The 144,179-nt window shown below is 37.0% G+C and overlaps 1 long non-coding RNA gene and 1 pseudogene across 1 annotated transcript; both read right to left on the minus strand.

The window, feature by feature from the left end:
* Positions 1 to 53,364: 53,364 nt before the first annotated feature.
* Positions 53,365 to 89,529, minus strand: LOC143676527 (uncharacterized). The gene is made up of 4 exons (XR_013172147.1): positions 89,430 to 89,529; positions 86,955 to 87,051; positions 86,443 to 86,561; positions 53,365 to 53,481 (listed from the first exon to the last, which is right to left on the minus strand). It is a non-coding gene; the product is annotated as an uncharacterized LOC143676527 (long non-coding RNA).
* Positions 89,530 to 118,737: 29,208 nt separating this feature from the next.
* LOC143675859 (bromodomain-containing protein 7 pseudogene) lies at positions 118,738 to 120,792 on the minus strand (annotated as a pseudogene).
* Positions 120,793 to 144,179: the final 23,387 nt, after the last annotated feature.

Raw genomic sequence — 144,179 nt, forward strand, 5'->3', positions numbered from 1 at the left:
ATAGTTTAAGAAGGCAAAAAAAAAAAAAAAAAAAAAAAATCGAATAGGGGAAACTGATTTTACAAAAGGAAAATGTATCTCATGGGCATGGGCTCTGGAATTAAATAATTTTCATTTAAGGTTCACTCATTCAAATGATAAGATATTTGATCCTAAGACATCAAAAAAAATCTAAGGTCTCTCTACTCCGGTTCCTAGTAAGCTATAATTACTAGATATATGACTTCGTTCTTACTATATTGTACTCTGGTTTCTCATCTAGAAAATGAAGATTAAAACTTGTAATTGTTCCACAGAGTTATTACAAGGATTTAATAAAATAATGCATGTAGAGCTAAAACAGTGTCTAGCCTAGAGTTAGTGTTCAATAAATGTCAGCTAGTATCATTATGTAAAAACTATTATATATATACCGATACTGCATCTACTCAATATCAAAATAAAACTAATGAAAATAAAAATATCAGTATACATCTTTATCCAGACACTAAACTGTGATGAACAAAATGATAAACCAGAATGGATCTAAAACCTCCCATGATTTTCTAGGACTAAAACATAAAATATTTCATATTTACTTATTTTGGATGAGAACATATGGATGTGCTGTAATTGATAATCATTTGTTAGCTTGAATAGGATCAGTGTGTAAAGCATGTCAGGTGAACTTGGGTTCTGGTTCTGTGATGATTAAGTTCATGTGTCAGTTTGGCCAGGTTATGGTGTCCAGTTCTTTTGTCAAGGAAGCGCTGGCCTGATTGTTCCTGTGAGGACATTTCTTGGATTTAAATCATTAGTAAGTTGATTGCCTCTAAGGTGATTACACCTACAGTCAACTGAGGAGAGTGCCTTCAACAATGAAAGAAGTCTCATCCAATTAGTTGAAGGCTTTAAAAGAAGTGAAGATTTCAGGAGTCAGTAGGGAGAATTTCCATCTCTACTTCAGCCACCAGCTTCTCCTGGGTAATTCACTGGAAACCTTCATCGGTACCTTTCAGTAGCTTGTAGCCTACACCTTGGAATTTGGACTTATCCATCCCCATAGTCACATGAGCCAATTCCTATTTAAAAATCTCATAATATTTACATAACACACACACACACACACACACACACACACACATCTCCTGTTGGTTCTGTTTTCTTAGAGAACCCTGGCTAATACAAGTCCCAACTAAGAAAATATTTGATATTTGCATAGAGAAACGTTTTAGCATGCTAGCGCTATTGTACACCTGTGACAAATTAAGCTAATTTGCATCAATAGATTTTAACAGCAGCACAAAGTCCCATGATCTTGCACTCAGTTATCTCTGCTACAAAGCATAAACCCTAGTTCAGCTTTTAACCCTAATTTTTGGAAACTTACAGACCTATAGATGATTCACTGAATTTTTTCCTTTCTGTTGATTATATTGGTGTCATTTGGGGTAGGCTAAATGACTTACTGATGGGTATAAGAAGCAATTTATATTTCTGTTAGTCACACTGATAACCTTTTTAAAAGAGAGCAAGTCAAAACATTAAAATAAAAACTTCCATTTTCTATTATTAGTTGAAATGCCTTTCATTATTGTTGATAGCATAAGTCGCATTTACTTGTTAGACCGCTAAGTGTCCATTATCTAATGCTGATGAGTTGCAAGAAATTGCCCTTCCTACTGCAGAGTAGCCTGAATTCTTTCAGCATTTCCATCAGCTCGGATAAGGTACACCAAATTATCCTTCCAACTACAGTTGTGTCACCTGAATGCAATTAACACCTTATTAAGTGTTAAGGCATTTCTGCAGGTAATAAATTAGTCATGGCTCGGTAGCTTGCAACACTCCGTACAGTATTTGATACACTCACTGTGAGCTATGGAAAATGCTGCAAACAATTAAATTCTTTAGAGCAATGCAATTACAAGGATAATTTTCTATTTGTCTTAGTGATATGGACTGCACAGATAGTCAGAGTGTAGAACGCAATAAATTGAAGATGTCTTTTTTCATAACCACAGTGTTTCTTTTGGATTCAAAGTTTCATGCCAGAAAAGTTGGTATTTTGCTTCTGGACAATTTTCATTAAGTTTCAGTCACTAAACCCTATCTTCATATATTTTTATTTCCACTTTTTCCCCTACACTGAAAATCTTGAGGTGTAAAAATTAACTACAATCATTTTAATTAAAAATTCAATATGTATGAGAAGCAGGTCTTAATATACACCAAAACTTTTGGAATTTTATAACTAAATTATTGATCTAAAAACTTTACTCACTTGAAAATACTCATTTTGGATCTACAAATTAATACCCGAAGACTAACAACTTGTTCCATGAAGAAGAATGGATCAAAGATTATCCTTAACAAAAAAAAAAAAGAAAAACATAAAGTTTAATAATTAAATAGGTTTTATTCCCCAAAATTTTAAAATAATCTTCATATACATTTCTTCTGAGATTCAAATTTTCTACCTGTTTCCTTTCCCTTCCCTTAAAGGACATAAATGACTAAAGGCAGGCACAGAATTTGTAATGTGTAACAAACTCATTCTTCCAAGCAAAAATAGAGAACATTTAGTAGGTTCAGATGACAGAATTTACCAGATGTTTTATTTCCCCACTAAATATCAGCTGTTGTTCTACTGCTATAGAATTTAGTTTGCAGTGTTTTATGCACATAGTAGTAAGGAATTCAAAAGCTACTTGCAAATAAGCAGCTCTTTAGAATTTTTCTGACATATATTTTTTAGATGTAAGTGATATGATTTTTTTTCTTTCCTGGTAAGGAAACTAGGCAGCGGTATTAGGTGTCACATAAATAGCAAATTGGGTGAAATGATTAGAAGATTACATAAACCGCTTTTCAGATAGGAACCTCTGAGACAAGCTGCAGAGAATATGGGTCAAATGTTCAATAGCCTTTTTCTGTGCATATAAAATATTTCTTCATAAACTATAGATTGACTATTTCCAGCTTTCCCACTAACCTACAAATCAGCGCCACTATCATAAAATCTATTAGAAGATTCAGATCATCCTACTTCACTTCCACATTTGACAGTTGAGAAACTAAAATCTAAAGAGGTTAAATGACTTGCTCAAGGTCACAGAAAAGAGTTACAGGGAACCAAGATCTCATGATGCCTCATCCAGTGCTTCTATCACTACCTTATGGGAGGAGGTGAGGCACATATACCTTTCAAAGAACCTTTGGGCACTATGTTTTATTACCTGTTTCTAGGAATAGTACATGGTAAATTGAAGCACTGTCTTATATTCTCACAGTATGCCCTAGATTTAGTGCTGATTCTGATTTAATCCACATTAGAGTAGTCATAATTATGTTAAATGCCTCCCTACGTTGTGACATTTTTTATCCCATATAAGATTTCAGATTTCAGAATATCATCTTTGCTATTTTTGGACACATGTCAGGAATAAGCCAATAGATTTCTTATGCAGATTTATTATTAAAATTGTTAAAATTGCATTGTTAAAATTGTTCTTACAAGTTGCAATTTTAGGTCAGTTTTCTTATATGATTTATCAAATTCTAAAACTAATTGAAATAGAACTACTAAGACTGTGTTTGAATCTTTTCTTAATTATCAAAATGTGAAAGCTTCCATAACGTAAGGAATGGTTGAAGAATTTGTGAAAACAAGAAATAAAGCCATCATCTAAGGAATTGTCATAAAATACTTCGCTAAGAAATACACTTTCTAAAAAAGTTTTCATGACTTTTATACAGTTATGATGCTTCTATGATTGAATTTTTCACAGTGTACGTATAGTAAGGTTTAAATAATATTTTTGAAAATAGTTCTTTAGATGCAGTTAGTTTAGAATCGGGTAAAGTATACTGTGCTTGAGAATCAGTGTTAAATTATTCTTTTGAATCATTGTTATTTTTCTCATCTAGCAGCCACTGGTGTGTACTGGAATGATAAATCATATAATAAAGTACTGCTATCTATTATTCCTACTCTCAATGCGTCCTTTGACAATAACTCTGAGATCTGATAAAGAAAACAACAGCATTAAGAATATTTTCCCTCAATATCCAAGGTAAGATGCCTATAATTCTGCCAATAAATTACCAATCGACTTAGAGTGAAAAATCTAAGTTGACTATGATTAAGAGCTATTTTCTGTATATATTTAGAAACCCCTTGTTGTAGTAATTACACTTCTAGAAATATAGATTATGGATATCAAGATTTAGTCAAAGATCTATGAAGAAATATTTATTATGGCATCAGCTAAAATAGCTACTAAGTGAAAAAATCCTTAGAAGTTAAAGAATTGTTGTTAAATAAGTTACGGCACATAGTTCTACTTCGTTACTTTTACAGTTGATTACTTTTGATTATTTTTCAAGTTTCCCTTAATGAACATATACTTCTTTTACCATTTTAAATAAAGTCCTTAAAAGTGTTTTTTTTTTTTAATGTTTATTGACAAAACTAAAATTAAGGGGCTTAAGAGCACTGTAATACATTTGCAGAAGCTAGGTTGGGAATTTGCACTGATGCAGATTGTATTTCCCAAAATGGCCACCACAATGTGTCTCAACTCACATGATCTTCTTATAACATGACACCTAGTGCTGAGGTCTAAGTGTCCTCCCCCTGAACCTTGGCTGACATTTATCAGAGCACCTCCACCAACAGGGGATGGTAAAATGAGGTTTATGATATTCAAAGCTCTCATAAAAATGCCATGCACGTTCACCTTTTTTTTTTTTTTTTTGGCATACTTACTCTGTGAACTCTGCCACCATGCTGGGAGGAACTCCAATCTAAAAATGTGTTTTTTTCTGGGTATTCTAGCCAACACCCCTCCGTCAGGTGCCAGCAACGGTCAACATTGACCATCAGATATGTGAGTGAAGACGCTCAGAAATGAATATGTACTCCTACTGTGGAATTACTTCCAGTCTTTGAATTTTCCTAGCTGAAAACCCAAACAAGCCATCTTCACTGTGCCCTTTCTGAATTCTTAAAACACACAATCTGTGAACGTGATAAAATGGACAAACCACCCTAAGATTTGGGTGGGTTGTTATGCATCAGCAAATATTTTGAGTATAAGTCTCCCCTAAAATAGTCACTTTTCACCAAAATAAATAAGAAATCAATAAGGCATTCAACTATTCAAAATCCAGAAGAGCTAATAAAAGTTTACAAAAATCACTGAGTTTATAAAAATAATACTGATAAGTCGGGAAAAAAAGAATCAAGCAATCTTCCCTTAAGTGCTTAGAATCACAATTGAATTTGCAGAAAATATTTTCTTACTGCAAAGGCTAGAAAGTTACCAAACTTCAGTGTAAGAATTGAAGACCTTGATTTCAGCCTCGACAATCCATGACACAGACTAACTATCAAAACAGGAGAAAAGAGAAGCACTAACTTTTTACTCTGATTGGTGATATGGATAGAAGTACATGAGAAATTGCTACAATGGAATAAGGGTCCTTCAGGATGGAAATTGATTTTAAAAAGAAAAGCAAAATCCTTTTGAATATAAGTTTCAGTTATGTTTCCTAAGAAGTCACCAGACCTACAAGTTAAATGAAATGCAATAATTTTAGTACTACCCTAGTGCTGAATTGCTATACCTAACACTCTAGCATCCATCAGATAAATATAGAACAAGGAATATTCTTGCTATGAATGTGTGATTTGAAACTCTTTGATACAATTTGAGTGAAATTCACTAGTTCCTTTGAATTAGTGATTGCTGTCCCATCTAGACACATAAATGTCACAGGAAATACATGAGACTAATTGAATACTTCTTTTCTGTAACTGTAATAGAATTGTAAGCGGAAAGATCATTAAATCTTTCATTCACTTGGGAAGACAAGAGTAAGTATAAAGTGCTAAGAGACATTTAACAGTCTTGGGTTGGGCAGAGGAGGGAAAAGACTAGTTGGTTTTCCTAAAAGTAATATTTAAACTAGGTCCTTGTTTAGGTTTGCTAAGGCTGGCAGATTACAATATACCAGAAATGGATTGCTATTAATAAAGGGGATTTATTAAGTTACAAGTTACAATTCTAAGACTGTAAAATATCCAAATTAAGTTACCAGCAAGAGAAGCCGATCGTGTCTGGGGTTCCTCTGTCACATGGGAAGGCACATCGTGAAGTCTGCTGTCCTTCTCTCCTGGCTTCCGAGTTCAAATGGCTCTCTCTGTTCCTTCTGCATCTCCAGATGTCTGTGTCTTGGTTTCATCTCTCTGCCCTTTCTATCAGTTCTGAGCTCTCTCCATGTGTTTTTGCCTTTTATTCTCTTCATATAGGGGTCTGGTAAAAAGATTAAGACCCATCTTGAATGGGCAGGGTCGCATCTCCATTCAATTGAAAGGTCCCACGTCAGCTGGGTGGGTCATATCTCCATGCCCCCACAAGATCCAGTTAGGATTAAAAGAACATGGCTTTTCTGGGTCACATACAGTTTCAAACCAGCACAGTCCTGAACAGCAAATAAAGCTGAGTTGAATAAAAAAAAATAAGTGGCAAGATATTCCAGGCAAAGTGACAGTCTATCCAAAAGCTCAGAAGGGAGCAGTATAGCATATTGAGGGAACTCCAAATAATTTCATTTTGGTGGAGCTTATGGTATAGATCATTATGTACCTTACACATTTTAGATTTATGATATGCCTTTGAAATATTTTAGACAAGGAAGTGTCATGACCATCTTTGCTTTCTCTAAAAATCTGTCTGGATCAGAGTAAAAAGATCAATTAGAAGGTAGTTTGCAGTGACTCAGGGGAAAGAAAAATAGAAATATAGCAAACTTTTCTACTAAAATGTCTCTGTAGTTGTCAAAATAAATTTAATTTAATAATTATTCACTTTTCACAAATTTCTACTTTGAAAATAAGTACACTGGGGCACAGAAATAGTGATCCTCTAAGGTTTCTTAAAGTATAGAAAATAGTCCTAGGACAAGGACTTATGTATCCTGATGCACAGACCTCTGTACAAGGCTCTAAAAACCACACAGACAAAGCAAGTAATTCTGTGAGATTCTTGTAGAACATTTTTTAACACCACAGTTTTTGGCATTTATGATTTTTGAGTAAAGACAAGCAACTTTACAAATGCTTATAATTGAAACTTTTATACTTTGTGTGTGACTTTTTAAAGGCTTCATCAGTTTGTCAATTAACCACAAAAACAAACAAACAAACACCCTCATTTATTCTAGTTATGCCTGGAAGCTGATGTTCCAAATAAAAAGGCTTTTTACATAAATAAAAGTAATGTCTTAGAGAATTGACTTTCTCAACTTCCAGAATTATAAACCAGTTATTGCTCTTCCTGAGTACATCTATTACTTTCTGAGTGCAAAATGGAGAGGGAATTTGTTAATCCCTTCTGTACTATAACATCTCTGTGTTTAACCACACTGATCTATGTACTATTTTAGCAGGTAAATAGCGAATGGTAGATGGGCAAACCAAATGTACTCCCACAACTGCTGTGGATATCTGCTATATATTTGTCAAACACTCATTCACCACATCCCGTGGAAGGTAGATCCAGGGCACATCAGCAAAATGCTCTCATATGCCACTTTAGGCCTGAGTAACTAGAAGAAAGACATCAAAGTGGGAACATAGTTTTCATTACTTAAAAGTCTAACGTGTTTTATTTAAATAAAATAGATAAATAAAATAAATTCATCATTCTAACAATATGTGAGATGAGTAGGTAGATGCATCTGATAAGGTGACACGTAAGGACAATTTTTAAAAACCAACAACTACTACCGCTGTTTTAGATTCTTAGGTTGATTAAAGCAAATACCATGAAATGGTTTGGCTTAAACAAAGGGAAATTATTAGCTTACAGTTTTGAGGCTGATAAAATGTCCAAATCAAGGCATTAAGGCTATACTTTCTTTCTGAAGACCAGCTGCCGCAATCCTTGGCTCCACTGTCCATGGCAAGATACATGGTGGTGTCTGCTGGTCTCTCCCTTTTCCTCTTGGTTTCACTGATTTTAGCATCTTGTTCCTGTGGCTTTTTCTTTCTCTCTCTTTCTGTATTCATTCCATTAGTAAAGGACTGTAGTAAGAGGATTGAAACCCATAATGAATGAGATGGGTCATACCTTACCTGAAGCAACCTCATCAAAAGATCCTATTTACAATGGGTTCACACCCACAGGAATGGATTAGATTTAAGAATATATTTTTCTGGGATACATACAGCTTCCATCCACCACAGCCACCTCAACAGAAGAGACAAGGCATCATAACTTAAGGAATTATTAATTGTTCATTGTTCCAATGGAAATTTATGGAAGGTCTAACCTTAGTGCCAGGTACTCAGCACACATATGTAAACAAGTCATGATTCCCACCCTTAAGGATTTTGTATGAACTCCAGGTGGGGTAGCTGAGTCACAAAAGGGGAAAGCTGGAAAGACCTTAGCATGATACAGCATGGCTGTTGGCTAGATACCCTACATAGAATCATCTCCTTTCTAACAAAAGCCTTTTTTCCAAATATATGCTCTCTGGTCTCGAACCAGGACTTCAAGAGAGGAGAGACAGCTCCAGTTCCAAAGCATGAATGATAATTGGTTAATGACAGTCATGGTATTCTGATTCTTCTGGCCAATAACTTGTTTTGACTTGGACATGTGATAATATTTTATTCATTGAGATATGAGAATCCTGGTAGGGGTTCTTCTAAAAAAACGCTGCCTCAATAATAATTAGAATCACCCAGAGCAAGGGGTCTGCAATGGGAATGAGCCTCACCTGGAAATGGAAAAAATAGAAATTCCGAGTCTCACAGAACAAGTTAGGGTCCCAGAGGAAGAGGGCAGAGGCAAAGCTCACAAATGTGAATTGCTAAAAGCCCACACACAACTGAAGGGCTGAACAGAAATAGGACAACAGTGTCCATTTTCAAGTACAGGGGGCAAAATATAAAGGGAACCCAAAGACACAAGGAAGGGAATCAAGAGAAACTGCTCATGCTATCTACTATACCTAACCATCTACCACATAGGATAAAAAAATGTATCTCAGCCTCCTCAGGAATATATACAGCTTGTGACTTGAAAAATGTTGACATCACTTTCAGTGAGAAAATCAACTGAACTATACAGTAATAAGATTATTATTATGTGTGTGATACTAAAATAAAACTGGAAGAAAACCTTGAGAAAAAAAAGACTCATGGAAGAGGAAGTCTCTCTTGTTCCACTGGATATTGTATCTTCATGCGATGTCTGGTTCTGATGCTGCTTTTTAAGGCCACAAAGGCCACTAATCAAAGCACTAGGAAACATACTGAAAATGGTAGAGAAAGAAAAACACACAAACACACACCCTGGCTCCTGATATCTTCAAACCTTGACTCCTATTATGAAAGATAATAAATTGTCTATGTTGTTTAAACTATATGAGTCAGAAGTTTCTGCTTACTAGAATCCTTGAACTAAGTATTGAAGAGGTCTTCTAGATATCAGACAAGTTATATCTAATATTCTTATTGACTAATCCCTAGTTAAATCAATGGCTGTTCCACTGAGAATGTTGTTGTCCACCAACGCTAACCTGACAATGCTGAGTTAAGTAAGTGTCCCTGTGTTCCCGATCCACTGTCTTGGTTTGGAAGACACTATCCTCAGTTTCCATTACTGTTTACCACATGGCTTATGGATTAGCCAGAAGGGAATATTGTCATCAGGTACTTATAAGTCACCATGAAGTAAAGAAGAAAACTAGAATGAAACTTGTTATGGTGTTGGATTGGTATTGGACTTATTGGTCTCAACTCATGGTTTTTTAAATATAAATTGAAGTAGAGCTATAAATGTGTGTTTGTATATGGATATACACACACACAAGCTCAAATATGTAAACATGCATATCCATACATATATCCCCTAGCTCTGTCTGCAAAGAGAAGCTGGGAGCAGCAACACGGCATCTAGTGCCCAGATTGTAGAACCAGGACTCCATGGAGAAATGGTTGATACCAGCATTGAGTCAAAGAAAGTGCAAGATGAGCCTGGAACATCTTGTGCCAGAAAGTAAGAAAGTGCTCAGAGAATTATAGGGACTTGTCAAAAGGATGCATAAGCCAGCTTGAAGGGGCTCCCACTGGTCAAATCTTGGGAATTTTAACAACAGAGTAAATAATGTATTGAATAAAATTGCAAACCGTGAGTCTATATTAATTTCAATCAATAAATTAAAAATTGAAATCTTTAATGAAGAATGAAATATTTATACAATTATAAACTATGATCCCCCCCCCCCAAAAAAAATAGCACTTAACAATTACAAAGAGAAAAAGAATAACTTCACAGTGAGAAGTTTGGCAGACAACACCTTAATCAACAGTCAAGTTGAGCATTGTCAATAATGAGACGAATAAAAATTGTGCTCCAAACCAACACAATGCAATGAGAGGAGCACAGTATTACTCATGTGACATTCCTGCCAAAAATGCACAGCCTGAATCTAATCATAAAGAGATTTCAAACACATTAACATTTGAAGAACATTCTAGAAAATAATAATTCTGTACTATTGAAAGTGTCAAGATCATGAAAGTCAAAGAAAGACTTAGGAACTGTTGCAAATTGAAAAAACTGAAGAAACATGACAACTAAATGTTGCACATGAAGTGGATCCTTTTACTGTAAAGCAAATTTGGGGGATGACTGGTAAAACCTGGATACAGCCTGGGGATCATATGGTAGCAAAGTATCAGTGTTAATTTCTGATTTTGATGGTTGTATTTAGTTATGTAAGACAATGTCCTTGTTTATAGAAATCATTCAGTGGGAAGTTCTTTGTACTGTACTTGCAACTTTTCTTTAACTTTAAAAAGTTTTTCAAAATTAAAAAAATATTGTACAAGAAATTATAGCATGAGAGAATAAAGAAAAGTTAAATCAGTATATTTTACATTCAGAAAACATCCTTAGAACTCATTTTTGAATCTTGAATTTTCCTCACAATCTACAACTGGTTTCACATATGTTATCACATTTGCTTCACAGCATGACTTCCACTTCCAGTGTGGAATGACAGGGAAACAAGTTAAAGGATGGATTCCACCAAGCAAAAATGCTAATTGAGACTTAAGCTACTCAAGTTAAATACCTCATAAGTTAATAGGCTAAACCAGGATAAGCTACCTCAATACCACCCAAAAGTTGGCAAGAAGAACAGGCCAAAGAACAGGCCAAACTTCAAGGAGTAAGGTTTACATAAACAGATAAGACCCAACTACTTCCCTCTCCCTGAAACTCCTCCCTTCTGGTAACACAGCCCTACTTTCTTTGACTACCTCAAACCCATCTTTTCAGGCTTGTCAATTGCTTGCCAATACACTATGGTTAGTTCTTTTCCACCAGTCTTCCTATTCCTTTTCCTCAGTGGAATACAAAAGAACTGGAAAAAGTTGCCAGAAGGATAAGTTTCTTAATCTCTTGGCATAACTTAAGAAATCTTGGCTTTGATCTTAGGTGCAAGTCCATTTTGGCTTGCTTTGCTCTTCATTTTTATCTTGTCAATTTAACAAGATCTGGCACCAGTGCTTCAGGACCTGCTCTTTTATGTCACCATCCTTCTTTATACCTTGTATTCTGGGGGTTAGCAAAAGCCTTAACTATTTTCAGAGAAAAGACCATGCCCTCTACTGTAGTAGCCTGAACTTACTTTTCAGAGCAGATGGAACTGCTCATGAAAAAGGAATTTTCTGTGCATCAGTTAATGTCATATATTAAATGGGATGGATAACACCTCCAGCCTCACACATATCCATATCCTATAACACAGCATAAGCCCCACCCATGTGGGTCTTGGGGAAACCACAACTTTAATTTATTCAGAAACAATTTCTTGAGCATCTACTACACACCACGCAGTACAAAAAGTGTATTAGTCAGGGTTCTCTAGAGAAACAGAACCAACAGGAAATTTCTGTAGATGCGAGGTTTATAAAATTGTCTCATGCAATCATGGGAATATAAGAGTCCCAGATCTATAGGGCAGGCCACGAGCTGGAAGCTCCTCAATCAACTCTCAGGAGAGAGACTGGCTGACTAAGTAGAAAAGAGGGATTGTCTCTTCTGAATCCTCCTTTAAACCCTTCTGGTGATTGGATTAAGTGTCACTCATTGCAGAAGACACTGCCCTCGGCTGATTGCAGATGTAATCAGCCTTGGATGCAGCTAACATACTCAGGATTTAAATCCATGAAATGTCCTCACAGCAACAGATAAGACAGTACTTGCTTGGCTACACAACTGGGCACTATCACCTGGCCAAGTTGTCACATGAACCTAACCATCACATTAAGCATTTAGAATATGCCAGTGAGAAAAATGGAAATTAACCCCTGCTCACTTGGGCATACATCTAGTGGGACAGGACAGGGCAATGAACAAACAACGACACACATAAATGCTGTGGCAAAAGAAAATGTAAAGCATGGTTAATGGGTTTGGGAACATTGGATTTGGAGTGTGCATGCTGCAGTTCTAAAAAATAAACTACAGTTACCCTTCCACATCACGGGGGTAGGGGTGTGACACCCCTGTGAGCTGGAAAATCCATGTCAAATTTTTTTATCTTCTCTTTTAACTGGAGAGAAAGTTTGAATTTTTAAAAATTTTCTTTTATTGGGTGTTTATAGTACCTTCTTGTAAAATTTGGGTTAAGTATTGGTCATAGGCTATATGTAGGTCAATGTTAAGTAAAACTGCTGTGTGAAAAAGAAATTTTAAAAAGTGAAAATAAATTATGTATATTTACTGTATCAAAAGATAAAATACATTGATATTGTACAATAGTGAACATACATTTCATGCATTTCTGAGTTTCTAAACTTTTTCTGTGTTGTCTGCTGGCCTTTGCATGTTATCTGCAGTTTCCACAAAACTCCTTCAAAATTCTCATTTAATTTTTTTAGCCGACCTGGCATATGCTGAAACTATGATGGGGGAAGTGGTGACGTGGAAGTGATAATTGTAATAACCAAAGGAATTATTACTTTGCCATAAATATTAGACTGATTTTGTTTTACTATTAAATACATGAGAATTATGAGAGTTACGAGAAGTCATCAGTCTTTCTATTAGAAAGGTATGCTTGTATTCTAAATATTTTGTCCTGAAGTCCAAACCCTCCACCTTCCCAGTCCATAGCTGGGAAAATGGAAGGAAGTGGGCCAGAGGAGAAGTGGAAGCATCAGAAGGACCTTAGGAGGTAGCCAGGGCTAAAGAGGCTCAGGGGACTGTGGAAGAGAAAGAGTAGAGGGAGAGAGGCCACAGAGGAGGCATCTCCTTGTGCCATCCTATGTAAACTGAAAAGCAACGGATGGGTGATGGTTTGAGGAAGAAAAGTAGACATCTTTTGCACCGTTCCTTAAATTCCATTAGTCTTCTTAATTACCTATCAGTAAGAAGTTTCTGGAAATGAACTATATCTTCTTTTCCTCTCTTCCTTGTCAAGGCCACTAATAGCCTTCAGGTTACCATTATCTAATGGCCAATTCTCAGTCCTCACCTTATTTGACTTCTTTGTATAGGTAACCACTTCCTTTTATTAGACCACCCACTGCCCGCTGGGCTCTGACTCAACACATACTCTCAGTTGCCCTCCAGCCCCTCTGTCCCATTTTCAGTTTCCTTTGCTGATTCCTCTGTTTCACCTCAACCTTTAAAAGTCAGAATGACCCAGTCTGACTCTGTATGTATACTCATCCTCTAAGTGATTATATCTAGACATATGACTAAATACCTTTCAATGATGATAAATATCTCAAATTTAAAATGTCCAAAACTTGACTCTTGATTTCCGCCCCCACGAACCTGTCCTTCTCTAGATGGTCCCATCCTCAGCAAATGGCAATTTCATTCATCTAGTTACTCAGTCTACAAACCTTAGGTTCATCCTTGATGCTCCTTGAACATATCAAGAAAATCTCCTTCTTAGATAGTTTGCATGTGGTGACCCTCTGCTTGGGATTCCCCTCCATCAACATGGCTGGCTCCTCATTTCCTTTGGGTATCGGCTTAAATACTGGCTCTTCCGAGAATTCTTTCTGATGACCCTTCAAAAAATAATGCCCTTTGTCACCACCTAGCTCCTTGCTTCCACTAGTTAACATAGTATATGCTTATCTTTATTGTATGTTATCTCCCATTGGCAAATAAGTGACACAAAAGCAGTGATCACATTTTATGTTTCTGTATCTCCCTTACCAAGAAAAGTACCTGTCACATAGTAGCTATTCAATAAAAAACTTTGGAATGAGTGAAAAAGATAAGTCTTGTTGTGCTATGTAAATGTAGGATGTATACAGTATTAGGCTGAGATCAAGACAGTCCCCACATGTAGCTATCTGGGAGCAAAGCCATCTGGGACTTGTGCATGGTTGCAACAAACCATAGGCAAAGCTTAATGAAAGTCCATAACCCTTTTTACTGTGTAACTGTGCTGTCTGGTTGGATAGTCATAAGTCACATGTGGCTATTGAAATTAATTAAAATTAAATGAAATAAAAATTCCTCAGTTATGCTAGTGACATTTCAAGTGTGTCATAGTCACACGTGACTAGTGGTTAATATATGCACATTTCATCCTGCAAAAAGTTCTATTAGACAACACTGCTGTAGATTAACACATGCTTTACCACATGCAGCACTCATGATTACTTAGCTCTTCTCCTTCCTCATGCCTTTCAAAAGATCACAAAGTCTGTTGTTTAGCTATTTCAGTGTTTTATTTTTGGAACTGTTAACATCTTTCAAGGGATCCACTTCCATAACAGTTTGTATTTGCAGAAATACAATATAGAAATACACATACAATGTTTTTCTTGAGAATTATCTTGGGCACTTCAGTCTGTTATCATTATATTTTCTATGCAATTTTCCTTCACTGGACCTATTGGTTATTCAATGATACTTTTATGAAGGACCCCATGGTTTGGCTCACCAGGAATAAAGAATATACAAATACCAACCTAATGTACACAATGGTTTTGAGAGGGGCGTGAATGGAGATGATGAAGCCCATTAACAGATTTTTATATTATGTCCACCAAGGAAAAATGACCTGAACTAAAATAGGCATCATTCCAAATATTCAATATTTTCAGGATATAATTATGCCCTCCTCCCATGTGCCCCTTTCCCAAGCCAACATTTTGCCATTTTCACTAGGTAATTCTTCTAAGCTTTCATTGTAAATCGAAATTTCTATTGACGGCATTGTGGTACTGTTCTCTAGTGAGTTCTCATAATTTGCCTACTTCTTTGTACAATCTCCTAATTATCCTGATGAACAGAAAAGATTATTTTTATATGTGGAAATGTACATACAAAGTTTATATATTTTGGAACATAGCCCGGTTAAGCTGTAGTAACATAGCCCATTAATGTATAATTGCTTACATGCATCTTAGGTAATTACGGATGTCTTTCAAATTTGAGTACTACAAAAGCAACTGAGACTGCAGTTGCTTTTGCTGTTGAACCTGAGAAATACAGCATTTTAAGAAAAAGGTAGCATTTGCTAAAGGCAAATGATTTCTACATATTTCTGTGGGTTGTGATGGAACAATTTGAATTATTATAGCTCTTTGTTTTTATATGCATTTATATGTTCATTTTTACATTTAGTAAAATTTCATTTTAGGGCTCAGAAGTGAATCAGGATATGAGTGGCCATAGTTCATTTTCAAAAGAAGCAAAGCAAAACAAAACAAAAAACAAAATAAAACTTTAGACAACTTAGAGCCTATTTGGGAACACTATGAGATGAAAATTATTCATTCACTGTCCAACAAATGAATTATTTTTATAATTAAAATGTAAGGTGTCAAAGGACTACCCAAAAGGGAGGCTTAGCTTTGTCTAGGGGATCAGGGAAGGATAAGTAGCAGCGATCAGAACAAAGAGGAGGAAAGAAGCAATATCTAGGTGTAGGCAACAGATCCCATCCCCACAGCCTCTCAACCTTAAAAAAAGAGAGAGAGAGCAAAACAAAGGTGTGCAAGGTCTATCTATGTGGCTTTTGAAAACTTTATATGAGCCTCTTGCAAAAGGAAAATCATCAATATGAAAACATGATTTTACCAATTAAATTCACATTGTGAACTCTAAAAATTTCAAATGATCTTAAGGTATGAGACACAAGAGTCTACACTAACTGCTCTAGAGATTGGGGACAATTCTTTAGGAAAAAAAAAGCCTTTCTATGGCCCTTTGAGAAGGGCACCCATCAACTAGAGAATTCTATTTTCTACACTTCATCAAATTTCTCACTCAAAGTGTAAATACCATCCCCAAAGAACAAGAAAACAGAATATGATGCCATCTTCTTCCAAGGGAAATGTTTCCAGTGACTCCTCATATTCATAATGTCTAGATTGAAGAATACTGTATTAGAACCATATTAGGGAAGAATTGAGAGATGTCTTCCAGTGATAGAAAAATAAATAGTAACATTCAAGAATGTTAGTATGATTTCAGTTGCCATTATGTGGACCAGGTTCCTATACTATTGGAAGTAACTCCAGACCATCAAAATGGTTGAAAACCACTTTTGAACTGTTGCCTGATCTAGCTAGCACTCCTGTATAGGTGCCTCTGACATAAACACATGCAATTTGGTGGTCCAACATATGTTGGGAAATGTGGATCTAATCTTTCTGCCCAAGGAAGGTGTCTATCATTATTAGGAAAAAAAATTAAATTTTTGTCTTATATAAAACCAAATTAAGTGAAATATAATTTTAAAATATCAACAAGTCCCTTCTAGCTTACCATTTAATGATGAATAAAAATAAATAGAACCAACCTGGTACTACCAAATTATTTTCACAAAAGCCTGGCTTCAGATTCAGATAGAACTACCTTTAAGTCCCCACCCCATCTAGTTACGTGACCTTAGACAACTTACTCGATCTCCTTGAACTTCAGTTTCTTACTCTGTAAAATGAAAGAAATAATCTCTAATCCTAGTATTTTTTTTTAAGAATGAAACAATATCTTACATAAAGTTGCTATATAATTTCGGGTGGATGCCTACTGACCAATAAACACTAATGCCTCTTCCATTCCCCTTCCCTAAAGTGTGATATTGAATCTCATTAATAATAGTAATATCTATTTATTAATAATAATATAATATCTGTTTAATAATAGTAATATCTACTAAACTATGGAGAGATAAGTGTGGTTATGATATGATCCTTATTTAAATTTTAATTTTCCTGAAGGGGGAATAATCATTTCTGATTATTGGTTTAAAATAATATCCTACTAGTTTATAAAATATTATCCTATACTTAAGATATCCAAATTAACATTTACTTATTAGGAGATAGTTGATAAATTGAAAGAGCACTTGAGGTTTTGTAAATATATTATTTGGCTTGCTTTTCAATTTGGCATATGAAAAATGATGAAGTTTCTAAGTCCAAATCTCAGGATGAAAGCAACAGAGTCATATTTTCTTCGAGCGCATTTGCAGAATTATAATTTTAAAACACAGTTGCATTTACTTACACAAAATCCCCTTTATCTGCAAATAGGTTTGCTTGGGTTCTGATCTACCATCACAACAATCCATTACGAAAACTTTTCATCTCAAATATAAACTCTGTACAGTTTAAGCAGTAACTCCCTATTCCCCTATCCCCACCTCAACTTCTGGTAACCTATATTCTAGATTCTGATTGGGTTTGCTAATTCTGGTTTTCCCATATTGAGAAATCGGACATTTGTCCTTTTGTGTTTGGCTTACTTCACTCAACATAATATCTTCAAGGTTCACTCATGCAGTCACATATACCAAAACTTCATTTTTCTTTATGGCTGAATATTTTATTGTGTTTATATATTGCATTTTGTTTATCCATTCATTGGTTGATAGCACTTGAGTTGCTTCCATCTTTTGGCCATTATGAACAATGCCACTATGAGTATCAGTGTGCAAAATCTATTCAAGTCCCTGCTTTCAATTCTTTTGGGTATAAACCTAGACGTGGGATTTCTGGGTCATACGATCATTCTATGTTTAGCTTTCTGAGAAACTGCCAAAGTGTCTTCCACAGTGGCTGCACCATTTTACATTCCCACCAAGAATAAATAAGTGTCCCTATTTCTCCACATCCTTTCCAACACTTGTAATTGTCAGATTTTTTAATAGTGCCATTCAAACTCACTTTTAATAGATGCATATTGCTGATAGTACTAATATATCTCTATGAATCCATCCATTCCCCTCTTGATTGATGTTTAGCTTATCTCCAGTTTTTTCTTTCACACAATTCTGCAATAAACAGTACATGACAAAGACAAAAGTATCTTTGAATAATTTTGGAAGTTTACCTATAGTATAAAATTTTAAAAGTAGAATTCTGAATCAATGGGTAAGTGAATTTAGTTATTGACACATTTCTCTCAAAAGGCTACCCCCACTTATGCTCTTAACAAGAGTTTCTGAAAGTACCCAGAGTGTAACACAAATAACAGATATTTCTTTTACTGTTCATGACTCACAAAGGACTTAGTTAACAAATTTAGTCACATTGACCACCATAGGTTAGAATGCTCTGTGGAGATTACTCTAAGGACCGACAGGACAGAAACAGAGTGGACCACCCTTTGACCTGCATGCAAAAGTGGTCTTACAGCAGCTATAGTGAAAGCATGGACACACCCTTCTGGAAAAAGACGAAGGCCACAGAACCCTAACCTGGGCTCAGTGGAGAATGCTAACTAAAGAGACAATGTGCTGACTTCATATAACGTGTCCTCAATATCTATGCTGATGAAATTACACTCAATAGCAAGAGATTGACTAAATTGTTGTGTCATCAAGGATTTCTGCAGTATTGAATATTAGGTGGTATTTAAATAAGTGGGTCACCTGCTGGGGTACAGAAATCTTATTAGTGCTTTTCATTGGAATGCAGTTTTGGACTTTTATTACAACCAGGCAATCTAGCTACAACTGTCTTCCTCCAATAAATGACTCTTTCTCAAAATTATACAAATCCTCCTCCTCACCTTTCAGGGTTCATCTCAAGCCTCATTTTCTCCCTGAATATGCTTTTGAAACATCGCTCCATACTGACAGAATTTTTTCTTACAATTCAGGATTGCACTTTATTGTATTATTTCATTGTTTCATGTCTAATTGCATCATGTATACACAACTAGTTCCCCAAAGCTTACTATGAGAAAAAGGATGGATGGGAACTTACATTGTACTTGTAATAGGCCAGATACATTACAGTCTCACATTTACTCTTCATCGCTACTCCCTTAAGTATGTATTATCCCCATTTTTCAGATGAGAAAATAGAATTTCAGAGATGTCATGTGATATGCTTTGGCACATGGCTTCTTAAGTGGCACTCTGGGATTCAAACTCAAGCTAATCTGATTTCAAAGTCACTTTACCACAATGTCTTCCCAGGGACTACCCTATATATTTTTATGTCCCGTAGCACCTGGAATTGCTCATTACCGCTTTTATTCAATAAATTGGGCATTGAAGAACATTCTGTTTTGTGGAAACCACATACAGCTCTTAGAGGCATTTAAATTTGTGACTCCAATCCCACCACTATAGAAGAAAGGTTCTGGGCTTTGTGGACTGGAAACTAGAGTGCCGATCCTGACCCACTGCTCTGAGCTCTGGCCTCTTAAATACCTCCAACATCTATTCAACTGCCGAAAAATAGAATCAGCCAGTGAGTAGCAAATTAGCTCTATCCATTCCTCAGAGGTAGACTTTAGAATAAAAACAATCTGGTCTTAAACCCAGGATTGCCCACTGCCAAACTATGCTAATTTCAGCGTTATTTAATTTCTCTAAGGCCCTATCTTCATTCATAAAATGGGTTTAATAATCACAATCCCCAGGATTGTTAGAAGGATTAAATGAGATAATATACTGTATATAAAGACTTCAACATATTGCTGGCCTATAGTGAGTGCTTAATAAAACAATCGTTTGTACTCATTTCCACTGGATTAATAGAAAATAACCATTAATGCTGTAAGTACATAATAATTGGAGATAAAAATATAGAAATATTGAACCAAAACAAAAAAGTTTGGAAAAGAGGAATTTTTTTTTAAATTTAATTTCCTTTAGTCCTGGTGTCTGATACTTAGTGATACAATGTTATAATTCATGACTAGGTAGGCAAAATATTTTTGAAAGTTTATAAAGAGAAACTACCTTTCCATGAACTTACTAGAAAATAAGTTTAATTATCAGGGTCACTTATTTTTGTTTCATCACAAAACATTGTAAAATCGTGAGTAGTAAGAGATTTGAGGACTCAAGTTTTAAACATATGCATATTTTAAGATTCTTGAGTACATGCTGAGATAAGGAAGAACAAAATTATCCTAATTTAATTTCTCAACTTTGCCTGCATTTAACCAATGAAAACAAAGCTAGACAGATCTAAAACAAGTAGAACTAACTTAAGTAAAAATGGTAAATGCAGACTATTTATCTTGTTGAAGATTAAAAAAAAAAACAAGAAAACCCATTATTTTTATATGTGGTCCCCTGCGAACATGTGTTCTAACATTCCTTCAGAGATTTGCAAACAAAGTTGACAGGGCCAACCTTTAGGAAAGAAATATGCCTTTATTTTTAAGTTCTCAAAGAAATTGGAGGTATCTAAGGGATACAGAAGCAATGGAGTTTAACCTCATCCCCAAAACGTGTTTCCTTGCTTGCAAGAACTTCATTTGAATGCTAGCCTATCAAGTCAAGCACAGCTATTTCAGAAAACAAAAACAAAGGAACAGGGCAGCAGGAGTTACATCTGATGTTCATTAACACAAAGAGAAATTTCCTGCCCCATTTAACTAATATCTTAGTTGGTACAGTGTGACAAACGAATTTTAGTTGTTAAAATCTATTATACCTGCTTTAAATTGCATCCCTCAATAGCTAGAGGCTCAATAGTTGGTTAAATTCAATTCGAGTTGCCAGGGGCTGTTAATGGGTATTTCTATTTATTCCCTTAATTGTTCTCTATCTAAATTATCACTGATGATGAAATCTTATATGCACTACTTTCCAACATAATCAGAAGGTCTAAATAATTTTTCCCCTTTAGGATAATGATATGGAGCTAAAGACCCATAAAAATCTTTAGGAATAGTTTTATTTATTTTTTTTAATAATGTGCCACATTTAATTTCAAAATAAATATTTCTACTTGGGATTCGACAGCATTAACAGTATGTGAAAATGATAAACAAACTGAAAGTCATAATTGTTAACCCCATAGTAGGCTCTTTTAAATGTATAAATGTGTGCTAATTAATTAACTATCACAGTGAACTTCTAGTATTAGAATGTTCTTCTAAACTTTTAAAACTCAGTGTTCTATCTCAAGTACAGCTTTCTAATTAACGTGTTACGTGATGACATGACACTAAAATTTCATTCTTAAAATAGTTGCTGATTTAACGATATCATAAAAACCACAGTAAAAAGCAAACAACAAATCGGAAAGGAAAATACGATGATTTCCATCTATACGTATTGTTTCCACCAGAGGTCTCTAAAGAGCAACTCAAGATATGGAAATCAGGGATATATGTTCAGTAATTTAAATAGAAAATTTAACTCCTCAGCTTTACGTGAGCCCTTTCTTTTCACCCACACCCCTTTCTCTTTTGATGTCTGTGCTCCTTCATCAGATAAAAGCCTGTCTAAAAACCTGATCAGAAGTAGACACAAGAGAACAGGTTAATCCCAAGTGCGCCAGTATAATGTGTCACAAAACAGACAATGTAATTATCTCAGCAGCCTGTTTAACCAGATAATTCAGCAGCTTTGCATACCAGGGGTGAGCTCATCTGTTCACTATATTACCAGCCAAGACGTTTTTCACCGAGATCACTACAGTTTTACAAAAGCTTGTAAAAGCCTGAGGATTGAGTGTTTCCTTGAATGCAGTACAACAGCTTTTTGCAATATTTTATTTACAGGGAAGCAACAAACTTATAAAGAGAAGACAATGTATTTAGTATTGTAAAATACCAAAGAATGGAGTCAATGATATAAATCTCTGTATGTGCTCATTTAAAATGAAACACCTCTCTCTTTACTGAGAATCTCTGTAGAGATGTTAAATGACTCAAAAGAAATGAGACTTTGATGGCAAAGACTTAGAAGACCAGTTTTGCTCTTCTTAGAAGTAAAATTTCCTTGTCATCAAATACATTCTGCGTTTTGTAAATACCAGCACCCTTCTGGGAATCTGGACAGCCTTTCGAGTCTCACTGACCTGGACTTGAATTCTTCTACTTTCTAATCCCCTAAAATGGAGCAAGGTAGTCCCAAGGTTTCCTCACCCTTAAAATGTGAATAATATCTGCACATTGCATGGTTAGTGTGTGGCTTAAAGAATATGTCTGGCACAAAGAGGCAACCAAGTAAATAGTAGCTATTTTATTACCTAAGAAGAGATACATATGTACATATCTATAATTCAGTAAAAACATTAACCAAAACCCAGGGAACATTCATACATCATCACAAATCTTTTTTCTTAAAGCAACTATCCAATGGCCACAGAGACAAGACCATACAACCTGCTATTCCCGCACCCAGCCAATTGCCTCTTGTGCTCAAAATATTTGCGTGAAATAGACATAATGGACTAGGGGAAGACAAAAACTGCAGAATGTGTAAAATTCATAAAAAATATTGACAATATTTTAGTGATATGTTTTGCTATTCAAGATATTGTCAGCAAATTAAACTTTTAAATCAAAGTAAATTCTATGTCTAACATCTTAGATTTAGGTTATACCTTTGAAGCCACATGTCTCTTCATTTGACATAGTTAATGACAAACAGCGGCATGAGAGTCAAAAGCTTGGACAATAAAGACAAAACATAAAGGTGAGGCAGAGGAAAAGGAAGATTCTGATTTACGGTTAAGCCTGTGGAAGTGCCTATTATTGTACTAAAGTGATGAGACAAGCACAAATTAATCACACCTGAGGAGCAAAGCGCTCAAGAAGATGACATGGAAAAAGCCAGGGGGAAAGGAACCAGAAAGTTTCCCTGCCTTGGCTTTCATTCTACTCTCCGTAGAGACTCTTCTCCACGTACCAGTGGGAAAGAAAACTGGGCTGCACCACTCCCTTGCTCTCATCCCTTCCGCAAACCTCTTCATGAGTGACCCATCTACCTTTCCCAATTTATTTCAAATCACTCACCTCTCTCAACTGATATCGCATTAACTCCATCGTGGTTTTTTCTGACAACATCTGGCATATTTCTACCTAGATTTAACTGTTGGAACCTCTCTTGCTGCCTAACCTCCTTGGGGCCCCTGCTCAAATGGCACCTTCTTACAAACGCTTTCGCTGACTGCCCTTTCTAAAATAGCAATTCAAGTTCCTTTCTGTCCTTTCATGCTTATTTTTCTTCATACCCCTTACCTGGATCTCAGTTGTGCTATTCGCTCATTTGCTCTTGTGTTTGCTGTCTCGCACGCACCCCCACTGAATACTAGATCAATAAGAGCAGGAATTTATTTCATTCCTTGGTCTTTTCCCCATGCCTTGAAAGGTCCACACAGCAGCCTTTAGTATATATATGTCAAATGAATGACGGGAAAGGAGGTCAGTAGCTGAATGTCTGTATTTCTTCAGACATTTGGGTCATTCTAATTTCATACTGTACAATATTCATCAACTTCCCTGTCCTAGTCTCTTAGTTTGTTATGTAGTGCAGTGCCTTGATCTTATTTGTCTTTGACTGTAATGCCTGGAACACTGGGGCATTTGAGAAAATAGTTGTCTAAGAAATAAAAATTAAAAAATGAAAATAAAAGGAAAAACATCAAATAGTAAAGCCTTCGAAGTATTTCGAAGACTAATATTCATAGAGTATTTCCAGAAGTAATTAAATATGTCAAGACAATACTTCTAGAAGAGGAAACACAAATGGTCAAAAGACACATGAAAAGATGCTCAACTTCCCTGGCTATTAGGGAAATGCAAATCAAAACCACAATGAAATATCATCTCACACCCACCAGAATGGCCATTATCAATAAAACAGAAAACAACAAGTGCTGGAGAGGATGTGGAGAAAGAGGCACACTTATCCACTGTTGGTGGGAATGTCAAATTGTACAACCACTGTGGAAGACAGTGTGGCGGTTCCTCAGGAATCTAAGTATAGAATTGCCATATGATCCAGAAATACCATTGCTAGGTATCTGCTCAGAGGACATGAGGCCAAGAACACAAATGGACATTTGCACACCAATGTTTATAGCAGCATTATTTACAATTGCCAAGAGATGGAAACAGCCCAAATGTCCATCAACAGACAAGTGGCTAAGCAAGCTGTGGTATATACATGCGATGGAATATTATGCAGCTATAAGACAGAATAAAGTTATGAAGTATGTAACAACATGGATGGATCTTAAGGACATTAGGCTGAGTGAGATTAGCCAGAAACAAAAGGACAAATACTGTATGGTCTCACTGATATGAACTGACATTAGTGAATGAAATTGGAGAATTTCAGTTGATAACAGAGACCATCAGGAGATAGAAATACAATAGATATTAGGTAATCGGAGCTGAAGGGATACAGATTGTGCAACAAGACTGATTATAAAAATTCAGAAATTAATAGCACAATACTACCTAACTGTAATACAATAATGTTAGAACACTGAATAGAGCTGAATGTGAGAATGATAGAGGGAGGAGGGCTGGGGGCACAAATGAAATCAGAAGGAAAGATAGACAATAAAGACTGAGATGGTATAATCTAGGAATGCCTAGAGTGTATAATGATAGTGACAAAATGTGCAAATTTAAAAATGTTTCTGCATGAGGAAGAACAAAGGAATGTCAATAATGCAGGGTATTGAAAACAGACAGTAATTAATATTTTAAAACTTTAATGTATGTGTGAGACAAACAAAAAATGGTTATTTGGTACAAAAGTCATACTTTGACTAGTGCATTTCCTAATATAATTTATGTGGATAGCTTAATCGAACACCATAGTACTTGGAAACTTGCGTAGGGCATGAGATTTTGTAGGTTTGTCTAGAATGATGCCCAGATAAATCCCAAAGTGATTTGAATAGTGAATAGGGAAGTATTTGCAGAGTACCCTAGGGGAAATGGTGAGAAAATGGGAAAATTTAACTTCCCCAAGTTGAGAATTCTTGATAGTCTTACAGGCAGTAGGGACAGCCGAAGCAATAGGCCAAGCATCCAGTCTTGGGGTGTGTTCATATGAAACTTAATCCCGCAAAGAATAGGCTAAGCCTACTTAAAATTAGGCATAAGAGTCACCCCCAAGCGAACCTCTTCTGTTGCTCAGTTGTGGCCTCTCTCTCTTGGCAGACATGGCAAGCAAACTCACTGCCCTGCCCCTCTCTATGTGGAACATGACTCCCAGGGGTGTGGATCTTCCTGGCAAGGTGGGACAGAAATCCTGGAAGGAGCTGGGACTCAGCGTCAAGGGATTCTCAGAGGATCTTCTAGACCAAAAGTGGGAAAAGTGAAATGAGACAAGATGGAGTATCAGTGGCTGAGAGATTCCAAACAGAGTCAAGATGTTATCCTGGAGGTTATTCTTACACATTAAATAGATATCACCTTGTTAGTCAAAAAAAAAAAAAAGATAATACTTCTGAGATGTCAAAAGAAGCCTGGTAACAAATATCTCTCTGTCTTAAAAATATCTCTGCCATTAACAAAGAGAACAGACACTGTGATTTTATCTTGCATAATCTCAGTATATCACTGGTAGGGTCCAATTATTAACATTCCCAAGTTATAGTGGGGAAACTGAGGCAGAGAATTGTTAACTATCTCGCCCAGAATTATAAGCTATTAAGTTCCAGGATTTGAATCCTACTTATATTAACAGCTGTCTTTTGAGGTGCTTCAATATCTACTCTTCAGACTGATCTTCTGATATTTCAAATATTATTTCTCTATTGCCTTTTCTCATTAATATCCATTTCCTTTTTCTCTCCTCTAATAATCAGGTTAATATTGCTAAATTAAGAACTGGAATGTTGCAAAGCTTTAGTAATTTTTGGATTACAAATTCTCAAAATGTGTTTAATATTAAATGTGTATCCCCCCCTCAAAAGAAAGGTGGGTTAAGGAAGGTTAATGTTGTCTTTGGGATAATAGGAATTTAAATTTCATAAAGGTCTCTTGAGACTGCTTTAACGGAGGAAAAAACATTGCCATTCTTTGGTAAAACCCACATTTCAAGGCACTTCTGTGATTTATGACTTTCTCTTCCATAGAAAAGAAGTGATATATAGCTGTAGTTTAATTCATTCCAAATCATCATGTGAATTTTGTATCTCCAGATCGTCTTTCGCAATCAAAAGGCAGTTTACACTGAGTACATGTATTTGGATCTGCAAAGAGACAAATATTGGACTGTGAACTATTCCTGGTATGGGATTCTGTTAATATATTTTCTTATGGTATCAGGTCAAACACCTTGACTTGTCTTCATTGCCCAATATTCTTTCGTTCCTGTATAATTTATTCTTTTGTGATGCATCTGAGCAATATTAATTTGCATGTGTTAAAAAGGGTCATTAGTTCATTACTAAGTAGCTGCCTGACCTTTGGCAGAGAGAAGTTGTTATATAAGTAGTAACTGTGTTCCAAGTTAATAGTACCTTCCTCAGAACCTTTATTTTTAAAGTTATCAGATTTTCTTTTGTTCTCAATCTATGTAGTTCTGTACATAAAATACATCATTATAAGTTACCTTTCATTTATTTGTGTATTTATTCATTTATTTAACAAATATTTATTGGGAGCCCACTACTATATTCTACCTTTGTGCCAAAAACAAAGTGCTAAAAACACAGCCACAGAGAGGGAAAGACAGCGTGCTTCTATGGGGCCAGGATAATTACAAAATTAAATGAACTCTCACAATTTGCTGGCATATATACATACAGGACCAGGATCTGAGGGTGAGGGAAATGACGCAGTACTTTGGCGACGACACCAACTTGCTCCACGGGTAGGGTGCCATTTAAAAATACATACAATTGAAATACATTAGCTATTCTAAATTATAAATGAATTGTAAATATATAGATTGCTCAATATTTTACTAAGTTATTGAGGGAGATTGGGAATTTTTTTCTATCAAGTCTTCAAAACAGAAATTGATCTTGTCTTTTGTTCATGGTTGAGGTGTACTTGAGATGAAAGGCAGAGAGGTGGATGAATTTTTGGTGACTCTATTTGCTGAGCCCCAAATACAGAGATTCCAAACAGAGAAACCATATGAGACCAGGCACGGGGCCTGTATGCTGAGGACAGTGGTTAATCCTGTTTGGTTAGGACAGAAAAGCAGTGAAGAAGAGAAATGAGAGGGACCGTAGACAATGTGGCTTGGCAGGGGTGTAACATGACTGGAATTGGATTCTTAGAAAATCGATCTGTCGACAAGATACAGGATGAACTGTGTGTAGGAAGGCCAGGGAAAAGAGAGAATGAAAGAGGAATAGAAGCTAAACCTACTGAAGGCCTGAACCACGAAGGTTGAAGTACAATGTGCAGATCAGAGAGGATCCTGAAAGAAGGAAAGCCAATAGCACCGAGAAACAGATTGGAATTTCTCCAATTGGAATTTCTCCTAGGCCAGGAGAAATATGCTTATAAAATAAGGTAATATATAGATATATATTTTTAGAATTTTACCACTAAAGTTTCTATTAATGATGAATCAACACAAGCTTTATAGAAATTTTCTAACCTAGGATAGTCTTTAGATAGAGTTTCTAGGAAATGCTAATATGTAATAATAATAACACATTTAGAATAATAATGTGCTAAATATTATCACTCTATATTACAATTAATAATTGTTTGAATAATAAACTATTTATTATTTACTATATGCCAGATAGCATATTAAAGATTTCACATATTGCAAACACCATCTAATTAAAACCCATAACAAATCTACAGGTAGGCATGTTTAATCATCCCCATTTACAAGTGAGAAAACTGAAAGCTAGAGAACTTTTAAGCAACATTGAGCCAGAAATTGAACCAAGATTTGTCAGATTCTGCAGCATGAATGAATGCTTACCCAAAACTGTATGTGAAACTATCATAATTAGTTCATCCTGAAGACTACTGAAGTTATGGAATCTGTTCTACCTACTTCTCAAACTTAGAGCTTCAAATCTTGTATTCAAATATGACAAGTGTCTACAGAAGATCTACTAATATGCCAACTTCTGTTTTATATGCATATACACTGGATTCTTAGGTACTTGATTCTTACATGACAGGGTCAAAGAGAAAACCATTAACCTTCAGAAAAATGGTTGTTCCTATTGCTGAGCTCCTTAGATTCTGTGCTATTTTGGGAAAGTGGGTGGAGAGAAGACTTAAACAAAACAAAATTATTTTTACCTGTGAAGGATATGTTGCTACTGAGTAAGGGCAAAATTCTCTGTGGGCTGCAATAGAGAAATGAGTACGGATTAAGAAAATATTGTTGTGTGGTAGGGGTTTGCAGGAAAAGAGGAGAGACTAAGCCATTTATGCTGCTAGAGAAGAGGAACTCTGGGGAAAGGAAGATGCCCAAAGGAAATTTCTTAGGCTATATTTTGCTCTATGATGTACTGTATAATGTCATATTTAGTATTCTCAAGAAACATTTAGAGAAGAATTACATTACATTTCAAGACTTTGGGGGATCTGGTTTGTATTAATTATAGGTATATTGCCATGCTAATTAGGATACACTTAGACAAATCATCCTCAACTCTGTATGACACACTGAACTATGCGTCATGACCATTTTGAGATATGGCCCATGTCATCTGTTTCTCATAATCATTAAACTATCCAAGTTTAAGAATTTATTACTTTTTCTTTATAAATTAGAAGAATTCAAAGATATCCTTATAATAATATTGTCATTCACTCAAGTTCCAAAATAATTTTTTTTTAGAGGAGGATAATGGAGTGGAGGTACAGCTAGCAGGAAGGCAGTTAAATCTAACCTGCATGGACTATGCTACAACAATTAAAATGATCTTCAGTGGGAATGTTTAAACAGTTAAAATAATTCACCTAGAAGAAAAGGGTAGGGGTTGGGGTTGGGGTTTGAGAGCAGAAAAGCTTCTTTTCTGCTCTCAAACACAGGTAATGATCACAGCACCATCTCCAAGGCCCTAGAGTCCTACATTCAACTTGCCCACAAACTCAGTTTCTAGGCCTGTCCATATTTAAAAGCAGATAAGAATCATTGAATCCATATCTCAACAGGGCAAATGCAAAACTGCTTCTGATTCTGTTCTGCCTTTTTATCTCAAGAACTGTTTTTTTTTTGTTGTTTGTTTGGTTGGTTGGTTTGTATCCTGTTTTCCCTGGAACTGAGTTTTCTCCTCTATATTCATATTCTCTCATACTGACATCACTACCAGATTCAAATCCCCAGACTGCAACATATGCTCTGACAAAAGTTTGATGACAGGTATGAAAGGAAGAAAAATTTAAAAACAAAACAAAACAAAACAAAAACTCTTACAGAGGTTTTACTAAAAATAATCACATTCTTCTTGTCCTTTTTTCCATGGATCAATCTCCAAGCATCAGATCCAGTTTCAGATTTTAATTTCTACACAATTCCTTGAATAACTTACCAGTAACCTTACTCTGAGTTTTGCACCCTGCTTTGACTACTGGTCTGAAGTTTGCCAGCTCGGATCCAGCAGAACTTCTCTTGGCTAGTTATGACTCTCTTCCTTTAGATAACAGAACAAGTCTGGCCTTGTTCTATAATACTCCACTCCCCAAACCAAAGCCATTCTTAACTTTCCTGTCCCTTCACTGCTGAGTCACCAGGGATGGCTAGAATGGGGGGACAGACCAATGTATGTCAGCAAGTGTGGCATAGAGCCAGGACATCATGTCTGTCGAGGTTTATAACCACTAGCCATCATGGATACCATGAATTCATCTGGGAAAATCTGAGTTGGCATCCAAGGCCTGAGAGATACATGAGACACAGACTGTAGACATTGGACTGAGATTGTTACCGTAGATGCACGCTAGGCATGGTGAAACAGGCTCCACGTGATCTGAGACCCAGGTTAATATAGTGATAGGCAGGGTGGAGAAGTAGATAAGGTCTGGATCAAGAAACCAAAATATTCATTTTGAAGAGATATAAACAAGCAGCCCAACAGGAATAAAACTGGAGGTATGAATGCCCCAAGGACAAAGACAGGAGCCCACCTACTCTGTTTTTAGATGACCTTCCTTTTATAAGTATCTTGGACTGCTTTGTAGTACAAATCAGCATGGTTGATAGCCACAACAGGGAGAGAGCTGCAGACTTTTAGCACTCACCATTAAGTTTCATAAACATTACCCATACACATATATATATACTCATGTATATAATTTCCCTATTTATACTTTCTTCCCTCAAAGCAATGAGCATCTTCACACATCACATCCTTTCTTTACATTCAGTAACCATCATAATTGAAGGTAAACTGAGCAGTAACTACCCAATAACAAATTTAAATTTGGCCATTTAAATACGTACAAGTAATTTCTCACACATGATACGCAGATTTTATTACCAATTGGTGGGATCAGAAATGGGTAAGCAATGGGTAAGGAGTAACGTTGACTCTATTCTTGTATCACAGAGTGAATAATACAGTATTTTGTCTTCAACTTTGTCAGCGTCGCTACTGTGAAGTATGTCAGATCACCTCAGTTCCTCAGTCTATGCCAATCCTCACTCTTCATGTACTACATAATCAGACAGGAGCTGTTGAAGATTTCATGATCATCTCTTTGGGAGCACTGCATATTGTAATTAAGACAGTTTCCACAGCCTTGAAATCAACTCCAAGGGCCTCAAGCCTGGCTTGGTTTGATGCCAGAACATATCAGGTTGACAGCCAACAATCATTGCTTCTTTCTTTTCTTTTTTTTTTTTTTAATAAAGAGAAGCCTTCCAGCACACTTCTTCTACATGTTATATCACCACACTACAAGAGGAGTTCGAGGAGGTTCAGTTGATACAAGCCAGTACTCAATATGAAATGATAAGACGCTGGACTGACACACGGTGGCAAAATGGTCATTTTTACCTTTTGCCAAAGGAAAGGGCAGGGCTAGCTTCTCTTCCTTTAGCAGCTTAGTGCTATCCTGTTATCTTGTTTCTATTAACTTCTGTCAACACTCAGTTATATCCCAAAACAAGTAAGACATTAAGAAAAATCATGAGGACCTAAAAAAGTGTAAATACATATTAATAGGTTGGTTTTCCTATTAGCATTTAGGAAAAAAAAATATTTTGAAAAAGTCAATATAGGATTAGAAACCACAGAAACACTAAAATGAATAAGGTGAGTGAGGAAGACAGACCCATAAAAGGACAGAGAAGGGTCAGAGAAGCTCAGAGGCAGCCATAGGGCTAGAGAGCTTGCAGGAGTATATTAAAAATGGATGGAATTTGGTCAAAAAAATATGAATAGGCCTCGAAGTGACCATTGGCATTGGCATTTCAGATGCAGTCATTGTATCCTACAGCCCTGTTAGCAGAGATGTGGAGGCAGAGAGAGTACGTTGAGTGGAGACAAGATTAGCAAGGATCTAGACTCCAAATGGAAATGAGAGTGAGGAAGTGAGGGCAGCCAGAGAGGACATCTGGTGGAACAAGATCAAGAAAGACTTCCTATAAGAGCTAGAGATAGAAGTGCATTTATTGCCTAAAAGGAAGGAGACAGAAGAAGAAAACAAATTGAAGATATTTTTGAGAGAAAGGCATGCTGGGTCCATTTTAGTCCTACAAATGTGCTCATTATTTGCCCAAAGAGAATGTCACATGCTCCAGGTCAGCCTCTGAGTCTCAAGTCACGCTGGTTTCTTTCTGCCATTCTCTGACTTTGCAGAGGTCCTAGATCCTGGGCTCTGGATTTATCTGTTTTGAAGTCACTGACTTGAACCCTAACATATAAATTATTCTCCTATTCAAGTTCTCACTTTTGCTCATTTCTGAGAACTCTTTGTTCCTTTCTCTAGGAAGGAGATTTTTGCTTCATGCTTCACTTTCTTCTCAGGTGTGGCATACCTTGTTTATTGCCTACCTTACAGTCCTTCTCCATCCCCTTCTGGCTCCTTCCTTTTAGGCAATAAATACACTCCTATCTCTAACTCTTAAAAATAACCCTAATTCTCTTAAAGCACACAGTGAGCATGTGTTATGAGAGAGGCTAAGACGCTTCCCACCCCAGGAGGGGAATCTTATCCCAATAGAGTTATGTATTTACAGATGTAAATATTTCTATTTCCTTAGACAGTGGTTTGTTTAGGATGGAGATTTGTCAAAAATTCTGATGTGTTGATGGTCTTCTGAGAAGGAAGAGGTCCTGGAAGAGAGAGTTCCACTTGTTCTACTTGATCTGGTGGTGTCTACAAGGAATACCTGGAGCTGTGAAAACCTCTAGTGACCATAAAACAGCAAGACAGGGCTACTGAGCAATAAGGGGGAGAGAGCCATCGTCCCCAAAATATTGTTGAGTGTCTGAATTAGCCATACCCAGGATTGGATATCTTCCATCTTTTTAGATGAGATCATTTGTCCCCTTGGACAAATTTTACTGGATTTTCTGTTTCTTTAAACAAAATTATTCTAAGTGGCACATTGCATAAGTAAAGGATAAAAACAAAACTAATTTTCTGAGGACATACTACATCCCAGAGGTTTTACATGCATTATTTGATTTGATCTTTACGACAACCCTGAAAGGTTCGTATTTTGCTACCCACATAAAGATGAGTTTGACTCAAAAGCCTGCCCGTTCCTCATGACGTTATAAATCCTGACCTGAATGTAGTATGCATAATTAAGTTTTTGATTCTAGACTTCTCTGAAACCATTTTCCTAGACGTCAAACTTTTCTCTTATGAATATCAAGGTTCTGCAATACAGAATAGGGGCTATGAGTATAGACTGAGAAATCAAACAACTGTTTAAGTCTTAGCACATTAGCTAGGTGAACTAAGGCAAATCATTCAAGTTCTAGATTCTGAATTATTATTTGAATTACTATTCAAGTTCAGATTCTGAATTATTATTTGTAATAATAGCTCCTACCCTAAAGGGTTGTTGCATGTATCAAATTATATAATACCTATAAAATCTTTAGCTAATACCAGTACCAATTTAGATACATAACAAGGGGAGGGGATTTTGTATTAATTCTGCTACTGCAAAATATACAATTTTTAAAAATTACATCATAGACTTTTGGACTAAAAGAGACTGCAGAGGTAAAGTGTTGTCCCCTAGTTCTTAGGATTTTGAGTTCTAGATATTCCTGTCATGAAGATGTAAACCTACAATTCAGAAACAGCTCAGAAGCAAAATATGTAAATGACAGTTTTATGAGTTACTTTTAAAACCAAATAGAATGCATTTATACCACCATTAAATTTGTGATAACAATTATCTGGAATTAGTGACCCAATATCTAAGTGTTGCAGCACAGCTACATGGAGGAAGAAAGAGAACACGTCTAGTTAAAACCTAAGAACATGAAAATCTTCGCTGCCTTTACAATGCCTGGCTGCCAGCTTTGCAGTGGGGCATGTTTGAAATAGCACTGAACTTGGCATCAAAGGATGTAGCTGGGATCAAGCCCTGTCTCTACTATTTATTAAGTCTGTAACTTTGTGTAAGCCATTTACTGCCTCTGAACCTCAGCTTCATTATCTTTAAAATGGGGGTGATGATTTACCATTCACTTATCTCACAGGATAATTCTAAGCATCCATGTATTTACAAAAACCTTTTATGCATTGGAGCATGCTGCTTTCATGTAAGGAAAATAATAAAAATTTCAGAGAACACATATAGTGGAAACTTCAGACTGCCTTCTGTAACATGTTCTTTAAGGTTTTTTTCCCTTGGGATATTTATCCATTACTTATTCCAAAGCATCAGCAATCTTTCTGAAACCAAACAGTGCTAGCACTGTACCATGCCAGGGACAGCTGTAGATTCAACCAGCACCTTTTGATTATGATGATCTTTGAAAGTTTCCCATCTATAGAGTTACTCTCATTTTGTTCGCTGAAATTGATAGAATCAAGCTACAGGCTTAGCAAGTGGTAGTCAGTTTGAGACAAGGTTGGAAGTCACTCAGTCAAGAAACCACTCAGTCACTCTATCTAGAAAACAAATGGATTAGAAAAGAAAAACCAAGATGACTCAGACCCAGTTCTGAAACTGTTTTTAATGGGGCATTGATTCAGCCTCTACTGAATATTTACTATACATACAGACTACATATGTAATACTCCTTGTGGAGTTTCTTCCAAACAGCTATGACATCTGAGAAACACTTGAAAGACTACATATAAAAATTCTATAAATAACAGCATCATCCTTATCCATGTTTTTTTTTCTCAGTCCAAAAGGCCTTAAATAAAATGAGTTATTTTTCATGAATGACAGGAAGCTCTAGAAATTAGTAAATTGGGCACCACCACTCACTAATCTGTTAATTGCTTTGAAAGACCAGAGTCCCTTTTCCCACAGAAACTGCTTTCAGTACTTGTTAGGTTCTCAGGATGGCACAAATACTTACTGCAAACTCAATGTGAGCCAAAATAGGAAGGAGCTGCTAAGAGAGCTAAGGTAATCATGACAGCAGCGACAGTTGCCATTATACAAGTGTTAGAGCAAATCAGGAGCACGAGGGCAATGTACCAATTTTGGAGGCCATGTTTGAGAAGGAATATGTCCAGAAGAGACCCAAGGAGCAAACTAGAAACCACAAGCTATTTCGCTGTTTTCCTTCATGATCAAGTGTCTAAAAAGAGTCATTTATATTTGTGGACTATCCCCATTCACTGAAAAAATTATTATATAATATTTGATGAATACAAAAGGAGATATCCAGTTTGGAGATACTATAAATGAAACTGCAATGAATATTTCTGGATATGTTTTCTGATAGCACTTGCCTAGGATTTTCTGTAGGGTAAATATCTAGGACTGCAATTAGTTGGTTGTAAGGAATATGAATGTCCAGTTTTTCAAGGAAATGTCAAACTGTTTCCTGAATTTATTGTTCCAATTTATTATCCCACCAGCAGAGCATAAATTTCACATTGTTCCCCATCCTTACCAATATTTGATATAGTCACATTTCTTAATTTTTTTCAATCTAAAGATAAAATTATATCTGATTACAGTCCTAACTTGCATTTTCCTGACTATTAAAGAGATTGAGTACCTTTTATTCATTTATTCCTCGTTTTGCTTCATGTCTGTTCATGCCATTTGTCTATTTTTCTATTAGGTTGCTTGTCTTTTTTATTGATTTATGAGGATTTAATATATATATATATATATATATTTATACATATTATGGAAACTAATCCTTTGTTGGTTAAATGTCCTGCAAATTCCTTCTCCAGTTCATAGCTTATCTTTTCATTTTATGTACTTTTTGATGAGCAGAAACCCTTCAATCCAATGTAGATGAATTGATCATTCTTTTCTCTCATGTTAATTCCTTTTGTTTCTTGTTTAAGAAGTCCTTTCTTACACAGAAAGCGTGAGATATTTGCCTGTATTTTTTTTTCTAAAAATTTTAAAGATTTGCCTTTCACGTCTAAGCCCCTAATCCAACTGGAATTGATTTTTTTGTGTGGTGCGGTCCTCCAATCACTTTTCAATCCATGCATTTTTTAATTGTGCTGCATCCCTCCTCAGAAATTGCTCTGACTCAGGTCATCACTGACTTTCATTTTATCAAATCCAATGGATAATTTCCTTCCTCCTTTTCTCCTCCCAGCATTTGAGAATCTCCAACACTCTTTCCTTTTTGAAACTCTCTTGATTTTGTTCTGTGACATTACTCTCCCCTGATTTCCCTTTTACCTCTTGATCTGCTCATTTTTAACCTTCATTTGTTCTTCTATTTTCCCTGTTAATGGTGATGAGACTCGGGGCTCTATCTTTAACAACTGTTCTTCTGTTTAGGTTAGTATTTCCCAGTGACCTCTATCTATAGACAACTCTATTCTAATGACTCACACAAACAAAACTGCAGCCCAGGCCTCTATCCATAATGACACATCCCTTGAGCCAAATGCCTACTGGACATCACTGTTGGGATTTCCCAAAGGTATTTGAAAACAGACATTTTTAAAGGAGAAGTTTCATCCACTTTTCCAACAACCAACATCTATTCCTCTTCACTTACTAACTAACCCAGGGATGCCATTCTCTAATCAGTAAACCAAATCTGAAATTGGAAGTCATCCTACACTCTCCCCTTGCTGTCACTTTCCTTCATCCACTGCATCTAATCAATCACTTAGTCCCATAGATTCTTTCACCTAAATATCCTTCATGTGTGCCTACTTGTCTCCATCCCCTCTGCTGCTGTCTTAGTTCAGGGACCCATTATTTCTTACTTGGGCTTTTTGCAGTAGCCTTCTAAGTTGTCCTCCTGTAGGCAAGCTGAAGGTAGAATCCATCATTAAATGTCAGTGCAGCTTTATAAAATTCAAATCTGATCATAGGGCAGGAAGGAAAGTCCCATCTTTATATATAAAATATTTCTATTCCCTACAACTCTCACTGTCCCAGACCATCTCAGAGCACTCTGCGAGGCCCACCAGTCAACACAGAGATGGCCATCAATCCTCCTACAGTTACCATTCCAGGAACTTCTGCTGAGCTGCCTTCATCCCTTGTCTCTTAAGTGCCCTTTCCACAACTTGTAAGTTCCATTTCTTTAAAAAGTGTTCTTTATACCTCCTGACCTGAGCTAAAACTTGACTCTTACCTAAAGACAAATCATCATTACCTTCAGATGATGCTGGTCATTTTTTAACCCAACATCTATAATAGGGTCTGTAAAGGGTCTATTCATCCTTTCTCCTTGTTATCACTTCCAGACTATGTTCCAACTTCACGTAAAATACTCTGTCCCTTTGAGACCCATGCTATTCTGCTATATGAACCTATATTCACCACTGTGGCTTTATCTGCAGATATTCTGGTTAACAGTTTTAACAGTTGTCATACTTCTCTCCATCACAAATCCTTTCATGATTATGGATGTCATCAACAGACAATTCATCTAAAACCTGGGCTGCTCATTTCTTAACATAAATCTCAATGAACTTCTGTATAACTCCATGACTCTTCTCTTTCTAAATGTCCTACCTCTGAGAAATCTTGTCCTCTTGCATGGCTTTAAGTACTTTCAACATTATAATTCCTACAAAATCTCTATTGCCAGGCAGTCTCAGACTTTGACCTCTAGATTTGTATCTCTATCTCTTGCTAGATATCCCCATTTAGATGTTTCTTAAACACCTTCAATTCAGCATGATCACAACTGAATTCATTATATGCATCTATCTCCAAACCTCATTCTTATTTTCAAGTGTACCATATCTCAGATAATGGCAACATTATCTACCCAGTTGCCAAAGGAGTCACTATTTTCTCCTATTTTCTTATTCTCCAAATTAACTTAATAATTGTATCATTACTTCCTAAATATATCTCATACCTCTTCATTTCCTTTCATCCTTATGCCACCATCATGTTGTTTCCTTGCCTTATCTATAGTAACAGACTATTGGCGAGTTTCTTCTTCTCTCATCTTTAACATATTCTCATATGTCATGGTAGCCAAGAGCCCTTTTCCAAAAATGCAAACATCCTCATATCCTCTGCTAAAATCCCACTAATAGATCATGATATAGCATGGAGTCAGAGGTTGGGGCAGAACAGTTCATGGTCTAAAATGTTCTTATTTGAGTGGTGGGGGGGGGGGGGTGTTAAGCACACAAAATGGATCTGGAAGCCTGTATAAAACTTTCCTTTACTTCAGATTAAAGTTGCAGTTATTCAAAACTTTACAGGGTTGTTCTAGTTTGCAAGCTGCTAGAATGTGATATACCAGAAATGGAACAGCTTTTAAAAAGAAGAATTTATTTAGTTGCAAGTTTACATGTTCTAAGGCTGTGAAAATATCCAAATTAAAGCAAGGCTATAAAAATGTCCAATCTAAGGCATCTAGGGAAACATACCTTAGTTCAAGAAGGCTGATGATGTGCAGGGTTTCTCTCTCAACTGGAAAGGTACATGGAGAACATGGCTATGTCTGCTAGCTTTCTCTCCAGGCTTCTGGTTTCATGAAGCTCCACCGGGGTGTTTTCCTTCTTCATCTCCAAAGGTCTCTGGTTGCATGGGCTCTCATAGCTCTTTCCAAAATGGTTACCTCTTAAAGGGCTCCAGTAAGCAACCCCACCTTAGAATGGGTGGAGACACTTCTTCGTTTTTGAAGTTACCACCCACAACTGGGTGGGTTACATCTCCATGGATAATCAAAAAGCTCCCACGCAGCAATACTGACTGAGGATTAAAGGACATGGCTTTACTGGGATACACCACAGATTCAAACGAGCACAACAGTCTATAAGAGAAGTGTAGAATTCCACGCGGCAACCCTTTGCCCTACTCTACTAGCTTCCTCACCATCCTTATGGCCAGTTCCTCTTATACAATTGAAAAACTTTTAGCTCTTAGAACTTTGTCCCCTCTTTTCCCTTAACAAGTCTTTTAATGACCATTTTCACTCTCAGGGACACATCTCTTCTTGTGCTAATTGTCAGTCAGTTCTGTTGACCTTCCCACTAGAAGGGGATAGCGAAGAGCTAAGGAAAAAGGAAATTTTATAGTGCTTGGCTGTCCGCAAGTGGGAGTTGCAAGATAATCAGAATTTTCACAATTTAGTGGTATTTTGTCATGATGAAAGACTGTTTTATCCTTCCTTTGTCCTGGTTGGAATATATTTGACTCCAGAAAAAGGAACAGAAAATAATACTCTTTAAAAATACAGTCATATTTTTGTATTATTTGTCCTTAATATAAAATCATTGTCCACCTCTTCTGTCTCATCTTTTCTCACTCTTTTACTGACACTTGACACTAACAGCACCTTTCATGTCTGATCAGCACTCAACATTCTGTACACATGGACATCGTCATATTGCAGGCATCAGTGACTTTCTGCATGACGACTGTCTCTAGTTACAAAAACATGCATAGTCAGTGTCAGGGGCAAGTCGGAAGTGCTGAGGGAATAGATACTTAGGAATAGCTCTCAATCAGTGATGGGTGGGAACTGGGGAATAAATACCCTGGTTTCCTCACCCCTTGAGGGGGACAATTTTGAAGAATGTTCTACACAGTCTTGCAGAGGCCCCCAGTGGGTATGATCCTAGTTATCTGAAAGGTAAGCTATTAATTCACCTATATTGGCTTTCTTAACCTCTCTGTCTCTCTTCCCCCACCCTTATCTACAAAAGCTTTTTTTCAGACCAAAGCCCAAATAAACCATATTTTACCTCAGGGTCTGCTTTTGAGAGTACCCAACTTAAGATAATTTGTACCATAAATAGTCCTAAGAAGCAAACCATCAGAACTGGATTCTGAAATTGGATCACTGTCAGATGGTAACAAGGATCCTATTGCTGGTGGTAGGTAAAGGGACTGATAATTACCCCTAGCATGGTGTATCATCACTATTAGAAAGTAATTTTTAGAGCTTATCTTTAATGAATTAGGATCAGGTAGGAGGGAAATAATGATGATTTTAAGGATGAGATATTGGTTTGCTATTGATAAAAACCATAGAAGCTACAAGGAAAAAAATGACACTCTCAGGTCAACCAACCATCAACAGGGTGCAGGGTAAGAGCTAGAATGCCTTCCTGGTAGCATTTAAAAATATATCCTAATTCCCACAGCCAAAGGACAGACAGTGCTTTAAATCTAGCCAAAATTAGATTGTAGGGGTAAAAGTTACAAAGGAAGCTGAACTCAAAGCTCCCCAAACCTCTCCTATGCTAATCTCAAGTAAGGAAGAGGATCCTATGAGCTAGGTTGTAGATATTTGAGTGAATGTACTTGAGAATCTTGAAACTCCAGATTTTTCTGGGCAAGCAAAAGTAGTTCTCACCATTTGCCAGAGGAGAGCAGTGTCCCATTGTCAGAAGTCAATCTTTTGAGAGCTGCTGAATATGAGGATTGAACTGACACTAAGGGGACTCAAAATGTCATCAAGGATACCTGCTAAAGTAGAAGTATATGGAGGCTGTGTGATAAATGGTGTCCTGGTCAAAGCTCATCTCATCCTGAGCCCAGAATCTGGAAAGCATACTTTTGTTGAATATATTTGATTGCTGGTAGGACCCTTACAAAGGCTCCCTGATGTGGCTGGTATTAGAGTCATTACTATAATATAGTCCTAAAGAAGACCCCCTGAAAGTATCTACTTCCTCCCGAGGCCAAAATAGCAAATTAAAAGCAGTCTTACTCATGTGCCCAGCTAGCTCAGTTGGAAAAGCATGAGACTCTTAAAAGCAATCTTACATTCTGAGTAAAGTGGGAAAGATTTTGTACCACCCCATCTTGAAGATTAAAGAATGCAGGGGTGTTATCCTCATTCTTAGATCTATTTAATTCACTGGTATGGGACCTTGCAAAAACCTATTGGCTCAAGGTAGGTTAAGATGTATTTCCATAAACTTAACTGGGTGATAGATCTACCGGCAGATGCCAGATGCAATATCTTAACTAAAACAGATCAACAGAGGCTCTGCAACTTACTATGTCTAGTTATATGGAGAGGACGTTCTTTATAATCTTCATCCCAAAATGAGGATCAAGGGCAATTTACATTCACCTGGTGAATGACAGTACATGTTCACAGTCTTGCCTCAAGGCTAAGTTAATTCTCCTGTTCTCTATCATAATAAGATTCAAACAAGCCTTGTAAATCTCAACATTTTCACAAACATCACACTGACCCACTATACTGATGAAATTATGTTAATGAACTAGGGGAGTAGTAAATGGCAAACACTACTGTTAAGATACACGTGCTCAAGATGGGGGCAGACAAACCCTAAAATGATCAGGATCCTGCCATATTGGTAAAGTTTTTAGAGGTCCATTGCCTGGAGGGGTGCTTGTATATCTCCTCAAAGATAAAGGACAAGTTCATTTCTTTGTTCCTCTACCACTAAGAGAGAAGCACAGCACTCAATATTCCTCTTTACATTATAGATACGGCCTGTAACACATTTGAAATGACTGCTTCTACACACTTATTGAATAATATGGACAGCTTCCAGATTTGATTGGAAGCCAAAGAAAGAAAGGGCTATGCAGCAGATTGAGGCTGTATTACAAACAGACTTACCACTTAGCCACATGACCTGCCAGATCCCATGTTGCTAGAGTTCTCCAAGATAGATAAGGATGCTATATGGGATCTATGATTTTTTGAACAAGGTCACTCAATGAGCAAGAGAAAAAGATTCAAAGAGCTGCTCCTGGCATGCTACTATTAGAGGCTAAATAATGGGACCAGTAGAGGCTAATTTCAAGCCCATGGTAAATGAAGTGACACACAATTGAAAATTCCCATCATGTGCTGGACATTTCCAGACCCACAATGTTATAATTGCAGTAGAAATCCATAGTATTGTAGAAATGTAGATTGGGTCCAAAAATGTCCAGGTGGCACAAGTTACATGAAGACATTCCCCAATCTCCCATGTCACCTATTCCTTTTACTGATGCCTCTCCTTCAGTTTATACCTATGGCTCCAAAGGATATTCCTTATGACCAATTGAAGAAGGATGCATTTAAAAAGGGCCCAATTCATAGATGATTCAGATCTATATGTTGAGGTAAGCCATATATTAATTGCTCTACATCCCCACTCAGGGATGACCCTGAAATATGGTGGTGAAGGCAAATTAAGCAGTACACTTGGTCATCAATTCATGTGGAAGGATGAGTGATCTGAAGTCAGGAATATACTGACTACTGGGTAATGCTGAATGGCTGAGCAAGTTGTTTAGGGGCCTGGAAGGAATAAGATTAGAGCATCAGAAATAAAGTTGTCTGAGGAAGGGGCATGTGTGTGAACATATGGGATGGGCACAAAGTAAACATACCTTTGTATTTCATATCATATAGCCACATAAGTGTCACCGAACAACCTGGTGGAGATGATGACCAAACAGCCTCTTCCCTCAGTCACCCCAGTGCTTGGACAAGGGACACATCTTATAATGAATGTGACAATTGGTCTATGCACATAAGATCCACTGACCTTCCAAATATTGCATCACCAGGATTTTCCAGCCTAAAAGAACAATGGAATGTCCTTTTAAAGGATAAGTGGTACATGTTGGAGATAATACCCTGCAGTGACATGGTAATGTCCTTCAAGGTACAAACTATGCACTGAACAAATAGCCTTTGTATGGATGGTACTCTATCTGGGAACCAAGGGGTGAAAGTAAGCATGGACCCTCTTATCACATTTCTAGTGATCAACTTGAGCACTCTTTGCTTTCCATCATCTTGGATTAGAGGTTCTGATTCCTGGGATAGGAGATGGTGGGTGGGTACAGGGCCTGGGAAGTGTGGGTGGAGAGGAAGGGGAGAAATGTGAATATTTCTACCAAGAAACACAGTAAGGGTTCAATTATACACGAAGCTATGACTGCCTGATCATTTGGGCTCCTCATGCCAGAAGACCTATAAGCAAGGAAAGGAATGCCCTGATTATCATAAGAAGATGTGATGCTGTTACATAACAGAAGTAGCAAGAGTATGTCTGGAATTCAGATGCTTTACTAGGTGCCTCTTGGTGTTTTCATGCTTGTTGAAAATTATGAATGGGCAGTAGTGAAAACCACACCATAACAAGGACACTCCAATCAAAGCTCAGATAGCTCAAGGATGAAGTTCTGGGTAATCTCACCAGGCAAGAAGTTTAGTCCACCAAAAATACTGACCAAGGTGAGGAGAATCTATAATGATTGGTAGAGAACACAGCCTTGAGACCAATTACAACAGAAGGACTAAAGCATACCCCATGGTAATTCTTATTGTTTTTACTCTGACCAACAACCTTGGACATTTATTGACAGAAGTGAAGACTTAGCAGGGGACACTCTACCTGAATATGCTTTGTTGCAAGCACTTGAGACTTGGCCAGAGCACTTTCTCTGACACCAGCAGCTTGCTCAAGCTACAAGCTGACCAGCCTAGAAATGTTAGAGAGTTAACATCCCCAAGCTATTACAGATGGGATTTAGTAAATAAATAAAATGACTTCTTTGCATCTCAGATATGATAATTCTGAGGTACATTCTACAGAGTCCAGAGCTTTGTGGAGGTATGGAGCCCCAGTTGTACAAAGATGTAAACTGTTCTTCAGTTGAACATGTCATGGATTTCTTACCTTCCAACAATGTCTTCTCCCTTCTCTGATCACCTTCTAAATAAACTACTTGCACTCAAATATTTGTCTCAGAATCTACTTCTGGGCAACCCAACCAAAGACAATACTACCATATTGAACTTTATTTCAGATCCCCAAATATTCCCTGCTCTGTTTCTTCTTCTAGAACATTCTCTTCACACCACCTCACTCAACCTCCTAAATTCACCTAAGTTTTACATGGTTTTCTGGAGTTAGTATAAAGATTATTCCTTTAGGAAGAGTGACTCTAATCCCAGTTCTAGACTCTTGAACTAAGTACTACCAGTGTTTTCTGTGCATCTCTTTTCATAGCATTACATTTTTGTTGTTTCTTTTTCTTTCCCAAATAACTAAGTATTATGAGGACAGGGATGAAATCTGTCTTGCTCATAACAATCCCAAGTGTTTAGCATAGGACTTGGTATCAAGTAGTCACCCAATAAATATTTGTTGAACAAAGTCACTTAAAACTAAATGCATGACAATATCTTACCTCCATCTCAGTTAAGAAAATCTCCAGCTATTCTCCTACATATACTCTTTACTCCAAATATTTAAACTGCTTAAAATTCCCTGCATCCATCATAGTCCTATTGATGAACCTTTTCCCATTTTTCCCTTCCTTTCCACCTAGTTCCTATCCATCCTTCAAGTCTCAGTTAAAGTATAATCATCTCTGGAACTCTTTTCCTATCATGCCACTACTATTTAGAGGTCTCTCTCCTCCCCCAAAGAACCATGAGCCCAACTTTATCATACTTTTTGAACGCACTATAATCATTTTTTAACTTATTTCTTTCCTCCCAAAACCTGTGAGCTACTCAAGAAATGAGACTTTGTTTCATTTTTATATAATGTCTAGTACAGTGCCCAGGAAAGAATTAGGTTCAAGAAATATTATCTGGCTGGAGATGAATATGAGGAGTTACTATAGAACCAAAGGAGCTTAGCTTAGAAAGGAGAAATCATAATGAAAGCAGGACTTCTTTTCTCAATCAAATATCTCAAACTTAGGTGATTTTCTCAGGGCATTACAGGTAGTTACCTTAGGAATTTGCAGAATTAGACACTAAAAGTGTTTTTTAAAAAATCTTGTTGGCTGCAACACCTGCAAAGTGTATAGTTCCTTACATCAATTACTAACTACCGTTGTTGGCAGTTATTAACAGTTTGATGTGTATCCGTACTTGTTAGTAGCACAAGTCTTAAAATCTAGCCTCTGGGGTTCAAATACCAACTCTATCTTTTAAGAGTTATATCACCTTGGGCAAATTCAATTTAATGTCTCAATTCCTGTGTTTCCACATCTGTAAAATGGGGTTAATTATAGTACCTGCCTCCAAGGCTTGTTGTGAAGGTTGAGTGAATTAATATATGTAAAACACTTAAAACAATAAATGCTACATAGGTGTTTTCTAAAATAAAAATTATTATAATTAAGTCTGTGAATTAAAACCAGGCCCAATGAACAGAAGAGTTAGGAAGCATATTTCAACTTTATATTAAAAATTACTTTGTGACAATTTATGATATGCAGCAATGGGATTTGTCTCATGATAGTAAATATCAAACCATTAGAATTAAATCAACCTTCCAAGCAGTTGTTATATATTCCAGAATGTAGCAATATATATATATATATATATATATATATATTTTTTTTTAATTCTGAGATATTGATTCCATGATCCCCCAGCACCACAATGCTAAAGCACATGCCAATCTGTACAAAATATCTTCATTTAAGGACCTTGAATCCCTTAAGTTCTTGAACTTTCATCTCCCTTTCAGAGATAGGAAACTAAATATTGGTCCAAGCAGAAGAAAGAGAACACTTGTCTTGAAATCTTTTTTTAATGTCTCCTCCAACTAGATAGTAACCATAACTATTTGGCCAAAGAAAACATGACTAAGACCTGGCTAGAACCCTAACAGTTAGATCATAAGCACCAACTTTCTTTCTGCTAATAACATTTCTCAGCTGAGGACTGTTTCCAAGTTGCATGCTCTAGCAATATTTACTGGAGGCTCACAATATTGTTACTTAGACTACTATGTGCATAGGTAGGGAAAAGGTGGGGAAAGTTAAGTTTGAAAACCCAGAGGAAGCATAAGGAATGTCTAAATTCTCACCTCCTTTACAAGAGCCAGTATGCTCACCAAGAAAAGCTAACAATTCACCAAGGCCCACCTCAGTTTGGGGCTGAAAACAAACATTATTTTTTCCAATTCCCCATGTTTCACATTCATTCCCATCATCACCTAAATTACCATCTTCTTCCCAGGTAACATATCCAACGACAGATGCACAGAAATTCTCTGCAGAAGCAACCTTAATTTTTGTTGTAAAAGCCATTATATTAGATTGCACTCCTTGTTTCATCACCACTTTTATTCTTTCTAGCAATGTTTTGTGCTGCGTAAATCCAAGATACAAAAAAGAAATTGACATGGGGATGAATTAAATCACTCAAGTACAAGGGTTACTTTGAAAGTTCTCTAATGGCATTAGTGTAAGAACTGTAATTCGACAATGAAATTTCTAAAATAATTGTAGGCTGTGTTGTATTTTTCTTGACCATTCTTTAAATGCAAACTACATAGAAGGTAAAAGCTCAGTTACCACTGAATTGGTTTCTCCCAAAGCATTGAGACAAGCTGAAGCCCTAAATGGACAATTTTATTAAATTAATTGTACATATTTTTTTTAATTATCATCATACTCCTCGTTTTTGTTGTATACTAATTAAAATCTGCTCCTTAGATAATGCTACTTGGTGTTTTCTTTTGGAATGCTTAAGTGGTATTTTTGTGTAAGGTGGCTTTAATCTATACTAAATCCGTATAATAGCATACGTCTGGTTTTACCCTCTGCACTGTAGCATTCCTGTCATTTGCTTGAGGATTAAAGGCTGTGAGGGTGAGGGTCTTGTCTTTTCTAAAAGCTAAACCAACTGGTTTAACTCGTCAGAGCAATTACTCACAAAAACTCTCTTTGCTAGTTGGACTTTTCAATTCCCTTCTCTCCTTTTCTATGAAAGAAAAAATAAAACTCTTTGGATGGAGCCAAATAAACAAAGAATAGGATAATTACAGATATTAGATCTATTCCCAGGTAGTCCCCTTATTAAGTTATTAAATAGTCTATAAAATAAGATCATTTACTAACATGTATTTAGTGAGTCTTTAAGTGTCTCTTTCCTTCCTACCTCTATACTTGAGTTTATTTTATAGTCTTGAATAAATTTGTTTGTCTCAACCCTTTCCCAGATCCTTCACTTCCTATGCCCTGTGAAAGCAAAAAGGCAATAGAGGTCTTAGCTCAGAGACAGTTTTGAGAATACCAAATTAAAGGTACTGGTGCTCAGGCTCTGAAACTACAGTATTTATGTAAGCAATGTAGGCCCTGGGGAGTTGCACCAATCCTGCGCATGTACGTTAGCTAATTCTCATCCTAGTTGACCACTACCATCTTGGATTCCATTAAATATTCCAGAGAAACAGGTTTTGAAAGTATGGCAGAATTGGCTTGCCTCAGAAAGCAATCCAGGGCTCAGTAGCTTTTTAACAGAGAATGTGATCTCTCAACAACTTGCTAGAAAATTTGATATCTGAGTAAGAATTCCAAGAACCCCAGGTGCTTGAGAATAACATTAACACTATTTAAAGAAGAAATAACCCTACTCTAGCTTCCAGAAAAATGGCAAGGGTCAAGACTCACCATATTGATGAGTCACATGCAGTGTCTTTTATACTGGGCTAAATTGTGATTCCTTTCTCAATCATCACTGCCTTCTCAGAAGTCATCACAGTATGTAGAACTCTTTTGTTCACCTCCTCATTTCCTTTGTACATCTTACGTGGTCTCAAATTCCTCCCATCCCAGTAGGCATGCTGCTTTGTAATGTGACTTTGCTGATTCTCTTATCCATGGATGTTTATTTTCTTACCCCTTCGAATCTCTGGCCTTGTGACTAACTGTCAGTTAGAATGTGGGGCGGGGGAATAATGTTGAGCTCAGATGTCTAGACGTCAAGAGGCTTGCAATTTGTGATTCTGCCCTCTTGGAATGCTGCCCTGAAGTTTCCAGGTAAGAGGTCCAGTCTGGTCTACTGGGGAAAGGCCACATGGAGACCTGAGATGACCCAGGTCACATGGAAAAGAGGCCACCTTGGACTTTCCAGCTGACCCCTAAGACAATGCGGCCACGTGAATGAGTCAATGCAAAACTCACACAGAAACCACCTTACCAGCCCACGGACCCATGAGAAATGAGAATTCATTTCTGTTTAATCTAAGTCACTAGATTTTGGAGCGGTTTGTTATGCAGCAGTAGATACATCTTCTGCTCACCTGGTTTTCAGGTGTACCTGGAATTATAGCTTTTGATTCTTACCTCTCCAGCTCTGGGAAAGGTGAGGATGCAAGAGTCTGAACCTGGACTGTTTCAAACTTTTCCAATTTTACTGGCTTACCCTCTGCTGCTAAGACACGTGCTATTTATGTTCAGTGTTTTAAATGTTGAATGTGAATTAAGAAAAGGCCTAATTTGGTTATTTAGGCATAAACTCTGGTCTTCCAATTTGTTCATCTGTAATTTTATTCAGAATGTGGAAGAACGAATATCCATGGATTAACTAACACACTATCTCATGTGGGAAGGAGGTTCAGGATTTTTAGATGTTGAGTTCTAATCTATTGTTTTGATCTCATGATAAGTTTTGTGATCTGTTCTCATCTAGTTGGCCTTTGCCTGGGAAGAAGCAGCCAGCCTGGCAAAATGCCTTTGCAGCTTTTTGGAAGTGATACAATCTTGACCATGGCCGTAAGTGCTTTCTGCTCTCCCAGTGAAATAGTAGGGTCTCGATACTACTTTAAATCTTTTCCCCACCCTCAAAGGTCCTAGTGTGTTCATAAAGGAAGGGGTAAGCCATTATGGCTAGTATTAAGTGACAATTTTGTGATTTGTTTCTTCAACCTACCTAGAAACTGCTTCAGGACTGGACAGACGAGGATTCTATAAGTACACAAGTGCTTTTTTGCTATAGTTGATTCTAATAAGAAAGATAACCATGTGGTCTAGTGGTTCCCACATGTATTTAAGTATCAGCATCTCTGAGTTGTAATCTCGCCCAACTGCCTTCTGGACTGACTCAGATTACTTAAGAAAAATTACCTAACTTCTCTCTGTCTCATTTTTCCTACCTATAAAATGGAAGAAATTGCTCTCATTTCACAGAGAGATTTTTTTTTTTATTTAAAATCTACTCTCAAATGTATTTTAAAATTTAAAATTTAAAATGCATAAATACCCTGGTAATACATACTACGATTACTCTGAATACACACTTGCACACACACTTTTTTTTAAAAAAAGAAAATTTGGACTCCCAAATTATGTCATGCCATTCAAAATCTTAGGGGAAAAGTTCAGGTGGGGACAGGGAGGTTTGTAATTTTTATTTTCCCATTTCAAAGGCATTGCACTTCCAGTTCGGCAGCACGGAGGAAGATTTGTTAGCTCCTGTGCTGGGAAGTGATTCAAATTCCCGAGGTTAGTGGCAGCATCTCAGACAGATTCTCAGAGATTTTCAAAGCTCCGTTTTCTTTTAATTAGCTCCCTTTCTGCCCCAGGCAACAAGTTCAGGGAATCGATAGGTTAGACTGAGTACAGATGTTGTAAGCATCGGGAGCTATGATATGTTGGGACTTGTCAGACTCTGGACTCAGGTTTCAGGACCTAAGGAAGCACCACTGGTCCAGGAACATTTACAAAGGGAGTTTCAAACAGAAGCAACTCTCCAGCTTCCGGGAGAGTTTCAGGCCATGATTCCCAGGCCTGGACTGTCATTACTTTCAACTATCCGTTGGCCCTGCACAAGTCACCGAAGCTCCCGAGGCCTGCAGAGCCAGACACTGGTTGAGAGTTAACATTACACCCGAGAGAGGCTACACAGCGTGAATTCCACCGAGCTGTAAAAATAGTCAAGGAGAGGCCCTGAACACCTCCTCCCCAATCTGTCCCCTCACTCTTGTTTCTCCTGTCATAATGAGGTTCTTTTTGCACCCAGAAGGTATTTTGAGTAACACTAGGCATGTTCTTATTTTGAGAGGCATGAATTTAAAGTGTGGCATCATTATTACCTCTTTATTTATGATAAACATGAGCTGCACAGAAGGATGACAACAGCTTTCTAAGTGAGTCACTAATGGATTTGTTTCCTAGAGTTCAAACCTCTAGTACCTAGATCCTGGGGCTTTATGGGTACTGCAGTAATTATTCTGGCAGTAGCTATTCAAAGTCCAGTAAAGAACATTTAGGGTTCTTTGTGAGTGTTCATTATGCAAGGAATGAAACTCCAAAATTCCTTCTTGAAAAATTATAGTAAATAACATGAAAAAAAGACAAAGTCCTACTAAATAAATCAGTCAGCAGCTAGTATTAAATATCAGTAAATACCATTAGGCCCTGTTCTCTTTGAAGCTTCGAACACTATATGAGGGTGGCAAAAAGTCATCCTAAAATGATCTTCAGTGTCTACAAGAATCACAAGGGACCCAAAATTTGAGAAACATAGGTAAACCTATTTTTGACTTGCATATTAGTTATATTTTCAAACAATACGCTCAAAAGATTGTTGGGTCTGTGCGTTGGTTTGAAAGGATTTATGCACCCTAAAAAAGTCACGTTTTAATCCTAATCCCCTTTTGTAAAGACAGCTGTTTCCTCTAATCCCTATTCAGCACTGTATGTTGGAAACTTTAATTAGATTATCTCTATGGAGATGTGACTCAATCCAGTATGAATATTAAACTTGATTAGGTGGAGAGTGTCTCCATCCATTCCAGGGGGGTCTTGATTACATTAGTAGAAGCCTTTAAAAGAGGAAGCATTTTTTGGAAAAGCTTTGAGATTCTGAGAGAGACAGAGTCCACCAGTCAGTGACTTTTGGAGTAGAAGGAGAACACCTCTGGAGGAGCTTCATGTAACACAAAGCCTGGAGAGGAAGCTAGCAGATACTGTGTTTGCCATGTCCTGTGCCTTTCCACCTGAGAGGAAACCCTGAACTTCAATGGCCTCCTTGAATCAAGGTATCTTTTCCCTGGATGCCTTAGACTGGACATTTCTATAGACTTGCTTTAATTGGGACATTTTCATGGCCTCAGAACTGTAAACTTGTAACTAGCAAACTAGAACAGTCTGGTACCTCTAAGTTTCAGGCAATAAGTTTTATTTTTAATCTGAAAAAGTTCAATGAATATACAACTGAGTTAGAATATACAAAAGATCTGGAAAAACAGGAAAGTAGTTTACTTATTGTACATTTTTGTCAGATATACAATTAGACCCCTTGCTTTAAATTTCAAGGTACTTCACCTGATAATGTTCCTGGAGCTTGAAGAAAGCATATTGAGTATATTATTTGTATATGTAACCAACATACTGTTTAATAATGTTTCCTGGCTTTTGGGACACAATGTACAATGGTAAAAGATCCAATGTTTCTCCTGTCAAAAAACCCTGAAGGCAGAGATTAACTAAATTTAATCAATTGCTGTACAGAGTTTGGAAGGAAACTCTGTCTGCAGTGAGAAAGGAAGGTGTTATTGTGGGAGGGTAAGATGGTAATCACTAAAGCAAAAAGTTAACCTAACACTATGGGGCTTGAGAGATGGAATGCAGGAATCCTGTACATTCCATGGGTTTATTGAGTCAGGGCATTTTATCAGACCTTTCCATGGCTGAGATGAAACATTCTTTGAGTCTTACTACCACCTTTGCTTTAAATCCTTGCTCTTGGGGCAAACTTCATGATTGCTATTTCTTACATTCCAGGGATCTCAAGCCGGGGAAATGGATTACTTTGGTTCCAAGTTAGACACAAAAAGGACTTCTCTCTCTCAGCCCTTGCTCTGGTTTCAGTTTTCCTTCTAATATGTGTGAGACCAAAGTAAGCACCCTTGCTGTGTGGGATCTTAAAAGAGAACCCCATTAATCATGGTGTGGAGGTCAAAATATTAAACATATTTTCTGTGTTCTCTTCTCCTTCCCCTCAACTCTAAGCTTTGGGCATCCAAGAGAGTGAGAAGATCCAGAAGATCTCTAATGCAAAAAAAGTTAGCCACACCTGGTCAACTATTTCTCCAAGCCTTCTAGCTACCCAGCAGCTATTGCTGGGCTCTAACAGCTTTTTGACAGAGTTAGCATGGAAAAGACTTGTCAAATCTCTGGGGGCTCTGGACTTGTGAAAAGATGCCAACCAGTAAGCCTCACTCATCTTATTGACAAGGGTCTGTACTCTCTGCTGCCTGATGGCAAAGATGGATGACTGCTCAGGCCTTATTAGAAATCTGCTGACCCTTTCCTGTGAACTATTGTTACTTTTCTTTTTGGTTTTACCAATAAATCCTTCCACCTCTTTATGTTTCCCTAAAGCATGGCACACATATTTAAAGCAATGAGGTATACCTGTTCAGAGGATGAACACTGGGTAAGATCATTTGTCCTTTAATGTGTGGACAGAAAATCAAGCAGTCCAGTCAATGTAAGGGATAATTTAATCAAGAGGCATTCTAACTTATAGCAGATATCATTCTATTGTGCATTTGGTTAGCAGCATCACTCTGCAGTCCCCTCTGTGGGTACTAAGGAGATAGAGTTTCCAGATCTGCAAAATTGAAGATTAGATTCTAGAAACTGATGAACTCAGATACAAGCACATTCCTTGTTTTGTGTGTGTGCGTGTGTGTGTGTGTGTGTGTGTTTTCTTTTGGTGTTTGAAATTCTGATTTTTGCTTTTCTGGATTTTATCTTTACAATGTATATATCCTTGAGTGCTTTTAGAATAAGATTTGGACCAACAACTAAAAAAGGATAAAAGCATCACTCATATTACATGTTCTTCCAAAGAAATAAAAATAAATTTAAAACATTTTTAAATAAAAAAAGTGGAATTTGAGGGAGACCCTGCTATAAGATCTGAGTTCTAATAGTTTTTCTGATCACATTACCATCTTATTTATTTCATTTTCCTTTAAACTGGTGGATACATTTGACAGCCCTAGAATGAGAGGTACTAATAGCAGTGCCAAGGGGCGAGGACTGAACAAGCTTTCCTACATCACCCTCAACCAGGGCTGTACCAAATGTCTAACTTTAGTATTTGGCTCAACACCAAACACCTGGAAATGGCATTCAGCCAGAGAGGAACACAAAGCTAAACAGTGGGTGAGCGAGCGCATCTGTCTCCTCTTGTTTTCTCCTCAGTTATTAGGTAAATAAGGTAGTTATTAGATGATGACTTACATGAACCCTACAATTTCAGCATTCACATTCCATCTTACCAGCACTTACCAGGTTTCTCAGCAAGGAACATCCTGATAATATTTGTTATGAAAGTCAGTTTGACTTTCTACTTGGTGCTATCACAGAGGATGAATTTCAGCCCGTTTTCTTCTTAGATCAGAACACATAAATGAAATATGGAATATGTCAGGAGTCACATTTGGTGAAGTGAAAACTCAAACCTGATAAGTTTTCCATTTCTGGTTTCTGCATGAGCATGTTGCAAAAGCCCCTCACACGTGCACATGCCAGAGCACTCAGGACTCCTGACTCCATTTCTTCACCCACAGAAACCTCATTTCCTCTCACTCCTTCTCCCTTCACCAATCCACAAAACCTTTATATGGAGATATTTCCCGACATCTCCGCAAATATAACAGAAAGCTTTCGTGGTCTCATGTAACCAAACTTATAACCATATCACACCTCGTGTGACCAAGAAAATCACTCATCCTTCTGCTGTGTGCAATTCAGGATCCTTTGCAGTAGACCACGGTACATGGAACTGGAAAGCTAAATCCTGTTCTGATGGATTTCAGGGAAAGCAGACACACATACAGAAACAGCGAGAGCAATGCCAGATTTTATTTAATGCTTTATCTTTCCAAGTAAATAGTATGTTTATTCTTTTTAAAAAATTAAATTTTGTATGCTCCTGGAAGAAGTACGTGAGTATTCCTCTTTGGTCTCAGAAGAGTCCTGCGTGAACATGATTTAAAGCAAAATTTAATAATGTAATTATGGGTTCTTGGACATATATATATTCCTAATGAAATCTACCTAAATCCATGAGGTAGCAAATAGTTTTATCCTTGATTATTAATAACAACTTTGCAGTTTTAACATGCTTTTGCATATCTTATTGACACCTTGTGCATCTCCTGGGGTTCTCTTGAGCTCCCCTGTCCCATTCCAGACTCTCCTCTCTGATCACCAGATCTCTGTGGGCTGTGGATGGTGTCCCACAGGTACAACCTAGCAGCACCCAGCTGCAAGCTTCCCACCCCAGGGCTTTTCCATTATATACAAGTGGGGGACAGGGAGGGCACCTATTTCCCACTAGCACACACACACAACCTAGAGTGTGGGGGAATTAACACCTCATAGATGACCAATGAGGGCGGTGAATGCTGAATGAATTCTTTCCCCATTCTTGAGATAGGTGGTCATAATACACATCTCACATGAAGGCTCTCAGATAGCATCCAGAAATCAGGAAAGTGAATATCAAGAGTGATGACTGACAGATTATGCATGTTGGAGTTAGTTCTCCTCCTTCCTTGTCTGGCTTCCCTCCCCCTCATTCCTTCCTGTTTCCAGGATCACACTTGCCAATAAGAAAGTGGTAGTTAGGCTCTGCTTCCTGGGGAGCCCAGGCTAAGACACATTTTATCTCCTTTGATCTTTACAATGACTGTGCAAGATAAGGGCTATTATTCTTCCTTCACAAATAAAGAAACAGGAGAAGCTTAATGACTTACTTAGGGTCACACACCTACTAAGTTACTAAATTAGAAAGTTAGAACTCTGATTTAGGACTTCCGACCTCCAATCCAGCATTATTTCCCAGGTGCCATAAGCTCTCCTATGCTATCTGCTTCACAATGCATATCAGATTTAGCCTGGCTATTTTCCCTACCAATTTTAGAACTGTTTAAATGGACTAGAGATAAGATCCATAGTACATGGCTCATCTCACTATTAAATAATGTTCCCATTTCCCCAAAACTAAGAGTTTGATATTCCTTTTTCAAAGCTTACCTATAAATGCAAGTATCCTTTAAATGCAAGTATCTTTTTTTTTTCCCAATAGAAAGTATATAAATTACAATCTGTTTATTGGTACTATCACTAACTATACTTTTTCCAAGCAAACCACATCTCACAGTTAAATTAGGGAGGCTCTTACATCATAATGAAAGGCTTAACAGTTTAATCGTTCATTAAACATGAGAGAAATTTAGTGTTCTACTATGCAATCATTATTGTTTCCTGAAAATCTGGTGTGATGAGGTACAATAAATGCAAACTGAAATATTGCCTGTGGAAGGTTATTTATTATTTCTTCTAGCTAAAAACATTCATAACTGAAATTTATTGGTCCATACTCCCTTCATTATAAATATTTTATGTCCCGCCTCAGGGATTCATGTCTTAGCATTTAAATGTCTCAATCTTGTGTCAGTAACAGGAAGAACAAGTTCACTGGGTGGAATTTTTGCCCTTTACTTCAGAATGTTACAATAATAATAGGCTATAAATATGTTATAATTATGCCTTTGATCACTGTTGTAGTTTTGTAGCCTGAATGAATTAAATCCAAAACTAAAGCTAAGCTAATAGAAAAAAAAATGGTCGTAGTTATCTTAAACTAAGCTTTTGTTGAAAGCTGTATTAATTTAGTGGAAATATTTTGAGTGACCAGGAGAGTACGTTTTTCCCTTGGCAAATTTTGAATTATCATTTACTACTTCTACTGTAATGTGAAGTAGCACTTACACCTATCACCACCTTTACATATCAAGCATGGTTTACATGCATGCTAAAATTTTATATTTTCCTAAGTGCTTTTGTATCCTGGTCACCACAACAACCTTTAAGGACCTGAAGGCAGTTAATAAAATCCTCATTGCTCAGATGAGGACACCGAGGCTCGAGTACATACAAATGTATACAGATTTTTTAATTTTGTTTTTTATTTTTAAATATGAAATACAGTACAGTTTTGCGAAACTATAAATCTTCTTCCCATCTCATCATAGGCAGAGAGTGGCAGAGGAAGGCTTGGTTGATAGGAGAGAACATGGACAGATGAGAAACAGCAGGTGACAAGAAACCCTACCTTGGGAAATGGGGAAAGGTCCTGTATCCTATCTACTCTCCCAGATCAATCTCCCTCTGTTAATCCTGCAGAACAGATGACTGGGAGATTGCAATAACTTCCAAGAAGCTACAGCAACCACAGAACCAAGAACTGTCCTCATTGATATAAGGCTTATTATATCACATTTGTGCAATGGAGATTTTTAAATCTCAAGGGGAGGACTTTTTTTTATTAGACAAGTTTGAGAAAAGAACACGCAACAAATACTGAATTCCTGCAATCCTCACCACCACCACCACCACTCACACAGTTTTTGCTTTTATTAACTTTGAAAGGATTAGGCACACCGGCAAAGCCACATCTTAATCCTAATCCAGTCTTGTGGAGTCTTGTGGAGACAGCTGTTTCTTTCAATCCATACTCAATAATGCAGGTCAGAACCTATCGGTTAGATTATCTCATGCAGATGTGACGCATCCAATTGTGGGTACTAACTTTTGATTAGAGGGAGATGTGACTCCACCCATTCCAGGGGGGTCTTGATTAGTTTACCGGAATCCTTTAAAAGAGGAAATATTTTGGAGAATTTCTTTCTCAAGAACCACAAAAGCCTGTGCAACCAGAGCCTTTGGAGATGAGTAAGTAAAACACCCCTGGGGGAGCTCTATGAAACAAATAAACCTCTAGAGAAAGCTAGCAGATGTTGCCATGTTCTTTTTCAGTTGAGAGAGAAACCCTGAATGTTATTAGCCTTCTTGAACAGGGTATCTTTCCCTGGATGCCTTAGATTGGACATTTCTATAGCCTTGCTTTTATTGGGACATTTTCATGGCCTTTGAACTGTGAAATTGCAGCTTAATAAATTCCCCCTTTTAAAAGCCAATCTGTTTCTGGTATATCTCATTCTGGCAGCTAGCAAGCTAGAACGTTAACTCTTTACATTAGTGTGGTACATTTGTTACAACAAATGGAACATTATAATTATACTATTAAGTATAGTCCATAGTTTACATTAGGGTTCACTGTATTGTACAATCCTATGGGTTTTAAGTTTTTTTTAATTAAAAAAAAATTTACTCCATACAGATACGTACACAACCTAAGATGCTCCATTTCAACCACATTCATATATATAATTCAATGATATTAATTACATTCATGGTGTTATCACCACCGAGCATACCAAAACTTTCCCATCACCCAAAACAAACTCTGTGCCAATTAAGTAGTAACTCCCCATTCCCTATCCCATACCTAGCCCTTGCAAATCTACACTCTAGATTATGAAGCTATGAATGTGCTTATTCTCATCATTTCAAGTCAGTGAGATCACACAATATTTGTTCTTTCATGCCTGGCTTATTTCACTCAACATGATGTCTTCAAGGTTTATCTGTGTTGTCACCTATATAGGAACTTTGTTTCTTTTTACAGCTGAATAAATTTTCCATTGACTGCATATACGAGATTTTATTTATCCATTCATTGGTTGATGGACACTTGATTTGCTTCCATCTTTTGGCAAATATGAATAAACCCACCATGAATATCAGTGTACAGTTATCTGTTCAAGTTCCTGTTCTAAGTTCTTCCAGGTATATACCTAGCAGGGGGGTTGCTGGAGCATATGGTAATTCAATACTTAATTTTCTGAGGAACCCCCTAAATCTTTTCCACAGAGGCTGTAACTTTTTGCATTCCTTTTTTTTCCTTTTTTTTTTTTTCCACTAGTACGTCATTCTAGTGGGTATGAAATGGTATTGCATTGTGGTTTCTCATTTCCATTTCCCTAACAGGTAATAATTTTGAGCATCTTTGCATGTGCCTTTTGGCCACTTTCATATCTTCTTCTTTGGAGAAGTGTCTATCAGGTCTTTTGCCCATTTAGAATTTTTGTTTGTTTACTGTTCAGTTGGTAGATTTTTTTTTATATATTCTAGATATTAAACCCTTATCAAATATGTGATTTTAAAATATTTTCTATTAGGTAGGTTGCATTTTTACTTTCATGGTGAAAATATTTGACATGCAACAGTTTTCAATTTTGAAAAATTCCAATTTCCTATTTTTTTTTTTTACTTTTGGTTACTTATGCTTTGGGTGTAAAGTCTAAGAAGTGATTGCCTAACGAAATGTCCTGAAAATGCTTTCCTATGTTTGCTTCCAGGAGTTTAATACTTTAGGTTCTTATATATAAAACTTTGATCCAAGTTAAATTATATATATGAGATGAGATAGAGATCCACCATCATTGTTTAGCATATGGATATCTAGTTTTTCCAGCACCATTTCTTGAAGACTATTCTTCCTCCATTGAGCAGAATTGGCACTTGTGGTGGTTTGGAACTGTATGCACCCCAGAAAATCAAGTTTTTAAAGCAAATCCATTCCCGTGGGTAAACATCTTTTGTAAGCAAGACCTTTTGATTAGATTACTTCGGTTAAGTTGTGACCCAAGGTGGGTCTTAATCCTCTTATAAGAGTCTGTTTTAAACAGGATGAAAACAAAAGACAGAAGAAGCCATGGAAGCAAGAAGCTGCAATCAACAAAACCTGGAAGAGAAAGGATAGGTCAGCAGACTTTGCCCTGTGCCTTACCATATGCCAAAGGAGTTCAGGATTGCTAGCAGCTGGTCTTCAGGAAGAAAGCACAATTTTGATGATGCCTAGATTGGACACATTTGCCAAAACCATAAGCTTGCAAGCTAATGAATTCCCATTGTTAAAAGCCAGGCCATTTTGAGAACATCGCTTTCAGAAGCTTAACAAACTGAAAGAGTATCCTTATCAAAAATTAATTGCTGGAGCCTATCCATGCAAAAAAAAGTCAGTTGGCAATAGATGTGAGGGTTTATTTCTGAACTCTCAATTCAGTTCCATTGGTCTACACATCTGTCCTTGTGCCAGCACCATACTATTTGATTACTTTCATTTTTTCTTTTTTTTTTGGGGGGGGGGCATGCGTGGTTCAGGAATGGAACTCGGGTCTCCCTCATGAAAGGGAGCATTCTATCCCCGAACCACCCATGCACCCTGTAATGAGTTTTTAAATCAGGAAATGTGATTCTTTCAACTTTGTTTTTCTCTTTAAAGATGTTTTTTACTATTTAGACTTCCTTAGTTCTTACACAAATTTGGTAATTGACTTTTCCATTTCTATAAGGAATACTGTTGGAATTTGTTTTTTTTTAAAGAGAGAGGGAGGAAAGGAAGGAAAGACAGAGAAGGAAGGAAGGATGGAAGGAAGGAAGGGAGGAAGAAAGGGAAACATTTTTAAACATTTTCTTGTTTTATTATATTTTGTTTGTTTGTTTGTTTTTTACATGGGCTGGGGCCGGGAATCGAACCGGGGTCCTCCGGCACGGCAGGCAAGCACTCTTGCCCGCTGAGCCACCGCGGCCCGCCCATTTTTTTTTTTTTTTTTTTTTTTTTTTTACTGTTGGAATTTTTATTGGGATCACTGAATCAGTAAATTGCTTAAGTAGAATTGACACCTTAACACTATTTAATTTTCCAATCCATGAACATGGACTGTTTTTCCATTTATTTAGGTCTCTTTTGATTTCTTTGGTGATAGGGTGATATTGACTCCATAGAATGAGTCAGCAAGTCCTCCCCCCTCTTGTAGTTTTTGGAAGAGTTTGAGCAGGATTTGTGTTAATTCTTGGAATGCTTGGTAAAATTCATTAGTGAAATCATCTGGTCCTAATTTCCCTTGAAATTTCTTCTTTGACCCATTGATTGTTTCATTCACCTCAATATGCTTCCTAATTTCCCTTGAAATTTCTTCTTTGACCCATTGATTGATTGAGAGTGCATTGTTTAATTTCCACACATTTCTGAATTTTCTAGTTTCCCTCTGTTATAGACTTCTAGGTTCATTCTACTGTGATCAGAGAAGATATATTGTATGATTTCAATATTTTTTAATTTATTGAGATTGTTTTGTGACCTAACATATTGTCTGTCTTGGAGAATGTTCTGTGTGCACTAGAGAAGAATGTACACTCTGCTACCATTGGCTGATGTGTTCTATATATCTGTTAGTTCTAGTTGGCTTAAAGTATTATTCAAGCCTTCTTTTTCCTTATTGATCTTCTGTCTAAATGTTTATCCATTATTGAAAGTGATGAATTGGAGTATGCAACCATAAATATGGAACTTTTACACATTATTTCAAATCTATCAATATTTACTTCACTTATTTTGGGGACTCTATCAGTACTGTTTTCTGAAGTTTTGCAGAAGATGACTCTGTCAGTTTTTGCTAGTTTTTCAAAGATTCCATTAAGGAATGGCACTGTCATATTGGTTGACCAAAAGCCTGGAGTTGCTTTTTAAAGATCTTTATCTCATTCTATTCTCTTCCAAATAAGTTCTGACATAAATTCTTATGACTTACTCTCTATATAAGAACACACAGAAAGAAAAAACTGAATTTCATCTCAATGAAGATTGGAAAGAAAATTTTATCCTGATATTAATTTATCCTAACAGGAAATACATGAAGAAAAGACAAGCCTCTCTTATTGCATGCATATAAATATGCTGATAGGATAGATATTTACATTAAGAAATATTGCATAATTTAAAGGTGATTTCAATAGGTTGAATCCAGGCCTTCCTAGATACTGAATTTTTCTACATCATCTTGTGACCCTCAAGTGTATTCCTTGAACCACTATTGTTTGGGTTGTAAATAGGATCACATGAAAAGTGTGTTCTGTGATCACATTGTCAAATCTTGACTCCCCCTAAGGTAATCTGTTGATAAAGTAAAGCAGAGGCTGAAATTTTTGCATCATCACTACCTTGACAGAATCTTAATAATATCTCAAAGTGAGACAGACAAACTGGGGATACTTACAAGATTTAGGGGAATCTGGTTTTAAGGTGGACTTTTCAAAGTAGGGGCTTGATTTGAATTATATAAGTTTAGTGATATAATAGTTTAGGAGGGGAACAGAGCATGGACCTGGATTGTTGAATCTTGACTAAACCTTCCTTTTATGTCATCTATTTTCCTCAGAAGTAGTACTTACTCTGATGAGGATAAATTGAGTTTAGATAAGATTTGGGGGGAAGTTCCAGAAATTAACAATAGAGTTATTTACAACTTTAACTTCATGGGCAAGGATTTCCTCAATAGTAAAACATGGGCATAAAGATAGCCAGGTAGTAAAGTCATATTAATATAAAGTGTAGACAATAAACTTGTAGGTGTAGATGATTTGGTTTCTCAAAATAAATTTGGGTATTCCAAGGTTAAACCAAGTTAAGCAGATGATTTTATAGAGGGACTTTTCAGAGTGTTTAATATGTGAATGTGCAAGTAATCTTCAAGAAAAGAGTATAAAATTAATAGCATTTTCTAAGCATTTAGCATAGAACATTCAATTTTTATTCTCTTGAAAATAAAATCTTCCAGAACTAGTATCCCATGTAATATAGCTTCAGAAATAGTAACCAAGATTTTAGGATGTTCATATAAAAAAATTAGGCTTGATTTTTACATCAGGAAATTCTGAGTTGAAAGATGCTTCCACAAGTTCACATAATGTAATCCTAACTGTGAAATTGCAAATGAGACTACTGAGAAGGAAAGGACCAGATATTCTAAAGAAATCAATCTTCAGTTCAGATTTTAAACAAACATACATAAAACACAGATGGCCCTTCTCATGGCTGATCTGAGCATGGTGATATATTCAACACACCAACCTCCAAGAAAACATTAAAAGTAATTTAAGTCTTTAGGAAGTCTCTAGAAGAGATGCTAGGTACCAAAATTACCTATACCTTCTCTTTACTTCTTGTCCATCATCATGACAGTTCTTTCCTAACATCTGCCATTTTTCTGGACTCTTCCCCCAAACTCTCCTTCCAAACAATTCTGCTTTCAACCCAAACTCTATAATTTTTTCTCTTTCCAGGCTTTTTCTGTGGAAAACTGATCTGATCTTTCTCTGCCTGATTACCAGAATCAGACCTACAAAAGCCCAGGCCCTAAAACTAAAGCAACAGTAAAAAAAAAATCCTTCCTCCTTAGAAGAGGAGGGGAGTGGGGGCTGCCCAAAGGCTCTGAATATGTACATTGATACCTTTTGTCCTTTCCACAGCTTCAAAAAGATTGGATAGAGGCAACATAACCAAGAATTCATATTAGAGGGTGGCACAGATTTGCAAAGATAGTTTCAGGAAAACTATGGTATTAAATGAACTGAGGTTTACAATGAAAAAAGTGTCTTTTAAATCTTGATCAGAGCAAGTAGAAGGTAAAGAAGGAAATATTGTCTGAGGCTAACAGTAGGATATTGACAGGTGAAAAAAAGAGAAAGCAAACTTCTCTCATTGGACTAAAAAAAAGACAAAATATTGCTAAGAGGGAATTTGAGCTCTAATTTCATAAGGACAGTTATGCTTTTGGTCTTAAATTATCTCCAAAGAACCTGTAAAGTTAAACTAAACATTGCCAGTATTCTTTGAGGAGCTGTAGAAAACAAGAAAGGGGGAATTGAACCGAAAATAGGCAAATACCAGCCAATTTTTAATAAATGGGGATGAAGGGATATTGGACAAATTAGATTCACCAGAGTTGTACTGTCAGATTTTAGAATCTTTTATATAATGGAATAGGATTGGAGAACCTACCAAAACAATGATCACTAGGAGCTAACAAAGGATCATAAAAATCAAACCAGCCTTACCTCATTTCCTTCTGTATCGGCAGGGCCTGAGCAGGAATCAGATGGCAGGCACGAGAAAAGAGTGTAGTTAAGAATTTAGTGAAGGTGATTTTCATAAGGGTATGGGGCAGGGTTGATGGAAATCTTGAGCGAGAGTGCAGCACTGAAAGGAGCTGGTACCACCCATAGCAGAGCTGGCTACATACTTTGTGGGAATCAGTGAGAATAAGAATGCATGGCCCCTTACTCAATATTAAGAACTTCAAGACAGAGGAAGCAGAGCATTGAACCAAGTGCACAGCCCTGTTCAATAGCCCAGGCAGCCAGCTCCATAGGGTTTGAAGGGGCAAAGAGAGGAAATACTTATGACAATCTGGAGAGAATTGCAGCTGCAATTTTGCAAAGCCCAATGCAGAGGCACTGTGACCTTTGATAGACGAACTCAGCCACTGACTACCTGAGGCACTGAAGAGAGAGCTCTGGGCAATTATGGACCATAACCTCATTATTCTCTGGCTTTTCTACAATCTTCTGCCAGTGCAGGGCAAGGGAACCCAATTAATGTAGTACAGAGAGGATGGTTTCCAGGAGGACAAAGCAGAATGAAGAGTAGATTAGAAGAGGTAGGGAGAATATTATTCACACCTTTTTGAGGCTACTCTGCTGGCAAATCTTTGAAACATCCTAACCTAACATAGAACACCTTTAGAAAGGCATTATATGCCTGAGAAAGTGATTTCTCAGAAGCTCCTTGTAGATAAGATGGAAGAATATGATACAGAGGCAAAGATAATGATAATAGGTTCAACAACTATACCCAAAGTCTACTGAAAACTTGATCAATGTAAGCCTGAAGGGAGCTGTGTGTATACCACAGCTGGTTTACTCAATCCTGCATTTTTACTATAAGCTTGTATATATAAGGAATTTTTACCAAAACATGGTTTATAGATTGCTGAGAGACACAGTGATTAACAGAGATGAAAGAATCAGAATCCAGAAAAGATCTTGACAGGTTGTAGCAATGGAATAAAAACCTTGTCAGGCTCTAGCAGTGAAATAAATCTAACAGTAATAAGTCTCAGGATTCATTCTCAAGTTTAAAAGTCAGAGTCACAGGTTTGGGACAGGGAAGGCAACTTATCATGTATTAAAAAATGACTTAGACAGTTCAGTGGAAGATAAAGTCAACCTGAGTCATGAGCCTGGTAGATCTTCCAGAAAAGTGGATGAGATTTTAGGCAGCATTAATTGGATAAAGGTGATAATCCAACATGGTTTTGTGTGGATCAAACCACACCTGGAATATTGGGTTTACTTTGAATGTCATACATGACTCATGACACATTCTTAGAAGAGTAACCAGGATTGGAGAAGAGACTCAGGAACCAGGACCAACCACAAAAGCTGGACTGGCTTAATATGTGATGTCAATGACTTCTTGAACATGACATTGCTGCTTTAACTACAGATTACTGCTCAATCCACAAACAAGAAGAGCAAAGGACATACATGAGATCAAAGCTATGTGAGTAGATTAAAAAACTCTTGCCTCCCTAGTTCCTCCTGCTGCATGTAGAGTTAAGAGTCCATCAGGTCAGAGGGAACTAGAACCAGCTTACTATCTTTTGTAAGGGGGTGGGGGAACCATTTCCCCACAAGGATCTATTGGCCTGCAGTTAAATACTACTGAGTTCTTTTTCTTATTGTGTCTTTATGTCTATACAAAGATAGAGCCCTGTACTACTAGAGTAGAAATTATGGCATAGCAGCAGTAATTGAAGGAATTTGGAGCCTGTATAAGAGACTATAGAGATCATGGATATTTAAGTATCTTAAAGACTGCTGTGTGGAACAATAATTATTTTTGTCCTCTAATGGCTCAAGGGATAAAACAGGGCCATCAGAAGAAAAAAAAAATCAGAGAGAAGTTTTTAATGGTCCAAATTTCTGATGACAAAATGGACTGCCTTGGAAAAAGAAAGAGTAAATGAATGTGAATGAACATAGTAAGACAGTCTGGAGGACTCTTTAGGAGACATGATGTTTAGGCAATTCAAGCAGTAACAGGCTTGTTAAAGTTGATTTCAAAGATTCCTTCTAATACTGAGCTTCCATGGCTTACTCTTTCTTTCAGTCAACAAATACTGAGAACCAATACATACCCAATAGAGTCCTAAGAATTGGGAATACAGCAATATAGAGAAACAAGCTGTGTCCTCATGGAGCTTAAATTCTAATAACAGAGAGAGATAAACAAATAATTATAATAAAATGTCAGGCAGTGGTAAATGTTATGAAGAACGATAAAGCAGGGTAAGAAGTTAGAGTGATGGAAGAAAGGGAAGGAGATACAGATATGTTGGTCAAGAAATGCCTCTCTGGCCAATGAGCTGATCTTATTATCATATTCAATTTCTCTAAATCATCAATCCTTGTCTGTTCCAGAGGTTCTTATTTGTATTTCTTTTATTAATTACCCTCTTCCTTCTGGTCTATTCTGTAACCCCTAAACCCAGAAGAACTTCTAAATCTAGAAGAAGGTAAAAGTGAAACTAACACAGTGAAATTTAAAAGTAGGACATACCTAACACTTATGGCTTACTTTGGAGCTATGATGGGTGTATCTTAACATATCTCATATCTAGAACACTTTTCTTTGCCCATGGACTACTGCTTTGAAATCTTTGTGTTGCTATTTCTAACTTAGATTGTAATTTCTTTGAAGAGGTAGAGACAAACGCATATTTATTTATGTTTCTTACCCATATCAAGGAAATTATATCTATGTCATTCTCTTCATTTAGATTAAAAAAAAAATACCTGATATTTAATTGTGAAGTCTTATTTCACAACATGAGAGGAATAGACATTGTGAAGCCAAGATCTAACCAACTCTACTCTTGGACAAAGTTGGGTAAGAAAGCAAAACATTGTTATACCTCAAACCCGAAAGCCAAGAGCAAAACAAATATTAGATTACAGACTCAAGTGAGACAAAAACAAACCCCATGGCTTTACTTCACCCCTCCCTTTTTTTTTTTTAACTAGTCTTATAATATTACTAAAGTGTGGGGAGATATTTGGAGGGTCAAGGGGCTAAAAAGAAGACTAGAAGAAGAAATTATTTTCTGCTAATGTGCTAACAAGTTATTGTAATTGTTGCTTTAACTTTCTAACCTTAGATTCATAGATTCATATGTCATAATGAGGTACAAAACACAGATAGGACCTGATCAGTGAAGAAGAAAGAACAGGGAAACTGTGACCCCAAATACCAAATGTAAAAGGGATCCTCATAAATTCTCCATGCTCAGACTTAAATTTAAAGAGCAAGACTAGACTTGTGAAAACACCAAAATAATTATGGAACCCTACTGGAAAAGACAAGCCAAGTCTTTTCTACTCCCCTCCCTAATAATACATAGCAAAGTTTGAGGAGAAATGACATTTTAGACTTCAATATAAAACCTAAGAACAATTCACATGGCTGACCAGAGGTCGTTGGCATCTTCCATTGCTTCCAGATATCTTTCTACTTGCTCCTTTAAATATCCTGTTTTTGTTTTTTTTTTTTTTTGAGCCTGAGTTTCTGTTTACTCCCTGAAGATGTCAGGCATGGAGAAGTAAGTGTATCTGCCTTGCAAACTATGTGTTTTTGTGTGGCTTATTATAATGTATGACTGAAATGAGAAGATTTCAACACAAATTGCTTCCTGTCCTTCCCAGCCCTACTTGTTATTTCTTTTACTCTCTCTTCCTTGGGATTATACTTCCCAAATAAAGCATCAGCGTTTAACCCTTTTTCTAGGTAAAGAGACCTAAGACAATTGGTACCAGAAATTGTTCTAGAACACAAACCTTTAAGACAGGATTTTGGAGTTGGAGTACCCACCTGTCTAAAAGTAATAGGGAAAGCATTGCTGATGCTAAGTATAAGATAATAACTCATGGCGGCATCACAATTAAGTTTTCTTCAGTGGTTAACTGGTTTCATAGAGGTGGGGACAATGGATTGGCAGGTCAAATAGAAATTGTATTGGGAGGTCATGTATCTGCTTCACTTAACCAGTATGGGTGACTGCTTTTGATAGAGCTATATAGTTTGCAAAAAGAAAATGATAGGCTCAAGGCAGGTAATTGCTAACTTAAGGTGTGTTCTGAAGGCCAGAGGATTTGTATAGTAGCTTTAATGGAGATTCTTATCTTCTGAAGACTCAAAACAGACTGTGGTGAAAAGACTGGAGTCTGATTATCTGAATGTTAGAACTGCAAAGTGGACTAAATGTATAGCCTCAGGAGTTCTCCTGTATCAGTGTCAGGGTCCTGAGAGATAAGAAATGAGACCTTTAGATCTAGAATGAGGACATCTCGGTAGATGAGCCTGGGAAATTTGAATCCTTGAATTTGTCTGTGGCCCTTTGCCAGAGACAACCAGCCTCTGCTTGCCTGGGGACTGTGTAATGATTAAACTGAAACCGGAACTTTGTAAGACCCGAAGGCCTGCTCTCATCATCTCACAGTGCCTCTAGGCCAATAACCAGGGTCAGATTTTAGCACAGTTTGAGCATGGAAGTATAATCCAGCTCCTATACCAAAGGCATTTCAGGATCTAACTAATTTGTATTAGTGAGAATTGGAGGAATGTTGAGTAGAATGGCTCTTAAGAATGTTGGATGGCTGGCTGGTGGAGGCTAGGGTCTTGGATAGGGAGAATATACTGACAAAGTCCTGACCCAATATTAGGATTCAGTGTTTTTCCACTTTCCCTCTGCTTCTTCCTTATTTCATGCCCTCCCACCCCATTATTTTAAAACTATTAACCTTAGTATAACATTTAAATAACTTATATCATATCCGGTCAATGAAATACTATTCAGTCATTTAAAAGAATGAGTTGTATCTGTAATAACCAACATGGAATGGCATGTTTCAAACATCTCTACACATCACATCAGACCCTTTTGAAAATACCTGTGTTCAGGCCTTTGGACATTTCTTTTACCTCAGCTGTTATGGTGGTGATGGATTTTCTCGTGCCTCACCATACCTCTTACCTTTTACTCCAAGGCTTCCTGTTGTGGAATCATTAGTCACTCACTTACTGGCAATCTGAGATTGTAGGGGGAATGAAAGCTCTAGGAAGCAAACTTTTGGCCTATAGGAGGTGTGAGTGGTAGATACATTTTCTCCCTTAATCCCTGAGATAAACCGTCTTGAGATGTAGAAGATGTCCCATGAGATCACACAGTCAGCTGCAACTGACACCACACAGTGGCCTACCTGGTAATCCATCCCATCATATTTTCTCTCATTTCTTCCCTGACTTACTCCTACTTCCCTGGTATTGTAGTTACTAATAAATTAGGACATCAGCTTTTGCTTTAGGCTCTATATTCTAGAGAACTCAACCCAGTAGATGCTTCTCATAAATAATGTTATATGTAAAAGTTAGAGAATACTATGAAGAATGACAAATTTTACACTAAAAAGTATAAGTATATATATTTAAACATGCATTTATAAAGGTTAAAGTGAGGTCTGGGTGTATATATACCCAATTTTTGAGAGAGAGGATGAATTAAGAAAGACTTAATGGAGTAAAACTATCTGAATCACTGTAGTTCCTGGAGACAGATCTTGGGCTGCTAGGCCATTGCTCTCCTACTATGCACCTAGTAATAAACGCTTTCTCTCTTTGAAACCCAGTGTCTCAGGAATTGGTTATTAAGTGCATTGGGCAAAGAAATCCATGACCTTTGTCTGGTAAATGCCCAAATCTCTGGAGCCCCAGCAGAGCAGAGATTTTTGCCACCTTGAAAAGCTTCAAAGAGAGAAACTGTTTCCAGTTCCGTGTCTGGATATCTGACTGGGACATAGCTGGCCTTGATATCACGGAACAGCTGGCCCTGGTATCATGAGACATAAATTCCCAGGATGAGACTGTCCCTAGCATCGTGGATTAGTTGACCAAAGGAGGTAAAGAAATAGAATTTCAATGGCTAAAAGATTTCAGATTGAGTCGAGCAGTCATTCTGGAGGTTATTCTTATGTAAGCTTCAGCAGATAATACAAACTGCCATAGGATGGCAGACACCAGTGAACGGTACTCCTGGAAACCCTGAAAGATATCTTGGGTGGTATAAAATTTTACTAATTAAGTTTGTTTTGCAGAAACTTAAAACCTTCAGATTGTTTCAATGCCATAGAAGTTCTGAAATCCCAAAATACTGGACTCTCCAAGAACAACAACTGGTTTCTTCATTTAATTCCTCTGCTACTTAATGACAACACCCTTCTGCAGCTTTGAAGCAGTCAGAGAGTCATCACTCAGATATCTCCCAAGATTGAGAGGTAATTATCAAATGAGAGGGAGGAATTGTAATGAGAAATTAGGATTTAAGGGATGATTTTGATTACTGAATCATATTAGTTTGCTTTGTAGTATTCTGAAATCTCTAAATTGTAATCCAGCTGCCGTGATTTCTGATAATGACTGTATAGCCCTTATCTTCTGCCCTTGTGATTGTAAAGAAACATGTGACTAACCTTCATTTGCATGAAGTTATCCAGTTTTTCAACTTTAGAGTCTTGTAATCACTCAAGATAGCCCCTAATTTTTATTAATGAATGGTCCTGGGTCCACCCAGAACTAACCCACCCAAAGTTATCTTGATGACCAAGACTGGATCTAACCAAAGTGGGCCCAACCAGACATGCACAGTAGCTTAGACTTTAAGCTACAAGTCACTTATACTTCACTCCACCATTTTCTTTCATACATTCTGTGACTAAGCATGTAATCAATCTGGGCATGCTCAATAATCAGATCACCTCTAATTACATCACCCAGGGCCACTGTGCTTATTATTCTAAACCCTGCCCATCTTTTCTCTAATAAAACTGTCTGAGTCACTGCAGTTTGGGGAGACAGATTTTGGGCTGCTAGGACATCTGCTCTCCTTCTAAGTGAGTAGTAATAAACTCTCTCCTTGAAAAACAAAAGAAAGACAATATTTATTCATAATTCACTGTTTTACATTTTAAGGCCATCTCTTATATTTGTAACTTTAAAGAATATTGTAATGGTTAAGTTAATGTGTCAACTTAGCTAGGTTATGGTATCCACTTGTTTGGTCAAGCAAATCTGGCCTGATCATTCCTGTGGGGATATCTGTGGGTTTAAATCATCAGTAAGTTGACTGCTTCTATGGCATATTGCATCTACAATCAACTGAGGAGGTTGCCTTCAGCAGTGAGCATGAACTCATCCAATCAGTTGAAGGCCTGAAAAGATAACTGATGATTTCAGCAGTCAGAAGTAAGAATTTCCATCTCTACTTCAACTAGCCAGCTGTTCCTGGGAAATTCATAAAAAAACTTTTATCAGAATTCCCATTTTGCAACCTGGGCTACAGAATTCAAACTTGCCCATCCCCACTATGATAGGTTCAGGTGTCAACTGGTCAGGTGAAGGTACCTAGTTCTATTGGTGTGGACATGAGACAATGGCAGCATGTGAACCTCATCTGTGGTTGATTAATCTGCAGTCGGCTAGGAGGCATGCCTGCTGCAGTGAATGATGTTTGATTTAATTGGCTGGTGCTTAAATGAGAGAGCTTAATGTAGCACAGCCATAGCAGCTCAGCATAACTCATCTCAGCACTCACAGCTCAGCCCAGGGCTTTGGAGATGCAGAAAGGAATCGCCCCAGGGAAAGTTGTTGGAACTCAGAGGCCTGGAGAGAAGGCCAGCAGAGATTGCCCTGTGCCTTCCCACATAAGAAAGAACCTCAGTTGAAAGTTAGCTGCCTTTCCTCTGAAGAACTACACGTCCTAAATAAATCACCTTTTATTGAAAGCCATCTCCAGTGTGCTGCATTCCAGCAGCTAGCAAACTAGAACATCCACAGTCACATAAGCTAATTCCTATAAGAAATCTCATAATGTTTGCATTATATATATGCATACATACATATGTATGTATACATTATATATATGCATACATACATATGTATGTATACATATCTCCTATCAGTTCTGATTCCCTTATACATAATATTTATATTAGAATATGTAAATACATTTATATGTAATATTTATATAAGAACACTAATATAAATATTAATGAAAATATATTATTTATATTAGAACCCTAATATAAATATTTTTTAAAATTGTAAAATAAGTACATGTGGTGGTATAATTCTTTAAATTGAACAGTTTATAGATTTTTATCTTACTGGTAAAGAATTTTATGTATCTAAAACAACAGTGAACAAAGGCATACTGAAAAATCAGTTAGACAGAGTAAATGTTCGTGTCTTTTTCTGTTTTAATATTCACTGGTCCTAAATTGTTTCTGTGCTTTTGTTTCTGCACTTATGGTAGGGAATACAATATGTGCAAGTTTGAAAGGATTATGTACCCTAGAAAAGCCATGTTTTTAATCCTGATCCATCTTGTAGAGGCAGCTGGTTTTTTTTTAATCCTATTCAGGACTGCAGATTGGAAACTTGATTAGATTACCTCAACAGAGATGTGACATGCCTAATTGTGGGTATTAACCTTTGTTTAGAGGGACATATGACTCCACCCATTCCAGGTGGGTCTTGATTAGTTTACTGGAATTCTTTAAAAGAGAAAACGTTTTGGAAAAATCTTCAGAGTCACGAGAACCACAGAGCCCACACAGCCAGAGAGCTTTGGAGATGAAGAAGGAATACGCCCCTGGGGGAGTTTCATGAAACAAGAAGCATGGAGAGAAAGCTAGCAGGCATCACCATGTTTGTCATGTGTCTCTCCAGTTGAGAGAGAAATCCTCAACGTAATCAGCCTTCTTGAACCAAGAAGGGATGCCTTAGATGGACATTTCCTTAGCCTTGCTTTAATTTGGACATTTTCAGAGCCCTAGAACTATAAACTTGCAGCTTAATAAATTCCCCTTTTTAAAAGCCATTCTATTTCTGGTATATCACATTCCGGCAGCTTGCAAACTAGAACACAATACCAAGCAATTTCTTTCTAGGTTGTATTTATACAACACAGAAAGGAGCAAAAGTCTATCAATGAACTGATCTAAAAAATCAATATGATTAAACAAATAGATGAAAACTTTAAAAATTAACTAGTTAAATAGCAGTTATTTCCCTTGCACTATGAAGAGAGAGTTGAGCTCTTTATCTTTGTAAAAAAAAAAATTAGCTCCTTAAGAGAAATCAAAATTTATTTCCTTCCTCTAGTTTTCTTAGATCACAGAAAATTTAAATGTTATTTAGTATTTGGGCTTAAAATCTGTGCAATAATATTCTAATAAGTGCAATGCTTCTTTAGACATGTACATTTATTTATTTTTTTATTTTTTATTGTTAAAGCGTGCTTTAAGCTATTGCTTTTTTCTTTCTTTGCTTTCTATATATGTTAGATTATACAATAAAAAAATGAATAAATAAATAAATAAAAGCACTCTGCAACAAGTAGTTACAGGACAGATCGCAGAGTGTCATAGGCTACCATACCATCCTCTCAAATTTTTCCTTCTAGCTGCTATAGAATATAGGAAGCTAGGGGAGAAGAAATATATTTTTATCACTACAATCAACTTTTTTTTTTCCTTTTTGTGAAAAATAACATGTATACAAAAAAGCAATAAATTTCACAGTACAGAAAACAATCAGCTATAGAACAGATTTCAGAGTTTGGTATGAGTTACAATTCCACAATTTTAGATTTTCACTTCCAGCTGCTCTAAGATACTGAAGACTATCAATTTAACGATTCAGCAATCATATTTGTTTGTTAAACCCTACCTTTTCTGTGAACTCCACCATCAACTTTTATCTTCTATCCCACTCTTTAAATATGGCCACTCTACCCTTTTTATGTTGGAAGGGGCTGTCAGTAATATGGGGTAGGGAGATGAAACTAGTTGATGTTCTGGAGAGGCTGGGCCCTCTAGGTTTCAGGATTTATCCAGGGACCCATCTGGAGGTTGTAGGTTTCTGGAAAGTTACCCTAGTGCCTGGAACCTTTGTAGAATCTTTTATATTGCCCTAGGTGTTCTTTAGGATCAGCTGAAATGGTTTTGGTTGGGGTTTGGCAAGTTATGATAGGTAGCAATGTCTAACTGAAGCTGTCATACGAGTAACCTCCAGAGCAGCCTTTTGACCCTATATGAATTTTCCCAGCCACTGATACTTTATTATTTATACTTCTATTCCCTCTTTTGGTCAGGATGGCATTGTTGACCCCACAGTGCCAGGGCCAGATTCATCCCTGGGAGTCATTTCCCATGTCACCAGGGAGACTTTCACCCCTGGATGTCATGTCACACATATGGGGAGGGCAAGGATTTCACTTAACAGAGTTGGGTTTAGAGAGAGTGAGGCCACATCTGAGCAACAAAAGAGGTCCTCCAGAAGTAACTCTTAGGCATACATACAGGTAGGCTAAGCTTCTCTGCTACCTACATAAGCTTCACAAGAGTAAGCCTCAAAATCAAGGGCTTGGCCTACTGATTTGAGTATCCCTAATGTTTGACACAGTGTTAGGGGATTCCCTGATGGTAAAGTTTAATAGTTCCATATTTTTTCTCCCATTGCTCAAGGGACTTTGCCAATACTTTTTGACTATGTGCTTAATATATTCTAGGATGTATCTAGGCATTACATTAAGCTTTATAGGATAAAAGCCATCCTTCTTATTCTGGTCTCCCTGTGTTTCAGTTGTTCAAATGATCTATGCAGACAGTTGAGTTAGATTGTGTGCAACAGAAATTTTCAGTTCCAGATCAAATAAATATTTCTTCCTTTGGTCTAAAAGACTAGGCACAGATCTAAAATATAAACAATGTCTTCCTTACCCACATGTTCTGAATTACCTTAATTCTGATCTGATCAGTTTCATTCTTATCTCTAAATACCATGTTATAGATATAAAATATCCTCTCAAAATCCAGAAATAATAGTTATCACTCTGGACTAAATGTGTCTGTTATAAGAGCTTTCAATTTAGGCCCCTGTTTTCTTATAAGCATTTTCTGAAGGAGGCAATACAATAATTGCCCTTTCATTTTTGTTAGCCATGTGCATTTCTTTTTAAATTGCTGTATTTGGGCCTATGTTATCACCATTACCTGTTGGGTTTAAGCTATCACCACAACCCGAGTTAAAAAAATTTTTCCCCATTTTATTCTAAATATGAGCTCTCCCCGAGAAGAAAGGGTAGCAGGTTCATGACGTAATGGCAGCACTAACTGAAAGGGACTGCTAAAATCATTCTAAATTGAATTCCATTGCATTTTTCTATCTTCAAAATATAATATACAAATAAACCACTTTGTCTTAAGAAAAAAAATATAAAATTTCAGGTAATGTTTACATGCTCTATTGAACAATTTCTATTTGTTTTCTTGGTAATAAGGACAAATGATTGATTTTAGGGGCAGTTTATATATAAACTGCTAAGTGAATATAAATTGTGCTTTTTTTTATAGAGAAGGCAAAAGACTATGAATGCTTCACTAATAAATTTGTAAAACATGAAAAGAAATTACCAAGTCAGTTGGTTTATACCAAGTATTTTATATATATTTATATATAGTTAGATCTAACTATCTATATAATGAAAAATACAGAGAAAGCAGGTAAAGTTGAAAGCATAGAAATTTCCCTTTTTAATCTACTGACAAGCACAATTCCTGTCTATACTTAAACATGGTATTTTATGATAATTTATATTTATTTGTCATAACTAAAAAATAATTCCAGAGGCTCCAAAGTAAGCTACTTCGCAGTAAGTTCTGCATGACTTTTGAATTGTATTGTAAGAAGTATTTTAAAAGATTGTTTATTAACCTCTATTAAAAGTAGGTTAAGCCTTATGGGAATATCAATCTTCAAACAGTATTGCCATAAAACATCTTCAAAAAAAAAAAAAGGTTTAAAAGTTGCTGACCTTAATAACTTAACATTTATATTACGATTCAACATTGCCACTCACTTTTGCATAAATTCATAACTTGATCCCCAAAGCCTTCACCATAAATTGCCTTGTAGATTTGGTAACTAAATGTATCTGTGCATCAATATTTTTCCTTAAAAAGGAGTATTCTATTCACTAAAACAAGATTTTTCATTTTTTTTTGTTAGAAACATATTATAATCTTTATTCTCATGCTCATCAAATGCCTAGCGCATTTGGAAGCGGTTCAGAAAATAAACGCTATTGCAGAGGACGCCGGAACATTCACTGAACAATCTCTGACCATTTTGATAGCCTATGTTCTATTCTTTAACACTATTTTTATAACTGTAGTTTACTTCCCCATCAACTTTCCTTGCTTTGAAGTTTACTACTCATTGCCCTTGCTAGAAACTCCTCCTTATTTGACAGGGCAGAGTATGTGTTGAAAACAGGCTGCCCTCCACCTGTCTTTGCACCCCCTTCTCCAGCTTAAGTATAGCCTTCCTTTCGGGTCAGAAGCCTTCTGCCAGGCTCATGATGATGCAGGATGGCAAAGTAAACACGACAAAGTAAATATCATCACACATTCAGCTGTATGACATGAATGGGAAATTGAAGTTAGCATTTCCATCACATTTCCTCAGCCATCAGTGCTGTGAAATTGCAATAATGAAAGAAGGACATTGGTGCATTGTGATGCAGGGTGCTTTCAGAGAATTAGGATATTGTACGAAAATAGCGTGGTTGGACGTTCTTTTACTGTTCACTTTTTGCTGTGTTCCCTTACGTCTCCGTTGCCATACTCTTCTGTAGCAGGTTCCTTTGAAAAAGGCTCTTATCCCATCCTTTGTTAGATTCTCCCCATATTTTCATAGGCCATAAACTCGCTAATGTAGACACATGACAGGGGCCGAGTCTCATCTCACGCGTCTTGTGTCACAGTGCACCCATCAATCCCCGAGGTGCTGAGAAGAGACTGCAGCCCTACAGCCTCTTCACTGGGGTTGTGTGCATACTGCTTAATTTCACTGCGTCTGTCAAGTCATTCTTTATCGGAGAGTCTAACAGCCTTTGAGTGCATGGTGCTCTATCACTTATGTAAGGGTTATATTGATCTTTCTGGTGTGTGTCTTAAAGTGGTTGGCATCTAAAGCCAATAAGGCAGCTGGTTTGAGCAGCATGGGCCATTTACAAACTCCAGGATGAGATGCCGCAGGATGCCAAGGAAAACGTTTTTGTTTTTCCAGAGGGAACCATAGTTCATGAGATGTGGTTAACGTACCATATTTGTATACCCTTAAAATCATTTTATAACCACACTGAGTGCCTCTAAACATTAAATATATTTTATAAGTAGTTGGTTAACTAGCTGTTGTGTGCTTTAAATAGTAAATAAAATGGAAAGGCACTAAACAGTGACTGTATTTCATAGCCTAAGATGCTTTTCCAGCCACTCAATAATTCTCAACGTTAAGAAAAATTGATTTTCTAACTGCTGAGTGCCTCTAAAAATTAGCATCCTATCTTTCTACAAGGGATGCTTTTTAGTTAGTCTTTTTTTTTGCAGCTTTTGACTTAATGATCTCTAAGCTGTCCTTCTTGCTCAAAAATTCTACAGGTTCTGTTTATAATTTCACTGGGCATATGCATATTGGCTGGGCAAACTATAAAACAGCAAAACAATTCCGTCTCATGTTTTTGAATGTTCAATGCCAAGGATTAATTCTTCAACCACTAAATTTTAGCCTCTACCATCTCCCTTTCCTCCCAAGAGTACAGCTTCATAGAGAGACCTGGGGCATTGCCATACAACCTAAGAGTACTAGTTTCTGAGCTCCCCCCCGTAGCACTTTTGAGCAGTAGATGCATTTTGCATTTGTAAAAGTCTAATAGTGGAGAGGAAGTCCTTAAGAGGTGATTATAGTCACAGATTTTCACAGCAAATTAAATCATTCACCTGGTCCTCTATAAGCTCTGTCCAGCCTTTAAGAAAATCATATAACCAATGCTTGAGACCATTTAGACAGGTATACTAATGGCTCATAGCATCACAGGACTTGAGAACTGAAGTAATCAGACCACTCCTCAATTATGGGGAACAGCATCAGTTCTACATAAACCACCAACCAGCTGGGTGCCCTTTGGGATGTCACAGGGCTTTACAGAGATATCCATCCACAACTTGTCAGTGTTACCTCATCTGTAAAATAAGTGGTTTGAGCTAGATTCTAGAATCTGACTGCTGGATAATCTCATGGCTTCCTTTTAGATCTAATAATTTAGAAATTGATTCTAGTCTCTTATTTCATTATGAAAAACTTTATGCTTCAAATGTTCTTAGTTGTTTCACAGCAGTAGGTGGCTGGCATGTTGAAGCCTGAGGAAGAGAAGATAAGCATCGAACTGCCTGGGTACATATACTTAGCAAGAATGCAAACAGTGAATAAAATTCTTCTTGGATACACCCTCAAAATTCCCAGTGATGTCACTGGGAACTATGTGGGATCAGAGGACAGTTTGCTGCTGGTGTGCCAAGGTTAGCAATGAGCTAGCAGCTATTTACCCTGGTTAGTCTGATATGGTCTTCTATATAAAAGCTTGAGCAAAATTACATCCAAACCTCACCTCCAGCAGACTTTATGCTCTGGGGGGTGAGGGTGTTCTCTGGGTAACCACTGGATCCCCAGCATTTAGCCAATAGTAGCTGCTTATAAAACATTTGCGCAGCTCACCTGAATCCCTGAAGCAAACGCAGCCTCTCTTCTGAGAGAAAATGTAAACTGTCTAAAATGGAAACCTCAAAAGACTGGAGATAGCACCATATATGAGCCCTCTGTTTAGTAGTGTTCCCTGAGAAGCATTATGAAAATTATAATTGTCCAAACAAGAAATCATTTTGCTGCTTGGATTCAGTCAGAAGCTACCTTTCCAGCCAAAAGACAAAATGGGATCTCACCTCTTCTCCCACATACAGAAGAAAGAAAACATAGAACAGAGATCTGAAAGCTGTAACCTGGACAATTATTATTGTTCACTTAGTGATAAAGTATCATTAACATTAACTGATGGCTTACTGGGTGCCAGCTACTGTTCTAATTTAAATTTCACTGGAGTTCTATCACATCGATGTTACTATTCTCACTTTATAAGTGAGGAAGAATGAGCAAACAGCATCTTAAAGAACCTCCAGGTCTAAGCAATTTTGAAGAGAAATGGCTGAATGAATAGTGGTAGTTGCTATACATAGTTCTGTATTTAAAACCTGAATTTCTAGAAGGTCTGCCATTATCTGAATACGAATGTTCCCCAATTAATGCAAAACTCCATGCTATGAGAAAGCATCGCAGAAAAGAACAATATGAAACACAGGAAATGAGTCAGCAGACCAAAGTCAAAAAATGATGTGGCCGGGAAAAGAAACAATTACCATAGCCACAATTGGAGAAAGATTTTATCTTTTCCATTGGATATGATCTCAGTGTACACAGCCCCAGTCAATAAGGAATGTGGATATTCATACCCTCAGATGCATTCGGGAAATAAAGAGGCCAGTGATTATGGACATAAAACAGCCTAACAATTCCATGGCTGGACCTAGGCAAAATTGTAGAATTTGATGGAGTAATTGGTTTATAGGTCAGATACAGGTATGATTTTGACTGTTTTCAACTTGTCACACTACCTTGGAAAAAGTCACTAAATCTCTCTAAGTGTCCATTTCTCTCAGATGGCAAAATGAAGGAGATGGGCTAAACAACCTCGAAGACCAGACACAGAGCTTGACTTTTTTTTACGCCCCCCACCTGTGCACACTCAAAAACTGCACAAATGTCTATGGCTGTACTGCTGTAGGCCCAGTTCCCCTTCCTGAAGGGCAACCACGGTTAACTAGAATACTTTAATTCTTCCCTTCTATTGTGGAGTACAAACTCATGTTAATAATATTTAGGGGAAAACCAGGAAGGAAAGGAAGAGAGAGGAGCAGAAGCAACTTCAAACCCCCCAATAATATGAGCACCAGCCATCTATCTACTTCACCCATGTAGAAGACCAAAATTGATCGTTATTTTTTCAGTGTATTTACAAATGTTTATGGTAGCATACAATGTGTCACACAATGACCTAGTTTCTGGGAATAAGTAAAAAGGGTCTCCACAAACATTGTAAGCAGGGTGACTAACAATAAATATAGTCAGGTGCCAATAAGTGCTATGGAAAAATATAAAATAAATTAAGCAGTTTAGGAGGGGGTATCATTATATAGGGTGATCATGGAAGCCATTGTGGAGAAAACAATTAGCATAGCTTGTTGAAGGACCAAGTCATGCAGATATTTGGGAAAGAGTGGTCAAATCCCAAAATTACAAGGTAGGTGCATGTTTTTCTATTCAATGAATAGGAAAGAGTAGAAAGGTTAAGTTGGGGAGTGGTAGCTGATAGCTCAGAGAAGAAGTTGGGATCACAGCCCTAGCCTTATAGGTCATTGTAAATGACATGAAGAACATGGAAAAATGATATGGTTCATTGAGGTATTAAAAGGACCATACTGGCTACTGGGTTGAGAATGGAGGATGGAAGGATAAAATGGTAGAGACATGTTAGGAAATAATTGCAAATCCAATCATCCTATCAGGTTGCTTGGGAAAGGATGATTTTAATAGAGGTGATGAGAAATAGGAAAGATGTTTTGGGGGGATTAAAGCCTCAGACTTTGCTAACAGATTGGATGTGGGATGTGAGAAAAAGGAAGAAGGCAAACATGACTTAAGTTTTTGCCAGAGAAACCTGAACATTAGCTAAGTGATCACAATATAATCTTAGTTTTATTTCCCCAAAGTAATCTGTTTACTTCTGGGGTGGTTATAACATCACACAACTCTATAGCACAAGAAAAAAAAATATTTTGACTGAATTACATATGCCTCCAACTAGAGGCACTGATATCATTTACCATATAAAACATAAATGAAGCTAAACAGTTGGATGGAAATAAAAATATGAACAAATTGTACTGGAAAAGTAATAAGAAGACCTAGAGAATATTACCTACCTTTGTTTTTGGCTAAAAAATATAAGTGAACTTCTTTTAATTCCAGAACAACAAAACTTTTAATCACTTTTAAAGCATCCCACCCCACAAATCCAGAATTAACCCAATTTGCTCAAGAAGGCAGGCACCACCCAAAAGTATATCCAAACAAACCCTCCAGAGTGAGAGAAGAGAGGTCATTGACCAGACCCAAATCTGTAAAAAATACTTAATTATCCACTTTCCCATTCATCAAAGCCATTATGGCCAAAACCCCAAGCCTGTCTCTTTTCTGTCAATCCACCTTCCCACTCAGCAGCTGAGCCTCAAATTCCTGGGTAAAGACTTTTCCCCATATCTCTTCTGAGTCCTCAAATATTTAAATATTCCTCCCAACCCAGTTTCCCTCAAATTAATACCCTCTCTGAGCTGGGACTCCTCCATGTATGACAGCTCTCTGCCTCCCGGAGACCCTCAGGCATATCCGTAGTACAGAATAGAAGAAATCAGCATGGTTTTCTTTTCCCTACTTAAGTGTATGAGAGTCATTTCCTCTGAGCCATTGCCCTGATACCTAATGTTTTTATATGAAATAAATTGCCAGGTTCAATCAGACTTTCCACATTCCTCATTGGCATCCTCGGAGTTTAAAATCACGAGTACTAAGACTACTTACCTTTCAAATAGTCTGTACTATAAACTCCTGTGTTTGTGCACTGAACCAGGCTAATAACATCTGTTCTAGTTTGCTAGCTGCTGGAATGCAATATACCAGAAATGGAATGGCTTTTAAAAATGGGAATTTAATAAGTTGCTAGTTTACAGTTCTAAGGTCGAGAAAATGTCCCAATTACACGTCTATAGAAATGTCCAATTAAAGGTATCCAGGGAAAGATATCTTGGTTCAAGAAGGCCGATGAAGTTCAGGGTTTCTCTCTCAAGTGAGAAGGCACATGGCAAACACAGTCATGGTTTCTCTCTTATCTGGAAAGGCACATGGTGAACACGGTCAGGGTTCCTCTCTCATCTGGAAGGGCACATGGTGGACATGGCATCATCTGTTAGCTTCTTCTCCTGGCTTCCTGTTACATGAAGCTCCCCGGGAGACATTTTCCTTCTTTATCTCCAAAGGTCGCTGCTAGTGGACTCTGCTTCTCGTGGCTGTGTCATTCTGCTCTGCTCTCTCTGAATCTCCTCCTTCCCCAAAAGGAGATTTTACAGGACTCCAGAAATTTATCAAGACCCACCCAAATGTGTGGAGACATCTTGTCAGCTAATCCAGCTTAACAACCACTCTTGATTAAATCACATCTCCAGGGAGATGATCTGATTACAGTTTCAAACATACAGTATTGAATAGAGATTATTCTGCCTTTACAAAATGGGATTTAGATTAAAACATGGCTTTTCTAGGGGACATACATCCTTTCAAACCAGCACATCATCATACTGAATTCATAATTATTTTAACATAGGATCTGATGGAGGCTTTTCTAGTTTGCTAGCTGCTGGAATGCAATATACCAGAAATAGAATGGATTTTAAAAAGGGGGAATTTATTAAGTTACAAGTTTACAGTTTTAAGGCCAGGAAAATGTGCCACTTAAAGCAAGTCTACAGAAATGTCCAATCTAAGGCATTCAGGGAAAGATACCTTAATTCAAGAAGGCTGATGAAGTTCAGGGTTTTTCTCTCAACTGGGAAGGCACATGGAGAACACGGGATTATCTGCTAGCTTCCTCTCCAGGCCTCTTGCTTCATGAAGCTCCCCAGGGGATTAGAAGAAACTGCTGCCCCCACAGATTGATTAGGATTAAAACATGGGTTTTCTAGATTACATAAATCTTTTTAAACCAGCACAAGCCCTAAGGAGAGGCTCAGAAAAGCTTAAGGCAATTTGACCTCTCCTATAAGATTTAAGGAACTAGACTTCAAAGAACGGCAATATCCCAGAGTCCAGTGTCCATGTCCAACTTCACAGGGACATGGTCTTAAAATGTGGATCTGATAAGTGAGTTAAAAATAATTTTAAATATGGGAAAGCAGCAAATGCCTCCTAGCCTACCCTGGATGTCACACCCCATTAATGAGCGAGCCTAGCTCTTATTTAGCTGTTATTTCTGTTAAGAAGCAGAGTCCCCGAAGCCCTCTTATAGAATTTATGATACCAGAAACAGAAAGGCCAAGAGAAGCAAGGCAATATGACATAGATAACCATTCCTGAAAGAATCATAAAATGAAAATACAGTTATCTATTGTCAACCCTTCCACACACAAATTCTGACCTGTTTGTGTGAGTAAGAGGACGTCTTCCTCAAATTGAACACAGATACTGGAATGGGAATAACTTTGAAGGTAGGTTCTGCAGCTATCCTCAGAAGGTGTTTCAGTTTGCTAGAGCTGCCAGAATGAGATACAGAAGAAATGAATTGGCTTTTACAAAGGGGGCTCACTAAGTCAAAAGTTCACAGCTCCAAGGTCATAAAAATGTCCAAATTAAGGTATTAACAAGAGGATATCTTGACTCCAAAGAAAGGCCGATTGCATCTGGGTTTCTTTGTCACATGGGGAGGCACATGGCAAAGTCTGCTGCTGTCCTTCTCTCCTGGCTTCTGGTTTCAAATGGCTCCCTTGGCTTGTTTCCACTGGCTTTCATTGCACACATCTGTGGTTCCTCACTTGGCTTCTCCAGCACAGACTCTGGGTTTCATCTCTTAGCATCTCCAAATGTGTCTCTGTCCCTCTCTCGCCTGCTCTCTCTGCCCCTCACTTTCTCTCTGTCCCACGCTCTCTCTCTGTCCCTCACTCTTCCCACACACACCTTTGTGAGCTCTTGTAAGGACTTCAGTAAACTAATTAAGAAATCTCCATGGAAATAATCTAATCAAAAGGCCCCAAGCAAACACAAGGTCTGCTATTGCAGGACTGGATTAGGATTAAGGCAGCTTCACTTTTCAAACCACCACAGAAGGGAATACATTATGACAGATTCTTTCTCTTAAAAATACTTTTTATAATCACATATTATATGCCAGGGACCACACTATTTCTTAATTTATAACTCATGGTAACTTTAGGGAGCACTTTTATTTCCCTTAACATACACATTCCTTATCCACAGACATCTCTTCACCTATTTCTAAACCTCTACTTATCCATATTGCTATCCCTTGAAAGCTCAGGAATAACGACAACTAGTGAATGATAGAGTTCAGAATATATTATGGTCTAATGAACGTGATTTTGAGACAACATAACCTGGAGTTTGAGTCATAATTTTACATCTAGTCTTATTTAGTAAAGATTAGAGGTTCCCTATTGCTTCCCAATTAGGTATCTTGGTTTAGATCTTGTCCCTATTCTGAAGCTCAGACTGGATCAGAAACAATGACCAGATTCCATGAAGATGTTCCAGAATAGCTCATAATGCAGGCTACAATCTCTCCAACAGGGAGCTAACATGGGTGGGACTAAAAACCTTCTGAGACTTCAAGTATTGCAGGTGTAACAGATGATCCCCTGCCCTACTCCCCACCAGCTCTCTGATGTTTGAGTTGTCAGATGACTCCTGAAGCTTCCAATTATGCCTTTCATTTGAGGCCACAAACCACCTCATTCTTCTTTGTAACTCTATATGCAGCACAGGGCCTGACATGCATAAGGTGCTCAGCCAAGGTTTTGGGAGAGAAGGAAGGATGCTTGTTTGAACACAGGACTAGACCAAAGAATATGTTTGTGAGTAAATATTGCCCTATGATAGATTTTCTCTTTTTTAATCTTGAGGTGATTTTTAAATCTTTTATTATTATTTAGCTTTTCATGCTTTTAATTTTTTCCTCTAATGGTAGTAAACTACGAAAACAAAGATTCTCTCGTTTATTTTTCATATATACTTCATGGCAGCAAGCATAGGATTAGCAGATGCTTTAAAATATTTATGATTAGATTTACCTGTTACTTATATTTGTCCATATTGAGTTCAATTTCAAATTAAATTTTAGTGTAAAACATTTTCTAAATGAAGCCATATATTGAAAGTGGTGGATTTTTTGTTTTTTTACTTGTGATTCTGAAGAATCATTTTTATTGTCATATTTTTTTCGATTTTCTAATGGTTATTTAACATAGATATATGGACTTTTCAAGTGATAAATACACTAAGTCATAAGATTTCTGATTACCCTAAGACTAAATCATTAACTTAAATATTCAAGTGCATATTTAAATACAACGTTCTAATGAAATTTTAAATTTTCTTTGCAGGATCCACTATTATAATTTTATTTATTAGCAAAGGAACATGTTGTTTTGAATACGTTGCCTCATTTTTAAAAAATTAGAAGCATATACAGATGCATACTCCCAAAGAGCCTATAGCTTCAGTCTGCTCTCCAAATATTACAGAAAAGTATATTTGAATTTCTCTAATCTATTTATTATAAATTCAAGAAACAAGACTTCTTGATGTTCAGGTTGAATGGTATTAGATGATATCATTCTTAATAATAAATGGCAGAAGTTAACACTTTGTTTTATCAGCACATAAGAGATCTAGGCTATGGTCAAGAACAAACTGCCAGGATTCCTTATAAATTTGGAGGTTGGAAAGAAACAAACAAAGGTTTGTTCTAGCAAGCAATAAAAATAAAACAGGTTTGGTTAAATTCTGAGTTCAATAAATTAGCACGATTGATTTGAAGCTGCTGATTATTAAAAAATCCCCTTTCAACATTGGTTGATTGTGTCCTTGAAACAAAAAGCCATCAAATATTTCCTGAGTTTCAACTAACTAAGGGCCTTATTTGGTGCTGTGAGGGGTGGAAAGAACTACAAAATATGATTATTATGCCCATGAAGCTTATAATCATGTTAGAAAGGAAAAAGTATGTGTAAAAAGTTACAATACCAACCAATATTCTTCAAATTAGTTCATATTTGCCATGTTCTTATTCTTTTTAAAATCTTCAAAAAGCAATCTGTTACTTCTAGAAAAGATGAGGATAAAAGAAAAGTTTAAAAGCGAGCAGAAAGAATGGCTGAAATACTTAAGCTGTAAAATTCAAGCATTTGTAAAAAAAAAAAATTATAAATGGAACAAACAATGGAAATTGTATTTACTAACATCCAGAAGATTAGAAAAGCAAGTAAGAAAGCATAAAAGAAATGCAACATAATACTCCTGGAGAAAAACAACCCTGATACAAATAAAAGCTATCCAGAGGCAGGAGGATTTGGATCCAAGATATTCCTTTCTCTCTGGAACTTGCAGGGTACAAAATCCTCATGGGTGTGTCCTTGATCATTTCTTCACATAACACAGAAGCACAAACCAGCTTTGAAATTCTTAGCTGAAGAATAGGACCTTTGGTATCAAATAGAGGCATGGATAGAAAAGTCCTTTCCCATATAAGAAAGTAGAAGTTGAGCTATTGTGCGACCAGAAAGCCTAATGGGCCAGGAGAGTTCTCAGGGTATACCGTTCAGTTGGTGTGCAAGAATTTGTACAAGAAGGTAAGAAGGTGGATGTCTGCCCCACAGATTATTCATCTAGAAAGCCGATTTTAATGGAAGTATTAATAGAGCATATTTTCTTATAATAATATTATAAGTAAAAAAATATATAAAATTTTCATGAACTCGCTCACAGTTATCTTTAGGAAGCAGATAACTTTATGCTTGGGATAGACATAGAAAAATTAAGGCAGGTGTGAAATACTTAGCTCTTGCCAGAATACATATGTTGGAAAATACTTATTTAATAAACACAAACAAATAAAATGAAGATGAAAACTGAATATAACTCAAGTTAGCAAATAGAATCTGTACAAAAAACAATGGAGATAATAGAACTATTATTGCCATTAAAAAAAAAAGTGGTTTGAGAGAATGATGGGCCATATGGCAGAGGCTAGGAAGTTTAGGCTTTTGGGCTTCAATCCATTGATAATGGAGGATTTGTTAAAACTTGAGGGGGCCAAAAATTCTAAGGAATGGGGTCAGCTAGAGAATATGAATAAAACTCTGATTCAGGATGATTCATCCAGCTAGGTGCACAATGCAAATTGAAGGAAAGACAAAACAGAATCAGGCAAGTCGATTAAGAAACTACTAAATATGGCTTGTACAAGCCACATATGACATTATGCATGTACAAGCCATAATGAAATGATGTATGTACAAGCCATATATGACATTATGCATATGATAGTGTGGTGAGGGGTACAAAATATATAGAAACAGGAAAGTTTCCTGGAGGGTGCAAAGAAGCCCTTCTTAATGGCCAATACAATTCTGCTTTAGAAACATTGAGTTTGAGCTGCACGGAGTACCCCATGTGAAGATTTATAGTAGGAATTTGAAATTTTGGATTTGTAACTCAGGACAGTATTAATGGCTGGAGTTTTGTGAATCATCTATGTAGAGAGGATAGTCAGAGCCTTAGAGGGAAGGTGTCCTCTGATGGCCACAAAGAGGTGCAGAGGCCCCAGATGGATACCTGCATTAGGGGACAGAGGAAGGAAGAGTTTTAAAAGGAAAGAGAAAGAACAGTCTGATAAATAGCACAGATGCCAAAGGAGAGGAAATTTCAACAGTAGTGGAAGGAGGCAGAGAGGACAAAGAAAATGAGGTTTGAGAAAAAAAAATCTATGATAGTGGTGAAAGCAGAGTGCGAGCTACTAAGTAATGATTGCAAGGAACTGGAGAGAGTAAATTACGAGAGAAGCTCAATAATGAAAACCAAAAAATGACTTAGAGGATCAACATCTAAAATCCAGATGTACCATGTAAGTGGCTGCCAAATTAACGCCCTTAAAATGCAACTTTGCAAACCACTCTCCATGATCAAAAGCAATGGCTGTTCATTACTCGGTCCAAATTTGGCCTTGCCCATTTCTTCTCCTCCACACTTACAAAACACCACTGCCAGAGTAAGTGACCCACTTGAGCGCTCACCATCATTGCCATTCCACTTCACGACAATCTTCATTCTCTTCCTTAAACCTCATATTTAATAATTCCCCCTTCCTCCATAAAATGTTTCCACACGAAGCCTTTCCCTTTTGCACTGGCTGAGGGAAGTTCTCACCTACGACAACATGCACATAGGTACCTCACATTAAAAGGGAAGGAAAGTTATTAGAAGTAACTTCTGCTCACCTTATCTCATAATTCACCAACTCCAAAGCAATTCACTTATCTAGACTTTATCTTCTACATCCAGATATCTGAGCTTTCCTGAAGTAAGTTAGTTTGCTCGGTTGCAAATTTATTGCCTCCTACCAAAGCAAAGTCATTAATTGTGAACAACAGGCTTTTGTACTTCTCCCTTAATTCATTCTTCCCAGCTTCTTTAAATTATCCACTGTTTCTTCAAATACCTCCCCCTGCCCTTTGACTTAGTCAGCCACGAATGAGTTCCTTTGGCGGGAATTCTTTCAGCTTTCCCTCTTATTTCTAAGATATAAACTTGTCCATACCTACATCAGTATTAAAAACTTCTCCTAAAGAAAAAACTCTTTATTCTTAATTCCTTCTCTGCTGTAGGTTTCATGTTTTCTCACCTTTTCTTTGACCAATTATCCTTTCTTGACCAATTCTTGGTCCTCAAACTTTCATCCCTCTGTTTCCTTTTAAAAGCAAAATTATTTGAAAGGATAATCTGTACTCACTTGCTTTCTTCCTCTCCTTCATTCATTCTTCAATCCATTACAATCTAGCTTCGGTCCCACCAGGCTTTGAACCCTTCTCTTCCGAGTCATCAGCTACCTTATAATTATCAAATAATATGACTCTCTGGCACTTAATAATTGACCACACCTTTGCTCCTTTTTGAGAGACTTCTTTAGTGCTGTAATATGACTTTTTCTTGTATTGCCTCCTATCTCTAGAGCTGCTCTTTCTCTTGTGATCATTCTTAGCCTCTGTTTTTAGCTGATCCAGGTGTGCTGACCCCTTAGTACAGTGATTTCCAATCCTCACTGTGTATTAGAATCACCTGGCAGAATTTACAGCTGCTGATGCATGTGACCCACCTCCAGAGATTCTGGATCAATGGGACCAAATGGAGCCCAGGCAGCACTGTTTTTAAAACTCCTTAAATAAGTCTAATGTGTACCTGTGGTTAAAAACCTGTGCCTTACACTTGCTTCCCAAATTTCTCTCTTCAGAGGAATTACCTGGGACAATCGTTAATCTACAAATGCCTAGATCCCTCCTCCTGGATATTCAAATTGAATAGGCCAATACCAAGAAACCAGAAAGAAGAGATTCCTTTAGCTCCCTTACACTTAAAACCATTAGGCAACACTTCTATCTATAGTGTTTTGAGCCTCTACTATATGCCAGATACCCTACATTTATTTTCTCCTTGAAGCCAGTATGGGGTGATCCCAAAAGGTAAGTGCTTTCACCTGTGGAATTTTATAGCCCTTTCCATACAAACAAGCCTTACTTGTTTGTGCCTCGCTCTCTCTTTTTTTTATTTTCTCATTATTTTTATCAAAGAAGTTGCGGGTTTACAGAAAAATCATTCAGAATGTTTGTGTCTCTTTTGCTTGACTATGAGTTTCTGCATTACTAGTACTCTACATTATTTGTTTTTTATATCCCACAATGACCAGCTGAGTGTTCAGCACATATTAACTCCTAAATAAAAATGTACATATATATTTCAAAGAAGTAATGAACGAATGAACAATTAAATTATTTTCATGTACATAGTCTGTTCTATCTTAAGATTTTTTGTATTCTCCCTGCTTACACAAATTAGTCCAGTGATCACAATAATGCCCACAGAATTTCTTGTGATCTGTTCTTCTAACCTATAAAATCTTTCTGTATTCTTAGGTGATATGGTTTTATTATTTTTTTTTCCCCAGCTTCTTTTCTATTGATACTGGTCTACATTTTCCAAATGGTATATATGTGCCATGGCATATTTTTTAAATCCTCTTTGCAGAAGACTTAGAGCACATGGACTTTGGAGTCAAAAGATTTGGCTTTCTGTCTCTTTTCTTCTCATTTATATGATGGAAATAAGATGTCCATTGGCATTACCGAAGATAAGCGAAGTTCCAACCAGGAGTTTTAATTTTGCTTTCTTGTCTTTTCAAATTATATGAATCCAAGGGACCAAGTCTTTCTTTAGTTAATTTTATAATTGACTCCTGCCCTTATGCACATGACTATATCTTCACTATCCTTTTCTTCTTTCCCATAACTTCAGAAAATGTATGTCCCCTCTTACTAATTCAAGCGTAACCTGTCCCCTGAGTAATTAATCATGCAAGTCCCTTATAGAATGTCCTGCCCTCTTTGTCTGCCTAGAAATCTCTGATTGTTCTCTTAAAATTCTCCTAATATAGGACTAGTCATTTTCTCCTCTGGACTATTTCTGTGCTAAACACAAACTTTATCTTTGCATTTTTTATATTGAACTGTTAATTTTGGTTTGTGCATATATAGTATATTCTGAGCTCCTGTAGAGCAAAGATCAAGTTTTACGCATCTTTTTTTCTTTAGAAGCTACTGGAGTGCTGAAATTGGACACTCAATACTTGTGGAGTTGAATTACTCCTGAAAAGAGACTTTCATTCTACCTCTGTTACTATATCTTCCAAAGTTCCACACCTTCGCCATTGATCCATGTTAACTTAGAAGTCAGAGAACCTTAAATCCAAACCTTTGCTGACCCTTATTTTCTTTTGTTGTGAAATGGAGACTATAATACTCTACAATGTTTTTTATGAATTAAATTAAATTAAATATAAATAGTTTAGTACAGTAAGTGACTAAAATAAGTAATCAATAATTGGTTATAATGTACTGGTCATCATATTATTGTTGGCTTTTTTTTGACCAGTCACTCCAGGTTTTACTACTATAAACTACTGAAAACACAGCTCTCTGCTAAGTATTCAGGCATGTTGTGTAAACCAAAACCTTTCTTGTTTGAGATTTCTATTACAAGTTCTTAAATCCCTCTTCTCATCTCTACATGCTTTCCTGGATGCTTCTTCAAACGATGAGGGGGCTGAGTAACCTTTTCTGCAGATAACACAATCTTGTTTCTGGACTGATCCCATCATGTCCTACATTCCTGTTAACTTCAGTCACCCCAAGAACCTTAAGTCATCTCTCATCACCTGAGTGCTCATCCTTCTGTTGCTTTGAACCTCCCCTAATTTGGAACAATCTTCCACCTCTTTCTTTTCCCTCAATTCCTTCCAAACATCTCTCTGGAATTCTAGATTACTCATCAATGAAATTCCCTATTCTCAAATTCTGTTTAGAATGTTTCCTTTTCACCTTACTGCTGCAACTAAAACCTGGTTGCCCTTATGGATACTACTTCTCCTGTAGCCTCTGAAGTGGTGGTATAAATGTATTTCTTTTCTTTATACTCCATAAGCCACTGGACATGAGGATGTGGCAGATGTTCTCCTTTCCTCCTTATTTGTACTCCCAAATAAGTACTATGTTCTTCATTTGAAAAAAATCCCATCATGTTCCATATGGCAATCTACCTACTAGAAGCCACTTTTCTTTGTTAAGGTCATAGTCAGACACCCAGGCTACTCCTCCTCATGCAGTGAAAATGTAGCAGGTAGCTCACTACTCTCCACCATGACTCTGCAATAGTTCTTAGGGATTTCTATATCTACAGAGACTCTACATTGTAGCGAATCCTCTAAGTACTCTCTGTTTCCCTGCCTTCCTCAAACCTAATAATCTTGTCCTCACATCCTTCAATCACTTGTTTTCAGGTCATATACTGGATCTTGTTCTATTGCCTACATTTGGAACACCCCACTTTGTAACCACCTCTTTCTATTTTTTTCAGTTTATCCTTTCCCGGAACCACCCAAAGATTCTTCAGCTCCAAAGGTAGATTAATCATATCACCTTTTGCCTGTCTTTCATCCCCCCTTAAATCCTCACTTCTCTTCCTACCCAGTTGAAAATATGTGGACCATAGCTATAATCACTTCTTCAGACATTCCCTCAATCTATTTCTTCTTCTCTTCTTTCATTGTATACTTAGTTGCCTGATGAAACTTCATCCAGGTGAAATCCAATTCTTTGCCTAGACTGTGCTTGACTCAGAGAAAGTGGACATGACTTGACTAATCGTACAAGGATACTGACCTTTCTCATTTGAAATGCAGGACCACCATATAAAGTGAGCCTATGGTGCTCCCAGTAATCCTATTATGCTCAATTTATCTCCTCACTCTCCAGAGGACTGTTTCTTCTTTTACCCTTTCTCCTCAGAGCCTGCAATACACTTTTCCCTCTTATCCTAGCTGTTGACCTTACTTTATATTTTACTGCGAAAATAGAAGTAGTGAGAAAGCACTTACATGCATGTTTCTACTATGAAATACATACTCCACTATATCTCTTCCTTCCTATTGCAATGGATGTGCTCACATCTAAAGTCAATCCTACATAGAGCCTTTGTAAGGTCTATACACTGGACCCCATCCCAGTGCAAAGACTATTTTCCTATAAGTATCCCTGATCTTTCCTATCTCTTATCCCCTATCTGCAGGAATATTCACATCAATACCCAAGCATACTGCAAACTCCCATCTTAAAACAAATAAATCATAACAAACTTTGCTTGATTTCCCATCCCATCCAGTTACTTCTCTATTTCTCTTTTCACCTTTTCATTTCTGTTCTCTTTTATACAAAACTCATAAAAAAATTTGTCATACTGAATATCTCTTCTTCCTCCCCTCCCAGTCTCTCCTGAAATCAGGCTCTCAACTTTTCAACTCTACAGAAGCTGCTGTTATCAAGTTCAGTCTCTCCTCATTGCAAAATCCAGTGGTTGACTTGCCCTCTTTAACATAGTTGACCACTGTAGCCGTCTTGAATCACTTTATATTCTCAGCTTTTAAGAAGATATCTATTCCCATTTGTGCCAGTTTGAATTTATTATGTACCCCAGAAAAGCCACATTTTAATCCTGATAAAATCTTGTGGAAGCAGCCATTTATTTTAATCCTGATTCAATATTGTAGGTGGAAACTTTTGATTAGATTTTCTCCTTGGAGATATGGCATGCCTAGTTGTGGGTGTGAATTCTTGATTAGCTAGAGATATGATTCCACCCATTCCAGGAGGATCTTGATTAATTTATTGGAATTCTTTAAAAGAGGAAACATTTTGGAGAGAACCAGAGCCTACAGAGAGAGAGAGAGCTAACATAAACTTCAAAACAGAGCTGACACAGATGCTGATGCTTAGAGAACAGAGACACAGATACTTGGAGATGTGTAGAGTCTAGCAGACATCATCACGAGATGTTAAGGAAGCCAAAACCTGGAAAGAGCCAAGGGAGACCAAGAAATGAAAGCCAGCTCTGGAGGAGCAAAGTGAGGAATACCTACAGGAGCAGAGGCTGAAAGCAAAGGAGCCCAGGAGGAAGGGACCAGTAGATGCCAGACACACGACTACCAGCTGACTAGAGGTGTTCTAGACCTTTAGTCCTTTCTTGAGTGACGGCCTTTCTTGAGTGACGGTAACCTCTTGTTGGTACCTTAATTTGGACACTTTCATTGTCCTAACTTCTGGACTTTCCTCATAATATATTCTCAACACAACAGCCAAATTGGTTTGGTTAAAACATAAATTGGATTATGTCACTACTCTGTTCAACAAAACTCCATGGCAAGCCAAGCCCTTGATCTTGAGGTTTGCTCTTGTGAAGCTTATTTGTGTAGTGGAGAAGCTTAACCTACCTATAGTTATGACTAAGAGCTACTTCTAGAGGATCTCTTTTGTTACTCAGATGTGGCCTCTCTTTCTCTCTCTCTCTCTCTCAGCCTAACTCTGCAGGTGAAATCACTACCCTCCCCACTACATGGAACCTGACATCCAGGAGTGAAAATCTCTCTGGCAATTTGGGATATGACTCTAAAGATGAGCTCTGGCACTATGGGATTGACAATGTCTGACCAAAAGGGAGAACAAAATGTAACAAATAAGGTATCAGTGGCTGAGAGAGTTCAAATAGAGTCAAAAGGCTACTCTGGAGGCTACTCTTATGCAAGCTTCAGCTACATTGTTACTTATCATGGTTTGCCAACCCCCAACCCAAAACATTCCCACCAACCCTACAAAATACTTAGGGCTTTATCTGAGATTCTGCAAAGGTTCTGTGCACTATGATTACTCTCCAGAAACCTACAACCTCCAGATGGGTTCCTAGACCAGATAAGTCCTGAAACCCTGAGGGGCCAGCCTCTTTAGAACATCAACTAGTTCCATCCCCCTATCCCATATTATCAACAACCCCTTCGAACATGAAAAAGTTAGAATGGGTATAGCCCAAATAACCCTAAAGAGAGGGATAGAAAGACCAAAGGTGATAATGGAGTTATACAGAGAAGATAAGATTTAACAAACAAATATGATTACTGAATCATTATATTGATATTTCTTTTAGTCTTCAGCATCTTGGAGAAGCTAGAAGTAATTGTGGAATTGTAACCCACACCAAACTCTGAAATCTGTTCTACAACTAATTGTTGCAATGTGCTTTGAAAGGTATTGCTTTTTTGTATATATGTTATTTTTCACAGTAAAAAAAAAAAAAAATTAGTTAAAAAAAAAAAAACTTTATGCTTCCCATATCATTCAGAAAAAAACTAGTCTTTCCAGTGATTTTTAAGTGCTAACATGGGCTTGCCCAATGAGTAAAGAAGAGTAAATAATACTCTTCTTTTGAATGTCTACATTCAAATGATCAGTATCTATCTGCAAATTCTTTTGTAAAATTTTTGAACAACCTTATCCACTATTTAAAATCCCTAGCTCAAGAAATGGAGAGTTTAAGCAAATAAGGTAGCCATAACTCTGTGTATGTCTTTTCTTTGCCCTAGCACTAAATGTATTGATTCACTGTTAAAACTCTCTCCATTTCTCACAAAATGGAGGGTGGTTAAAGTCCAAAATCAGTAAGAAGAAAGAATGCTTAGAGCAGGAAAGTACAAAAAGACTAGCAAAAGGAGAAAACATTTTAAAGGCTCTCATTTCAGAACTACATTTGGGAAACAATTAATCAGGCAAAAGAAGAGCTGGGGAAGAAAACAGCTCCCCAAAATTCTGTCTCTTCCCTTCCTCCCCTTTCTCTGTAATAGACTCTGATATAATTCTTGCTTAGGCCAGACTGTGCTCTGTCATGCAGAACCAAGGACAAGCCTTTGGGCTTCAGCTTCTAGTTATCTGAGCCCAGATAAAGACAAACAGGATAGGCCCAAGGCAAAACTGTCAAGTGGAAAAACTTGGCTTGTGTCTGGTACTTCTCCTCTCTCTGTTACTCCCTACTTAGAGATACCCTCCTTTACCTCCAGCACCCAGCGTCCTCCTACTTCTAAATCTGCCCTCTAAAGAAGGATAAATAGAATATCTTAAGATATTTATATTTATGGCTGGATTGCAATTTCACTTACATTGCATTCAAATAGTAAAGGAGATGCAAATTTTGACATTTCCATTAACTGATCTAACCCTCACTAGGCAGCAAGAAAAATCTACGCTTAATCTAGTCCAGGAAGCTCAGTCAACCCATTGTCTGCAGACAGTATTTTTAAACAAATGCTTGTTTCTCAAGAAAAATGCCCAGTCTTATGTTTCTTCCCTCTTGACATGGATGTATGTGTGACCCCACAACAAAAGAGGAGAAGAGGCTTCTTATGCTATCATTTTCCTCTCCATTTTTACAGGCTCTAGCTTGAGAGTAATTCATTTGTTCTGTTCCTTGGAATGGTGACTGTTGCATTTCAAAGGCCCGTCTGCCTCTTGCTGGGGTGATGGGCTGTACCCACTTCTAGAGTTTCAATCTCAGCTTCCCAGCCTACTGCTCCTCTTTGCTCTAAAACTAGGCCTCTTTGCTCTAAAATTGCAGATCCATCAACCCTCTTGTTAACTCCATGCTTCCTCTAGGGGAATCTAGATTCCTTCCATAGGAGAAGGGAAAGCCTGCTGCCTCAGGCTTATCTCTCTCTCCAGCTCCCACTCCCATCTCATTCCTTGGCTCCCAAACCATGCTGGGTGTGGGAATTCTCTCAGATCGCGGCAGCTTCCCCACCTATCCCCAGAGGAGCATGACACTGATATGGCCATGCCAGGTTCCCTCCTCCCCCATCTGAATGTTTCTATGGTTCACTTCCCTCAAGATGTGAGCCTCAAAGAAGGGAAACCAGGACTCTGTCACCTGCCTCCTTACCATCTGTCCCCCTTCTTATTCCCACATTCCATGGGCTAGAGTCATTCTCATTCTATCAGCCCCTCTATACCCTTTTAATAAGAAATGATTTATGCCATTGACTTTGCTATTCTGGAAGGAAAATCATAGACAACTATCCTCCTCAAATAACTTCCAAAAAAAAAAAATATATAACGTCCTAACTGTAATAAAAAGAGAAGAATATAAAGAATATAAAAGTAATTTATACTTTATATATTTCAAAACACATACAGAGTTTGGTCATACCTACAGGGAAAAACATAATGAACTGGTAAGGTGTTTAACACTATAAGCACAATTGCATGACTGTGATTCAAAAAACTACTGGAGACTCAAACTCCATGAGTACTTATTTGATGATATTCTGAAATAGTGACTAAATCTTGGTAAAGCTGCAAGAGAAACAAATTACACTAAGGTGCATTTTTGGAAAATTTAGTATATATTAAAATTGGGCGATGTTTTTGTGTCACATAGAATTAGCTTCTAGGCTTAGATGACTATAGACAGATTGCTCACTTACACAAATATCTGTCTAGAGGTTAGGATACTACTTTATTTCATAGACTGGGATACTCATTTCAGCTATTGATATCCCCAGACTCCACCGATAAAATGAAAGAAAAAAATTAAGGGGTGCAAGGATAGTTCAGTGGTAAAATTTTCACCTGCCATGCGGGAGACCCGGGTTCAATTTCCTGTCCGTGCACTTCCCAAAACAAACAAACAAGCAAACAAACAAAAAATAACAAACATAAAATCAACAAGTGGTGCTGCAATAATGGGAATTTCACATGTATAAAGAATGAAATGTGACCCCTGCCATACAGCCAACAAACAAACAAAAAGAACGAAAGAAAAAAAATAGCCACCAATCATTATGTAATAGCAACAGAGCTCCAACATTTTCCAAAATGACCCCTAAGGGGTGGTTTTCCCATTCCTGTTAATAATTACTTCTCCGCATCATTTCCTCCTTCTTCACAAGGCTCAATAGCTATTATCTCAAAGTAAATATCCACTCCTCTCACTCTGGAAAGCAAAAACAAAAACAAACACACCCATTACCTGGGACTTCAGGTGTGCCTCTTGATCTGGGGGTCTACTGGACAATTGCAGCTGGGGATTTCTGATGATGAAAATGCATTGATTTAATATCCCCCAAACGTAGTCTCTGTTACACACTGAACCTACTGTTCAACTTACCCAGACATTAGCACTTCAAACCTTTGTGTCCTCATTATTTATTTGATGTTTTCCAAAGCAGTACTGCCTGTGGTAACAGGTAAAACAATACAATCATGGTTCAGGGAAAAAATGAATCATCTCTCCCTTCTCCCATTTAATTTCCTCTCCTGAGATAACCATCGTTTACTGGTATGTTTCATTCTGCACTTTTCTCATTGTCTCTGTATTCTTACACACATCCCATGAATACACACTCACCTACATACACAGATGCACACTGATCTACATACACACACAGCTTTGAGTTTTTAACATTGAAGTAGCATCGTATTCTACCTTTTACCCTGGGTACTCCTTTATCAATAATAATACATGGCCATCCAAAAATGTACAGAAGTAATTAAATTCTATTTTTTTTCTGGTAAGTAATATGTAAACACAATATACTATACCCTAACATGCACTCACAAATAACATAATCTATTAATGGGATTATAACATTATTTTCTATAATAATATTTTCATTGTCTGTTGCCCCATTTCCCTCCTGTCCTCTCTACCTTATATTCCTACATATTCCTTTACAATATATCTCCCCTGCCAATAGCTAGTTAACAGCCAGGAGGGTTAAGTCTGTATTTTTTAATGCTCTAAACATACAGCCACATAGAGGGAGTGATAAAGTAGGCCCAGGATGCCATTAGGATCCACAGCCACCTCAAATGTTGAAGCCAAACATTCAGGCTGTGACTTGTTTGTGTTGTTTGCTTAATATAAATATATTATTAAATATGCCTTGGCATTTTGATTTTGTCACTGATCATGGAAATCCCTCTGCATAAACTATAGAACTGCAGTTCTAATTCATTAGTTTTCATGTCTGCATGAAATCCCAAGGTGTGAATTTTTGTTCTGAGGAAGTTGCTACTTTGAATAATGTCTTGTAAGTATACCCTTTTCTTTTTTATGAAATAATTTCCTAGGAGTAGGATTACTGAGTCAAACAATCTGAATATTTACTTTTAACAGATGTCAGAATATTTTCCAAAAGTGTTGTTAAAAAATACACTTTCACTGTCAATGTATAGAAGGATCTTTTTCTGCAAATCCTTACAAATAATTGCTGATATGTATTTCTTTAATTTTGCCAATTCGCTATGTGTAAAATGGTATCATTGCTGTTTTAATTTTCATTTCCCTGTTCAAAATCAAATACCCTTTCATATGTTTACAGGTTACTTGCACATGACTTTTTATAAACTCACAAGTCCTACATTTTGCTCGTATTTCCACAAAGTTGTTTATATTTTTAATTATTTTTAATTTGTAAGTGCTCTTTTTATACTATAGCTCAGTTCCACCCCAAATCTATCATTTGACTATTGTTTTGTTTATGATATGCACTTATGTTACAAATAATTATATTAGTCAAATCAGTTAAGAAAGTTTTACTCCAGTAACTGAATTATGGTCTTCTAAAACAATTGTTTTTTTTAATCTTATATAAAAAGTTACCTGGATTATAAGTAGCACTGGTTCTCCAGCATATCATGCTTCAAATCCTTTCCATCCATATTGGTTCTTCCATCTTCAATGTGTGATTAGTTTCTTAGGGCTGATGTAACAAAGCCCTTCAAACTAGGTGGCTTAGAACACCAGAAATTTATCATCTCACAGTTCTGGAGGCTAGAAGTCCAAAATCAAGAGGTCAGCAGGGCTATATGTGCCTTCCTCCTTTCTTCCCAGCTTCTGGCTGTTACTGGCAATACTTGGAGTTTCTTGGCTTGTGGCAACATAACTCCAATGTCTGCTTCCATGTTCACGTGACCTTCCCCCCTATGTTTCAACACCCAGCTCTCCTCTTCTTATAAGGACACCAGTCATACACGTGTCCACCCTAATCCAGTTTGACCTCATCTTAATTAATCATATGTTCAAAGACCCTATTTCCAAATAGGGTCACAGTCACAGACCGGGAGTTAGTACTTGAACATATTTTGGGGGGGACACACAATTCAAACCATAACACAAATTTTCATCCTCAATTTAAATATTGGCTTTTGGGCACAAAATGTCTTCTAAGATGCAGGCATCATGTTTTCACATGGTTATGTTCAAGGATAGGAATCAGGCAGTCCTCAGGTAAAGAGAAAACTCTCTTTACAAGAGAGAGGGGAAAGGCCTTTGAATGGGCCAACATTTCTTGCCAGGGCCAAATCGATCTTAAATTGGTTAAAGGGCTTTCTTCTACTCCTAGACAATGCATTTATACATTTAGATCTTTAAACTATCTGAAATTCATTTCTCTATTTTATAGGGATAAAAATCACAGAAATTAAATTTTGTCTTTGTGTTTCAGTTTGCTCATGTTGCCAAAATGCAGAATACTAGGAAGGGATTGGCTTTTATAAACGGATTTATTAAGATACAAGTTACAATTCTAAGGCCCTGAAAATTTCCAGATTAAAACACCAAGAGGAGGGCATCTTCTGGGAGCAAAGGCAGCATCTGGGTTCCTCTGTCACACAAGAAAGCACATGGCAATGTCTGCCGGCTCCTTGCTCCCAGGTTTTGATGCTTTCAGCATCTGGTTCCAGTGGCCTCCTCTCTGAGCTCCCGGCTGTCTCCAAGCACCTCCAAACATCTGTGCCTGGGTGCCTCCTCTCTGCGGCATCATCACATTCCTGCAGCTGCTCTCTGTATCAGATCTCATCTCTGTCTCTCTCTGGTAGTTCCTTTAAGTACTCCAGTAAACTAATTAAGGCCCACCTTGAGTGGGTGGGGCCACAACCCCATGGCAATAATCTAATTAAAAGGTCATACCCAAATTAGTTGTGTGACATCTCCATGGGCAAATCTAATTAAAAAGTCCCACTCTAAGGTCTGCCCCCACAAGATTGGGTTGAAATTCAAGGACATGACTTTTCTAGGTTTACGTAATGGTTTAAAACATGCACACTTTAGATGGATAGCCAGTTTTGTCAGCAGCACTTATTAAATAAACCATCTATCCTATTGAAAATGTCATCAATGTCATTTATTAAAGGCTCATATATTCTGGAATAACTCTGGATTCTCTCTTCTATTCTGGTCTAATTTTATGTTTTGGGGATAATACATTATTCATTTGTTTATAATTACTTTGAGATATTTTTGGTCCAAGGTAAGGCAAGTATTTTCCTACCATACTTCACTTCAGTTTATTAAACACATTATTCCATAAAAAACTTAAACTCATTAGACTTTATTTAAAAAAAAGAAATCCCAAACCAAAAATGAATGTTGATGGTATTCTAACCAGAATTGCACTAAATTTATGCATAACTTTTAGGAAAGTTGATATTTTGAGATATTAATCCTCCCCATCCTAGAATATGATACATGTTCCCAATTATTCAGGTCTTATTTTAATCCCTTGTCAAGATTTAATAGTTTTCTCTATGTTTTGTATCTTCTGTACTATGTTTATTCTTAATATTTTTATAGGTCTTGTTGTCATTGTGAGGGATTATTTTTGCACATTTCCATTTCTAAGAAAACACATTGATTTTTTTATTTACTTTTATGCATATACCTTACCAAATTCTCCTATTATTTAAAAAATTTTTCATATATGTAATTTGAATTTCTAAATGCATAAATTTATCATCAATATTTTTTACACCAATAATTTTATATTACTAATTTATAACATTTACTGCAAACTCCCACACAACACATATAATAATGATAACAGATATCACTGTCTATTTCTGATTTAAATGAAATGTTCTTTTTTAACCAATCATCACTGGCTTTTGCACTTATTTAAGCAGTCTTCTTCTATTCCTATTTTATTTACATTCTTAGAAATGGCTACTCAACTTTTTAAAATACTTCTCAGCATCTACTGATTGAACCATATGGTTCTCCTTTAATATAATAATATAATGAATTATGTAGATGGATTTCCAGACACTGAACCATTCTTGCAATAAAACTTATGTGGTTTTTAAATATATATTGAATTCAATTTATAAATATTTTATTTCGAAGTTTTGCATCCATATTCACAAACTGTATTTTTTAATTTTCCATTGAATAGTAGCTTTATCAGTTTTGGAGGTTAATATTATGTTGGCTTTGTAAAACGCATTATAGAGCCTTCAATTTTTTTTTATTATCTGGAAGCGCTTCAATAACTTTGGAATTTTCTTTTCTATAAAATTAAGGAAAATCTCATTGTGAAACCAACCGGGTTTTCTGTCTTTTTAAATGGCAGACCTCTAAAGTAGCTAATCACTATTCTTATATTTGTTTAGGCTATCAAACAAATTCTTATATTTGTTTTGCCATCAAAGTTTGTTTAGTAATCTTACATAATTCTTTTAATTTCAATTACATCTAGAGTTACATATCTTTTCTCAATCCATTTTATTTTCATTTTTTTTTATTCACTGTTAATCAGGATCTCAATTTACTTTATTAGTCTTAAGACATCTTTTGGATATATTGATCTTTTGTATCATTTTTTTTCTTTTTTATTACTTTATATTTTTATATATTTTATTACTTTATATTACTACTTTCCTTAAACCAATTCTTTTGCTCTCTTTTGTCCTTATTCTTTTCACTTCTTAAGCTGATTAATGACTTTCATTTTAGTATGTTCTATTAGTAATAAAGGCACTTAAGGCTGTAAACTGTTATTTTGGTAAACTTTTCTATATACCCTAACTTGAAATGAGAAATGCTACCTTTCATTACTTTATTGAGAGCTTATAATTTCAATTCTATTTTTCTTTTTGACTCAAATGTTATTGTGAGATGTGTTTTGTATTTGGCTATGATGCTTTGGTCACTTATAGATTAAATAAATTATGATCTGATATTCACTCTAAACTCTTTGATTAAAAAAACAGTTAGGCTTTTTCTTTTCATTAGGGATATAATTAAAATTTTGTAAATATTACATGGTTATGCATTCCATTCTCCATTTAAATGATGCAAAATCGTAGATGGATGAAAATAACTTTGTTGGTTATACAGTTAAATATTTTTGTCTTCTTTTAGCAGTAAAACTTGAATTCTAAAATAAATTATTTGCTTTTTATCATGTTTTCTTTGCATTTTTGATAGGTTTTAATAGGTACATATTTCCAAGTACAAAGAATAAGAATGTCATGTCTGATTTATAATTGTCCTTTATATCATAACAATCTTCTTTAGGCAGTTTAGTGCATTCAACATGAAATTTCAATTTGCCTTAAAATTTCAATTTGCCTGTTGTTAATTTTGCAATCTCAGCCTTTTTTTAAAAAGTAGGTATTTATTTGTTATTTCTCATCATATTCCTTTATGTTTCTTATTAACAATACATGGGAGATTTTGTTTTTTTTAGCCAATCTGACAAACCATGCTTTTTCTTTTTCTTTTTTTTGGTTATATGGTCAGGGAATTGAATTCAGGTCTCCCGCGTGAAAGTTGAGCATTCTACCACTGAACCACATGTGCACCCCAAACTATGTTTCTAATAAGTAAAGTTTTAAGCTGATAATGCTTATTTGTAGCAAATTACACATTTGCTTTTATTCCTTCTCTCTGATTTATTTGTATTATGCTTACTATTCATTTTACATCATTCTTTTCTTAATCTAGCCTTTGTCAAATTTGACAGCCCTACTGTTCTTTCCCTTGCCTGTATGGTTACTTACTAATCTCTGGCATTTACGATCAGACTCATATTTTTCTACTATTACATGGAAGAAGGATGCTAACCACTTACCGTACAATGATGCTTTAGTATCACACTGCTTTTCCTGCAGGTCCTCATAATAGAAGATATTAAGAACATGTTCACTGTCCTTTTCTTCTTCCCTGTCACCTCTGCCCTCCACCATCCAGGACCAGACCTACTAAATATTTTACTAGCTTGTACCTTCTGCACCTGCATTCTCGTAGATCTTCATCAAGACCTCACGGATTTTTTTAGTTTAGATTTCTGTACTTTCCTCCCATTTCAACAATTCTTATATTTCACTTGTAGCACTTTTCCACAGTCTATCATTCTCTTTTTAGACATCCTTTTACTTGCATATATAGAAAGGTTCTTTGTTTTAAGGACTGAAGTGTGTCCTCCCATAAAGATATGTTCAAATCCTTATCTCTAATCCCATAGTGTGATCGTGTGATCCTGTTTGGAAATAGGATCTTTGAAGATGTTATTAGTTAAAATTAGGTTAAATTGGATTAGAGTGGATCATAATCTAGTATTCTTACAAGAGGAGGAAATTTAGACCTAGTCAGTAGGAGAGAGAGAGATGAAAAGAAGAGAGAAAAGTAGAGAAGAGAAGAGGAGAGGACAGCCATGTGAGAGAAGGAGGATTGAATGAAGCTACAACCAAGGACATCACGGGCCAGAAATCTATAGACTTCACAGGAGGCATTGCCTGCCAACACCTTGATTTCATGCTTCTAGCCTCCATAACAGTAAGACAATACATTTCTGTTGTTTTAAGCCACCTAGTTTGTGTTTTTTCAAGTCTAGAAAACCAAGTAATTGTTCACCATTGTTTCTTCCTTTCAATCTTGTTCTAACTTGAAGTCTTTGTTCTGATAGGTTTTATGTTAATTTCTCAAGAATTTGCCTCAAATAGAATATGTGGACAATATATCTTCTAAATATCTATTTATCAGCTGCTTGACTTTCATCATGGATGGTAAATGATATGGTGAGTGGGTACAGAATTCTTGGGTTAGATTTCTTTTCTCTCATTAATTTGTAGTTATTCTACAGTTGTCTAGTTTCCAATGTTACTGAGTCCAATGCCAGTCTTATACCTTTCCCTTTATAAATAACTTATTATTTCTATCTGGGATCTTCTAGCACCTTCTTCTTTATTGTTGGAGTCCAGCTTCATAGGATATGCCTAAATATATGCTTTTTTTCATGAAGGCCTTCTTGGCCCTCAATGTGCCTTTTTGATCAGCAGTCCATCTTCAATTTAGAAAATTTCTCTTCTATTTTTGTTTATAATTCCTTCTCCTCCATTTGTTTCTAGTTTTCCTTCTATGACACCTGTTCTTCCCAAGTTGGATCTTTAACATCAATTGTATGCTATTTTGATTTTTCCTCCCATGAAAATCTATCCACCTATGATTTTAATCTCTTGTATTTTTTGTTCTGTGCTTTGCAGTTTTTCCCCCTTGATCTTCCAAGTTATGAATTTGCATCTCAATGCTCTTCACATCATCCACTGATCTTTCTTTTTTTTTTTTTTTTTTAGTTTGAATCCTTATCTTTAGTTCACTAAAGCTGCTAAAATGCAATATACCAGAAACAGACTGCCTTTTAACAACGGGGATTTATGTAGCTTACAACCTTATGGTTCTGAGGTTGTGAAAATGTCCAAATCAAGTAATCGTCAGATGATAATCTGGACTCTGTCAGATGGCAAGGAACATGGTGTCTGCTGGTCTCTCTCTTCTTTTCCAGGTATCATTGCTTCCAGTTTCTAGCTTCAGTGGTTTCCTTCCCATTTTCTGTATCCTTCTCTCTCAGCTTCTGTTCTTTCTAGCCTTCCCAGCCCAGGAGTGATATGAAGTCAGCCACCCGTGAAGCTTCTCTCCAGTTCCAGCTCCTGAGGATCTAGTAGACCAGACTCACTCAATCTCCCTCTTAGGGGGGCTCAGATCCCTGCAGATCCATTCTCAGGATCCAATATACTCTCCGATGCCAATCTCCAGGCTACCACCCGGTACTTAGGAATAAACATCCAGCATCGATTCTCCCTGTCAGACACTGACAGGGATGTGGCTTCACATGCATTCTGAGGGCCACATTTGCCTTTAGCTTGGCTTAGTGGATGGGAACATAAGAAGGTATGCCACTTTCCCAGATGCTTCCAAGTTAGTCACATCAAATTGTAGAATTAGAAGGCCTTTTAGGGAAGGAACAGATTTCATTAATATTTCTTAATTCTCTTTGAGTCCAGTTTCCTCATTTTTAGAATAGAAATAATACTACCTATTGCATAGAACAGTGACAACCACATCATGTGTTATAAGGACTAAATGAGATAACTTATGCTATGGCCCTTACATAGTATTAGGCCCATGGTGGTCAATCAGTAATTATTCATGTCCTCCCTACTTTGAGAGTCTAACACAGGATCTGGTACCTAGTGGGTGCTCCAAAATAGTCATGGACCAAGGGATTGTTAATATAAAATGTAAAAGAAAACATGAATAAAAGTGAGCTGTAAAATAATGTGGGAGTAAAAATATTTTGTTCTTTTACCTATTTTCTTCATAAATTTAATGTCTTTCATTGCCCATAAGGCCATCATAAGAGCATGTTAGAGTATTATAAAATTGACATCAGATACTAGAGGGATTTTTCAACTTCATTCTGGAGTTAAACATTTGAAATACAATATAATAGTCATGTTTTGGAACCATCATATTTATACTGCAAAAATGAAAGTGCATAATCATGGCTGTGAAATGAATGAAACCACCATGCAAAAGTCTACATGTGTTTCAGTATCCCATCAGACTCTTCCAAACCAAAGAAAGCAAATCATCCAAAAGGGCATTTGGACAAATACAATATTTAATGTGTTTCAAGATTCCTATAGTATATCTGCATGCCATCTCCTAATGCATTCAACTAATGAGGAAAATATTGTCTCTTCATGATAACCAGTTACCTATTTATTAGTTGTGGGAAGGTAAAGTAATGATGCATAGTGGCTAAAGTTTTATTTTCCCTAGAATGGGGAGATAAAAATTGTTCTCCAAAGTTCTTTTGGATCTATACACTATTACCCGATATTGCCTAACGTTAATTCATGTCAAAATTCTCTTTACTAATAAGCATACTAGACAACTGGCCATCCACTGCTCTGAGTGTTAAGTGGGTAGTGCCAATCAAATGAAGTTAAGTCATACAGAAGCAGAGGGGAAATGAAAGGAAGGAAGGGATGGTGAAAAAAACAAAGACCCAGAATGAACACCCAGTGCTCCTCTGAAAAGGGACAGGAAGGAGAACATAGGGACAGTCCAGGGCAGGAAAATTGGATAGTTACCCACCAGGATGACCCCAATTTCCCTGTCATAACCCAATGCCCTTTCAATTTTCCTACTCTCCCAAGTATTCAGTAATTATTTATTGAGTGTATACCTGTTATATGCCAGGTACCATTCTAAGCTCTGGAAATTAGATCAAAAGATACAGTCCTTGTCCTTTAGAGACTTCAATTGTTTTTAAAAAGAGACAGCAAACAAACAAATTGTAGCACAATACTAGCACTTTTAAAATTGAGTAGAAAAGTTCAGTGGGAACATAATAGAAGGAGCACTTAAGGACTCAGTGCAGACTCAATAAATATTGATCAGAAGAATAAATGAATGAATAAATGAATTTATAACCTTCAAGGTCAAGGAATGTTTCACAAAAAATAAATAATATTTGAATTGAAGCCTGAGAAAACCAGTTTTCTAGGAATGCAGAGGGAGGACGGGCCCTTGAAAAAGGGAAAAGCAGGTACAAATTTACAGAGGATAGAGAGCACAGCAAGGTCAGGGAACTAAATTTAATTGAATTTAGGTGGCTGAAAGCTGAAGCTCCAACCTACTGGGAGGGGTGGGTGCTAAGTATTGAGCCTGGACAATTGGCAGGAGAGATCATGAGATCTTTGAAAGCTGCATGAAAGGTTGTATGTTCTGTCCTGTAGGACAGGGGAGGAGCCCCTGAAGAACACTGAGCAGGAAAGTGAAATGCCAAATTGACCTTTCATGAAGATCCCTCTGTTTGGAAGAAAGCTTTGGGAAGGAGGCACCAAGCAGAGAGAGAGAATGAGATGCCCAGGGGTTGATAACCAGAGCCTGAACCCTGCTTGAAGAAGTGAAATGGAAAGTCAGGGAGAGATGTCTGAGATAATGATGAGAAAGAATTAGAAGGTCTTGATGACTGAAGGTAAGGAGGAGGGAGAGAGAAAAACCTAGACTTCTCTCAGCTGTGGCTTCTCTTGTTTAACCAGTACATCAATAGGGACTAACAGAAAATGCACTTTACAAAGATTACTGTGGCTGCAGAACTAAGAACGGATGGGAGTAGAGCCAAAAAGGGCTGTGAGAACAGAAGGCTGCTCACAGACTCCTCTTTGTAGATGCAGAGGTTTCCCTAGGCACCACTACAGCTCTGTAAATGAGTTCAAGCCTCACAGGTGTGGGCAGACTAACTGTTCTAGGTAGTAGGCTGGGATCTAAGTGGAACTGCAGCTCCACAGAATCCATCCACACCTCCCTCTCTCTCTTAACCCAATCCCCAGGTCTCAGTGGCTACACTGAAGGGCAAATTCACTCTGTGGATCTCTCTCCCCAGATTCAAATGCAATCTTTTCTTTTCTGAGAGCCTGGAATCAACTCAATGTACACTTCTCACTGGCTTCATGAACTCGGTTCTTGAAAGCAGCTTGCATTAGAAAATGAGAATTGAAAAACTTAATTCTTCAGAGAAAATTAAAGTTAGGCAACAAGGTCATGAGTGAAGTTATAGAAGCTGTTATCAATGTCTTTCCTGTACTTAAAAAAATGAAGAACATTTAAGTTCCATATAATATATAACAATTATTGAGCACTTTCTCTGAGTGTAGCATTGCACATTATCATCTCATTTAATCGCAACAGCCCTATGAGTTAGGTACTATCATTACTCTGGATTATTAATAATAATAATTACTGTACATTAATATTCATTTGCATTTCATCACTCATTATAAATATTAAAATTTTTTCCTCTACAATTTCAACCAGACGCTCATCAATTAACCTTTCTTAGTTGTTCATAATATGAATACTAAACTTCATTCTCTATACTTACTCCTTCAACTAAATGTTTGAAGCCTTTCTGATTTTATGATTCATTGTCATTTATCTCATCTCAATTTCACCACACTCCCAGAGACAGAGTGTGACTTCAGTCCTTGTGATGGAAAAGAGCTTAGCTGAGTTGCTAATTTTTTTAAACTCCTACTTGATATACAAGGAGGCAGAACATACTGGTTCTGTCCAAGATAAATTCATCCCAAAATAAAGGTCATCTGTCCTTTTTGACATACTACATGTAGCCAAAACAGGAAGATCTTTAAGGGAGGGTTTGGCCTTTCTTATGTCTCCCAGTGTTATCAAAAACAGTCTGTTCTGCTCTGCTGTTCACTCTACCTCCATTTTCTATGCTGACATTTAGTTAAATCAGTAATTATCACAAGGGAAATGATTGGACATCCAGGCTTATATTAGTTCCTACATATACCCTGATTTGGAAAAGTTAAACTGAAGCAAATTGGTGTAAAATAAAATTTCATATCAATAAAATGAGATATTCAAGAGAAATTACTATGTTTCTCTATCACTTGAAAAAAATTAAGGTACAGTAGACTCCTTTTGTTTTGCTGACCAACCTCTATTTCCCCCTCGTCTAGCAACAAAAACAGCACCTCTTCCACTTTTCCACCATGGGGCTTGAGTGGGACTGAGTCTGGATGGATGCCCATGCAGTCAATCGGAGCTGGCTTTGGTGATTACTCGGGGATGGATACACAACCCAATAGGAAATAATGGGTAAGCATTCCAGGACCTTTGGCTGAAGTGATAGGGACAGCCACACTTCTGTCCTTATAATGTTACCAAGCTAAAGTCAGAATTTATGCTACCATTTGAGAATTGCCTGCCTGAGAATTAAGGAAACAGAAAAGAAACAAATTTAGAGGTGAATCAAGGCAGGTTCCTGACAACATCAGCAGTTCCTCTGGATCCAAACATATCTGGAGGCAAATACCTCCAAACTTTTCATTGATACAAATCAGTAAATTATTTTTGTGTCCAAGCCCCTTTGAATTTCTATCACTACCCAAAGTCCTAAAATGTCAAGTCAAATAGTAATTCTGTGAACTGCTCAGTCTAAATATCCCTTTTCCTAACTTCCTATAAATTTGGATTGAGTAGGGTATTGAAGAATGTGAAGGAAGCATCTTCTAGCTGTGGTTTATAGGCTAGTATTATTGCATGATTCCAAAATAAGTGAAAGAAATTGGGTAGACTATTTGTGAATATCTTTTGAAATGAAAAATTAGTGTTGTATTACATAAAAAGAACTTTGCAATCTATGGAGTCAGCATTATACATTATGGTCACTAGACCACTCAAGTCTGGCAATTTCATTTTAATAGATCAATTGTGCCCCACTGTTGCTCCAGGGCTAAAACTTGGCCAAATTTTATTTCAAAGGGTATTTTATGGCAAAGGTCCAAATGCTTTCACAGCAAAAGCTGAATGCTAATGGAATTGTGATTTAAAACTGTGAAACACAATCAATTTTTCAATGGAAGAAACAAAACCATAACCACAAATATTTCCAGTTTCTTAACTCAAACCTGCTAGATTTTTTGCATTTGTATTCATTATTTAATGATGGTAGATATTGTGAAAGAGTGCTGGATAGTGTCAAAACATCAAATTAGGCAACCTAGGTTCAAGGTGGGTGGTACAGATCAAGCTGCTTAACATCTTGTAGCACCAGTATTAAATTGTAGCATGGATGTTAAATGAAATGACATATATGTAATATTTTGTTCTAAGTCTGGAACACAGAAAGTCCAATAAATGGTCATTGTTATTAATAGTAGTTAATGTTAGTAAATGGAGTATTACTAGAAATAGTAATATTAACCTTTCCCTTTGGTTTTAAAAATGGGAAGTTTCTTCATTCATATTCTTTCTTTCTTTATAGTCAAATGAAACTACCGAAAGTGAAATTACTCTAGGAGAAATCTTAAATCTGGCTGAAGGAGGCACCCTTATCTCACAAAGAACAAATACAATGCAGCTTTTAAATTAGAAAAGAAGTATTAAGAAATATAATTGTTTAAAACAACTCAGACATCTAAGAATACAAATTTCTTAAGAAAGAGTCCTTGATCCATAGTCTGGAAAGCTTGTAGAATTTGCTGAGAAATGTCAGTTTGCTTTTAAAATACACTTACATTTTTGTAAATAAAAATAGAGAAGTTTCTTGTAGATGCAGAAAAGGAGAATAATATTTCCTGATTGACAAACAAAGATTTTCCTTTAAACAATGAAGAAATTCAATTTCACCAATCTCTAAGATCATCTCCAGTTTTCACTGAATGCTTACTGGATATTATAATTGAAAAATATATTTTACAGGATCACCCAATAAAAATAACACTGGGAAAATCTCAGAATTATCATAAAACCAGTACAAGTTTGCAACAGAGGAGAGAGGAGAGTTGATCTGGTTGTGCAAAGAGCAGATTGTAAAGGAACAAGTTTACAGAAAAGGAGATCACATAACATATTCTTGGGGTCTCCTAAGTAAGACATGATGATAATTTGTAGAGAGAGGTTAGCAATGAAAAGGATGAAAATTGGTTTGGATTAGGATATATTTTGAAGGTTAACTGACAAAACTCACAGATGGATTGGAAATGGAGTTTGAGGTAGAAAAGGAGAGGATAATCCTAGTTGGATGCTGAGTAATTGGAAAAATTGTGGTGTCACATTGGAATGGGGAAAGTTTATGTTGTAAGTTAAGTAGATTTTTGTCAAGTAGTCTGAGGAAAAATGGTGTTCCTGATAGAAGCAGCATCATGGACCAGAGCATAAAGATTTTAAAGGCCCTGGTATTCCCATGAAAGAAGGTCATGTTTGACATGGAAAACATGGAGGACATTGGTTGACAATAAGGCAAGTTGGCAAATGGAGCAAGAGATGTTGCCAGGAACTAGATCACTGAGATTGTACTTGATTCTTTAGATTGCAGAAGGATTATGAGCTATATAGGAGTTTAGAGCAATCAGAAATCCATAAGCTATGTCAAATACAGAAATGAAATAGCTGCAACAGAGGAGCTGACTGTGTACATTGGATTAATTTATACTAGATCTCCAAACTAAACAACTGGTACAATTAAGGTTACAAACAGAATAGAAATATTATACAATATGATAAATAAAATAGATATAGCAAGAATCAGATTGAAAGAGTTGTGGAGGAGTGAAAAAATAATATATTATACTTACGGAGGGCTCACTTGTTTTTCTAAGTATTCCAAGGATTCACTTAATCCTTATAAAGAACTTCTGAGGTAGCCACTATTATTCTTACCCTAATCCAGAAGAGGAAACTGAGCCAATCCAGAAGATTGCAAACTGAGCCATGGAGGGATTTAAAAACATGCCTAGGATGGCGCGATGGTGGCTCAGTGGCAGAATTCTCACCTGCCACGCCAGAGACTGGGTTCGATTCTTGGTGCCTGCCCATGTAAAAAAAAAGTGCCTAACTTCATACAACTATTGAGTGATAGAGTGGTAGGATTTAAATATAGCGATGTGATTTAAGAGTCCACAATTTTTTAATCATTATTTGGAGGGACAGTCTCTGAGGAAAATGGGGATCTTTCACAACTAGGAGTCATTTTATGCCGAGTAAAATTGAAGCATGAGTTTAAAAGGGCTTCATCTTCTCAATACTTTCCTGATACGGTGAAGCCATGTTTACTGAAGTTCAATCGCTTCTGCAGTTTTAATATGATTTTTTCTTTTACATTCCTTTCAACTAGCCATGTCCTTTAATCCATATTCGATATTTCTAGGTGGGACCTTTTTGATCGTTTTCATGGAGAAGTGGGTGGCAACTTTTGATTAGATGGTTCCTATGGAGATGTGTCTCCACCCATCCAAGTTACAGTTGCTTACTGGAGCCTTTTAAGAGGGAACCATTTTGGAAGAAAACTTTAGAGCATCCAGAACCAACAGAGTACACACAGCCAGGGACCTTTGGAGATGAAGAAGGAAAATGCCTCTGGGGGAGCTTCATGAAACCAGAAGCCGGGAGCAAAAGCTGGCAGATATCGCCATGTTCCCATGTTCACCATGTTCCCAGCTGAGAGAGAAACCCCAAACTTCATTGGCCTTTTTTGAGTGAAGGTAACCTCTTGTTGGTACCTTAATTTGGACATTTCCACAGCCTTAGAACTATAAATTTGTAATTTAATAAATTCCCCTTTTTAAGAGCTAAAAAAAAAATTTCCTTTCAAGTACAATTACGTCAAATACATTTACTTAAATATTCCACTATGATAGAATTATTTTAGCATATCTCCCTTCCTCTCCATATATCTCTCCTTCTCTATATATACATAAGAGATAGCTGGAATTTGGTTTAAAAAATAGAAGCACTCGATATATTTGTGGTTTGGTATTTGGAATGATTCGTTGCTATTTTTCTTTATATTTTCCTGTATTTATTGACATTTAAAATTATGGAACATGTTTCATTTCAATAAAGACCATAAAGTCATTACTATCATGAAAGAAAAATAAAAACTGGTGCAGTGGGGATGGGGGTAAAAAGATCATAGCAATCATAAGTCTCATTTGTTCTATTCCTCAACTGTTCATAAGGGAAACACACATGTCATTTCCAGGCCACATCAAATCTTTTCTTCAGGTTATGAATATTAATCCTATATATATGTATAAATATATATATATATTTATATATATATAATGACTATCATCAGTTGAAGTGTTTGTGAAAATTTAAACACTTCCTCATTCACTAGTGGTACAAAGATATAAATTGGGACAAAAACTTAAAGGCACTTTATAGAAACTGATACTACTCATCTTTTGCAAATTCAAAGTTCACTGAAATTTGGAGTATTGCAAACAAAAATTATATCAAAATATAGCCACTGGGACAGAGTGCTCCCAGGGGAATTAAAGTGAAGTTTAGTTATTGGAATGTAAGAAGAATGACAGAAAATGACTGTAGATTTTAAAGTATATTGAAGGTTTGATGATTTCTCTATTAGTCACTGGTGTATATTCATCTATGTTAAAGAGCGGAGGTTCTTTTTCAACCTAAGCCATTGCTATAAATTTTTTCTTAAAATTATGACCATGAAAGGTAAAAGGAAAAGAAAACTTGTATAGTCAGAAAAGCCAGATATAAGTGGAAATGCAAAGGCTAAGTTTTAGCAGGTACACATGATCCTTGCTAAGAAAAGAAGAAAGTGGAGAATAAGAGAAGATGTAAAGGAAGAAAGGAAAAGGTCCTGTCAAGAAACTCATATTGGCTGAAAAAAATGGGGACAGATGGCCTACTCATACAAGTATATATGCTTAAGGTATGATGGGAACTAATATTTAAAATTAAAATTGACCAAAAGCATCTGGGACCTGTGGTCACTACTTATAATATATAAGCTTGACAGGGAAGTCAAAATATTAGACCATAATGGTTCAGGCACCAACATGTCCTTTTATTTAGCATTTTATTTTTTTACAGACATTAAGAAAGGCCTACTTCAAAATTTGATAATTTAATGGTTTGGAATATTCTTTTTGCAAATGATTTTATAGTTTCATTCCTCTTAGTGAGCAAACCCTATATTCCATGGTATCAACAAGAACTAAAGGCATGATGACTTCTTACAATTTTTTGATAGTCCAAATAAACTCTAATATGTCATCTTATGCAAGTTTCATTTTCCCATATTTAACCTTAATAACTATTAAGATAGAGATGATCAGAATTCCCATGGCACATCCAACATGGCATGAGTTTCAGTTTGTCACTTACTATGAAACCATAGCTTAGCAAGGTACAAAAATTGAACAAGACAAATTACAATTTGAAAAAAGATTATTGAAAACCGAGTTAAACTATTTTTATCATAAATTGATCTTTAATGATACATTGGGAAAAAATAAAAGGAAAGTACCTTAAAGGGTTGAGGGGAAAAAGTACTACACTGCAAAGAGAGGTGTAAATATGTAGATAGTCCAAAGGGAAATAAAAACCTACCTTCTCCTTAGCAGCAATGCCATACTTGTAGCTATGAGTTCCAGTAAGAGCACAACTCTTTGCTCTCTAGGAGAGGAAGGTTACACACCCAATTGTCATACAATACAGTACCATCTGGTGACAGAATGAATAAAAAACACCAATAAGTCTGATTAAATCTACATGAATTTTGTACCCAAAGATGGATGGGGGAAAGGCAGAGAATCAAAGTAAAGGTGGTTATTAGAGTCTCTCACATTTCTTTCTGTTATTCTCTCATATTTTGTTCTAACAACTGTTTCCCAAATTAACTTTCTTCCTATCATCAGATTTCTGGAATATTCAATTTTTAAAAATCAGCATTGTTTACCTTTTTAAAGAGAAGTGGGTGCATTTTGAGTGAATCTTCAAGCTTCTAACATTTCCTAGGTTGTGTTTACTACCTCTTAGGTCTCCAAAAATCATTGCCAATATCAATAACAAGCAACAACAACGAAATATTAGGTAAATTGGACCTTATTACAATTAAAAACTTTTGTGCATCAAAGGACATTTTCAAGAAAGTAAAAGGGCATTTACAGAATGGGAGAAAAGTTTGCAAATCATATATTGAATAAGAGTCTAGCATCCAGAATATATGAAGAACTCTTACAACTTAACAAAAGCTGTAATAACACAATTTAAAAATGAACTAGGGATGTAATAGACATTTCTCCAAAGAAGATATGCAAGCTTCCCACAAATACATGAAATAATGCTCAATATCCTTTGTTATTAGGGAAATGCAAATCAAAACCACAATGAGATATCACTTCACCCTCACTAGGATGGTTACAATTGTAAAGAAAATAAGTGTCGAAACGGATGTGGAGAATTTGGAACTCTCATATATTGTTGGTGGTAAAGTAAAATGTGGGAAACAGTTTGGTTGTTCCTGAAAAAGTTAAACATAGAATTACTATATGACTCAGCAATTTCAGGCCTATCGATCTATCTATAAACATATGTATGCCCCAAAGAATTGGAAGTAGGTACTCACATATATATGCATTATTCATTGCAGCACTGTTCACAGTAGCCAAAAGATAGAAATAGCCCAAATGTCTATTAACAGATGAATAGATAAAAATATTATGATTCATGCATACTGTAGGTTATTCAGCCATAAAAAGGAATGAAGTACTGATACATGATACAACATGGATGATCCTTGAAAAACATTATGCTAAGTGAAAGAAACAAGATATAAAGGGTCACATACTGTGAGATTACATTTATACGTAATACCCAGAATAGGTGAATTCATAGAGAGAGAAAGCAGACAGGTGGTGTCCAGGGGATGGAGGAAGGAAGGAAATGGAAATAACTTCTTAAAGGGTATGAGGTTTTCTTTTGCAGTTATGAAAATGTTTTGGGACTAGACGAAGGTGTTAGTTGTACAACATTGTGAATGGACTAAATGTCACTGAATTGACCACTTTAAAATGCTCAATTTTATATTGTGTGAATTTAACCTCAGTGAAAATAATTTTAAAGCCATTACTTCCCCTTTGTTAAAAAAAAAGAAGAGAGAAAGAGAAAAACCCAGTATCTTAAATATTTTCCCACATGGAGCTAGAATTTATTTTAGTTTCTTTATGTTATTTACTTTTAAGAATTACCTGCATAGTGTTAATGGGAAGTAAAGAGAAAGATGCTTATAAAGTCAGAGAAATGCAGTGAAAGATATGGGAGACATTTGGATTAGACTAAAGAAAATTTCAGACAAATCAACTAAGGATCAAACTACTTCACAAAGATGTCAAAAGCAGTTACGATGGAAGTGTGATCAATTCACCACAAACTCCCTTCCATCAACATGAAGCAAAGACCAAAAAGGTACGTCTGTTTTGTTTTGTTTGGGTTTGGTTTGGTTTGATTTATTTTGGTTTGGTTGGTTTGGTAATACAAATTGTCCTACTATCCCATTGCTACTTACATGTTTGTTGTTATAATAAAAGAGCAACGAAGTCTATTCTACAAAAAAAAAAACGCTTTTTGCTTAGTGTCCTGTCCCTTTAAAGTCAATAGATTTTTCTAAATTCTGTGGCCAACTCCAAATAAAAAAATTCTGAAGATGTTCCTGGCTGTCTAGAAATCATTAGCCTATAGGACTGAGCTAATCCTGCAAGTGTTTTACTGCCCAGCAGAGGTGGAGGGGCTTTTGTGGACAATGGTCTTGCTGACCTAAGGAAATTCCTCTGAGCCCAGGGGTGATGAGAAAGAGACCCCAAAACCCTAAGAAATTACTGTTCCAACATCTGGGGAACATGATGTCTTTTGTTTCCCTAAAGAAATTCTTTCACCTGTTTCAGTTAAACCAAATAGTACTAGAAAACATGTGAGGATCTAGAGGTAAAAATAATCTGGTTTCTTTCATTCATTCATTCGTTCATTCAACCATTTATTGAAGAGATGCCAAATGCTAGTACTTTGTTAGGTAATAGAAAAATACTGGGAAAAAAGGCAGATGTAGTCTCTGCTATCCTACCGTCTATAACTCAGAGATGACGGCATACATTAAACATTAAACAAACATTGCCTGATTCATTATTTCATTATTGGGTTCAGGAAGGCCTGAAAAGAAAAAAATACTGAGTGAGAAGAAAATAAATAAAGGGGGACATGATCAGGCAACACCTTTTGTTTTTACATAGTTTCTAAAATGACTTCAGGTGAAATTGCATTAAGCCCAAATGAGAACCCTATGAGGAAGGGAGAATGGTTATTAATATCATTTTACAGGTCAAGATTAGAGGCACTGAGGCTAAGGGTATTTCCAAAGTCACACAGTTAGGGGTACGCAGTCCTGGTAATGAGGCTCAGGTCTTTGTTAAATTCTTTTCCTCAGAGAATACTGCCTGTCATTTCATGCAGAGCCATGTATTTTGGAAAATAAGACATTCAAGGAAGGTGTCAATTTTGTTCGTTGTCCCATACTACAATAGTCTCCCTACTTCTTACTTCAGAATTTTAAAGGGGGGCGGGCCACGGTGACTCAGTAGGCAGAGTTATCGCCTGCCATGCCGGAGACCGGGGTTCGATTCCCGGTGCCTGCCCACGTGAAAAAAAAAAAAATTTTAAAGGGGCTTCATAAATGGCTCTTTAGTAAGAAATAACTCCTGTGTTTTCCAACCTTTTGTTTTCCCAGACTAAAAATTACGGAAAATATTTCATTACTTAACTATCGTTAGAGAACCCCTTCCGCCAATGATGTGACCAACCCCTAGCAAATATTCCAAGAAGCCTCTCCCACCCATCATTTCCAGGGAAACCACTGAGTCCACCCCAGCCCATGCGATAGCCGCATGACTCCTCCTGTCCCCCAGCAGTTGCAGTCTTGCTATAACTCCCCTTAGCAACATCCACCCTCTGGCAGTTACGATCCTGCATGACTATGGTGGCGTTTAAATTTTATAACTCATCAATGAAAATTAAACCTCGCCAATGAAAAGCTGCCAACTCCCCGCTTAGCCCTCTGCTTTTAAACCAACAAATAGAAGCCTGCCAACTACCCACACGCAAGGTGACTTCCCGCCACCCATCCCGTATAAACGGTGCCCCTCCCCTGCTCCCGGCTGGCGCGGTCTTAGGCTTCAGCCCACCTTCGCGTAGCCTCGCAACAAAGCTCCTTAGATTGAGTTTTGGTCTCTTCTCCTCCCTACTGGTCAAAAAGCCTATCAAGTATTATGATTAGAACTGAAGAATTTTATGGCCCTAAACTTGGCCATAAAATAGGAATAGGCAGTTCTATTTTCTCCTTTTTAAAATCTTCATTACAAAAGTAAAAAATATATACCTGAAGGGATTGTGGGAAGAGGGTGGAGAAGGAAGCACCAGAAATCAGACCCTTTACCTGAACAGCTATTAAACAGGTAGGATCTGTCTGGATCAACTATTTTAAAACATCGGAGTCCAGGAGAACACTGTACAGCATCCAGATAATAGCAGAAGGCAGAGGCTGGTAAATTAGGGTAAATACCAATAAACTCTTCTCTCTGCCTGCCAGCTATCGTTGCTCAGCCCCTACTCTCACAGCTGGCTCCTGGCATGGCTTGTTGGTGCCAGAAAGAGACATAAAAGTCCACTTCCCCAGTATCTGCGGTGGGTACGGGATGGAATGATCACTGGTCACGACTCTTAATTAGTGACTTCAGATGGCTGGATACCAGCTCTCAGGGTAGCTTTTGTTCCAACCCAAACCAGGAAAAGACTGCGGAAGAGACTTAGAGACACTCTGCTTCCCCAGAGTTGGAGTTGGGACAGGGGGAAGTTGAAGGGCTGCATGGGCTCAGCAGGAAAGCATGGTTTAGGGAGCTGTAGAAGAGGTTTGTGGCACCCTTTCTGGCCTCTCCCTCATCCTTTCTCCAGCAGTTTCCATGGAGCCGGTCTGTGTCCTTTTGTGGGTGCTTGAACTTGTTCCAACTGGGAAAGACCAATTTAGAAAGCATACAGCCACCCCCACCCCACCACCACCCAAATTTGCCCTCCAGGCAAAAGCAGCTTTAGACAATGAAAGCACTGTAAGAAATAGTTGAGGCAGATGGCCTAGGGCAAAGGCTTACTGCTTTAAATTCAGTCAAGAAAGGGGAAGGAGAGGGAGAAGGTCCATCTCCTAGGAAGGAAAGGAGGCATTCAAATCCCTTTAAACAGGGGAACCCCTAAGGCCACTAGCAGGCACAAACCCACCTTGGGGAACCCATCCTGATAGGTGACCTGACATTTAAGAAAATCTCTGTCTTATCACTAGCTGGTTTGAAAAACAAGAAAACAGACATCTCAGATCTCAGGAACTAAATCTCAGAGTTAACGTTTTTTAAAATTAAAATGTACAGTGTGCGAAAAAGATTGTTAACAAGACCAAAGGGAAACAAACAAGAAACGAAGGCCCATCCAAAGGAAGGGGATAAAGAATCCAAAAAACACCAATGAAGAAGACAAGACTGTGGACATACCAGACAAAAGACTTTTACAAAATGATCTTCAATATGTTCAGAAAGATGAAGGAAAATATAAAGAAATAAATAAAGTATATCAAGAAAACAGTGGATGAACAATATGAGAGTCTTAGTAAAGAGATAGACGTTTTAAAAATGGAACGAAAACAGGACTACTGGAGTTGAAGCCTACAATAACTGAAATGAGAAATTCCCAGGAGGGTTTCAACAGCAAATTGGAGTTGGCAGCAGAAAAAAATCAGTGAACCCAAAGTCAAGACAAATTGAAATGAGTCAGGCTGAGGAGCAGAAAACAAAAGTACATATAAAAAGTGAAAATAGTCCCAGAGACCTATGAGACACTGTCCAGAGTACGAATATATACATTTTGGATGTCCCAGAAAGAGAAGAAAAAGACAAAGGGACAGAATAGTCAAAGAAATATTCAAAGAAATAATGACAGAAAACCTAACCAAACTTAGCAAAAGATATGAATATGTACATGCAATAATTTCAGAGAACATCAAACAGGATAAACTTGAAGAAAAATATACCCCAGCACAAATTGATCAAACTGTTGAATGCAGAGAACAAGAAGAGAGTTCTGAAAGTTGCAAGGGAAAAGCAATGTGTTATGAGTAAGAGAGTCACAATTAGACTGAGTGCCAATTTCTCATCAGAAGCTATGGAGAAAAAGAAGTCAGTGAGCTTAAGTTCTTAAAGTGCTGAAAGAAAAAAAAATGACAACCAAGAATTTTATATTTAGCAAGATTTTCTTTCAAAAATGAGGGAAAAAATACAATATTCTTAGTTAAAAGCTGAGAGAGTTGACCACTAGACCTGGCCTATGAGCAATACTAAACAGAGCTCTTCAGACTGAAAGGAAAGAAACTAGACAGTGGTTCAATGTGGCACAAAGAAATAAAAACCTCTGAAAAATGTAACCATTTCGATAGTTATAAATGCCAGTACTATTGTATTGTATTTTTTTTTCAGAACCTTAAGCTCAGCTTTATTACTTAATAAAATTTCAATCTCTGGAACATTAAAATTAATTTTTCCAAAGTTTGGTTAAAACACAATTTACAAATATTTACTATCCCCTGAAATGCATTTCCAAGTAAAGAATGAAAATGAAAAAGCACATTATATGTACTCAAAGGCTAGTTAGTTTCAAATTCCATCAGGGTCACATTCAGCAGCACCAGTCTTTTTAGGATTTTCAAGATCTTCTGTTGAATCTACAAAGTTGTTTTCCATAAAGGGGGAGGAATGGAAATCCCCTCTGCTTTTTTGAACTACATACATGCTTACAACATAAGTTGCTTGCTGTGCAAGTTCTTTAAGATTATTGGTCAGTTGTTCCATGAGATGCATTTCTCTATTCTAGGGACCCAGAAGACCGACGATGTGAGGAGGGGTCCAACATTTAGACGCTCATCCTCGGCCTCCTGGAACCCCTAAGCAAGCCAGTGGTCTAGTCAAGGTTCCTCTGGAACCCTTCAGCTTCTTCAGAGTAAAAAACTTCAACTGGAGCACCAAAGTCTGTCATCACTCTCAATGCTCTGAGCCTGCCCTGATTACTGAAGTCCAAACACTAGGCAGGCCCTTTTACCATATCCTGCCAGCCCACACACTCGCATTCCCACAGTAGATCTTCAACAAAAGATGCTTGATGCTGCCTGGGTCTCCTCCAGGCCCCAAAGCCAGGTTGTTAGTGTTACATGGGAAAAGCAAAATCCCCCATGTCTTCTACTGTCAAGTGTCACAGTCTGGCCTTCATCCTCCTGTGATGATGTTTCCAACTCTATAGAATTCTAGAGCTCCCTTCTTTTGTTAAAGCATCCAGCAAACTATCTGCCATAACATATGAACAGTCTTGGCAAGTGGCCCACAATCATGGATGCTCAAATCACTTGGAAGATTAGAGTCTTCTCCATAGTTCAAATAGATTAAATCAGAAACTTCCTTGCTGATATTTGCAAATGTGAAGTCATAACGTGGTGTGTAAGAACTGTAGGGCTCATAATTCGAGTATAATAACACTGGAGTTGCTTTGTTCCTTTTATTTCCTTGGAACCCTTGCAAAGTATTCACTCCAGATTGAAGTCTTCCAGTTGTCATCCCCAGTCTTACAGGGCAGTCACCTGGTTCTCCTACAATGGGATCCACGGGATGGAGAAGTACCACTGTAGTAGTCCAATCTGGTTTTCTTCTTTCAAATTTGCACTGACAGTTAACAAGCTACCTGGTTAGCTTTCCTTCAGACTCCTTAATGATGCAGTCAATTTGCTCCTGCTCTCTTTCTAAATTACTGCTTTCACATTTATCTTTGAGCAAATCTTTGTCTTTCTTTTCTCCTTGTTAGGACTTTTGAAGACTTGGGCTTCCATATCTCCAGAGTCTTCCTTCTCTTTGGGCCAGCAGCCAATGTCCTCCCCATTCTACAATGTGTCTGCTCTATCTTTCTGTTCTCAAGTTTTGCAAATTTGCCATGAATTGTATGATCTGAATTCTCTCCTGGCTAAGAATTTTCATCCCTTATTACAATAGCTTTTTTTCAAATTTATAATAAATGGCATCTGGTTTGCTGTAAATCATGGCATTAGTACACATTAGTCTGAAGTTATCTTTAAATTTTCTACAAACTGGTAGCCATTGTTCTTGATCTTTTCTTTCAAGGTACTAAAATTCATTGGGTATTTAATGATCATGAAGTAGCTGGGAGCAATAAAATCAGTCACAGGAAATGAAAAGAAAGCACTTGGGTCTTTTATTTGCAAATGTCTCATCAGTTGATTCAAACCTCTTGAAAGACTGTCTGCTCTACTTCTTGCTTGGCTAATGAGCTTGTGAGGGGCTTCTAGGAGACAAGTCTAATTTTATAGGGCCTTGACATTGCAGGTCTTTTTCTGTGTCATTCTCTATCTCACTTCTTCATACAGTCTCCATCTCACTTCTTTTTATCCTCCTTTACTCTTCTCCATTTTCTCCCCTGTTCTTCCCCTAGAACCTCCTTCTTTCCTTTCTTTCTCTGTTTCTGCTTTCTGGCATTGTGTTTGTCATGATCATTTGTCTTAGAAGGAGACTTAAATTGTGCTCTGAGCTGTCTGTGTAGTGCCCAGTGACTTCCTTTCCTCCCACTTTGAGAATCAGTTTCAAGGGCTTCTTTACATACTCCTCATAGAAGTGTTTGCTTGACTTGTGCTTTTTATGCTTCTTGCCCATGTCCAGCCAGGCCCTGGTGTCTATCCCCTATGCCAGGCCAAGGCTGTGAAATGCCACTTGCAGTCCAGGCCAGCAGAGTGGAGGGCAGAAGTGGGGCCAGACCCTGCCACCGGAAGGAAGCGGGAAAAAGCCCCAGATGTACTGTATGTTTTTTTCCTTTTTTTTTTTTTTACATGGGCAGGCACTGGGAATCGAACCTGGGTCCTCTGGCATGGCAGGCAAGCATTCTTGCCTGCTGAGCCAGCGTGGCCCACTCGTATTGTATGTTTTAATATGTAACACCATTTCTTATTTCCTACAGGTGCTAAAATACAAAATGCATGAATATTAATGATAATTTTATGCTTTGGGACAAGCAATGTTCAAAAATATAATTGGTATTAAGCACAAAGAAAGTTAAGGGGATGGAGGGGTATAGGATAAGTACATGTGTATGCTATTGAATCAAATTATTGTCAAATCAGATATGATTATTATATATTTAGGCTGTTAAATTTTAATCCCATGGTGAACACAAGGAAAATAGATAAAAAATATATCCAGATAGATAAAAGAATATCCTAAATATGGTATAACACAAACAGTCAAACAAATATAAAAGTAAGCATTGCCAGAAGAATTGGGGGGCAAAAAGATATAAGACTTAGAAAAGCTAAATAGAAAAATGGCAAAATGGCAAAATGGCAAAAGAAAGTCCTGCATTATCAGTAGTGACTTTAAATGTAAATGGATTACATTCTCCAGTCAAAAGGTAGAGACTGGCATATTGAATAAAAATGCATAACCCAATTATAGGCAACCCACAAGAGACTCACATTAAGTTGAAAAACACAAGTAGGTTGAAAGTGAAAGATGGGAAAAATATACCATGGATGTAGTAAACAAAAGAAGTGGAGTAGCTATACTAATATCAGATAAAATAAATTTAAAGTAAAGAAACAGTTATAAGGGATAATGATGGTCATTATTATCCATCACATTGACACTAAACGTGTCAATTCAAGAAGAAGACACCATTTTAAATACCTACGCACCTAACAGCAGAGCCCTAAAATATCTGATGCAAATACTGACAGATTTGAAAGGAGAAATTGACAGTTCTCCATAAATAGTAGCAGATCTTAATACACCACTTTTAAGAATGGATGGAACAACTAGACAGAAGATCAATAAGGAAATACAAGACCTGAATCTTACTTTAAACTAACTAGACCCGACAGACATATGGAATACTTCATTCAACAACAGAATACAAATTCTTTGCTAATGTACATGGATCATTGACTATGATAGATTACATGTTGGTCTTGTTTTGTGACAAATCTTAGCAAATTCAAAAATATTGAAATCATGCAATATATCCGCTCCAACCACAATGAGTGAAGCCAAAAATCAATGAGGGAAAAATGAAAAATTCAGACATACGTGGAAATTGAACAGTGTACTCTTAAACAACTGATGGAATAGAGAGGAAATTAAAAAGAAAATTAAGAAATATTTTTGGACAAATAAAATGAAAATACACCATACCAAAACTGATGGGATACAGCAAAGGCTGTGCTGAGAGGGGAATTTATACCTCTAAATGCTTACATTAAAAAAAAATAAAGATTTCAAATCAGATACTTAACCTCCAAATTGGAATAACTAGAAAAGAAAGAGTGAACCCAAAGGAAGCAGAAGGAAGGAAATTACATAGATTAGGGTGGAGACAAATGAAATAGAGAATTAAAAAAGGCAATAGAGAGTTGAGAAAATCAGAAGTTGATTATTTGAAAAGAGCAATAAAACTAGCAAACCTTTAGCTAGATTACAAATAAAAGAGAGGGGACACAAATAACTAAAATCAGAAATGAAAAAGGGGACATAAGTACTGATCTCACTGAAATAAAAAGGACTATGAGAGGATATTATGAATGACTATACACCAAAAAATTAGGGAACCAAAATTAAATGGACAAATTCCTAGAAATACCCAAACTACTTACACTGACTTGAGAAGAAATAGAAAATCTTGACAAACCAATAGCTAGTAAAGGGATTGATTCAGTAATTAAAACCTCTTTAAAAAAAAGAAAAGCCCATAAACAGAGAGCTTCACAGGGGGATTTTACCAACATTCCAAGGAGAATTAACATCAATCCAGCTCAAGTTCTTCCAAATACTCCTTAATTGTTTGTAAGGCCAACATCACTCTCATAGCAAAGCCAGTTAAAGATACAAGAAAAAGAAAATTGCAGACCAATCTTTCTTATGAATACAGGCACAGATATCCTCAGGAAAATGCTAGCAAACCAAATCCAACAGCACATTAGAAGAATTATATACCATAATAAAATGGGTTGGTTCAATGGCAAGGGTGATACAACATAAGAAAATCAATTAGTGTAATATACTACATTAACAGAATGAAGGGTGAAAACCCATAATAGTCTCCATTAATGCAGAAAAGACATTTGGCAGAATACAGCACTCCTTCTTGATAAAACATTGTATTTACAAAAGCAATTAAATGAATCAAATATCTAGGAATGAATCTAATCAAGGATCTAAATGATTGTACACAGAAAACTAAAACTCATTGCTAAAAAAGATCAAAGAAGACCTAAATAATGAAAGGACAATCCATGTTCTTGGATTAGAAGACTAAATATTGCTAAGATGTCTGTTCTACCTAAAGTAATTTACAGATTTGATACAATCCCCAAATGAAATTCCAACAATCTTTGCAGAAATGGAAAGGCCAATCATCAAATTTATTTGGAAGGGTAAGGGGCCTTCAATAGACAAAGACATTTTGAAAAAGAAGAAATGAATTTGGAGGACTCACACTTCCTGACTTTAAAACATATACAAAGCTATAGTAATCAAAACAGCATGGTAACAGCACAAGGGACAGACATATAGACAAACAATTGAATTGAGAGCTCAGAAATCAATCCTCACATTTATGAGCAACTGATTTTTGACAAGAGAGCAAAGACCACTCTCAACTGGGAAAGAATAGTCTCCTCAAAAAATGGTGCTGGAAAAAGTGGATGTCCATTTGTAAAAGACTGAAGGTGGAGCCCTACCTGATACTCTACGCAAAAATCAACTCAAAAGGATGAAAGACCTAAATATGAGAATCAAAACTATTAACCTCCTGGAAGAATATGTAGAGAAGCATCTTCAGATCTTGTGTTAGGATGTGGGCTATTAGACTTCACAGCTTAAGTGCAAGCAACAAAAGATGAATAGATAAAGGGGAATTCATCAAAATTAAAAACTTTTGAACCTCAAAAGACTTTGTCATGGAAGAAAAATGACAACCTACACAATAAGGGAAAATAATTAGAAACCCCATATCTGATAAGGGCTTAATATCCAGAATACATAAAATAGTCCACCAACTCAACAATAAAAAGACAAACAGCCCAATTAAAAAGTGGACAACAGATTTGAATATACATTGCTCCAAAGAAAAGATACAATGAACACAAAGCACATGAAAAGTTGCTCAAAATCATCAGCCATCAGGGAAACATGAATCAAAACCACAATGTGATACCATTTCACACTCACTAGAAAGTTACTATAAAAAAAAATTACAAGTGTTGGGGAGGATGTGGAGAAATATGAACCCTCATTCCTTGCTGTTGGGAATATAAAATGATGGAGCAACTGTGAAAGACAGTTTGGCAGTTTCTCAGAAAGCTAAGTATAGAATTACCACATGACCTGGAAATCCCAAAAGAATTGAAAACAGAAACTCGGACAGATATTTATACACCAATGTTCATAGTGGCATTATTCCCAATTGTCAAAACATGGAAGCAACCCAAGTGTCATCAAGAATGGATAAACAAACTGTAGTATACACATATAATGGAATATTATTCAGTATTATAAAAGGAATAAAGTTCTGATTCATGTGACAACATGGATGAACTTTGAAGACATTATGTTAAGTGAAATAAGCCAGACACAAAAGTACAAATTTGATATGAAATAATTAGAATAAGCAAACTCATAAAGTTAGAATCTAATATATAGGTTACCAAAGACTGGGTTGGGTGTCAGAAATGGGGAGTTGATGCTAAATTTGCACATAATTTCTTTTGGGGTTGATCATAAAGTTCTGAAAATGGATGTTGGAGATGGTAGCACAACACTGTGAGCATAATTAACAGCACTGAATTATATATGTAAATGTGGTAAAAAAAGGGAAATTTTGGGGTCATATATATGCTTCTAGAATAAAAATTAAAAGATAAAACAAAGACTGTACAATACAGTGAATCCTATATAAAAGATGGACTATAGTTAATAGTATAATTAGAAAAATGTTCTTTCATGAATTATAACAAATGTACCACACTAAAACAAGATGTTAATAATAGGGTGATATATAGAAAAAATATACCCTAATGTAAACTATGGATTATAGGTAATAGTACAATTAAAATATTCTTCCATCAATTGTAATGAAGGTACTACACTAATGCAAAGTGTTAGTAAAGGGGGTGAAGTATATAGAAAGTGATTTCTGTGATTTTTCTGTGAACTTCTCTAATTTAAAAAATTTTAAAAAGAGTACACACTGTATGATTCAATATATATAAAATTCTACAAAATGCACACTAATTTATAGTGACAGAAAGAGATCAGTGATTGCTTGGCAATGGGAGAGTATGTCATGCCAAGGGGAAGAGGGAGACATTATAACAGAGCATGAGGAAATTTGGGGGTGTAATAGAGGTGTTCATTTTCTTGATTGTGGTGATGGTTACTCAGGTGTCTGTGTATATATATACATATATGTCAAAACTTAACAAATTATATACTTTAAATGCTGTTTATTGTAAGTCAATTATACCTCAATAAATCTGTAAAAATCTAAAAACAAAATAAAACCTGGCAACATTTCAGATGACTCAGTAAGTGAATTGCTTCCAAATTCCAAAAGGCCAAGTAGATATTGTACCTCTTTCTTAGTGGTAGGAGGTACTAGATGTAGCAATTTGATCTGCTTCTTGGGAAGGATATGTTGATATGTCCCAGACCCCTGGATCCATTGAAATTTCACCAATATGAAAGCATTCTGAAATTTTGTGAGATTTCCCATCTTTTGCATGTGTCTTACCAAAGCATTTAATATAGCTTCCACTTCAGGTTTCCCAGATCCAAACAAAATGATACCATCAATGTAACGGACAGGCATGATGTACCCTAGCATGGAGGGTGATCAAATTTCCTGAAGGTAAAATTATAACCAAGAGTTGGAGAGTTGATATAGCCTTGAGGTAGGGTAATTACCATAAATTATTGTTCCTGTTCATTGAAGGCAAACTGCTTCTGATTATAGCAGAAGCTACCTTCAGAAAATAAAACATTTGCCTGGTTAGTATCTGAATACATGGGTGCCATGGAATGTGCTCATTTGCTCCAGGAACAGAACCATATCTAGAACAGTAGCTGCAATTGGAGTCAACAGCTGATTACATCTATCACAATCCATTGTCATTCTTCAGGATTTATCTGTATTCTCAGCAGGTCAAATAGGTAAATTGAGTGGGAATATGGTAAGAATCACCATCTCTGCATCTTTCAAGCCCTTGCAGTATCACTATTCTCTGCAATCCCTCCAGGATTGCGGTAGTTTTGGGTTTACTATCATTGTATGCAGAGCCGGTTCTAGTGACTTCAAATGGCCTTTCCTACCAAAATAGACAATTTGAAGAATCTTTTACCTGCTAGGTTCAAATATTCCATTCTGAAACAGTGGGGCAGGGGGCACAGGATCACCGGGAGAGTTTGGGGACACTGTGGAATCATTGTGAGATGGAACTAAGCCAATATGGGAACTCTATAAACCCCTATTCTAAATGGTGGATCACAGCAATGTTTAGTTCTCTAGGAATTAATGTCATTCAGAGTCAGTGTCCGGTAAATCTTGAAATGTCTGTTTATTTACCCTTCTGCAATCCACAGTCACCCTAGTAAGAGGCCTCAGAACCCTCTGGCTAGGAGAGAAAATGCAGTATAAGTTTTTGTCTATGTAATAGAGTCCTTCTTCAAAGGGATCTGGCCTCCCCTTCATTCAAAGCACTCTGTTAACTGGTCCAAGTGTGAGAATTGGTTGAGGAACTTTAACTTTCTTATATGATTCAAGTCAGACCTAGAGCATCTTCACACTTCAGTAGCCTGCCAATCTAGCTCGGTTCTGGGGACACCATTATCACTTGGCCAATACTTAAATTCTCTGTCAGTGAAGTCATCCTCACTCCGACCTTTGCTCTGCTGTCCATTATGACCAACACGCCTACACAGTCTCCTATGATTACATGCTGCCACTTGGCTGTGGCCAGCCAGGAATTCCTATTCTCCCCACTGAATTTTAGGAGTCCAATTTTATGGCAACAATTCCCCGGACACTTCTGGCCTATGGAGCTGTCACTGAGCTCTTCAAGGATTCTGAAGTTTCCTTCATGAATGTATTAATTGCGATCTTGCACAGACTTGGAAAAGGAGTGTCCTCTGAACTTTCCCACAGTAACATATAGTTAAGGGGTGAGTGAGCAGGTTTTACATAAGAAATCCACTCTTGCATTCCAATCTCTTTAAGCCTTTGGATACTTTCCTTTACAGTGCACCAAGAAAGTTCAAGTATTACATCTTTCTTAACCTCTGAGTCTAAGTTTCAGACAATCAACCAGCCACTCCCTGCTGCTCAAGGTAACACCTTACCTTGAATCTCTGTATAGTGAACCCAAATCCACAAATTCAGCTTGATCGAGCATTATTTCCTTTCATCTTGAATCAACATCCTTAGCTGGGAATTCAAAGCCCCAACTTCATCATTGTCTTTCTCTAAGTTTTCTAGTACAAGTAAAAGTAAACAACCAACATTATTACATACCTTATTTCACTAAATGTTCTCTGCCAGCGACTTGGCCAACCCAAAGCCTTATCTCCTATTGGTCCTTGATTACAGGTGTCCACAAGTAATAATTTACATAATTGGTTTGTCACTGCAGCTGTGGATTGTTGGTGTTCTCTTTACCACTGGAATGTGGTATATCGATGCCTTTAACTCTAATCATATCAGATTTAATTCTCAATTATAGTCACTCATCTTTAACTTTATTGCCCTGAAACAGTAAAGATTCCAGTATGAATAACTTTACCAATTAGTAATTAATCAGGGAAGCAGAACAACTATGATATTATAGAATACAAGCTTATTGAAGGAATTACACCTTATACAATTGTGGGGAAAACTGAGGAAGCAAATGTTTGAAAAGGATCAGAAAAAAAGTCAGGAATTAGCCCTGACATGAGTGGACAAGTTGAGTTTTCAGGCAGTTGAGCCCACCCAGCTTCGGAGTGGACCATGGAAAAGGCTGGTGTAGATCCACCTGAGGTTTATTGTCCTTCGTGGTTACTGCTTCTGGGATTTCACAGCAGAGCATCTGGTGGTGTGCCTGCCATGTTTTGTGGCCAGTTAGGCTAGTGATGGGAGAGAAATACAGGATGCAGTGCAGGAAAGTGCACAGAGTAGAAGAAGCAAGTGCAAAGGTCCAGACCTGGGAAAAGTTTGGACTGTTTGAGACAGTGAGAAGAGAAGTATGGCTGGAGGTTGAATAAAAAAGAAGAGCAACTCAAGATGAAGTTGGAAAGATAGAAATGAGTCAGATTAGATGGGGTCTTACCAGAATCTGTAAGGTATTCTAAATACATTGGGAAGCACTTAGTAGGATTCGTAAAGCTCCCAAATAGAACATCGGTATTATCATATTTCTTTGTATATTCTGGACACCATGGTAAAAATTTTACTTGTCATCTTGTTTACTTACTATGTTCTAGATGACTATGGGAAACATTGTATATAATCATTATTCACCTACATTTATTGATTGCCAGCTATGTGCTAGGTACTATGCTGGATACCAGAGAGTCAACAATGAACAAGTGAGGCATGAGCACTATTTTCAGGAAATTTATTATCTGATAATCGTTGTTGCATTTAATCTTTACAACAGCCATATGAAGTAGGAAACTGGGGTATGGGGGTGTGATGGAGTGGGGGTAGTAAATTGCCTGAGGTTATACAGCTAGAAATTTGTGTACCCAAAAGTTTTTGGGGTCTGTTCAGTCAATATTCCCAAAACTTTGCTTTAACGCAGACTCTATCTGCCTCTTATGAGGTTATTTAAACACCTAGGTAAACCTAAGGAATAAATCACTGAGATATGAATAATTTCTTAATCTCTTCATGGTCATCAGTTCTCTATGCCTGTGTGAATGTGTACATCTTAGGTTATAAATTTCACTTGAGCAAGGAAATGAGACAGCCTTGAGCATGTGAAATGTCCTTTACGGAATTGAGAGCAATTAAGTTTACCAGCTTTTTCAGTTTGTCCTGTGTATGGTGTATGCTGAGCAGGTGCTTGGCTGTCCATCACGAGGTTTGAAGTTCTGCATTACGTTGGACTTGCTCACTGGGATGACACATCCAATTTTGTGGTTTCTTATTGGGATCACTTCCCCCCCCCCCCCCCCACTTTGGTCATGTTCCCTTTCCTTAAATAGCAGGTATAATCTTAAGTATGAAAATAAAGGGCTAAAAAAAGTTTCTCACTAACTCTGAGAAAAAAAAGAGTTAATTTAATACCGAACACATTGAAATCAGCTTTGGGCAGATAAAAATCTAAACTTGGTTGTCATAACTGTCAGGCCATTTAGAAACCAAATAACTCACACCCTGCTAATTGCTTTTATGTTCATTTATCCAAGAGACATGAGTCATCTCTCACAGATCCTCGTTATGAATGACTTACACCTTGTTGATGACAGAGATCTGTGTTGTTCCTACAGAAACTCTACAAGACATATTTATTTCAAAATAACTTTTAACTTTCTCTGATTGTAGTACAGCTAATAAACTTATGGTTTCTCAGATATGATCTATTGGCGGAACTTTCCCTGTCGTTCTTTCCGGTAGTTAAAGTGTTGACCAAAAGCCAGGAAAATTGAATTTCTGAATTTTTTCTGCAAAGAGTATCAATGCTGTGGTAACAGATTAATCCAGGTGCATGCTTGCTGAAGCTCTACATTAGTGCATGAGAAGCACCGATTCTTTTCAGCAGGGATCCAAAAACACCATGAAAGACAACAGAGACATGAAAATCCATGCAGGATATATTCAAGGCTATTAAAAAAAAAGGGTCCATATTTTATAGAAATCAAGAAATGGATATTATATCACTATTAAGAGTCTCTAAATTGGGTGTTAAATATGAGAGATTATTCCAATATTAAGTAAGGAGGATGAATAAAATGCAACTCACAGTATATAATGGTTTACACATTTATTGAGGTAAAAACCTGCAGATTCAAATGCTATTAACACCATTTCCATGTTTTACACACACACGTGCATGCACACACATGTACCCACAAGCATTCAGCAGCAAATGATTTTGATTGGTCCTTCCACATTTCACAATTGCCTTAGTCACAGAGGCCCTAACAGAAGAGCCATGGACAGCCCTGGAATTGGCACCTCTTCTTAACCTTACCATGTCTGTATTTCCTCCCCCTTCCCCAGGCCTAAGTCAATCCGGGTAAGCAGATGCTCACAAAGCCTGGAATGAGAATCTTTTTGATCCATTTGTTGGCAAGCACTTCTTTGGAGAAACTTTCTTTTTTACAACATCAGCCTGTCCATTACAGGGAGAGACCAGGTTGTGTCGTCAATGTGGCTTATTAAGCACAAGGGTGACTTTTCAAGAATTAAACTATAGGAACTCATCCTTGAATACTTAACTCTCAAGACCTTCCATCTTACAGATCTGAGAATGCAACATTAAGGAATAACTGACACATAATAAAAACAGAATTATTGTATTTATTCAGCACAGGCGTGCTAGGACAAACTGTCCTAAACATTATTCCATATGGGAGGATCCAGCAACAGGGATGAATTTTTCTGCTGAGTCAAATGTTGGCTTCTCTTCTGAGAGTTCTGGTATCTGGGCATCGATGATTGGTATGTACAATGATAGCTTTTCTTATGTGCATATTTTGCCAGTAGATGCTAATAAACACATCAAATTATTATTTTTCTTTAAATCAGCAACTTTCCTGATCTTGCTGCCATTAGTACTTATAAATTAACATAAACATGGCGCTTCACAAATAACCTAAGGTTCTATAAAATAAAACGATTTCTGTTTTTCATAAGTACATCTAGTAATATATATTTATTATATAAATAAGAGTACAAAAAGCTTACAGTTGGCAAGCAAAACCTGCAAGAAAAAATGCCTACCCCATTATTTTATAATGGCCACAATAAAAAACAGCTTTTAGAAAAGGTCATAAAATAGGACTTGAACTCAAGGCTTCACATGATTTCTTTTTTTGTTTGTTTTTTGTTTTTTGCCTGGGCAGGCACCAGGAATCGAACCCTAGTCTCTGGCATGGCAGGTGAGAAGTCTGCCTGCCGTGCCACCATGACCCGTCCATAATTTCTTGATCATATGAAGAGTTCTTAGGAGTGTAATCAACTTTTCCTGGTTTAAGCTGCATTCACTCTTTGCACAATGAACACAGGGCTTAGTTGAATGATTTACTGCGTTATAACCCCCTGGAATTAAACAATTCGACTCTACAAGGAGAATGCTACATTCTCTAAATCTAAAGCCTCCAAATAATTTTCCAGATTACCTGGCATATTTGGTTAATGGGTCATAAGGGAAGAGAATGGTTTATTTCTTTTCTCTTCCTCCTCTTTTTTTATTTTTTGTCCTAGTGTTTTTGAGACAAGGGATCTTGTTACATTTGCAAAACATGGTTGTCACATTAAACTAGCACCTTATTAGAAATTGCCCCATTCACAGTAATATGGATTCCTTCCCTCAGACCCCGACTCATACTCTTCCTTCTATCTCATTCTTAACCAAGAAACAAATATGACACATAATAATTCTCCTATAAATCATGGGTTATCGATACCAACCTAAGTCACTCTAGGCAAGTGTAAACCCCATGTGGTTAGAGGGGGGTTATTATGACAAAAACATAGGAAACTATCTGTTTTATTGGGCTGTACAACCATAGCCATAGGAAAATCCATACTGCACCTCTGGTCGATAGATTAAGTCCTGCATTGATGAAGAAATTAAATCTTGCTGTCTGGGTCTTCTTATTACAGGAAGTTTACTTCTCCGAGCAAACGTTTACTAGGAATATTTCAAAAACAAGTTTGTAGCCAGGGTCAGGAACCAGGAAGCGTGGAGTTAAGTAGACCGCAATCAGTAATACAAGGACATGGATACCGAGCATCCGAACAGGACCAGACAGGCTGGGAACCAGCCCTCTGCGGGGTGCTTCCTGGTGGTGACAATGCCGGCCTATCCCGGGAGCTCAGAGCTGGGAGGAGACGCAGGGGCCAAACTTGGTGTTAACACAAGAGACTGGGGGACGAACGTGTGAGTAAAATATCTTACTCATGATGCTTCCAGGAGGCCACAGAGAGTAGAAGGGTGATGAAGCTTATACATTTTTATCTCTGTGCATGAAACAGCCCGGATAAATCATTTGAATTCATTAAACATCTTTTAGGCAAGCGCTGAGAATGTATTGATGAAGATTGGCATGGGAGTTGATTTTTTCATAGACTGAAAAAAAATTGCATAATTGTCATAGAAGACTACTTACCTACACAGGCACAACTTTCACCGGTTCTGAAGCACAAAGATGAAATTGTTACTGCCAGAAATGGAAGTGCACGGTGGGGCGGGCGGGGTGGGGGCAGGGAGCGGTGCGAAGAAGAACACATTCAAAATTGTTTCATTAAAGTTGGAACAAGGAAATACTTCTGAAGGTGGTTATGTGAGCCAAGGCACAATTATATGCTCTATTTTCCCCTACATTTAATAACATTTCAGTTAGAATCTCTAGTGTAGAAAAAGAAATTGATACATTTCATTCATTCATCTGTACCTCCAATAAATAGCAGATCTCAACTGGAGAAACAGATTTGAGAGACATAAGCCAGTTAAGAGGTAGTTGAACCTCTGGACCCTGGAAATGGACACCATAATTTCAAATTTTACATCAAACTGTGTTAAATGCTACTGATATGTTAAGTGAAATGTGGATTGAGAGTAGACCTCTGGATTTAGTGACGTGAGGATCATTTGTAGCTTTGAGAAGGGCAGTTTCATTGACGTGGTGGGGGCAAAAGCCTGCTTGGAATATATTCAGGAGATTTGGAGAAATGGAAAGCTGCAAGTGAAGTCAACACTTCCAGGGACTTTGTCTAAAAAGGGGTGGTAGTTGAGGTCAGGGTGCTAGAATGAGTGGGGTCAAAAGAAGGTTTTTTTTTAAGATAATACAACAAAAGCATGTGTCTAGACAGATGAGAAAGAACCAGAAGTGAGGGAAGAATTGATGATGCAGGCAAGAGGGGAAGAACTACTGCAGTGATATTGTTGAATAGGCGAGAAGGCTTAGGTTGTAGTCCCCAAGTACAGGGGTTGGCCCCTGGTAGGAGCTCAGGTTGTTACAGGAGGGAGAAACCTCTCACAGATAGCGGGAACAATTTTTTTTTTCTGTTTTTTCTTTTTTGCATGGGCAGCCACCGGGAATTGAACCTGGGTCTCTGGTGTGGGAGGCGAGAACTCTACCTGCTGAGCCACCATGACACACCCATGATTAAATTTTTATATGTTCAGTATGTTCTTTCTCAGGATTTTAATGTCTCACTATTCTTAATGTCTATTCTATTATTTAATGTCACATCATATGTATATATGCCCCAAATGTACTATATATATATATATATATATATATATATATGGTATTTTAAATTACCCTTTCAGAATTTATATGAGGTAAAGTTAAAGGAATGAATTTTTCATGCATTAATGTTTATGGGAAATATTGTTAGACTATGTAAAAAGCAAATTGTTTTTAGCCTGATACTGCCGCAAACTGTCCTCAAACTAAGATATAGGTAATAGCCAACCACAGAAGTACACAGAGAACTGGTACTCTCTTTAGATTTACATCACAGTAGCTCAGGGGATCCTGAAGCATGTAGGAAAAGTGAGGGCTATAGGAAATAATTTTCTCCAAGTATTGTACATTCCTTATGCCTTTTAAATCAAACAGACTGCCTGGCTACCTGTGGACTGATAATAGGAGGGTGATAAACTTGCAGTACATTATTCCCAAGAAGATAAGCATCGCACCATTTCATGAGAGAACAGATTTTATAATTTTCAGCTTTTCAGTGAGGAGTATAGGATCAGTTCCTCCCATGTGAATCACTCTGATATTTAAAGAGCTCATGGAACTCTGAGAAAAGTAAGACCCGTTCTCATAAAAGGAAAATGCTGTAACCCTCATGGAATGTTCCTGGATTTCTGCCATGCAGAAGAAGGGACCTGCAGTAGATGGCAAGAAGGAATAACAGTGCCAGGTGATGCACAGCCAAACAAGCCCCATAAGGTGTCCCGTCACCAAGGCAGCGGAGTGTCCATCTTCACGCACGTTGGGCTCGGGTGCTAGCGGACCGAACATTCTACCATCATCGCCACCAAGATCCAAAGGGATCAAGAGACCCAAGCCCTTCTGCTCACTCCCCAACAGAGGAAAACGGACACCAGTAAATATTGGTTTAAGAAAGATCCGTTCTGATAGCTGAACTGGATGCCTTTTCAGAGTAACTGCAGAGGGAGGATTAGAATTGCCTGGGTGGACCAGAAAGAGGTGGTTAGAGAAGGGAAATTGGGTGTTACCATGGAAAGCTGGAATCCTGCTCTACTGGTGTGTTAGCCTCTGCCACTTTGGAATCTTTTAATTGCCACAAAGCTCCATTTCTGGGTAAACACAATGAAACTCATTTTGAAAAGAGGGGGAAAGGGCAAAGAACAGGGAAACGGCCTTCTTATTCAGGGAAAATGGTAGGTAACTAGCACTCCACGGGCTGAGAAAAAGGTTTTGAATTCCCCAGGATTTGAAGTTTCACAGGGCCCCTGTACAGTGTCATGTGTTCTTTGAAAGAATAAAACTGTCACATCCGAAACCTCAACAGGGCACCTAAAAAGAAACACACTTAGAATTACTAATTCTAAAGTTCAAGCCATGGCATTAAAGGAGGAAGGGAGAATGCCTCAAGTTCTGTATTTACACATGGTATTTTTTACTTAAAATAATATATAATTCAACTTTTTTTCTTTGTTACTGGAAATGTGTCAGAGAAGAAAACTGCCCACCTTTTTGTCACATCCCTCCTTGCGCACAGACTAGGCTAGACGGTTTGGGCCGGTTGGGTGCCACTGGCTAAATTTAACACAGTGGCTTTCTCTTGTCCTGGAGTGTAAAGGTGAACAACAATCAGAGGTGCTACTACACTCTAGTTCCTTTTAATCTGCTTTTTAATTATAGCATCAACACAATGTTCACAGCAAAAGGGTGATTTCCATGGGTCGTCTGGCAGATACCAGCTTGGTTCCTAGTGAATGATTTTTTTTTCTACCCCTCTCCCCTTGTTTTGTTGTTGCCGTTTGTTTGTTTTATCCTGAAGGAACATCTTATTTGAAAGCCCACTGCCCATCTTGTTAAATTAAATTAATTGCTTTTCTAAGGTATCGAAGAGGTTTTAAATTTAGAGCAAGCCAGGCAAAGGAAGGGCATTCTCTTTTTGTGAACATATTTCAAAGTTGGGGAAATCACAATAAGGATGAGGAAAAACAAAATCTGTAATATTAAGCAAGTACAAAAACCAAATAACATGGGTTCATATTCAATGATTTTCAATTTCATTATATATAGGGACTCCCTGATTGTTTCTATATTATTGTAACTTATTAATTTACACATATATAGTGCTTTTGAATTAAAAAATACTCATATAAACATCTTATTTCATTCTCAGAAGCCTAAAAGACATCATTAGACCCTTTTCAGAGATATGAGATCAGAAGTTCAAAGAAATCAAGTGATTTGTCCAAGGTCATAGAGCTAACAGTTAAAAGAGTCAGAATTTGAACATAGATGTCTCAGCTCCAAATCTATTCATCTTTATGTTACAAACACTTTGGAAAATTCTCAGTATTCCCAATTTTTATAATTTTCCCAAGACCCATCCAGCCATTTGCTACCACACAGGAAAGTAAATTTAAATTGTAGGTTAGTATTTCACTTGGGCCAAATTTATTAGCCTTCTCCTTTGTGCCTACTTTTCATAAAGTTATTACAGGAGGAGGTAAACGTAAACAGTTAATTTGTGCTTTCACAGGCTACCTAATCTGTCTGGCCCATGATTTCTAAATCTACAATACGGGAATAACGGCAAACAGTAGAAATATTAAGATATGATTAAACACAATGTATCTTCATCATTAGGCTTTATTTATTTTTAGATTTTATTTTTAATTAGAGAAGAATCACAAGCATTTTAGCATATTATTTTTTTAAACATACTGACAAGATTTTATGGAAAATGTCACTAATAGTCTAGGCTCTTACCCAACATAATTTGGAGGTAGTACCTTAGTGAAAGAAAGCCATGTAGGCAAAGATTTCTCAAAAATGAAAAGGAACAATAAAAAGCACAATAAAAGGCGCATAAAGGAATGTCTTAGTTTTCTACCATGTGAAAATAAGCAGGAGGGATTAGCTAACATTTAAATTTTTTTTAGGATAATTTCCTTTTGGGCTGTTGCAAAATTTCAAATTTAGCTTGACCTTTTGGTGTTTGAGTTTGTCTACGTTTGGCATAAGATAATTATGCCTGACTTTAAAGACATCAGGCAGTTCTTACCAATGAACATTTTAATTATTCAAGTTGCATAAATGACTTGAAAACATATGGAATCAATTTCTCACACAATATTCATTGGTTGAAAAATCGTGAGAAAAATGGCTTCATTATACTCAGAATCAATTTTCTTGAACTTCAAATTTCAAGAGCTTGGAGGCAGACAGGTCCTGTTCAACTCTGAGCAATTCAAACAGAGCAGAACACAACCACAGTGCTAATCGGAGCCGTTTCAAGGATAATTCGTTTACACAGCAATCAGTTTGTATCTATAGAGTTGTATATTTAACTTCAGCACTGCCCTTCCCCTACTCCTTAACACACACACTCACACTGGTATTCTTTATAACTGGTACCAAAACCCTGCACGATGAATCATGCATGCTACAATCCATGACTATCAAAGGCAGCCAAAATACATGATTTGGAACAGTGCTCATTTTGCATGGGATTTTATGAAAAAAGAAAAAAAAGCCCACGTAATAATAAAGTCTTGTTGTGAAAGACGCTATTTACCAACTCACCAGTTTTTTACTGTGCCCCAAACCTCCATTAAATGACTTCACTACTTGTTTTCTAGGTATGATTTCCAAGTCATTGGGAGATATAACCCTGCTGTTCTCTCACTTATATTCTGTCACTTCACTTAATAGCATAGAGCATCATGTGGACTGCGTAGGATTATAGCACTTGGTAAGAAAAAAACTAGTGGGAGGACATTACAGCAACAGTTATGTTGAAATGAAAGCTTGGCATGCATGCAAAACCATCTTCCAACCCTTTCCCTTTCCCAATTTTAGCCCTACTATCATATGTTATTATTAACATTCAATTTATGTTATCTTTCTGAGTGATTTAATTTTGTGTAATTTTTAAATTATTTATATTTCAATGGGTTTAACCTTAAAACTTTAGTAGAAAAATGCATCATTAGATTAGAGATGGTTCTCAGTGAAGCAAGATTGATAATTGTGCTAATAACTGGTCAGCAAACTCCCCAGAATAAAGATAAATCTATCGACGTCCCAGTGTGTCTAGGCTTGTGTATGTGGCCACAGGATTAAAACTTATTTTGTGTTGTCTTGTTTGTATTCCAATATGGTATTTCTATTATTTTCAGAAAGGGTTAGAAGGAGAGCTTAGAAGACATTTACTAATTTACAGCTACTTTTTTGATGAGATACTATGCTTTACCATATGTTTTATGCTTGCCTTATCTTTTTCCTCTTCTTAAGGCTTATGGTGATATTCCTTTAAAGGAAAAAGGTTTCTAGCTAATTTTTTTTTCTACTTTGGATAAGATGTCACTGAAGATATTTCTTAAACTAAAGCTCAGAGGAGAGTAAGTTGTTCGGCGTTCCCAGGAAATCAGTTATGATTGTGCCCACTGGATAATGCAGGACTGCTATTTCCAGCTTTGCTGTCTTCCAGAATATAGCTACATGCAGGAGAAGGAAGAGAAGGCTTCTTAAGGGTAAATGAATCCCAATTCAAGATTTTCCAGTTCAGGCTTATATAACACAGAACAAGTTATGCGCCTTTATGAGAATTTTCTCTTTCTCCATCTGTAAAATGAAGATAAAATCAATTTTAGAGGGAAACTTCTCTTCTTATCCAAGACCAAATCTAGACACCAAAGATTTAGCTATGGAAAGAGAGCATGGTAGGGGACAGCCAGAGGTTTTAGCTGCTCTAGCATTTCCCCCAGCTTTTTTTTTTTTTTTTTTTTTGCATGGGTAGGCACCGGGAATCGAACTTGGGTCTCTGGCATGGCAGGCAAGAATTCTGCCTGCTGAGCCCCCTCGCACGATCCCAGTTCCCCCAGTTTTATCCTTTGTCAGGTTGTCTAGCTTTTTTCCTAACACTGCCAGCTTCATGAGGGACCTTCCAGAACTTGCTCTTTTCCTTTACTGAGCTGAAAGGTGTTACAACCACTTGTTTCCCTTTAGTAAAATTGAGTTGGGCTGAAATTTAACCAAGAGACTTCGTTATTGCAGGAAATACAGAACCAAAATGTCCCTGAGGGAGCCTTTCTATGGTGGCTCATTTCATGGTGTCTCCCATGTGGAATAAGGCTAGAAACTAGAATGTAAGAAACCCAGGAGAATAGGGTAAGCACTTGACGCATACTGTAGTTTCCTCAAAATTCCATTTGGATTAAGACAGGCAGATATTATCAGGGCTGAGTTCTAGCTAGCAGAAATAGTAAAATCATAAATCTGCAGTGTGTAAATCAGTCTTCTAGCATGGATTTGGTCATCTATTAGTGTCATCTATTAGTGTCCTTTTTATTTTTTCTTACTACTTAGTAAAGTCCCTTTAAAAGCAACAGCCTGTATACAAAAAAGCAAAATTCTAGTTGTGCTAATGAAGTCAATGTAGGGATTTCTAACCACGTTTTAAACACATAGGGTTCAGCTGGAGATGTAGAGAAGTGAATATAGTATTAAAAGCAAAATAGTCTTAATGAGGAACCCCAGAGACATTTGGTGACAGAGTTGGGTTATTTGGTTAGGTTAGGTTTAATTCATCACTAGTAAGAGTACTAAGGTAGTTGCCACAAGGACTGAGTATGACAATACATGTAAGGGTAATAAGTACAGCAGTGTGGATGTCCTGAAATATTTTAACATTTATAAACATGTGCCAAAATTATATAATATCATTTAAACTTTATCTCAAGAAACTTACCAAAGTTCTATGAAAAAGTTAAGATAAAGATGATCATTTAAAAAATTGTATTCAGTAATTCCTTCTGTTCAGCTCACAACATATCATGTATTTAAATTATATAACTTCCTTATAAAATCTATAGTAGGGACAACTATCCCTATTTTATCAGAGGCAAAGAGACATTCTACACGTGTTTCCAAATCATGGGTAGAGCTTAAATTAGGACTGAAAACTTGTGGCTCCTACACACAATCAACAGTCAATAAAACTTGTGTGAATTAATGTTGCTGATTTAATTTTCTTGCTCCCTAAAATGTATCACATTTTGTGATTCAGAAAATCTTGCCCATTGCAAGACAAAAAAGGAAAAGGACTTGTAAATCATATCAAATGACTTGTAGTCATATCAATTGACTCTTGCTGGCTAGTAGAATCAGGGAAAAGGGAATCACAGCTACCAATTTATTTCCTGAATCAGAAAATGACTCACCATGTAACTTTGAGAACATTGCTTAAACTTTCAGCATTCCAGTTTCTACAGCTGAAAAACAGGAATAATGTTTGTCTACCTTACCACGGTAAATGCTCTAGAAATTTTTTAAAAACTTAATCATATCAAAGGACAGTAAAGCTGGCTTTATGTGCTTGAGATATCACTGCTGACACATTCACAAAACAGTTTCTGCCAAAATTGTATGGTTAATGCTTCCAGATTGCCTCCCTAAACACCTCATTATAAACTGAGCTCTTTTTATCCTGTCCTGAATCAGAATGGTGATTGCCGTGGGGCGTGTTCAACGTGACTGATAAGCCACATCACACATCCTGGATCACCGGCCTATGTCAAAGTGTTTTCTGCCTGGTTGTCAAGGAAGACAAAAGCCTACAGAAGGAAAAGATCCATACTGTGGGAAGAAACTTTCTCCTTACATTTTGATTCTGGAAAGCACCATAGAACTATGAATGAGTCCATTTCATTTACAGTCTTCGGTTTTGCTCATATTCTGGGTACCGTGACTTAGGGAAACCATAGACATTTCCTCCCCTGTGCTTTGCTTATCATCTTCCCTTCCTTATAAGTTTTTAAAATTTATTTTAAAGAATGGTTACTTAAAATGGTTAACTCAGGATCTTCCACTATCTGTTGCTTCTGCTTATCAATATCTTTCTCCACGATTCCACTGCTGGCAATAATTCTATCCATTAAACATAAGTCTCTGTGTCACTTCAAATGGCTTTCTTCTAAAATTATTTATTGCTGACGTTGAACTTTACTTATAAGTGACACATTCCAATATAGCTTAACGAGGTAGGAGCAGAATATACCACTGCAAAGAGATACCAAACTACAGGACTGTCTACTTCGGCCAAAGTCCTCTTTCCAACAGAATTGGACCAAAAAAGCCAGCAGGGTTTGCACACAAGCCTGGAGTAAAATTGCAAAGTAGTGGTGAGAAATAAGGCTGTGTGGAAAATAATTTTAACATTTCATTGCAATTTTTAGTCTATTTTTTTTCCAAATTAAAACCTGTTGAGAAGAAAATGATAATGTCTTTTTGCAAACACCACGTGCTCATTGTAAACACAAAAAGACATTCCCCAACTTCGTATTGAGGTCGAAACCATTAAGTGCTGCAAGCCCTTCTCTCTGAAAGGATACTTGGATTTTTTTTTTCCTTCGGCCTCAATGTCCATCAATGCCCATCAGAGCAGCATTATTAATGATCACATTCATGCCTCAAGAGATACAGACACCCTGAATTCAAATATTAAATCAACATATGAATAGAAATAAATAAAATGGAGTGGCCAGTGTGTATTGGGCGTTACGTCAAGATGTTTAGATAGAGTCAATGTGGTCACAACCTATCCATAAGCTTAGACAAAGCTTCAAATGCAACTGTTATTCTATGCCAGCATTTTCCAACCAGCTTTCCTTCAAAACATGAAATATTATTTTGTGCTGCCAAAAAATTTTCATGCTTGAAAACTGCTACTTACTACATCCCTTTCTTGGAAATTCATAATATAATTTAGTCTTTTAAATACTCAGAAGCTCTGTAAAAGGCAGTGAGTTTCTTTAACTCAAACTTCCCCAGAATTAGAGCAAGGAACAAGGAAGACTTGTTTTTTTGCATGGGCAGGCTCTGGGAATTGAACCCAGGTCTCTGGCATGGCAGGCAAGGATTCTGCCACTGAGTCACCGTGGCACCCCATGGGGACACTTTTTATTTATTTACTTATTTTTCTGGGAATATCTCAGAAGCTCTGAGACCCTCTGACAGAGTTTGGTTAGTACTTTCAATCCCTTTAATGTGTTATTGAACTTCGGACTCTACTTTTTGTCAATGGTTCCTTCAACAATATCTAAAATGTATATTTATATTTTAAATGAAACTAACTTCTCTATTAGCAGAGACTGATTTCAGTTGTGACCTGGGAAAGGATTAACTGCAATTCCTTTTTATTCTGAATTTTCCTTTGGAGAATTCGAGGGCCAGCAGCTTTCTCATTTTGATGATGAACAGGCAGAAAGTACTCTAACTGAATCGGAGTATACCAATTTCAGAAACTTCTATTTCCTACAATATAAATTACTCAAATGGGCAAAAAGAAAGAGTTGGTTAGATGATTTTCCCTCCTTACTTTTACATAGTGTTTGAAGAGCATTCTGCCAAAGGAAAAAAAGGGAAAGAGAATGAGGTTTGTTTATCACATTGATCTGTGAGTCTGCCCTTTGAAAGCAGAACTGTCCCAACCAGCACAGGTGTCTCTGGAGTTGTGAAGTGAATTTAGGCAGTAGAAGCTGGAATATGATTTAGCAGTTCTCTTTGGAAAAAAAAAGCACAGAAAGTTCCCAATATTCCCCTTGAGAATTGCCCATTCCTCTCTCTCTCCCTTTTTCAGTATAAATTGCTTTTCTTATTAGTTTTGGTGTTAAGTATGAATTTTTTGCTTTTGCTTTATCAGATAGCATCGTAGACTCATAGGATCACTGTTAGAAGAGCCTTCAAAGGCTTAGTTTCACATACATTTTTTTGTGACCAAAACTCAAATCCGTTCTGTAAGGATGTATGCACCTTATCACATGAGTCTCATCTATCTTTTGGGGGGTCATGACATTCCCACGGCCCAGTCCCGACTGGACAGGTGGAGGAGGACAGAACATGGAGTCTAAGTGACTTAAATGTCGCCACTCAGTGAGTCACTAACTTGCCTGGAAGAGGGAGCCATTTTTTCCTACTCATTTATGCAAATTAATTTTTCTTTCTGTTCTTGCCCTGAACTTTGTAGCCACAATCAAGTACATTTAGACTATTTAGAGAAACACAAGCACACACACTGACACACGCACCCTTTTGCATTACTGCAGCATTATCCTGAATTTTTAAAAATATTTAATTAGCATTTGTACCAGGTCAGTGCTAGCTTCCCTGTTATGCAAACCCACACCCATGCTAAGTGCCTCTAGGGTTAGGAACACAGTGATAATTTGATATTTGATTTCGGTGTTTGTGTGCAAGGAGCCCCAGGTCATCTTCAGAAAAAAAAATTAAAGATTCTGAGAAGAGTCTCACCAACGATATTGACAGCTCTCTCTCTCCCTCCTTTTCTCCCTCTCTTTTTCCAGTGACAAAGGAAAAAAGCAACTCTGATAAAACATAGAGAGAAAAGGAGGTGCTAAAAATGACCGACGAAAAAAAAAAAGAACAATGAATCAATTTTCAATTCAATCAAGAAAGTTGTAAAGCTAAATTTGGAGTGAGAACTCCAGGTGTCTAAGGAGAGGGAACTCCCAGACCCGGAGAGGTATCATTTCGGCAGCTGGGATTACCCTGCCCTTTATAAATTTAAGTGTTGCCTGTGCAAACACCCCCAGTCTCAAAGTTTGGTTACATCCAGGGATGTCCCTATGATTTCTGGAAATGTCCATGGGACCAAACCTCCCATGCATTCCTTTGCTCCTGGGCTCCTACTTCACTACTCCCGCCTCTACTGAACACAGATACTCAGACTTTCCTAGAGTTCCACCAAACACCTCCTCCCATCATAAAAGATATATGCGTGGGAGGCAGTGTAGGGGTGGGGGGTGGTTTCATAGGGCTTATGTTGAGGTAGAAAGTAAATACCTTCAAATCAAACTTTAAGAAGCCCGGTTCTTAAATATTCTTTGCTCTACACAGACAAGCTCCTCCCCACCCCCTCTCCCCATTCCCATAAATTTTAGGGCTGTTTTCACTTACTCTTTCAGCCATGTAGTTCCCTGAAACTTACTACGCTATTGGTTTCCCTTTTTTCACTAATCTTATCGCCCTACTACCCCCCTTCTAAGCACTAATAATTGCTTCGCACTTTCTCAAGCAGAGGGGTACAACCCTCTCTTCAGTGTCCACGTCTTGAGGGACTCATTTTCTCTCCAAGCAGCTTTAAGGAGTTTTCCCTAAACAGTGGGATTCTGGGACCGTTTTTAGACATAGAATTTCACCTATATCACAATTTTCCCTGGGCCATTCAGTGCTGCTGCTTTCTTAGAGGCAACTTCACTTAGAGAACAACTTGCTGAAAAGTTACTCATGGAATTCAGAAACCCAATTAGGATGACTCTTTCTCTTAAAAATTTGGAACCTTATTGAATTCGATGAGAAAATTTGCCCCATGGGTGAATCTATGACCCCCACTGAGACCACATGCCACCCTGGAGCAGGAGAGCAAGAGGGATTGAGAGCCCAGGAGCTCTGCAGCTGGACTGCCCAAGTCTGAGTTCTGGCTCAGCTCTTCCAGCTGTGCAACCCTGAGCCACTTAATCACTGAATGCCTCGGTATCCTCATCTGTAAAATCATAGAACCCACCTTTGAGGGCTGTTGTAAAGATTAAACAAATTATGTATGCAGTCTT

This window comes from Tamandua tetradactyla, chromosome 3 (assembly GCF_023851605.1).
Source record: "Tamandua tetradactyla isolate mTamTet1 chromosome 3, mTamTet1.pri, whole genome shotgun sequence".
Classification (NCBI taxonomy): Eukaryota; Metazoa; Chordata; class Mammalia; order Pilosa; family Myrmecophagidae; genus Tamandua; species Tamandua tetradactyla.